We start from the raw sequence: 114042 nt of genomic DNA, 5'->3' as shown, positions 1-114042 counted from the left end.
CACCGTGCTTTCTGCCTAACCAAGGCTCTATTTGCGGGATTATTTTACCTATCCTACAAAATAAAAAATGATTTCTGTGGAAATTTCTTGATTTACATAGAGTTCCGTTAAAGGAAATTTTTGGGAAACCCTGATTTAGAGAATTATAGCATATTAATAGAGCCTAAGTTAAAGTAATGAGTTCAGAAATTGTAGTATGATAAACGAATGTGTGTAAATCGGAAAGATAATTTCCATATAAATAAATGCATTTTTTAAACGCTTGTCACTTTGTTCACACGAACGTACTCGATTTTCATATGAATTTACACTTCATGTTGAATTCTTCCTTTATATGAAACTGTTTCTAGTATTTATTTTTAAAATGTATTGCATATTTCAATATTATGTCAGTCGGACTTTGTAGATTTATTTTGGTTAAAACGAGGAAAATACTAATAAATAGGCTCAAATAGGACAAATAAAATAATAAAAAGGAAATCTACTAATTATTGTACGTTCGTACGAATATTTCTAAGTTTATGAAAAAAAATATGTGTACGTATTATCGAAAATATATAACGTTAAGTGAGCTTTAACTGTATATTTATTTTTCATTATTTTTTTAATGTTTCTGTAGTGAATTCACAGTGAACACGTCCGCATGCCATAAAACAAATTCACAAACGTGCACATGTTTTACCTGCACTGCAGTTTATTTCAGAATATGCATGTATCAACGTCGATTTGCATATGTCCGTCAATTGATCAAAAAAAAAGCAGCGCAATACACTGCAACGAAGAACAACAAATATTTTTTTAAACATTTGTAAAAGTGTTGGCATGGTATGAAAAAAAAAGAGATGGAATAAAGCAACCGAAGATCGTAAATAAATTCAAGCGGCAGCGATTTGTCTCCATTATTAAATTTCCAGTGACACTTCGGGGGCAAAATTTGAATTGTTCAATTTTGCCGGAATGGGCGGACGACTACAATCCACGCCATTGTATCTATCCTGGAAGTTTGTTCTCTGTTCCGTGTGCATATATCACGGCTCTAGCGTTTCGCAAAAGCGGGGGGCGGTTAAAACTGTTGGGTTGTCGGTCGGGGGGAGATGGTGCTCGCACACGCATCCCCTTTCCGCCGCCACAGGAGATATAGATAGATGCATGCATGTAAGGGGGAGGTGTAAAAATTGTTTGCATATTCTCCGTCGTGTTTCGTACTGATTCACACCGAGTTTTTTTTTGTTTGTTATTTATCGCCAGCCGCCTCCATCCGACCGCAATAAACAACCGCACACCACCTTCCCTTCCACCGCCCCCTACGATCACAACGTGGGGTGGATTGTACACGCAACAACAAATATACTTCCAATAATCGGCATGCAAACATCGCGATTCAAATACGACCCCTTCTACGTCCGATTCGATACTATGTTTTTTTTTTTGTTGTAGCTTTCTTTTGTCAGAGTTGGGAAAAACGCCCCCGCAATCCACATATTTGCACGTCCCGCGCGCAATTCCCCATTCAAACATTTTCACGTCATCGGTGGGACACATTGTAATCTATGCGAGGGGCCGAATCGCAGAAGCAGGAACTAAGATTAAAATTGCTTTCTGCTCTGTAACAAACACCATTATTCAAAACTTTCCGTCTCTTCTTCTTCTTTTAATGGGACAAACTGTTTTTGTGCAAGATCTTCGGAATTCATTAGCGGGCGTACGTACTTTCACTGACCCACTTGAAAATTGGAACAACATCATCAATTTCTGTATTTGCCAAAAACGAGAACAACAAGAGTGATGCATATTTATTTAATCATTTGCGTCCTTGTTTGTTCACTGCTGATTTATATGACTGATTCAGCCGACTTGGACGGTGGCCATTGTGTCATGAAGTATGACATGTCTACTGTCATGGACTTTTGTGTCATTATTTTCCGGATTCATTTCTAAACACATATACAGATTTTTTTCTTCATCATTATTTGACTTTCAAAATTTTGATTTATTCCATTCTGCTTCTACTCGCAATACTAAATATATGAAAAAGTACAAAAATATACATTTTTAACTGGTTTTATTAAATTGTTTAAATAATAAATTCTTAGTCATTTGTTCTTATTTTATCTTCAAACTCGAAAAATATTTAACAAAATATTTTTAATATTTATTTTTACATAATACAAATTTTTTATGAAAGTTTTGTTTTGATTTTATCAATAAATTTATTTATTCTGATTATAAATCTATAAACCCAATAAATCATTCGTTTTATAATATAGTCATACCTCTATTAACGAATAGGATGTGTTCCGCAATTTTTTTTCGTTTTGCGAAACTTCGTTTTACAGACCAGATAAATCTTGTAAAGAAAATGAGAAAGACTTTTTTACAAAATCGATAGGTTTTATTAAATAAATAATCAACTTACATAAAAAGTGAAATCATATTTTAATACGGTGGAATTTAAAAAAAATTCAAAATATACTTACCAGATATTTGATATTTTTTATTCCATTATGAGTTCTAGCAATTTTATATAGAATTCAATGGCTTATCTTCAAGGATTTATTAATTGGATGATGGATCGTTCAATAATCTTAAGCGTTTTCCTTATCCTGGAAAAGCAAATCTGAAGCTCTTTCTTAAGAGCCAAGGCAAACCTCTTCAAAGTGTGTCTTATTATCTGATATCGCTGTATCTGCATAATAAAATAATAATGATGAAAAAGAAACTGTAGCGAAAAAAGGGAGCTAAATAAAAATTTGTTTAGTAAAAATTAATTTTTTTATCAAATAGTAAAAGTAATGACTTTCTTAATGTGGCCATTCAAGATTCGACCTCTTCAATGTCATATTACTTTTTAACTATTTTTTTAGGTTCTGTGAATTTTCTCGTTTTAATCAAGGGTGACATTAAATAAAAAAAATCGGAGTTTTCCGCAATTTGGAACGAAGACTTTATTTAATAAAGAATACTTTAATTAGTTATTAATTAAATATTTTATTGTCATTTCCTTAGAAAAAAAAATTATGTCGTAAAATTTTATTCACAATCTGTTCATCAATATGATCGTGGTTGACATTAAATGGATAATCTTTCCCGGTAGATAGTGATTTGAATTTTTAATTTGTTGGTTGGTTGTAGGTCGTCTTGTAGGTTAAGTTTAGTAGTATATTGATGCTCTGCGTTTCCACTATTTCATTTGACTGCGAATCTGCTGCTATCCTTAACACTGTCATTGTCCATCGACTTGGATCCATATGCTGAATCTCGTTCATTTGACTCGTCCATCTGTGATGTACGCTGGCCCTATTGCTTCAAGAACCGAGAGGGCTCATAAAGGGCCTCTACTAGGATTCGAACCGGCGCCCACAAAATTGTGGGTAGGGCGACTTAACCATTCGGCTATTAGTCGCCCTTGTTAGAAAATAAGAATTATTATATTAAATAAAAAAAAGATTTCAGCCAATATTACTTAAAAAAGTAATAATTCATTGTATAATTTTGTTTTATTTTTCAATCAAAGTAAGAATATATGTGGTTCTAAAAGGTTGCTGTAAGCTGTGTCTACATTCGTTTGTATCCGTCAGTCCTAAAAACAAGTTTGCAAATGAAATTTCCTACTTCACTTTGATTTCAACGCATTCACGAAATTAGATTAGACTCTTCCACAAAATCCCGTTCTGATGAAAAGCCATTCCTTGTTCTAAATAGGACTAATTTAAATGCTATAAATTCCTGCAAAGAATTAGAGTGCACCGCATCAGATGAATCAATACTCCTCCATCTATTTCCAATAAATCTCACCATCAAAAAAAAATATATACCAAAAGCTCTTCACTTGACGATGCGACATTTTTACGAAAGACCCAGGTATTTTCATGTTGTTATTTATTTGGTTTTCTTGATTCAGATATATATTGCATTTCTGCTGCGAGCTTGTTTATGCTCATATCCTCCTATGAGTGTCCATGGCAGATTTATCTCCAACCATCCATATGGGATATTGATTCATGTTTCTTATACGGAGAAGTGAATCGAACTTCGATTTTCCTTTTGAAAAATAATCTTAAGCTAATTAAAACTTTTTTGTTTTCAAAGTCTATTTTTTGTTCCTGTTGTATTATTAGCGAGATAATGAAGTTAATTCAGGATTATTAAAGGACGGCTGATAAGTATCTAGTTTAATGCCGCCTTTGGGGAGGGTGATCTGATATAACCGGTGAAATACTCCTCGAGGGTTTTATCTGTGAAACTGAAATAAAATAAATAATGCGCGAATTTAGTGAAGAAAGCAGACAAAGGATGAAAAACAAAAGATAAAAATTTAGCAAAGAATTGTATCTTATATTATATCTGTAAAATATCTTGATGTTCAACAAACACAATTGTTGAGATAGTTGCAAATTCAATTCACCAAACTCTATTGACTGCTAGTAAGAATGTTAGAACTACTGTTGTATAACAAACTAGTTGTTTACAAAGGCATTCTCAAACAGGTCGTTTAGAATATAATTCAACAAGGAATTTCAATATTGAAATACTTCAGTGTTTCTATTTGAAAACTCTGTAAATAGAATTACTTCTATACGTAATCAACTTCGTAATAATTGTTTCTACAAAATTACTTTGTTGTGTGGAACGTTGTTTTTAGAGGTAAACATACTATGGCCTGAATCTTGTTTAACTCTTTGAAGAGCGGTGGGACTCAAAATTGATTATCTTTTTAACATGCTTAAAAGAACATTATTATGTACTTGGAAAGAGAAATTACCATTGAATTTGGTTGGTATGTCAAGGGATGAATCTTGTTAGTCCATCTGATAATGATTCAGTTGACTAAAAATTTGTTGGGTCTAAAAATTTAAGAGTGCTGGCTGGCTAACAATAAGACTTTTTCATCATTTAATATCATTTTTACTCAAGAATATACAACGTTTTTAATATAATTAAAGCATTTTTTACATATTTAGTTAAAAAGAGAGACTAATAGCCGAATGGTTAAGTCGCTAAAAAAAAATATCATAATGGTAACTATCCACCAGGCAAGATTACCTACCTAATGTCAACCGCTATCTTAAGTTTACTCAATGTTCACATTGATGAACAGGTTGTGAATAAAATTATATGACATACAGAAAAAGTTATTAACATTTTTCAGCAAAAATTTCTTTAATTTTGCCTTCATCTTTTGTCCTCGTTGTATACAATGTTTTTCTGCTAAAAAGTCATCATCTTCTGCATTGAATATACTTCAAACATCTTCTTTCATTGATATTTTTGAAATCTATAGATTAAGTCATCTGGATTTCCAATTTCTTGGATATTATATTCTTCTTCTAGTACATATTCTGGCCACTCCCTTTTTCTAAAAATTGAGATGTCTTTACGTAATACTTTTTTCTTCCAATTTCGGACCTTAAAATGAAGGAGCGTAAAATTCAATAAATTATTTATTTAAAGTAATTTAAATTAATGATTCTAATTAATCGATGTAATATTAAAAAACATGCGGATTACTGAAAAGCTCAGGTAAATTACAGGCAGGATATAGATAGCATTATATTCTCAACGTATTGTTCGAAATGCTGGATGAGGAATCCGGGTGTATGATGTTTATATAATCGATAATAATTATTAATCAACGACGATGTTGCGGCGTGATTTAATCGTGCGCAGTTCCGTATTTAAATTAATTTAGTATTTAATGAATTAATTATTATTCAAATTTGCGGACCGGGGTAGCATTATATGAACGCCGTCAAACGCCAATTACGAAGACCTATACAGGGTCAGACCCTTTACTTTTCAGCCGCGTCAGACATATCTGCGAGGATCCGTACCTGTCTCAGCTAATCAACGGATTTCAACGGTTCAATTTCACGCCGAATTCTTGACTTTAATTTAATTTAACTAATTTGTATACTGAGCAACTTCGCCGTTCAATTAATGCACACTTCCTTTGTTATTTTGCACGCTATATCCATCTTTGTACAATCAAATTTACCTATTCAGCATTATTTCCATAATTTGGAATTCATTTGTTAGCGGTGATTAGTGGCATATGCAGAAATGGTTCATCTCTATTCACCTATAATATTTAATTTGATTACAATTACGATTTTGATTGAGCTGTCTACGTGTATAGTTTTACAAATTTGAGTTTAAGAAAGTTAAACAAGGTGTGATGAGGATACAATATGGATGGGTCTTAACTAATTAAAAGTATCTAGTCTAATGGAGTTAAACAAGGTCAGTTGTGGAAATAATTCGACGAGAAGTAAATAATTATAACAAAAGTTGAGCAACGTATATAACGGCCAAAAATGGAATGGTTGATAACTAATTAAAAATAACAAAGTTAAACAACGTATGTTGTGGAAATAACTGAATGGGTGGTAACTATAGTAATTACTAATAACAAGTCTCAACAAAAGTTAAACAACATATGTTATCAGAGGAAAATATCTTAAAAGAATTACCAAGGAAGGGGATGATTTTGCTGACAATTATCTTCAATGCAATTCTAAGAACTGGACAATTTCCCTTTCAATGGAAATTAGCTCAAATCAACCTAATACCCAAACCAGGAAAGGCATCCGAAGACATCAAATCTTATAGAACTACTTCTGATAATATCAAAAGTGTTTGAAAAATGATTAATGAACAGGCTCAAAATAGTCATAACCAACAATGATCTAATACCAAATCCAAAATTTGGATATTTTTATGAACGTCGTACCATCGAGCAAGTTAATAGAATGGTAGATATAATAAGCCAGGACCTGGAAGAGAAGCGCTATTGCTCAGGCGCATTCTTAGATGTATCGCAGGCATTTGACAAAGTACCAAATGTACGTTTTGGAAATATTTGGATCAGAAGTAATTAATTATAACAAAAGTTGAGCAACGTATATTGTAGAAATAAGTGGATGGGAGCTAAATAATTGTAAGAAAAGCTAAACTAAAAATTAATAATAATAATCATTAGAAAAGTTAAACAACGTATCTTGCGGAATATATTATGATAATTAAGAATAATTAGTCTTAATTAAGTTAAACAACTTATTTTGCCGAAACAATTGGATGGGTGGTGGTGACTATATCATGTATAAAACAATACAATTTGCAAAATTGTCTGTCGCCGAGCTGTCGCGTACCCTATAAATTGGTCTATTAAAATTCTATATTTTAGTAAAGTTTAGCAAATCGGTTTCAATGATAGATCTATTTGAAAAGGCATCTGGAAAAAAATGATTCATAGATTTTTTTCTTGTTTCATAAGTTACCACAGGAAAACTTCCACAAAAGTGGTTTGCAAATGCCTTCGCTTTTTTCCTCTGTCGCTTTTTGCCCATTCGACTTTACTTCTATAAACTTTCTATTGTTATGAAACAATCAAAGAGCGTCTATTGAAAATATAGTAAAACTGTTTTATCAACGTTTAATAAATACGTTTAATTAATTATATTTTCGTTTCAAAATTAAATTTATTTTTTTAAAGAAAATGTATTTTATTTTGTTAATTAAACAAAAATCTTGAATACAATTCCTTATTGCAAATTTTCTGCACATTTAATGATTTTATTTTCTTTTATAATAAAAATATAAGTATTATAAAAATAAATATTTTCTATATTATTATAAAGAAATTAACAATTTCTTTAACTAAATTAAAGCAAGCGATATAAAATATTTTATTTCTACCTATATGAATTGTTTCGATTTTAAACAAGACTTCTACCCTAAAATATGAAATGCCTGATAAGAATTATACAGAAAAAAAAACTGGGCACATTTCAGCATTTGTAAAATGCATTTCTACATGCAACACGCATTTTTTTATTATCCAGATTGCTGCCAAGTTCATTTACCTTTTTTCCATTTAAACATCTACTTTTTCTCCTTCATTTACCTTTACTTTACACGCAGATGCCTTAAATAATATAGATATTTACTTTAAATTTGTTGAAGATTTTTATAAAAAAAAATAATAATATACTATTTGAATATGTGCAGGTAATATATACATATCTCGCATAGTACGAATCAGTAGATCTCGCTATCAGAAACCGCACTAATCTAATATTTCAAAACCAGATAAAAATAGTGTGAAGAGAAAAACGATCATAATTTTGTATTTTTTTCAAAATAATATTATATCAAATGAAATAAAATTAAAAAAAATAATACTTTTTCATTAGTACTAGTAGTACTAGTATTAATTGCATATTTTTTTTGTTAAATAAATAAATATTTTAGGATGAATACTAATAAAAAAAAATATTTGAATAATCTATAATTGCAATTTAGAAAGTAAATAAACTTTTTGAATAATTGATTTGTTTTGATGATAATTATGAAAATAGTTTGCGCTGAATAGAAGACTGACTTAGAGTTATATTATTTATTATGTATATATGTTTTATCACATTTTTAAATACAGAATGTTTCTTTTTTTTAATTTGAAGATATTCAACAAATTATTGAATTTTCAACATTTCTTCATTGACCTCAGATTTCCCTTTATATATAAACTCTTATAGTTGCTCTAAAGTTTACTTAAATTTTTTCCAAAAATCCGCTAATTTCATATTATTTATATATATTAGTTGAATCATTTGAATCATTTTCTATGTCTCTATTGCACATAGATGTACCTGAAAAAAATTCTGAATTAGCTTATATTTTCATAAAATTGATTAATATAGGTAAAAAATAATAAACTTAAAATAACGGATTGTTACATTACCATTTTCATTATATGAACAATTCTTGGAGTCCATTAATCTCACATCTGTAATTATATCATTGTATACATTTTGTGACTCACTATTTCTCACGGTTGTACCTGAAAAAAATAATCTGAATTAGCTTATATTTTCATTACAATTCCATTACTTGTGCACATGACAACCCTACACGCCTTCCAAGTGGTTGCGTCTCAGTCATAGATATCATTGTCAATTCACACACCTTTAGATTAGTCGTAATAAACTTAGTATCTAATTCATATTAATGTCAATATATTTACGTTTCTTAAATTAAATTTAAAGAAAATACAAAACAATAATTAAATAAAAAAGAATTTTTTTTTTACAAATATAAGCAATCAGCGCTAAAGATGCGTTTTTAAAGCTAATCATAACAACATTAAACGAAGTCCAATTGACATATAAATAGGTAAATTTAGAGCTATTTAAACTGCTTTATATTGAAACTGCAATCAAGGTTTTACTGTATATACAAAAATCTTATAAATTTACAGTATTTTTAAATATTATCAAATTATTTTGTCTATATTTTCTAAACAAAATATAATAATACCTCGCATTGTGTCAATATCGCCGACATGGTGAGCTATATAAAGAAATTTGACATTATAAGACAAGAAAAATATATCATTTATGTAAAAGAAATAATTATGTACTAATTTTTGAGAATTTATTTGTCAATTAGTTTGTCAATTAAAATTTAGTTTGTTTTGAAATTTTCTAACCGAAATATAGTGAATGCAGATTGATCAAAACCGCACTGTGCGAGGTTTTACTGTAATGTATTTTTGCTATTTAAATAGTTCTATTATATATATTTTATTTAACATTTGCAGTATTTAGAAAATTTACGAAATTACTTTTTTTATATATATTATAAAAATAATAATTCCAGTTTTATCATTGACCAACAAATATATACACAAGTGTTTTGCAAGAAATATATAAAAGATCGTGAAAAATAATTACATGTGGTATGATTATTAAAAAAATAATAAATATTATATTATGGGCTTTAGCGTTAAATTACCAACACACCTTTTTACGTGTATTTTTCGTCACTTCATTTATTTCGTATTATTTATATAAGGCTCACAATATTGTTAATTAAATGTTCAGAAATTCACTTTTAATGTTAATAAAATATAGAAATTTATATTGCATATAATTAGTTCTAAAAGATTATGAAATATTTGTTATATTTATGCAAAAAGGTTACAAATACAACAATAAAATAATTTAAAAAATATTTGTCACATAAAAATTAAACATAAATTTGTATTCTGTAGAACTGGTTTTATGTTTCATTTTTATTTGAAATTTACCGAAATCTGACAATAAGAAAAAACAAACGATGCCGTTATTATGAATCGGCGTAAATTGTGCCTTCTTTACCCGAAGGGTAAGTGTATTTTATAATGAGAAAAATAATTACCCAATTGAAATTGAGTAAGTAAAAAAATGTCTTTTGAAGTAAATTTTGAAGAATAAAACATATGATGGAACAATGAAGAAACTATAGTAAATTATTAAGTGATAGATTAAAGTTTTAAATTTATAAGAAAATACTATTTTTAATAATTTTTAAATGAAAATTTTTAATAGAAATCAAACAAAATAAACAAATTAACAAAGAAAGTTAATTTAAATAAATTTAAATCATAGTTGATAAATGGATTTTTTAATTAACTGTATTAAAAAAAATATATATGAGCAATTTATCTTTATTCTAAAAAATAAATAAATTAATTAGAAATTACTCCCACATTATGAATAATCGATGTGGCCAATATGTATCGGCAGTCAATAATCTTTAAAACTTAAAGTAAAATTACTATTTTATAACTAAATTTTTAAATAGAAAGTTTTTGATTCGCACCATTTTTTTTTCAATTGCACTTTGAAATATGGGAGTTATTTCTGCCGCAGCCTGTAATTATAGAATTAAGTATAAAATAGGTGAGAATAATAATTAAAATGTAAATGATTAAATGATAATATAATATTAATGTAGAAAAACAGCTCTAAATGTATTTTGGAATACTTTCTTAAATTTACTTAGAATGATGACAGAGTAAGTTGGTAACAAATTTTCTAAGACGTTGCGATGACAAGGGATAACACGGAATCCAGTTTTTCATCATGTATCAAATTTCAATGGGGCTTTAAGATTCGCCCCTCTTAAATAAAATGAGGCAAATGCATTTTAAATTTTTGGGACACATTGGAGGGTGTATGAATGGAGGAGCAAACAAAAATCGCCTGCGTCAGACAAGTGTATTATGACACGCAACCCATGTCACGTCAACGAGCTTTAATATAACTTATGTCGCGACATTTGCATCTGCTCGCAATGTTTAGAAGAGGGCGAATAAGAGGTGGAGAGGTACACACATAAATATTTTAAAGCTGTCCCCCCATGACAACTTGCGCCCCCTCATTTGCACGGCCCAAGAGTCTATAAAATACCTGAGCGGATAGAAAGGAAAAGCGAATGAAAAAAAAAACGAGAGAAGTTGAAGGTACTGGAACATAAAGAAACTTGAAAGTTTCCCGTAGCAAATATACGACAAAGAAGTAGAAAAAGATGGGGAAATTCCCATTTTGCCTGGGCAATGACAAAACTCGAGAAGTTTCAGACGAGAGTAGAGAATTAACATTTGAGAGAAAACCCTTTTCACCTTTCGCCTCCCCAAACATAATTAGAGAAGCACAAATAAATAATCTGTTGTGATGAAGGGAGTTGGAATGAGAAGGCTCTCATTCGCAGATTGCTGTGTTTGCAGAACATCTCTCTTCCTCTCTCATCTTGATTTTGACATGAAAGCGACGATGTTAATAAATCCTTGGTAGCAATTAGCGATTTTGCTATAACCGTGCACACTGAATTTTTTCTTCCTTTTATATATTCGGGGTTTTCTCTTGTTTGATTGATCATCGGTTGGGAAATTCGCGGCATCGATCGCAAAACCACTTATCTCTACTGGCAGTCGGGAAGACCAAGGGTTGCAGAGCGCCCTCCACAACTGAAAAGCGGGGACGCAGAGCCAGCAAGAAGACAAGCAATAATCCTGATGGATGTTGCAACTTTTGTTTCTAGAAAAAAAAGGCTCCTTTTCCCTTTTTTTTCTTTCTCTCCCCTTCAACCCTCGTACTTTTTTTGTCTTTTTCTGTTAAGAAAAAAGCTAGAATAGAAATGTGTGAATCGATCAGTGCATGCAATCAACTCCATTCATTTACTGACACCTTATACAACACATTCACTCTTTTTTAATACAATAACAGATAATATTTAATAATTTGAAAGAAAAACTACAATTTAATTTGGAAATATTATTATAAATAATTTTAGCTTATATTATTCAAATTTAATAAGTTTTATATCGAGAAAGTAAACAAATTTCGGTATAAAAGTTATATAACGGAGTGGGCAAATGCACGCGTCTAAGTTGAGTTAGCTGCACTTAATTCATTAAAATTCCATAGAAAATTTAAATTAATATTTTTAATACTATGTGCAATGCTGTAGCACTTTAATATATGAAAAATATAAATAAAAACAGGTAAATACTGTAGCGTATTTGTACATATAGAAATTATGTAAAAAGATCTAATCATAAGTAAAAAAGAGCTAAATACTGTATATAAGTAATTACGAATTATTTTAGAATAAACATTTGGTTAATCTGATTGTTTATTCTATTACTAATATCTTCAAAAAGGCAAAAATTAAGAAAAAAAAAATGTTATTTGTTGTAAATCTTGCAAGTACGGCTACAAATCTAAAAGTACAGTTTAGGGATAGAAACTTATTTATTCATAGTTTGTTGAAGTGTACGTAATACTTGAATATATACTAGAAATACAAACTTTTAAACAAATTTAAACGTTTAAGTAAGTAGAATTATGGAGTTTTCTTTTCCGTTTCTTTTATATTTTTAAATTATAAAACAATATACATAATTTTTGTAATACAAATTTATGTATTTTCTGGATACAAAAATAATTCATAAAATTAAATAAAACTTTTTGGTTCAGATTGACTACAAAAATATGTGAAAATTATAACAATTAAAGCTTTAATAATTAGGAATAAATATTTTATAAAGAAATCTCCTAACATTTATTTTAATAACAATTTAATAAAAATATAGAAGTGAATTAATTTTATGAATGGACTTTATAAATATAACCAAAAAAGTAATGTATACTTTTGACAGTTTATCAATCATATAGCGGACGTGAACAGCGTTGCTGATTTTCATGTTTTTTGAGCTGTAAAAGCTTTTAATCGTACAAGCTATGTGTTTTTGCTATGAATGATTGACTATAAATGTATAATGCTAGGTAGAATGAGTAATAACAATAGTAATTCGATATTACCAAAAAAACCCATTAAATGAAGTCGTTTAACCCTCTATAAACTTTACAAATTGAGTTTAATTACTGTATTTGATGTAATCCCACAATACACTGGCTGGCTTTGAGTATTTCTTTGATTTCATACATTTATAAATTATGAAAAATGAAAACTAATAAAAGATTAATAGCTAAGTTAAACTTATTTCATATCTTGGATATGAATATTATTTTTTGTATATACAGCAATACCTCGCATAGTGCGGGTAATACGCCAAAATACCGGACTGTTTAAAAGACTTCAGTTCTTTAATTTGTTTTAAAATTTTCAATCTAGACTGTAGTGAATCCGGGCTGATCGAATGTTATAGACTTGTTCAAATTTAATACGTATTAATTCCTAGAAAAAAAGATTTTTTTCTACTTTGACACTTATGTTAAATTCCATTTGGTTTTTATTCATTTTTATTCAAATTACCGGTAAATGTTTGAAACAAATACTGGTAATTTTGGTTAAACGTTTACCGGTATTAAAAACCCAAATAGTAACAGTCATACCTAAAGAAAGAAAAAATGAATATTTATAAATGATAACAAAATAATTAACTGTTACATAATTTTATTGACTATAGGTCATTATTATATTTGATGTAAAATGTAAAAAAAAGCTGGAAATACCAATAACAGTTTCAATAATCCTAGCAAAAAATATTGCATATTTATAAAAATTTAATTATAATAGAATGTTTACGAAATTATAAAAATAATTCACGTATTTGTCGTTGTAAAAATATGTATTTAAACTGAACTTTTATTCAATTAAAAAGTTACTTTGTAAGAATATTTGATGCTTTTAGTGCGGAACGTTTATAGCTAAATTATTTGTATTCTAGCAGATTATGAATCAGGGCGTGCGTATCCACGTAGCGGCTTTTACCTAAATAAAACTTTTGCATTATTTACTGGAAACGATTCACGTCTGAACTTTCTCTCGCATTCTATTTTTATTTGAGCTCACAGAAGTCCTATTAGTAATTTATTTATGTGGTATATGTGCACTTTAATTCTGTGAAAGACAAATGGATTTCTGTAAAAATAATTCAGAAAATTTCAACGGTTTAAAAGAACAATTACAACACAAAAATGTGAAAAACTTAAAATAGATATAAATAACAGAAATATATTGTAAAATTTGTATATATTTCAATATTTTAGTATAGATTTAGTAAAGATAACAAAAAAAATAATTTGGGAATGCTATCATAAAGGTATGTTAAAAGTAAGTATGTAGATTTATAATTCATAGTTATGTTATAGTTTTATTGCTGTTGTTTGTTATGATTTAATTGGTCTCTTTAAGAAGATTAATGTTACGATGTTTGCAATAATATAATCTCTATGTACAGGCAACGTGAACGCTTTGTGTGTATAACTCTATTAAAGCCCTTGAACTGCAAACAGACCTATCTTGGAGCTCTGCACACAGTGCCAGAGTGGATACATGCATATCTTTAACCTATACAAGCATTGCCAACATGTATGTTAATGATGGAAGTGGGAATCCATTAAATGAATTTACCCTTTTTTATGGACAAAGATGGACAATTATTTCAGTCATTAGCGTTACGCATATTTGGCCTCTGGGACACACAAAAAAAATGAAAAATGCGTACGATAATTAATGACTAGCAAACTAACAAAATGGACCAATTAAAATGGCATTGTGTTGTTTTATTTTTTTGTAATTAAAACATTAATTAAATTTTACTCTAGATGGGATAGACGGATGGACGGTGATGCTCAAACGGTGCATGATTATTAAATTTTAACATTGTTAAAACTGATGCGAATTTGTTTTCCTTTCATGTTCATCTCATGAAAAATCACTTTTTACAAATTATGATGGTTATAGAAAAAACTTGATTTTATGAAGATTGATTACTTTATTTTAAAATAATTATGAGGAAATATTTCCAAAGTATTTTTCTTCATTTCTTGTATTCATGAACAACTTTATAAGTTCATTGCTAATAGAATTGAATTTCCTATTCGTAATCGTTTGAAACTCGAATTGAAACTCATAAGTTGAACAACAAAAAAATACGCAAAGTTCTTTGGTCGAACATAACAAAAAATTTTGTAAAAATAAAAAAAATAGCAAAATTAAATTATATGTATTAATAGTATTGACATTGTTTCTTAAAAAAAAATAACTTGAAAATCGAACTGCTTCCTGCATTATTTACAAAATTTTCAATATTTTCAAAGTATCTCAATATACAGCAGTGTTTCGCGCAGTCCGGTTTCACTACAATGCGGCCTGAAAATTGAAACAAAATCTCATGTAATGAACTTTTACAAAATTAGTATAGAATTATTTGTTTTTTTCTTATATATATTATATTTGTTTATTGTTGTATGTGTGTATTTCGGTTTCAAACAAACTGGAATATTTGCGCTATGCGAGGTATTATATTTGATAAATGGGATAAATATTGTAAGTTTTGGGAAGTGCTAAATTGCAAAATATTACAATGTGCAGACTATTTGATATTTTCCAGAATCAATGATTTGGATGATTACGGCAAATTGCAAATTCAGTCGGAATGGCGTAATCGCTATAGACTCAGCTGAAACATAAATCCAACGTTATATCCGAAAACAAGGTCCACTTTAGCACAATTATTTACGTAAACTACAAACATCTCCAACAGTGCAGCAATTAAGTATTTGCATATCATGTTTGATTATAAATTATATTAGGAATGAATGACCTAAGGTCAATAGCCCATTGTAACAGTTAAGTTTGTAACAAAAGGCATTTATATTACATTTGTTTGCTAATCTATAATTTAATGTTAATATTTAGATTTCCCAATTATAGTTGAAATAGATTTTATTAAATTATTTTTAATTAATTATTAATAATATTTGTTTTAATAATTATACGTAAATAAGAAAAGTAAAGAAAATGAATTCATAATAATCTGTCACAAAGGGTTACTAACTTTTGCACCCTCTTCTTTATTATTTTAATAAATGTTTATTTTGAGAATACTCATACCAGTTGGAACAATGTTTTAACTATATTATTATTATTACAACTGCACTTTTGAAGTGACGCACATTATCAGACTCTTAACATAGTTTGAGGTACACGATAACTTTCGGCAAATGTACGAGAGACAACGCTTTACTGTCAACTTTATAATGAGTTGAGTCTAGTCATTTTAACTTGAATAACGTACATGTTTTATTTAAATTTAATGTACTTGTATTTCAGTTTTACTAATTATACATATTAAAATATATTTTGTTTAATTTTATATTGGGTAATAAAAACAGTTTTATAAATTGCAAATAATTGGTTTTTAATGTAATTTCTGTTCATTGGTAATTTTCGAACATAATTGATAATAATTTATTATTGATTTTACAATAAAGCATGTAATTATTTATTTTATTAAATATAAATTGAATATTTAATTTATTTATTCGCATATTTTTGAAACCGGACTAATCGAGACTTAAAACCGCATAATAATAAATCGTACAAGAAATATTTCACTGCACAAATGTGCTATGAACACAAAATAATTTTGTGTATTAATTTCAAACAGAAATATAGTGAATTCAGATTAATCAAAGTAAATTAATCTACTAATTTAATTAAATTTATTACATTAAAAATGAAAAAATAATATATAGACTGGATTCAAAGATTTCATTATAATAACCTTATTATGTTAAAATATGATATGCAATATGTATATGCAGTTATTCTTATTATGTAATAAAATAAGGAACGTAATATATTTCCCTGGGGACGCAGGATTTGATTGGATTTGAGATGGAGAAATCATATAGTTATTACTATCCAATCTTTTTGATCCAAATATGATAAATGTATACATATTTTCTTTAATAAATTTTAAACATTATTATTGTAACATTTACTCAAAAAGAAATAAAAATGAATACATATTTAGTTATTTATAATTTAATAACTAAATATGTATACATTTATCAAATGAAACATGGAATTGTTTATAAAATATGTTTTTAAGCAGTGCTGTTCTTTGGAAGTTGAGGTCCCGGTTATAAATAAAAAATAATATATAGTGAGGGAACTTCAAATTTTCAAAGATTGAAAATGATGATGTGGATGGGATAAATTGTGATTTAAATATTTTTCATTCATATAAAAAAGACTTTCCTTCTGATATTTTTTTTATTAGTACAAACATTAATAAAAAAAACTATAAATAGGTATTATTATATCCAAAACTTAATTGTGTATTTTAATGAAAATATTTATATAGGAAATTAGGATTTCTGTATGTTTTGTCTGGTATATCTGCATACAATACTTAATCCAACCTATAACTAAATTAAATTGATTAATTTATTTGGTATAGGGTAAATATGGTAAATATTTGATAGTGTACATATAAATTGAATTATACTAATTTTGCATACGACTACAATTTTTAAAATTAAAGCTATATTTAGTTTTTGATGTAATATATAAGGTATCCCAAACAGAACTAATTTGCTGCCATTTTTTTCGCAGTGAAACCAGAGTAGAGATTTTTATATGATGATAATATTGATATTGAGTTATAGAAAAGTACACGATTAAACAACGTGTAGAAATTGTAAAAAATCACTTCAAAAATGGTGAAAATTTTACAGAAAGTGTTCGCAGATGCTGTACATTGTTTGGTCACCTTCCAAGATCATGTGACTTGACATCATTAGAATTCTTTCTTTTGGGTTATCTTAAGGATACGGTCCACAAACCATTGATGACCTCAAAGATGAAATTGGACATAAAATTGCCGAAATTTACCAGCAATTATGATAAAATGTTGTGCAAAATGTCATCAAGAGTAAACATATGCAGCTAAGATAGAGGCATCTGTCAGATGTTTTAATCATACATAACCTCCATATCTTTAGTTTTTAATAAAACAAAAATATTTTCAATTAAAAAATAAGTTTTATTAAAACAATAAAATATGAGTTCATTTTGGAACACCCTTTCAAAAATCATAAATAACTAATTTTTGTAATAGAAAATGAAAAGAGATATATACATTATATAAATAAAACATGTTCACCTACACTTACCGCATAGATTATATAATTAAATTATTACACTTGATTTATGTATGTACAAAATGGAAAATTGCATTTGATGTTAATAGAGGACGAAATTTTTCATTTGATTACTTAAAACTAGATTGAAATTGATGCTTTTATATTATGTAATTAATTATGAACGTGGTATTTGTTATTTATATGTAATTTAATTGGTATTTCTACGTGGAAAATGGAAAGCTATAAACTGCGTTTCATAAGATTTAGTCATTACTTAAATTTAATTTTCGATTTAATGTTAAGGACAAAATTTCTCATTTGATTACGTAAAATTAGATTGAAATAAGCGTACTCGAAATTCGCTGGATTTGTATGAATCTCGTAATGAGACTGGGTTTAGTTTTTGACATATATAAGTTTATTAGTGTATAATCTTGGGAAGAGTGGGGAAAAACCGTGTTCATCTAGTAAACCCCAGAGACAATTCTCCGTAATTGCAGAGCGAGAAGAACCGGAGGAAATTCGTGGTAATTGATGCGCTCCCAGGATGAGATTAGGAAGAAGCCGGAAAGATTAATAAAATATATATATATATAAAGATATATTTTTACGCTCGACGTAATTCACCCCAGTAACACTTATGTAATATTTAGGGAGTAAATGGAGACCGGCTTCAGAAGTAATTAGTTGCTTTCTGATGTAAGGAACGGGTGAAGTTTCCTAGGCTCCTTTTCTTCTCCATTTCAGCCCTTTCATTCTTTGCAGTCCTTTTAATTTTTCCCCTCTTTTATTCTGCCATTCAGTTCGGGGTTGATAAATAAGAAAAAACCCTCTTCCTTTTTTTATTTAATTTTCTTCGCCATGGAAATTCGATTAAAAATAAAAAAATAAAGTGTGCCGATCTCAATTAAAGGGTTCCAAAGAATCGAGAGCACAGGACTCACCGCAGGGGTGAGAAAGAGCAGTTTAATTATAAAATTAGAAAAAAAAAGCGAATTCTAGTAGTAGATTTTTTTAAATAAATTTAGTGTTGGCGCTTTAAGGAGTCGTGTTTAATAAAAAAACTTTGATTACTGGGATCGTGGAAAAATTCTCGCTACATTAAGTGTAAGATTTACGACCGCATGTTTACATTTTTATTACCATCGAACGCGGCGGCGGCGTTCAATTCAGGCCAGTATTCTTATCCTCGACGTTGGTTGGAGGCTTAATGCGTTTATTTCCTTCATTTCCAGGAATCCTGGGATAGGTAACAGGACTCTCTGAACGCTTTAACTTGATTCAACTTCCGCGCGAAACTAAAGCGTCCGCGGATCAGAGCTCTTCGCGAATAAATCTCGCAATTATCCTGACGTGCTTTTCCTTTTTTTTTTTTTTTTTTTTTAACTCAAGCGAGCGAGCATCCGGTTTTCTATAAATAGCAAAACAAAATCCTTTACGTAATGAAATTCTGCTTGAATTTCAAATACAATTTCCAACTTTATTTTCTTCAAATATTTTATTTTACATAATCGTTATAAATATATTATAATTTAATATTATACTAGTTAAAAATCTAAGTTAAAGTTGTTAATTTGTGGTGTGGGGCCAGAATGTATATGAGGCCCAAATGAAAACTAGTTGAGGGACTTAAAATCTTAAAATGTAGTCACCGACATCAACTCTCCACTTATGTCTAGGGCACACGACACTTTTAATGAGGCTCACAAAAAAAAACAATATACCACCTCCGTCATCATTTTTTAACTAGTGTTTAGGGCTTTATGATTTTCTTTCAAGGGGGACTCAAATTCAAATTCAAACGTGGCTATCAAATTGCCAGAATTATATTTGGCTCCAAAATAAAAATGTGCCCAAGTATTATGAAAACACATTTTTTCACATATATAAAATAAATATAAAACAGACAATTATTAAGAAAAGCCTAATGTCTATGTTATAAATAATTTATTATTTTAATAATAATCTTCAAAAAATATGAATTGGATTTTTTTTTTATATTTAACATTTGTTTACGTAATTATTTTTTTGTTTAAATTTTCAAATATGGATAAAAGTAATATTAATAAAAATATTTACATTTGGTAAATAAATATAACTGGAATAAGAATGAAAATCTGATTAAATATAAAATATAAAACATATAAAATACTACTGTACGTTGCGGTGTATGAACGAGGAGAATCTTGTTAGTAAACTATAAGGAAGTACTCAATTGAGTAGTAAAGGAGGTAAGTTGCATGGAAGAAGAGGCGCCGTAATGGAATAAACGAGGTTCAGCTTCAACAGCGGCAAGAAACTATAAAAGTATTCAAAGTTATTGCAATACCTGACTTTTGTATTGAATTAGAATTGAAGAAGAGATTTAATGTGCTTTATTTGCAATAAATAATATGTTTAATAAAAAAACAGTTATGAAAAGCAATTTAATTCAATTAATTTATAAAGTTTTAAGTAAAAAAAATGTTTTCTTATTAATTAATTTTTATTTCTAAAGATTATTAAATTTGACAATAATTATAATTTTACTGATTACTTGAATTGTTGAAACAAAAAAAAATATTGATTTTAATTTATAAAGTTTGCTACCTTACAATAATTGTATTTTGTTTGTTATAAAATAAGTTTATGAAACCCTTCTTTGAGACATCAAAGCTATTGAATAAGATAAATTATGAACAACAAATCCATATTTTAATAGTTATAAACCCCAACAAAAATATTTCTTTATACTTGTTTTATTATTATTTATAGAGGTTGAAAGTTTCATCCATTTTATTATATAATATTGTATTTTGCTTAAATTATGATTTAGCTAATGACTACGTATTCCATAACTATAATCAAACATATGTTAAGTTATACATAAAAACTGTTTTTATACAACGTGGCGCTCCATGGCTTATTGACAACTAATTCACTATATATCTACATCATAAATGTCAAAGCACAGTGAGATTTGTCGCCATCTGCAAAAATGGCAGCCAATTCAAATTATGACATTAGTTTTGCGCCACCTTGTATTTACTATTAAAAAAATGCTAAGTATAAATAAATAATAAATACATCTAACTAATGATTTTCATATATAAATAACGGAAATTATTTAAACATTAGTTTATAATATAATAATGAAACAATGAATCTATGTCGTTACTTATTAATTAAATATGTGTCTATAAATTAAATATATCAACTATTTTATATAGTTTTAATTACAATACTATATTTTCATAAAGTAGCATTAATATTTAAAGTCTTCTATAAATTTTTAAAATTATCTACTCGAATCAATTAAAACAAAATTAATGAAGCCTAATAACAACATATTTAAAAGGTTTTAATTAATTATATCTGCAATTCCAATTCATTGGTTTTCAAATTTCATGGTAAATTATTAGTATTGGCCAATACAAAAGAAAGTACATTCTATAAATAATTAAATGATAATAATAAAAAACTACATAATAAAATAACTCTCAAAATAAATAAATTCTAACATAAATTAAAAAAAAATATATTAATAGGCTGGCCAAATTATAATAATATAACACCAATAAAAAAATCCACACCCGGCGCATCCACCATGACTTTTATTATCATTAATGCTTATATGTTTGTTTCCATATTTCAATGATCCAACATTTCATTAAAAAATAGAATTGAATGAATTGGATAAATTATCCTAGAAGATATGTTTTTGTATCTGTATTAGTATCAGGTCAATTTTATATATTTCTTATGACAAAAGTTTAAATACATAAACTAATTGAAATTAATGATTTTTTTTAATTAAATTATTTTATATAAATTAATCTATTTTTTAATGAGAAATTAATAAAAATCAATGATAAATAAGTAATAGCAATTACTTTACAGGTAAACGCAATGTGAAAGTTAACTGGTAAATTACCGGTATTTAGAAGAAATTAATTTTCTATCTCAACACTTTTTGATTTCATTGGGATAATGTGGTTGCAAGCCATTGTTTTTAGAAATTACTGAAATTACCAGTTGCCAAAATGTACCGGTAATACCGAAAAAAATGAGTATATTTGAAATAATTAACTCATATTTTACAGTCAAATGAATAATAAATTATACAAATTTCGTGAAATTTAACTTTGATCTTTAGCTATTATTTACAATGTTACGAAATGCAGCACGAAAAATTATTAAATGTAAAAAAGTAACATTAATATAAATGAAAACTATATAATGAGGATATGAATCACTTTTAACCGGAAGTTATTACGGTTGCTTAAAATCCATTCATCTGCTAGCAATGATATCGGATTCAGAAATCCCCCTTACATAACGTTCACTGTTCGCTTAAATTACTACAATTAAAACTTTTCCAATTAATCACATAAGCGCCCCGAGCATACGGTTGGGGCATTCCCATTACCATATGATGATGCCACTAAACAACCCGTCGTTTCTACGTTTTATGTTTGAATTCAATAGGAAACTTTTCGTTTTTTGAAATAGTTTGTTTTCATTTGACAACAACCGATTTGATCGGATCAGAAATTAATTTGCATTGCGAATTCCCATTATAAGCTTTAAATCGCTCTTGCATAATTCAATTAGTGCATACTTAATGACATAGAAGTGTATTGATTATTCGGTTTATTGCCAGCTTTGACTGCGTTAATTTTTAATATGGTTCTCCAAATATAGACCTGACTATATTTAGCTACAAATCCCTGTTCATATTTGCCTATATACTATATTTAGTTGTATTACTATAAAATTCAGCAACAAATGTTTAGTCTATTCCTAAAATGACATAAATAAAGCATTTGATTAGTGCAGTTTATTTTTGTATGTATTTAATACCTCAATTATAACGAGGTATATAAGTTATCATCATGTTTTTTGTATTTTATGACATATATTGTACTTAAGTTTGAACAAAATTTACCAAGTATATCTAATAGAAATTATATAAATACTTATGCAATTTTAATGATAATTCTGGAATATTTATTATTATAATTATATTGTGATGATTTAACATAAAACTTTTGTTTTTCGAGAACAATTTAAAAAACGTTTTATGTCTTTTATCAGGTACAGTGTGTATGCACCTAATAATTATTTAATTATAAATGATTTCTTATTTAACTATTAGTTAATAATAATTTTTAATTAATATATCTTGAGTGCCAAAGATTTTTTACTTTAAATGTCGAAAATAATAACTAAAATAATTGTAAAACAAGTATATTACATAAATAACATGAAAAGAAATAAACTTGAAAATCTTATGGTTAGAACATCAACAGCAAACATAGTCATAAACTCTTGTTGGAACAATAGTACATCATAACACTTGTATGTGGGAAGAAGAAAAATAAAGCGGTGCTGTTCTCGTTTATGCACTTTGGTATTGATGTGAAAAAGTGCGCATTCACATATAATTTATCGCACAAGGTATGAAATATCCGTAGCAGCGGTGCCGATAAATTCCAACTTTCCAAAATATATTGGGTGAAACAGAATCGCGAATTCCGGTTTCGTTGGTAAATGGCGGCAGTCTTCGTATTTCTGTTCTTACTCAACTGCCAAAACAAAATACACATAAGTTTCACTAGACAACAGCAAAAACAAATACGTTTCGATTTAAATAAATTTATTCATGTAATCACTTTTCAAAATTTGTATTAGTTTTTTTTTTAAGTAAATACAGATGAAAATATATACATTATTTAATAACACAATTTTAAATAATTTGTTTTTAGATCGTTTAGGGCACAAATTTAATTAAAATATATGTAAAATATAACTCACGACTTCATTTTTATGTAATTACATACATGTGCGTAGTACAAGAATACTACGCATTGTTTGGCTTTCGCCAGTCCGGATTCACTATAGGCCGGTTTTACTGTATTTAATATATTAAAATTTGCGTCCATACTACATATGATAAGTGAGGTAAACAATATTTTAATACGATACGCGCACATTATACATTTCATTTAAATCGTAAAATTTTCACGGAACACCGATTAACATAGTTTCGAAATAAGACAGGGTCTTATAGTATAACACCATGAGTTTTTTAATATAAAATAAATAGTGAAAAAACCAATATATATATATATAACAGGAATCGGCAAGTAATTAATGAAATATTTGAAGAGTTTTCATACCAATTATTGTAATTATTGCTTTGTAAATATTTCAAAGCATTTTGCATAAAAATGTTTATTATTTTTTTATATATTCATTTATTTTTACATTATGAATATTTTATAAATCTTTAGTTTGAAATTCTGCGGAATGAAAGTTGGCCATTCTTTAAATACTTCAAATAAATGAGTCCCCTAACAATAATCTAGAGAGTAATGAATATCCGTTTCAAGCATAAAAAATGGTTGAACAGAGAAAGAAAATGCAAAGTCTAAATGGAATGACAAATGTGGACAAAACAACGTTTTGCATTAATATTTTTAGTTTTTCAGATTTGCATTGTCCTCTGAATCCTCTACTTTTTTCGTTGTGAGATAGAGACAACAATTAACAAAAGCCTATACAAATTGTTAATCAGCGAAAGCTTTCAGTGCGCTAGAATACTTTTGGGATTATTAATATTGGTTTGTTCAACGTATAATTATTGACAATGGTCGATTGTTATAAAAAAAAAAGAAGGAGATCTGCCCGAAGACACCGGAAATAAGTTGTGTGTGTATGATTCTGTTCCGCTTCCAACGCTCGGCTCGGCAGGAAATACGTGCTCGAAGCTAGTAAATAGAAGCGCGTCCCCTTTTACGAATCCACCCCCGCGTTTCATATAAATGGGACCCGAGGGGTGGAATCGGCGACGGCGGTAGCAAAGGATGAGATACATACAAAGAGCTGCTATCCTCGTGGCCCACCCGCACCAATTGATAGGTGTAAAAAACAATAGGCCAACTTATTTAACGCATCTAAATGTTACTGGGGGTGAATTATGAATGGCTCTTACTGTGATGTCCTTCGTTCTTTCTATCGCCTCCTGGGGGACAGCCAGGTGTTACGGCCTGATAGGTTTTATGCTGTTCGTGACCGAAATACGCAAATGCCTTCGAAGAATTTGAATACATATTAGAATTAAAGCAATTCCACGCGACGCTAGTTTTCCGATCGCATTCACACGGAAGAACGTACACGCTCGATCATTTTTATATATCTTCGTTAAACCTTTAAATAAATCCGACTAGAAAACAGGGTTTTTTTTTTATATAATTCCACAAGAAAAAAGCTCATATTTTTAAGTGTATATACGTTTTAGTATATAACTTTTATAAAAAGCTTTAAATATATAGAAAGCACTAAATTTTCCTTCCAGGAACATCCCAGGAGCGAAATCCGGGGAAATGATTTCTATGTTTCCGGGTAACATTTAAAAATAGAGCGCTAAAAATATATATATTTTCATCCCCAAATGCGTTTGGGGTCTATAGTTTTTTGTCTGTATAATATTTTCAAAAAAAAACGCGAAATATATTAGATTGATTTTCGATTCGGCAGCGAAAACGCAATCAGACGATATACTCTCAATCATTTTTGCACTCGCTTTAAGCGTTCCCATCTATCCCTGATACTGGATAGGGTTGGTGAGTGGAGGGGTGGTTGATCTGCCTCAGGGTTTGCTCAACACATCTGCTGAGATTGCTCACTTCGCGCCAACGAATCCAATTTAATTCATGCACAAAGGAACAAAGGATATTTATATGTCTGCGATCCTTTGCCGAAACGATAATGATGCCTATTATATAGAATATCCGGGATAGTTATATATCGATTCACTGGAATTCACTCGAATTATCGCTTTTACATTCACACTTTTTTTATCGACACTTTTAAATCGTTTTATGGAGATTTGAACATTTTTAAATAAAAAAAAATACATACGTAATTGTGAAACGCTTTATAACATAATTAATGTCTAGGCGCAAGGATCTTTTATAACTATAAATTATTTTTTCTTATAATATGGTTATATAAGATATTTAATTTGTTTATATGTGACTGTTTCAATTATTATTATTTAAAATTTTACAAGTAAGAACTTATAATTCTATACCTCAATTAAAGCATTTATAATGAATATATTTACACAAAGTATGGGTAATAATTCAGCCCTCTACTTTCGGTTAGTATTCCATACACAGTGAAGATTATTTGTGTGCGGTTTATTTTTGTATTTATTTACTTCCTCGATTAGTCCGGTTTCAAACAGTTGGGGATATTGGTAGACCCGCACTATGCGAGGTATTGTTATATACCGTTTTTGGTATATAAAATAAAGATGTCTGTTGGTAATTCGATATGATATTGTACGTGCTTTTAAGGACGGCTAAGCAACCGTGAAGTAGACCCATGCGGAGAGGGCAGTTTTATGAAAACTTGGAGCTTTAATGCAGCCGGATGGATCGAGGGCAGCAGCTAAGGAGGCGAAACAAAACTACGATGCGACAGAAAGTTTCGACCGTCCTAAAATAGAGAAGACATGAGATGTATGTGGTATAACTGCTGTCTAAGAAACTAGAAAACGTATAAAATTCAGAGGGGTCACACATATCTTAGACCTGTAGACAAACAGAAAACAAAGCTACTTCCGACGAAATGGGATTTCGCCGTTCGGAAAATCGAAGACAATGCCTCGGCCATAATGATATCCTTTCTGGATAATGTTTCACGTTTGATTCGCTTCGCAAGAACTAAGAGGTTCTCTGTATTCTTTTTATTTGATATTAACTAAATAAATAAAAATCAATGTTCCTTATGCTTTACTAAAATATTTATTAATAAAAATAGAAAATTTATTGAGCTTTGATTATTTATCTAAAAAAAATATTTCTTTGAAATTAGAATTATTTTCTTAAATTATAATTTATTGTTTATATATATGAAATAATGGTAGAAAAGCATTCTGCGAACATTGGCTAATTATTTTGATTATAAAATTTGCAGCAAACATTTATGCACATATATTTAAGAATCATTTTTCATGATAAAGATAAAAATAATGTGTCATAAAAGAAGCGTTACTGCTTAAAAGTAATAGGATTTTACTGAAATAGAAATTTATGGATATATGCTGGCACATTTGTCTTTATTATTGTTCATTCTTCTTTCCAGTAAATTTCAAGTACATGGATTTTTTGTAGCTTTTTGGATTGTAATAAGAATTTAACATATTTACTAAACAACCTTGAGTATAGTCCATGACAAATATAATGAAAATAAGCTACATAAATATCAGATTAAAATTTGTATTTTACAGACATTTAAGATATTATGTAAGAAAATAATTTTAATAAATGACACAAGCTGTGGCATAGCAAGAAGTACATGGATATTTTGATTGAATTCTTGGGCCCGAGCAAATTTTTATTTAGAAGACTCAGGCAATTTATTATGCATTTGGTCCTGCAGGAAACTTTAGAGTTAGTTTTCAAGTGTCTATAATTGAAAACAAATTCTTCTTTGTTTTCTTACCTCATGGGCCCATGTATATAACATCCGTGTGCCTCTGATTGTTACATTGGACACAAGGATACAAATATCATTAGTTATCAAACTACTTTTTTTTACAAAGCCATCATCAAACTAATGTGATTATATGAAATAATAGTTATGGAGTTCAGAACTTCACAGATAAGTATCCGAAACGCTGACGCATCATTCTACATACCCTCACACTATTATATAAATTTAATTATTTAATCAAATAAACTAACAATTTGAAACTTTTGTTATTGAATGTATTTGAATTTGATGAAATGATGTATTTACAATAATAATAACATTTGTTACAACAATATAAATACAAAATGAAACCTTAATACAATAATAAAAATAAACTTATTCAAAGATATATTGGTACTTTTTAAATTTAATTCATATTTTTTGTATTAATTTATCTAAACTTATGGTTATTGTAATAAATATTGTTATAATTATTATATTTATTTATTATATTTTTATTTATTAAATGGTGTAAATTATATGATGAAAAAAATAATATTTTCTGATTGCAGGGTGATTACTGTTTTACATGGCTTCGCTTCAATATTAATTTAGATTGCATATCTAATGTAAAGCAGATCGATAATATGTAAATGAAAAAGTGAATACAGGGTATTAAAATAATTGCTTTGGAAGTTAATTAAAACCAGATTATTTTCCACACATCTCTGCTTAAATTATTTATAAATCATACTCAACACATTTTCTTGTTATGAAAATTTTAAAAAATAATTATTTTAACAATAATTTAATTTATTTGTTAAAGATCTTAGCATAGATAAAAATTATATATAATTTATTTTAAGCTAGACATTTATTATACAGTAGACATTGGTAAATATCAAAATATTTTTATTATCAATTATTATAATACAGTGTGGAATAAATTCTAATAATATTTTAAAGAGTAATAAGTATTAGATATATTTACTGATGTGTATAAATTGAAATGTAGATAAAACCATTTAGTAATTTAATTAAAAATTATTGATGGGAACTCGGTTGAAATTTAATTAAAATCATTAGAAATGAACACATATATCTGGCAATATTTACTTTCCACTGAATATCCTTTGTTTTGAAGATGAGATTATTTGAAATTCTAATACAAGTCTTTTTGAACAAAAATATTAAAATTGTGATGTTAATATTTATACGTTAATAGAGTTTCTAATACAATTATTAAACAAAATTAAAAGAAAAAAGTGTCCAATATAAAAATATTTCTATATCTTTATATAACAATTTAGGATTTTATATTTACTAGAGAAGTAAATAATTCTTTAACTTATTTCATAGACTATACAATAGATTTATCATAAAAATAGGCTTTTAGATTTAACTGTAACTGCTTTATGATTTTTTTGATAAAAGATAAAGCGTTTATTTTTAGGAAAGGATATAATGTATTATGATTATCCAAACATATTTCCATTGTGTTGTTGAATATTAGTGTAATCAGTACAAAATCATCAAATGAGTAAATAACATAGCGTGATACAAATAATCAACATAATAATAAAAAATATGTATGGAACATAACTCTGCAGGTCTGGTAATGAGCGGAGAATAACAAGCAGGGATTATTAATTAGCGAAATAATTTCCCGACAAGCGGTGTAAATGAAACAATTTAAATTGACCGAATTCATTTGGCTAATTGCCATAAATGCGATTCGCATAATTTGTTTAATCGTGTTGCCTTTAAGCACTCAGAATAAAAAACAAACGTTTTTATATTTTGACAAGAGCTTAAAGGGATTTCAGTTTGCAGCGAAATACGATATCCATCCAACGGATTTCATTCTCTCTTTTTTGTATTTTGTTATGTTGTTGTTGCGATATTTATAAAGGATTAGTTACAGCTTCGTCTCGCATTGAAGAAGCCGTTCTATTTATAAACACATAAAGGGAGTTAATGCTCTCATTTGACGTCTTACAATGAGCAGCATTGATAACTTTCCTTCCTTCTACCTCTTCTTCTTCTTATTTTCTTCTTCTTCTGTTGCTTGTGTTTCCTTTGTCGAAACTTGTTTTGGTTACAATCCTGTCCTTTTACATATGCATGTGTATCATGAATATAGAATGCAGCCGCGTTTTGTGAGTGGGCGATGTGAGCTTCTGTTAGTTCACATCCCTTTTCCCTCATTACACTAAAGACTACTACCATCGCCAATCTGCCTTCTCGACTAATGGCTTCTTTTATACGTCCGCGTCTCAGACTCTCCTTCTCTGGTGCAAAACGTGTCCATTATGAGATATATGTTGGAGCTTTCTCGAGGGCAGAGGAAGGCGAAACAAAGATGAGACAAGCGAAGGTAATTTAAGCTTTGCGCCACTCTAAATTAATAGTGATAACGGGTCGCTCTCGATTTTAATTCAGAGGACGCTGCACGAGTTATATAACCGTAAATCGGCTTCTCGTGCCACGATCATTTATTACCAAGTGTAATGTACTTTTCTCGGAATAGCATCAATCACATCCGCAACCACTGAAACTTGGCTTAAAAACGGTTTCATGATAAATTTTTAATATTTAAAAAATATCAATTGTTATATTTAAAATACCGGTTTTGTTTATTACAATAGTAATAATAATTTAATTAAAAAAAAAACCTAAAACAATTCATTGGAATTAATGAAATAAACTTAAATATGCTATAAAAAATATTGTAAGAAATGTTAAAAATAATATAAAATGCAAAATTCACAAAAGATCAATGAATTAATCAAATATTGATATTTTATACTAATTACAGAATATATTTATTTTCACATTTTTTTTTTTAAATTTAATAAATATTAAATAAACTAAACAGAGACTGGAGTCTTTTGGTGGAAATGATCCAATAAATGTTATAATCTACTGAAAAGATATACGCATTTGTTGGAATTTTAGTTTATTATATTGAATTAGGTTTTATTTTGTTATATTATATTACAAATAAAAAGAAAAAAAAATGGGCAGAAATATTTTGGTCGACAGCTTTTTGATCAAAAGAATGAATCATAATTGGTAAGAATTGCATATTTTTTCATAATAACTATAATATTTATTACAAAAAAATGTTGGTATTTATTTTTGATTGTTTAAAACAAACACGTTGTTTTGGAAATATTAGTATAACTAGTGTTTATGGTTCATTCAAACATTGTTTTTAATAACCTGTTTTTATGGAAATATTAGTATTCGAAAACCGGTTTCTTGGAATAATTGGTTAATGACAATCATATTTGGTTTATGAAAACCGATATTTATGGAAATATTGGTGTTCGAAAATTATTTTTTGGAAATACTGGTATTTCAAAACCGCTTTAAAAAACCGGTTTTATGTAAATATTGGTATTTCAAACCCGACTTTTTATAAATGTTTGTATTAGAAAAGCGATTTTTATGGAAATATCAGTATTGGAAAACTGATCATTTGCAAATATTTGTATTCGTTTTTTTTAATATTGATGTTATTACTAACCGTTATTTTAAACTATTTTTTAACTTAAAACCTTAACAAACAGTTAACTAAAAGAGCTTTCGACTTCTCAGTTTCTGCTTCCAAAACAAATTAATTTCACCTGACGCTACGAAGTCTCACCTGAAATGCACTTAATTAATCTGGAATGAGATTCGTGGACCGCATGCAAATGCAACTCTGTTTCCTGGATCAATGCGTTCATCCTAATGCACAAAACGCACACGCCATAAACGCGCTTTCAGAGCTCCCAATTATAAATGCTATATAGCAAGCCGCAATTCCAATCCCAGCTATTTCTATTGCATTCATTAATGTATAAATTGCATTTCAACGCCATCCGATAGTAGTTTGTAAATACATTTTTGACATTCGTTGTATAACACTGTTTGACAGCAGACAGTTCGCATTATGCATACAAAATTGTTTTCAATCATAACCGATTTATATTCGCCGTAGTTCAATTACATACGCTGCCAAAAGCTATTACTAATGGTTACTCTAATTTATGCCAAAATCCAGTTTTACTAATCCAAGTTATAATTTATTTTCATAAACATTTTAATTACCGTCTCAAAGTCTTGGATTTATAGCTTAACGTGGTGCGCATAAAAGTAGGGCGTAATTATGTTGCATCATCACAAGGACTTTTATATGTATATGCAAATATATCATTTTCATTTGTTTTGCTGACATATGCAAAATATATATGAACGTCATCATATAAAGATGCGTACACACTATCATAAATCCTTTTATTGTCATGATTTGTGTGCATACAACGTACTCATTACTAAACGCTACTTTACAAATTAATAGGAATGTTTCCAATATAAAACGACATTTTGGTAATCAGCTTACACTAAATTAGTTACGTCAACATTTACAATCAATTTTGAAACTACATAAAAGAAGGAATATCTCTTGTCAGTTTAAGTGTATTATGCTTATATAATGTTTTTTCATTGATTATGTAAATATTTATAGTAAATAGTATTTGATATATTGTTAACATCAATACAAAATAATTTCACTTTTCAAAATAAAACTAATTGAATTCTAAAGTATGAAATATCAGTTTATTGTGAATTTCATTACAAATATATAAATTAATTAATTCTAGGGTGAAAATATGTATGGTCAATAGTTGTAACAGTTAAAAAACATTATTTAATTCTAATAACTATCTAATAACAATATTCTTAATAAATTATATTATATAATGGTATATTAGTATTTGTTGGATTATATCAATTTATATAATCCGTTTAAGTAAATTGAACGTTTCTTGGATATATCCGTCCTAACAATCGTGCAAAGCTTAAGCAGATAATCCGCTTAGGCTTAAGATTATTAATTCCGTTGCATCAAAAAAGAGAAAATTGTAGTTGTTATTTTGCAGATATAGCTGATTTTAAACAATTAAAATTTGTTATATAACAATTTTATATAAATTGACGTGAAAATATTAAAAGAACACAACTGAAAATCTCAAATAATGTGAAAATATGATTTTAAATGGAACTACAAAAAAATCTTAAGTTTTATAACTATTGCAGATTTAATATATTAATTATAATGAAAATTATCTGAGAATATATTGAGATGAGTAAATTTCTATAAAAGTATTTTGAGCACTTAGTGTCAATTAGTTTTACTGGCAAGGTGAGCTCTTGCTAACGGCTTTATACGAGGGGAGACTTTAAGCTTCTAATGTCATAAGACTGGGGTACGTCAAATAAAAGTCAAAAGGATGTTACAACATAAAGCGATTACGCGTTTGCTTTCCTTCCGATTTAATGTGAACGATGGATATGGAAGAAAACTGCGTTTTGATGTTACAACAAACAAAACAAAAAATATCGCTGTTTGTGTTAAGGATTTGCGATGGATATAGTCCGCAAATCAATTGAGGATCGACAGTCAGGAAGTAGGTCTTTTCATTTTTGGTCGTCCGCCAACGAGTGTTGTCTTCTGGTCTTAATGTTTCTTCCCATCCACTTTTTCCCCTCGTAAATGTTGCATTTGATTGATTGTATCCAACCATTCGTTTCCTGCAAAGAACCGAGCCAAAATTGATGTCGACTGGAACGGATCCTCTTCGTAACGAAAACTTCCCAAGTCAGTGTTAATTTTACTCGATCCTTTTAATCGTCACATTTATTACTCCGTAAAAGAGCTCATGAAGAGGTTTCGAAATTAGTTGACTCTTGATGCTGACGGTGGAAATACCGGAATGGGCTTGGAAATTACTAAAAGGGGATGAGAGTTTCAATTAGAATAAACTTTCAGTTTTGGTCGAAGCGGATTGTTGTCGCCTGATGGAATGTAAATAATATGCCGGGTGGTAATTTCAGGAAATTTCAGTATGTAATTTGGCAACACGCTGGACACACATGCCATGGAAAGGACTCCGATGGGATTATTTTAGTGGCGCGATGCGCAAATATTTAATGTTAAAGTTGATGTTAAGGGATGGCAATAATACCTCTTCCGTGCCAATAAAGATTACAGTTGTTGGCGTAAACGTTTATTTTTTTGATGTTCTGATACATTATTAAAAATTAACTTTGCGTATTTTTTTTGTAATCCGATTGAGGCGGATTTTGGGGATGAAATCCTAAAAGGTCCTCTCAGATGAGGACGACGCTTCTCTCTCCCTACCGTACGCATAATAATACCATTCCGAAGCCCATTATTTATTTTACTGAATTACAATGGCCTTATGAATACTGGAACAGACGCACGTTTAATAACATAAATTCCCACGTATCCAATTTTTCATGCGCCGAAAGCTCCAAACCAAAGGGACCTTAACACATCCCATTTCCCTTCGCGAATTAAATGCATTTAAACGCTATTTAACGAACGCACATTAATCTTTCAGAAATGAAAAATCGCGTAGCTTGCATTGTTTTCTATTCAATCTCTTTTTTTTTTAAATTTATTCTTTCAGTTTATACACAAAGACTTTCAAATTTTATGTAATAAATTACGTAAATATTAATTAAATTATGAAAATTTGCCAAAGAAAATAATGCTTTTCTTTACATCTATGTAGTATAGTGCATTGTTTTCTATGATAAACCCCCTTTTGATATAATTGTTTCAATTTACACAATGATTTTCCTATTGTTTATAATAATATATTTAATTTAAAAAAAGTCATTTATTCTTCCAGAAATGAGAACATCACAACAGCTTTGTTTTTTTTTTATAATTTAGTCTTTCATTTTACATATAAATATTTTAAAATTTTATGTAATAAATTACGTAAATATTAATTAAATTAAGTAATTTTCGCATATATTTTTCATTAATTCCTTTTGTAATATTTGTTTTCAGTTTACACAATGTGAATAATAATTTATTTCAATATGAATGAAATATTGTTATTTTTCATTTATTCAGTACTGACAAAGAAATAAAATACAAGTACTACCGTTGGGTCAAAATGACCCGTATATAAATATTAAAAAATAGAACGAATTAGTAGTTTTCACAACAAACAAACAAATTAACTCTTATTATCTAATATTATTGTGGTGCATATTGAATATTAGAATTATTGATTTTCCCCGTTTTGATATATGGGAAACCAAAGTTACTTACAGGCTAAATATTTTTGAAGTTTTGTTTTTACAATCTGGCAATGAACAAATATATGTGACATAGATAAATAAATAATAATGTAAATGAAACCATTATATAATTATAAAGTATAAATAAATATTTGTTTTATTTACTTAGGAAATGCAATTTAAAAATTACGTAGAGTTTCCAATTATTTCTTTCAAAGAATAACGAGTTTTGATGAAATAGGATTTACAAAAAAATCATTCGCTGGAATTATTCCATTGAAAATACAAATGTTCGCATTGTGTAAATATTTGTCCCCTGCAATCAATCAATGCAATTTTAATGATCTTTCACATCCCGAAAAGCTTTTAGTTATTGCTACTGCTACATGGAATTACATACAAAAATAAACTTTATCTATCGATAATTTTTACGCTGATTCCAGTGGATTTAATTAAAATTCTATTATATTTTTTTAATTCGATTTAACATTTTTGTTACCAGTAAGCATTTATTTTAAAACCCAGTTCTAATCAATATAAAGTAATAATATTCGTATAAAATACGCATGCTGAATATAACGAAAAGATAACTAACAAAAATTTAAATTCTTATATATTACGCACCCACAAAATATCATTTTTATTTTTTAACAAAATTTATACTTTTAATAAAAATAAACTAAATTTTCAACTATTTAATAAAAACCAAACTATAATAACAAATTTTATGTCAGTCTTGTACCAAGTACACCAATATTGAAAATGACATAAATTTACATTAATTATGATTTATGTAAATTCTAATTTTCCAATTTTTTGCGTCCCAAAAAGTCTCGTGGGCCTATGCTATTTCTAATGGATAAAACGATTAAACGTCGATTAAAATTGACGTTTCTTTTATATTCGAGTATAATTTGATATCTTCAGTTTTAACCTTATTTTTTTAACCAAAATAGTATAAGACGCACCCCTGTTTTGTGTTAATTATACTCTAGATTTTATTTTCAATAATAAAAAAATAAACTTAGAGTTATGCTATCAACCATTGAATTCTCTTCAAATATAAAACGCACCTACATTATTGGTAATATGTCTTTTACTCGTGTATAATACGTTTCCCTGTTTCATTGAAAACTTAGTTGAAATCGATTAAAACTAATATCCCAACCTTAAATAATTCTTTGGATTTAAATAATTTTCATCAAAAAATAAATTAACATTTATATTAATTTCGTTAACTCTTTTAAACAGTCATTTAAAAATGTTTCTTTAAAAACACAGAAGAAAATTGTAACATTTTTTTTCATCTTAGATTTGTTGATTATTTGAATAAATAAGATTGTATTTGTATAAAATATATTTTACTGTTGGATAAATTCGTTTTCGCATTTTATACTATTTCCGTTTACTGTAAAGCTTTAATCTGTTGCTCTACGTTTCCATTTAAATGGAAGCCATTGAATCGAATCCAATAATTCTTCGGCCGTAAAAAGATCTTGAATTCGTAGAAATCGCTGGTCGGAGCTTACTGTTACGGTCAGCCGTCTCCTCTTCAGAAAGATCTGAACCCAAATGCCAAATGCAGGCTATCCTTATTAAACTGTCACCAGTAAACTTCACCTCGGACTTCTGCAAACCTAAAATGTCCTATGCACTAGTTTATTGACGTAATATTCTACCTTTAAAATAATATTTTGTTAAAAACGTTTCATTTACTTTTTACAAGTTTAATAGAGTTTATATAAAAAATATAATATAATTTTCTTGTGACATAATATTATAAGATGGACAAACATTATAATCGGAACAAAATGTTTTTCAAAAACAGCATTAAAATTACATAATATATATATATAAAAATAAACATCTACTTTCCATCAATTCAATGAAATATAAATAAATAAGACAAAAAAAATTCAAATAATTAATTTACTGTAGCTTTTTATTCATTATATCAAAGAAGAACTTTTTTATATGTATTCCTATTTGTAAGTAGTCCGTTTTTATAATTTTGTAACATCACTAATTTTTAAATTATATATTTTGTTTCAGTGCAAATGAAATATTTTTTTCTTTTTTTTTCAATAAAACTACATAATTAAATATATTTTTTGTATTCACTATATTTATTTTTTATACTTCAATTCCAAAAAGAATGTAATTAAATTTGCTGATATTAAGACGAAATTATATGATAAAACTATACTTGTTTGGAGGGTAAATTTGCTTTTGATAATAATATAATATTCAACGAAGCAGAAGCACGTTTTTTTTGCGATGAAAATCTTGTTTAAGTTTCGTTAGTGTAATCTTCAAATAATCCCTAAGCGACGACATTTATAAAGGGATTTGAGTTTCGGTGCAACAGACAGTGATGTAATTAAAACAAGTTCATTGTGCGGAGTGAATTTATGGCGCAGCATTAAGTCCGTCGGATATAACGTGTTAATAGTTGGAAAAGATTCAATATTATGGTTCTTTTACTTCTTATTCTTTCCCTTTTTCCCCACATCTTTCGTTCCGTCACTACCATCACTACTTGTTCTCTTCTCTCACACTACCATCGTCTTCGCGAGAAACCGGAAAATTCATTTAACTCTTTGGAAGGACGATCAATAGCGGTCGTGCAGATGCGAAGGGTTTTCTATGTGCGCTTCTGACAATGCGCCCATCACTTTTATCAGTTTATTGAAAATCAAACAGAAACCTGAACTATGCCTACTACTAAGGTTGCGGACGACCCGAAGGAAGTACTCCGATGTTGATGTTACTCTGACAACATGCGTGTAAATATAAACACAATCTGTTGGGCGCGTTTATTGACTGGGGATTTTTGGGAGGTGTTGGGGAGAGATAGGTGGTGAGATCTAGGAGGAAGCAAGGGGGCGAGTATATCTTAATTGCGCGCGACCGAGAAACACCGGGGTTGGCAGGAATTATTCCCCCCTCAACGTTCGGAGGTTGAAGCCGGATGGCATCGCTTCCGAGAAATTTTAATGAAATCTGGCATGACATTAAGAAATAATATCGAGGCGAGGAATTATCGCTGTACAAAGTCATTACGCTTTCCCTAATAAAATCCTCGAACAATGGGCCGATCCGGATTAATGTTTCCCCAATTACATAATATCCAGTTGGAATTAGAAAATTTTCATTATGAATTGAAGCCACTAAAATTTATGGATTTTCACGATAAGCTACTAATTCCGCAGTACTTTGTTTCGGGTCTATACTAATTATTATATGTACAGAGTATATATACATCTAAAATGAAATGAATTTTATAATATAAATAAATACAAACAATTTTGTGTTTGATAAGCGAATATACATTAATAAATTAATGAATTTCTCATCTTTCCCAAAAACGTACTTTATTTTTATCATTATAAAAAGAATGCAAAAAATAAATATTTTTTTTACAAATATATCTCAAATTATATTATATTATTTTTGTGTTAATAAAATAATTTGATGAAACTATACTTATGATTCAAGTGTTGTTTTGGAACATTATTATTTCTTTATTCGCATTTACGTACCTAATGTTAATTTGGACGCGCACTTTGTTGACAGATTCACATATTTATATATTATTTTATGCATACATTGATTCTATATTTTTCTTTAATCGAGTTTTAGAAAAAACACAAGTATATATGATAGTAAATTCGTTCAATTTTTTTATACATTTCTTAGTTAAATCCAAATGTTTCTATATCATTTTAAGTGTATGATTAAAATGATATGGAAACATTACGATTTAACTTTTCTTTAAAAGAGATTTAGAAAAAAAACGCATATATATATAAACGACATTATGGTAAATTAATTAAATGCTTTTTGGTACATGAGGTTAACATGGACGATTTAATGGATAATTTAATTTTATCCGAAACTAATTTGTCGTGTCCCAGGGATGAAAATCTGGACATAGTGGAATATCTTCTTCTGGTGTTGTCGTTGTGGAGTCTCAGTTGTAGGAATTAAATAATTCAATTGGTTTAAAACAAGTTTATTATAATAATTGGTACTCTTGGGGTTGTTTCCAAGACAATGTAGATACTTTTAGAGATTGACTAAGACTAATTACAAATATTTATTGTACTAACAAAGTTAATTCGTATTAATATGGACAGGGTGGGAGTTTGAGGAGTAACGCACGTTTTGAGAAGACGCTTCGCTTCAGGTTACTGTAGGATCTGTCTATTCTGCAGTTTGGTCTTCAGTTGAAAATACGAAGAAGCGCCGCAAACGTTCTATGTCTTCTGTGGTATCTGTCAGCGGTATCCAAACTTTAGTGGTTGGACACAACACCTCCGCCGTTGATGTAGAGGAAGCTGCAAAGAATGCTTGATATGCTTGTTAATAAGCGGAATAATTTCTGATGATATCATTAGACATTATTTCTGGAGTAACCATAACAACCTTTTCTTAATGTAATGATACCTTTGCCCAAAATTTGCATGTTTGTATTTTTTTGTCACATGTTATGATTAGTATTTATGTATTTATTGTTACAAATAATAAATGAATTTTTGTTCTCCAGCTGTATCCTAATTTTAGATAACACACGTATAAATGACATTGCTTTACCGATCGTACATTTATTTATTATATTAGTGTCTATTAATTCGTACTAACGTACTTAACGTTCATATGGACGTACACTCTATCATCAGGTCTACAGATTTCAATTTCATATTTAATTCAATTTAAAGTTTCAGAATAAAAAATCACATGTATAAATGACATTATCGTACGTTTCTTCATTCGTTCTAACGTACTGTATCGTTTATCGCTTGATCGATAAGTTGATATACACAAAAGTACGTAACAATGAATTTGATCATATGAGGATGTACGTTAAGTGATAATGTAACTCTTACATGAAATCAAGTAATTTACAAATATATTTCTGCAATTATCTAACTAAAATTAGATTCATTTTTTAAATTTAAGAATTATCAAAGTATAATAATATTTATTAGTTACAATGCAACCAAAAGGCTTTCAAATAAAATTATTGTATTTTCAATATTTCATATAATAGTATAGATTTTCTTTTGTAAATTCGCAATTAAATTTTATCGTTAATTGCAATTAGCTATGAATTTAATCGACATACAAATTAATAATATAATACAGAATTCAAATAATTATGTCAAAATCTATAACGCATAAAATCACTCGTCAATTAGGTTAATCGAATCAAGAATTGAATGGAGTTTTGTTGTAATCCTTTTTCCATTGCGTTAATACCGTAATTTGCTTAATTGCATTTCATTAATTGCACCTGCATGTTCACATCTGCCAATCGGTGGCAATAAATATGTTGCTTCATTATAACGATATATCGGTTAATCAATTAGTTATGATTGTTCGGTATAATTATAGGATTTAATTACGTATTGGAACCACTAAATTCTAGTGGCAATAAAGTTACATGGACCAAAGCCTGTTCCAACCCCATCCCATATATATATAGATATAGATTTCGGGGTCGGACATAAAATATATATATGACCTAAATATATATTTCGTCCTGTATTTTCCAGAGAGAAGTACAAAAGGGATCTTATTAAGCTGCCAGTCCCACGTTTGAATGTACCGAAATATTGTTATTTATATTATACACGTTTTCCTCGACTTCGTTTCTTCTCCTTTCTCAGTTTCTCTTATTTTCAAGTCCTCAGTTTCTTATTTCCTTTTTGCTGCTGACAATCATCGTATCCAACGGTCTTATTATATATGTATATATGCGAGCCACGCAGAAAAACATTGCACGCTCAAAATTGACGTCGCAACGCCCAACTAGAGAATTGCGTAATTGTCTGAGCCCGTCAAGTGCGTTTCTCTCTCTCACAGCCAGACGCAGAACACTTCAGGATGTTCCAAGGATCCTTCCGAGGCGCAACGCGAACGTCAGAGATTAACGCAGAAATATAATTAACCCTATTTTCCGTGGAATCCCGATTTTTCCATCCCGCTCATCCCTTTATAAATCAGGGGATGATAATATATTTTGCTGCTACTGCTGCGGTCGCATCACCGCACCAGAATTCTCCACTCCCTCGTCTGCAACTTTCCGAATCCAATTTCAGCCATCCTGAATACTCTTTCTTCCATTTTTGCTATAATTTATCTCCGAAGGATAGGGATTCCGCTCCACGATAATTATTCAGGTAGCATTTTGGGAAAACATTCCTTACAGTTGTTTATTTGCTTTTTTTTTATTCATATTATTTGCTAGTCCCCTCTTCTTTCAGCTGTAAAAAAAAATACATTAGCGAATGAAAAATCGCTGACGCTTTTGCTCGAGAAGAAAAACGTAAGAATATCTTTCACTCAGAGCTGTAACGTCTGTAGTTAATGAAATACCATTATTCACATTTGGGCGCCTTCTTTTCGCTTTTTAGGTAGTAAAATATGCAATTGATGAAATCTGTTAGTGTAATGTGAACAAATGGATATTTTACAAGTAGACAAAATCTTATCTTTTATGGTATAACTATAGCTATAGAGTAGGCGCTATTACGGACCGATGATTCGGCGCATATATTGTTGCACAATCGTAACATTGCGGAGCATCCTTGCGAGCATTCCTGCATGAGGGGATTCTGCACATAACATACGTACATTAATTCTCTATAGACTATTTAGTGATACTCAAAATGTTAAACCTAAATTTGCTTGAAAGAGCAAATAGCTTGGTATAGGTCTTCAATTCGATTCAGATCCTTGGATTTATATCAAACAAGACATATATCAAACGAAATTTTCCCATAAGAAATATAGTGAAACTTATTAATCCGTGAAAAATAATCTTATTGTTATTGCCATATTAGACATCATGGGTGTTATTTGAAATAATGTAATCCCTACTTAATAATAATAGTAAATAATAGTAAAATTCAGAAATTAAAAAGCAATTAGATAAATAAGTAAAAATTTAATTTTGATCTTTGGTTTGATCTTTACTAAAAATCTATGTCAAGAACTTTTCTTCTGCTCATTTTGTCTGATCATTTCAGTAATGAAATACTTATTTTTAAATACAAGAAAAATAATAAATTTTAATTTAATAAAAATTAAATTTATTGAATTCTGTGGAATAATTAAATTATATTTTTCACAAAATTGACGTATATTTCATTTGTTATACAATATTTTGAGTAAACCAATATAAACTTAAATTAAAACTTTAACAAAATACACAAAAATGTATACCTCAAACCTAAAAGACGTACAGAATTGACCTATATTTAATTATATTAGAACTGAAAATGTTATAATTAATATAATATTTCATACATTTTTATAGATAATTTTTGTAAAAAAATCAGAAAAAACTTATCAAATATTGTTGTAAATTGTGTATACGGGCCCAAAGACAATCTTATAAAAAATTCAATCGTAGATGGGTCATATTTACAAGATTTGGGCATTCAATTAAAATTTTTATTCTCATTGTTAATAATCTATTGTTATCTCTAATTTAAGGCAATCTTTGGAAGAAACCACTAATTATTATTACATTTTGTTCTTTTATACTTAATAGTAATAGGATTTATGTAATCTATTTTACGAAAGAAATTCAGTTATATGTTGTTATTCAACAATTTTAATTAAAAATTTTATTGCGTAAGTCTGTTAGTAAACAAAATAAAAGACTAAAACAAACTGAAAAAAATGTAATCATTTTTTGTTCCTGAACTTGATCGATTTGTAAATTGCTATTGGAAATGGGCCCCTTAATTGGGTCTTGCAATCGGGTCGTTTGTCAATCACCGGAATAATTCCGCGCTCCATATACCGCGTATATCAACTATCAATTAAAATTGCAACAGCAATTTTCCACCAGTAATTGGCCATGCACCATTCAACCTAACAACTCTGCACGGCGCACTAATTAACAACGACGACAACAAGATCATCAACAACTAAAAAAATTGTTTTGTTCTTTTTTTTTGCAGAACCTGAAGAACCAAATTATGACGACGAACTTATGGGTGGAGCAGGTTAGTGGAATTTGCAATTCCGTTCGAAGAATATTCTTCAGGATTCCTATTTAAACTGGCATCCGCTCTCGGATTCTTTTTAGTCCTGGTACGATTACAAATTGCGATGGGAACCGAAGGAATATGGTGGAGTTCATATGCTGCACGTGCCATCAGATCACATCTGGAGACCCGACATCGTCCTCTACAATAAGTAAGTTGCACAATAGTTTCCACTTCATCTTAATTCAAATATAATAAATATATTGTTTCTATTCAAGCTAATTCAAGATTAATTATTCACTTTTGTTTTGATTAATTATTTATTAATTTTATGGATAAAATATGTAGTTTAATCATTTAGTTTTAGATACTTACAGGCTAATTAATCGAAGATTCACAATAATTTGGTGTATTTAATCATTTTTTTTATTTTTATTTTAGTTTTATTTAGGTTTCACGTAACTTCGAAGTTGAATTCGAAGAGAAAGTTATTGTCTGGTATACATTTAATATTTAAAATAAATAACTTGAAACACGAAGAAAAATATTGATTTTGAAAATCAAACATAAACTCAAAAGTCGAACAAAACTTCTCAAAACGTCTCAAATTTAGATAATTTGTAAAGGCAATTAGTTTATTTATTATATAATATATAATAATATAAGATTACTTTCTATATGTTGAATTTTTGATATGTCATTAAAATGTAAACTGGAAAAAAAGATAAAATTTGGTTTTGAAACTCGAACAAAAACTCTAAAGTAAACGGAAGAAAATCTAAATACATTATGGAATATATTACCTTTTATGTATAAAAGCATTAAATGTACACATTTACTACTCCATATATACAAACAAATTTAAAATTCTTTTTTTTTTGTAATTTTGTTGATACTTTTACTAATATGTTGCAGCAAGTATATATTATATATATAGTATATATTGTTTAGTAATTTTATTACATTTAATACAAATAATAAAAAAAAATAAATACTTATGTTTTCATAATATGCAGGATATTAAATTTGAAGAAAACTTGAAAGTCGAACGAAAAATGCTTTGACATGAATGTTATATAAAAAATCTGTTTATGTATTATATAAGATAAGGAATTTGCGCCTTTGATACATTACTTGAAGATTATGTCCTTTTGATGCGTTTCTCACATAGGAGCCGGCAATTTTCCGGTTTTCGCACTTTGCAGGCTTGTGTTTTCAAGGGACAAATTGAATTTTAATTGGGATTAGATTGCGCACGAGCGTGTCTCCTGACCCTATCGTCCTCACATCAGGGATCCTAGCACATGTTTTTTTGTGTTATTGATGCATGAGAATATTTGCTTTGAAACGGAGCGGAAATCCAAAGTCAACTAGGCCATAGCTATGCAAATTGGAACGTTCCAACAGCTGCGTTCAAGTTAAACACATTTTTGCAAAGATCTTAAACCAAACAAACCGTCCTCCGCTTGAATTCACCGCCTCTAAAACAGAAATTATTACGTATAACGTCTAACACTCACCCATATGTTATACATTATTTTGCGCCCTTTTTTCGTGAGAGTTATGACGGGCTTGTGGTCATATAACTCACGAACTGGAAATGAGTACAAATGTGGCGGATAAAGTCATTCGGTAATAAAACTTTTACGCTGTGTAATATTAAAGGGAATCGCTTCAAGGCGGACATGGATGAACCGAAAAAAAAAGATATATAGAGAGAGAAAAGAAACGCATCCCTTGCCAGGATTAAGCTGAATGGATTATTTCCAGTTTAAGGCCCAAATTCTCGGCTCTGTCTCATCTCTCGCACTCTCTGTTCGGATCTTCGTTGTGTCGGCGTTGCCTCGAGGCACGTTTTATGAAAATTTATGGAAATCTTTTATGTATGCGCCATCAGCGAAACCACTCCAGATAACCCAATATTGACTTAAGCGTGGTAACAAGTAATGCATCTTTATCCACATATGAAAAGGACACGCCTGGCACATTACCGCGAGATTTGTCTATTTTTCTTTAACAAAGCCACCATGAATCAATCTTCAGCGAATAAACCACATTCTTTTCAATAAACCAACTCATTTTTGTATACAAAAGTTTCAAAAACTTTCATCTTTTCATGTCATTTCTATTTACTTACAATATTATACAATTTGATTAAGAATGTATAAATTTTATAAGGTAAAAAAATACACAATTACAATAATTCAAATTTTTTGTTATAAATTCTTCATAAAATTAAAACCAAAATTTTGTATAAATACTAAATTTAACTATGGTCTTTGATTACTTTTTGAAATAATACATATTTTATTAAATGTAAATGAATAATACAATTATAAGCATATATTTTCTATCATTTGGAGCTAAAAATAAAAGATAAAATTCATTAAAAAAAAATGATGGTATTATTAATGCATTATTTTAAATTGTTAATATGATAAAATTAACATGTTAAAACTTTACCTTTCACATAAAATACAATGGTGATAATCCCTTTATATACCAAGTTATAATGTAGAACTATAGCTTTAACTACCTTGTAAAATATCTAACATGGGTGGATTAGTAAGTTTGGGACTCTATAGGGAGTTATTCATTTTAATTTATAATCCAATAATCTCACTAAACTAATAGTGTCATTATTTTGTTAGATGACAATTTTACTGATTATAGTATATAAAATATAAAAAGTTACTTTACTGAACATGAATGTACCGAAAAACCTCACATAGTGCGAGTAATCAATTCCACCATTAACCCGCACTGTTTGAAACCAACTAATCACGGATTTAATCTATATTAAAAAACAGAACAATAAAAGACAATTTTGTAGATATTTTATTCAAATTTGAATTGAAATTTTCTAACCGTACTATAGTGAATCAATATTGTTTGAATCCGCACTATGCGAGGTATTGCTTTAATTAAGCTTAATATAATTTTTATTAAATTTAAAAAATATTATTTTGTCAAAATATTTCGTATATTTAATAGGAAATGTATACATTTACCAATTTAACCAACATATTGAAATGTACACTCTTGAATAGGCAGTTAAATTATATTTTAAAATAATGTTGATGAATTGTTAACAAAATGTTTATGTTAATATTTATGTTACAACGATTATTTTCTGGTTGATTGTGTATAAAGTAACTTCCGATTGATAATCTATATAGTTGTTCATTTCACATCACGTCGTACTGTAATATATTGAATTGGAACTTTTTTTCCTGTACAAAATTCACGACGTTTAAAATTTAAACGTAGCTTTTGTGTACATGCCCGTCCGCATGTCGAATTCCATTACGTTTTATTTATAGCTGCAATTTTCGATAAATCCTTGCGAGTATAACTTTTCCGCCACGGAAAGTGTGAGCTTTAATTAAAAATCTATACTGAATAGTTGCCAAGCAAAAATCGTAAATTTCCTTCCACCAATAACAACAACAAAATGGTGCATAAACATCAGCAAGTTATGTTCAACTAAACCATACTTTCAGGTATATTCAAATTACTCTCCTTAACAAAAAAAAAAAGAGCAATCGAGTGCGTATATTGTGAGAGTTCCATATTGCACAGATGGTTCCGGTTTTTGTCTCGCAACAAGAAAAGAAACTTCAAAAGGGAATGAAAAATCTCAAGTGTGCGTATAAAAGTTTTTCAATTCTTCACGTTTCTTTCACTCGACTTGCGAAAAAAAGTTGAAAGTTCGACGGAGTTACGTAAAAGGGAGATATTTATTATTTCTCGCAATTTGAATAGATGAATATTTTCTCAATTATTAAATAGAAAATTTGTTTTCAAACTGATTATTTAATTTAAATATTTTTTTTTACAGAGGAAGAAAAGTGCAGAACTTTATTAAATTATTTACTTTTTATAACGTTTCTTATTACATTCTTTATATTTGTTTTGTCCTGCGAGCTTCAATATGTATTTGTTTCAATATATATTTCTCATAAAATACAAAATATTGTTAATTTAAGTAATTATTACTTAACAAACAAGAATTATAATTTAATTGCAATAGTAATTAATCAACTATTGAAATTTGATTGAAGACTTGGCTTGCGTAACAATTAATTATGGTTCTGTGCAGAAGTTCTTGAATCGACAATAATTCATAGTCGATATTACATCTCGTTCCTGGAGAGATTTGTGGTTGAAACATTATTGGAGACAGCACGGTGTATAATGATCCACAAATGCACAATTTAATCTGTAATTACTGAGGCGAGCAAATGGTCACGTAGTTTATATAAACTATTATGTAGTAGCAAATTGTTAGTAACAATTAATTATTTCATATTAAAACAGAAGAAATATACTACATCATAATAACACAAAACAGACCAATCAATATGAGGTATTTCCAGATTAATCTTCAATGAATCATTTACATTTTTATCAAATATTAACTTCGAAATACTATTATCAAGAAAAAAGAAAGCAACTAATATAGGTATTTTCATAATAATTATTATAACCAGAAGATTAACCAGGAAATAAAGAGAAATCAACCAATATGATGTATTTTCTATAGAAAAATCTTATAAATCTTCATTGAAGATTAACCTATAAATACCATTATTAAGATTAAATGAGAACAACTACTATCAGGTATTTCTAACTTAATTTTCAATAAAGATGAATATGTTTCATATTTATTAAAGATTAACCTAGAAATACTATAATTAAGCAAAAAGAGATCAACTAATATCAGGTATTTGTGGGTGAATCTTCTATGAAAGTAAATCTCCTATATCTTACTTCAATATTATCCATGATCCAATTAATACTTTAAACTTTAATGAATATTAACCTAAAAAATACCTTCATCAAGAAAAAAGAGAGCAACTAATATTAGGTATTTTCAGATTAATATTCAATGAAGATAAATCTTTTACATATCCAATAAAGATTAACCTAGAAATACCCCAATCAAACAAAAAAAGATCAATTAAGATTAATCTTTTATGAAGATAAAACTCTTATATCCATCTTAAAGATTAATCATAAGGTTACCATTATAATGAAGGATAATATTGAATCCTATGTATAGATTCATAGGATTCAATATTATCCCTCATTTAGCTAGAAATACCTTCATCAATAAAAAAAGGGAGCAACTAATATTAGGTATTTTCAGATGAAGATGAATCATTTACATCTGTATTAAAGATTAACCTGGATATACCAGCATCAAGTAAAGGAGAACAACCAATATCTTATATATTTTAAAGTAAGCAAAATGATTGTATACTAAATCTTATTGGATTAATACAGACTACTTAATAATTTTTATATTTTTTTATTTTGCAACAAAAACATAATATTTCAAAATTGAAAGTTACAAAATAAAATAGATTTAACTGTCTTAATCATATTTTTGTCTGAAGAAGCCCTAAATTCGATTTTAAATTAAATTTATTGAAATATAACTTAAAATTCTGATTAATTTTCAATCAAAAAAGTAATGATAAGAAAATTAGAAATATTTATTTAAAAATTGAATGAATAAACTTTTATGTTTGTCATTTGAATATGAATAATTTGAGAAATGTAAATTGCTACTATTGCAAGTTTGATAGTAAATTGCACATTTGCGATAAACGCAAATTGGGTTTATAGCCGTCTGCGAAATGTCTCGTCACGTTTACCTAATACCACCAAATCGCTTTCGAATTGCTTCATGTACATATTGAAATTGGGTCGTCGCTTGCTAAGGTAATGGGTACATTTCATACAATCTGGTACATTACAATGTTTCTCATTAATAACTATCTGTATAACAATTTTACTATCCAATTTATTTCTTGATTATAACATGCTTGTAAATAATATTGTTTAAAATAATTACATAATATATTTGTTATTGTTCCGTTTAACGCTGGAGTTAAGTTGTATTTAATGTTCCTAGTATTTCTGTAAGAAAATAGGAAACCGTGTACACTTTCATTTCATTGCACAGTATTGATTATATGCAATTGCAATGAGACTGTACGCTTTCCGAAATGTTTTCCGTTGCATGATCAGAGCTAGTAAACATGTTGGTGAAATAACGGGAAAGTGCTGCACTGAACGTGGCCAAATATTACCAACCCATAACAGTAATTATGCGTCACCAGTTGAATTTACACAGTACATTTGTTTGTTAAAACTAAAAAATAATTATCATAGTTTTCTAAAGTAGTGAAAAATGGAAATGTAAAAATTATAATGAAATTATGTTCCTTTTTTTAATGATGTGTATCATATGACATATAACACAAACATTTATCAGAAGTACCAACTACTAGTTTGATGACAGTGAAAATAAACTGACAGCTGTAATTTTACATTTTGCTGCGCCACGTTCATTATAGTCAAGATTTTCTATGACGTTCCTTTTTATAGTGTGGTGTATCACATAGTACAAACATTTATCAGGAGTACCAACTGCTAGTTTGTTGATACTGACAGTTAAATTGTACATTATACTGTCAAGTCTTCATCACGTCAATAATTATTATGAAGTTCTCTATACTGCTGTATATCATATGATACAAATATTTATCTGGAGTACTAACTTTAAGTTTGATGACACTAAAAAATGATTTGACAGCTGGAGTTGCACACTTAGTAGCCATTACGTCAATATTTATTATGATGCTCTTTGTCATAATTACGTATACCATAAGACATAAATGAGGAGTACCAACTACTAGTTTGATGGCACTAAAAATGAACTGACAGCTCGAATTACATAATATGCTGTCACGTGTTCATTATTTCAAAATTTAATACAATGTTCATTTTTTTAATGCTATATATCATATGACATGCATATCTAAAAGTACAAACTGCTAGTTTAATGACACTAAATATGATCAGGCAGCTAAAATTGCACATAGTGTTTCAACATTTCCTATTTATAGGGGTGGTATCATATGATATATATCAGTTTGATGACAGTAAATGACATAAGTTGTTTATACACTAGTTACGTTATATGAAATATACGTAATACTTATCAACTTCCTATTGTTTTTTTCTGCAATAATCCAATGCAGTAAATTATATTTGCTTTACAGTAGATTAATTATTGCGTTGACATGAATGAAAAAGTATAATATATGAGTTGTTATTTCATCACAATCTTATGTCACAATGTACGTGCATGTGCAAAAAAAAATGAAGAAGTTATATAATTGACCCAGAAACTGAGGACGATCATCATCCACCGCATAATACGTTTTTGAATGGACGACGTTTTATTGTAGGATGGAGCCAAAAATGTAGTAATGAAATTCGAATGGTGCGGTCGACATTACATTTGAGAAATGTATTCAACTTTTCCGATGTTGGCGGAAAATCCTTCCAGGAAAGCTCAGAATTTAATTAGCTTTTAATACCGCCTCTAAAAACGCCACGCTTTCTACGATGAAATATACGAAAGAGAAGCGGAGGATAGGGTGAACGAGCGCTAGTTATGAAATGATATTATTTAGGACAAGATGAAGTGATCCTGGACCGTAATTGGAACTGTCGCTGGGAAAATATTCGTACAGCTTTGCTTTATCTCGCACATGCACACGATGCGCTTTTCATCTCTTCCTCTCTAGGTTTTAAAAAAATAATAATATCGCTGGTAATAAAAAAGCGGAGGATGAACAAAAGCGAAAACATAGGGAATTTGGACCACCGAAACATTTTTTTTTTCATAAAAAAGTTAATATTTAAATAAATGGAATGCATGGAAATACAAGATCTGAATAATATTTCTAGTACTACAAATACGAATGATAATATTGTGAAGATTTACATCTTTAAATTGATGTCATTTATTAAAAAAATGTATACAAATATGCGGCTTTGATCCAGTCTAGTTTCCCACCATGAACCACATCCAACATATAGAAAATAGTACTTGCCATAAGATTTCTGGGGTTTTCCTCTAATAGAGTCCAAATTAAGCAACTTTTAGAAAATAATAACATACCTCTAAATTGTAAAGTGATCTTTATAAGTATATCACAGATTTGATATATATGACCTATTTTGTTAATTACTTGAGAGGACAGCCTATGTTATAGTAAAATATTTAGTTGCTGAGTGCAAGAAATCAATAACTCGCTATCTGCATCCTCTATTATTCGCTCTATAATAGAAGTTATTGCATGAGTCAACTTTACGTTTAAGCTATGATTATTAATTTATGGTACAAATGCAGGTCATGTTAAGTTAGTAGTCCAAACTAAGATTTGCTTCAAATTAGGTAACCTTCCTCTAATGTGGTCATACAGGAAGAATACGAAAACAGAAGGAAAGCTTGGCTCGAGCTCATAGATATGGGCAAACATAAATTAATCGATGCATCCCGAAAAGTACGAAGTTCCAAAGGAACGTTTCGGCAATAAAGTTTATCGGATGCCGGAAGTTTTCATCGGGGTATAAATAATTTAGTCCCGATGTTCTCCTTCCAACCGTTCTCCTCTCACCACGCAGACGATAGATGAATGGATGGATGAAGTTGAAGAAGGAGGAGGAAAGTGGATGGCCAAAGACACAGGATTCGGGGCGCAATCGAACAACAATGCCGGCAGGACTTTTACGAGTGAGCAGGGAATAAATTCGAAATACGGCCTCCTTATAAAATGCATCTGGAAAGTTTCCGCTCCGAACCGTTCGAACTAACTCCCTTTCCCCTCTCTATCGATGGATACACTTCCTTCTCGTTCCTCTTTATTGCACAAACGCGCAAAGCGGATCCGTAAATCCCGTCCAACGCGCTGCGAATAAAAATTGGTCCGGTGAAATCGTGCGGAAATTCTAAATATTATAAACCCGAAAACAATTCCGTACCGAATCCATCGCGATCAGAAATCTTTTACGAAACTGCTAGAAAAATGTGTTTCCTTATTTGTGCAACATTTGATTTTATCAAGTTGAAAAGTTTCACGTACACTTGATCAGAATTTTAAGTAATATTTTTAAATATCAAATAAAACAGACAAATAAAAAAGAACAACAATTATTATAGTATCAATAGAAAATTTTGATTCTTTCAATTTAGAAAAACGCTGCGAGATAGAAGTATATACACAATAAGTTATATATATTCTTCTAGTTATTGGTCTTATTTTGGGAGCAAATTGAAAACATATATCAATATTTAATAGAACCTCTCTTGGGTATGATTATTTAGTTCGAAGCTTTTCAATACCTTCAATTCCTTTAGTCAAATAAGTATTGTCCTCAATTTATTTAGAATTTCATCAGAGAAATGAGAAGTTTATTGAATTACTTTCAATACAACTCACTCTTCCAAAGTATTCAATTCAGCATAAGAAAAACGCCTTTCAAATTCCATTTTGTTTCAATTATAAAGAACGAAACGCAATGTTCTTTTATTTGTCTATTCTAATCATATAATATATTACATAAACTAATTCCAAACAGCGAATTTGCAAAATACGGACATTATTTTATCTAAAAAAATAGTGAATATTTAAAGCAGATTTGAGACAAGTGGCATTAGTATTTACAATTTCAAAATTAATTAAATATAATTAATTTATTTCATCATTATATTATAAATAACTAAGCACAATTCTTACTTGTTTGTCTATACAATTTATAATATAAATAGGTTATCAATTTTATTATGATTTACAAATTTATAGATTTCTTTGAAAATATTGAAATATTAAAAAAAAAATTGTAATATCGTTCAATGTTAAAACAGTAAAAATAAATAGAATATATTTCTCCATTGTATGTAAAGAGATTATAGGTATTATGCAGCTGTAATTTAAGTAAAATTGCACGTAATTTGAAATGTAAAGTGGAATTAATTGCAGCATCGTGAAATTTGCATAGGTACGGCGTGAAATTCGTGAAAGAGAGAAATGATCATGACAAGTGCAATTAGCAACGAAATTCCAGTTCTTTTCCTCGCAATTATTATTTCGTTTCTTGCTGCGCCCAGATATTTGTTCATTTCTTCCTCTCTCTCTCTCTGTCTCTCTCACACACCAATTAAATTACGAAACGACAAGCATATAAAAAATGTAGTAATGACAGTCGAAATGAAGTAAAACATAAAAAAAAAATAGGATTTGAATGGAATGACAATAAAGTGGCTTTAATCAAAATAACCGTTCGCACCCTGAATAGGCGCGCAATGATTTCGGTTGTTTTTTTTTTCATTTCCTCTCAAATATTCGGGATTTGATTTCAATTTTAATTGGATAACATTTTCAAGTTAGTTTTTGCATTCTGTTGAGATTTTCTGTTAGGAAACCCAAGCAATTTTAGTTTTGTGTTCGAGAACCGAATTTGTCCGAAACAACCAAGTTTATATTAAATAATATCTAAAATTAATAGTACTCATTAATAATTCATTGAAAACTCGGTACCAAAATTTTGTTCTCATTGTAGTTTTATGTGTGAGACCAAATTGCTCGACAATTTTTAGTTATTTTTTTTGTGTGGGAACCGAATCTGTTCGTAAACCGAGGTCAATTATTTGTTTCTTGCTATATCTCTCTTTATCTCTCTCACACACACACACATAAACCAATTAAATTGCGAAACAAGCAAATAAAAAATGTTGTAATGACGGTAGAAATTAAGAAAAACATAAAAAAACATGATTGGAATGAAATGAAAAAAAAATCATCATGATGACATTAAAGTGGCTTTAATCAAAACAGCGGTTCGCATCCTGAATGGGCGCGCAATGCGTGCGGGTTGTTTTTTCATTTCCTCCCGAATTTTCGGGAGTTGATTTCAATTTTAATTGGATAACATTTTCAGGTTTGTTTTTGAATTCTGCTGATCGAAATTTACATGTGTTGGTGTGTACTGATGTGCGCATTGATGGGATTTGGATCCTTGCAGCAAATAACATTCTGCTGTTTCGATAGAAGTGGTCCAGATAGCCCGAGGTATGCTCTGACAAACTACATATAATTACTGTGTCAACTACATTACCGAATAAAACGAATTACCTATTAGCTCTGTACGGACATTAGGCTTTGTAATTACCACTCGTTAATGGTTTTATATATTTTGAATGAAATATCAGATTTATTTCCAATGTGATATGCAATATACTTTTGCATCTCTCAATCAGAAAAACTGAAAAAAAATATAAAATGTAAATATTTTTGAATATAAATTTAAAGCAACATAATTCAGGAATCCTTACACATGTGGATTCAATATGAAAAAAAATACTTTACTTCATAGCTTATCATAATAAAACGGTAATCAAAATCATTTATGGGATATACGGGAAATTTATATCAAGATTAGTATTTCCCGGGAAAAAAATCGCAGTGTGGATGCAGGATTAGATACATAAATAATTTATGTATATGTTTGATATAAAACGATTAGTATCATAACATTAAATCTACAAAAAAAATAAATTAAAACGAAGTAGAGTTAAATGGAAGATAGAAAGCATTTAAGGATTATTTCCATAATTCGCGCCCTTCCGCTTGTCACCTTATTAAGGACTCCCAAAACTTTGGAGGAAAGTTTCGCAGCAATGTAATTCCGCCCGGCTTCTAAACTTTTACACTTATTTATTATTGTTTTATAATCATCTCCGGGTCTGGAAAGTAGGTCTGCTATTCCATATTCGTTTCGTGGTAGGAATATGTTGCTGTTTTAGTATCATCAGTTTTGGGAATGTGCGGGGTGCGAGAAACTACTTCAGTGGCCGTAATAAAACTTGGATGGGAGATCAAAGTGAACGAACGACAATTTTCTTTATTCGATGATGATACTTTTGCCAATAACGTACCGAAAAAGGTTTTCCGCAAGATCGATATGCTTGGTTCGGTGGAGGGCAGAAGAAAGGATGCGAAAAGAAGAAAATAATATGAGAAACACAGAAGTTTCAATTGAAAATTCATATCCAGCAACATATTCCAGAGACAAGGAAATACCAAATTGTATATTTTTTTGGTATTGTTGTGCATCCGCAATCACAGCAGGAAATAGAATTAAATTGAAAAATCCACTGTGTGGGTTTTCGAATTTTGTTGTTTCAGCGTTTCTCAGATAATAAAGTGCAATTGCTATATATCCTATTGAAATAGTTTCTTATAAAATATTGGAAAATATAGTACAACAAATTTTGTTCGTGAATCGAATTTTAGAGGTTCCGAATTTTATATTCTTGAACAGAATCTAACCGAAAAACGATATATTTCGTTTATTAATTTTTGAAATACAAGAAATTATAGTATCTTTATAATAATATTCTACCTAAAATTGACATAAATCAATTAAAATACTAAATTCTGTTCGGAAATATAACATTAGTTTCATGATAGAAAACTGAAATTTTCTAGGTTTTTTACTATCTTAGTTATTGGAGCAAAATGAAACTTATGAATATATCTATCATAAGTAATTTAAATACTAAATATAAAATTATATCTTTTTAGGAAGAAAATAAATTATACAAATTCCTTTCTTACATAATATCTGAAAATGATCAATTTGTTGATAAAAGTAACACTAATTGAAAGAAAATCATTGTTAACAAAAATATTATAGGTATTTCAATAAATTATATAATAAAATAATATTTTTGGTACTAAAAAAACTGAAAAGAAAGCGATTTAGTAATTACAATTTTATAAAACTTCATTAAAAAATTGGATTTTAGATTTTGGTATAAACTAATTTATAAAAAAAATGTTTAAATAAGTGATTAAATGCTAATATATAAATTAAATATCCATTGGACCTTGGCTTCCACGAATGTTAATAACTTCATATAATATTTAACGAAAGTTTAAACCGATTTGAATACACTTAAGTCATCTGGAAAATTAAAAAAATGATGTTACCTTTGATATATCAAAGAGAAAATTTAACAGGATTTAATAATAATAAAAAAGTAGAGTATACAGTTGAGAATGTCGTATAATAAATCCTTATGAGAGACAGAGCATCTAGAGTGTGCTCATCCTGAATTATCATAATCGCTGCCGTAATAAAGCCTCTTCCTCATCCTGCGTCTGACTTTCTTCTCTCGGTAATTACTTTCAGGCATACTAGTATTATCGGTGCGCCAATGCCGCCTCATGCGCTTCAAATTATTCAAATTGGTCTGCATTCTAGACCATTCAACCTCACACATCCTGTCGACATTCTCCAAATGCGACTGAAACATTTGCATCGCTGAAAGTATTCAAATTTAACCAACCAATAAAACTAAATGAAATTAATTAAGACACACGTTGCGGAGGTATCATCATGTAACGATGCCAATCGGGAATAGCCTGGTAGTAATAAGGTGGTGGCGCGGGAACGGCAGTCGGCATCGCGAAATTCGGATAGGAAACGTAATTTCCTCTAATTGGAACCACCTGAGAATAAGAATAAGAATAACAAAATTCTTTCACGAAAATCTTACATTGACAATGCTTGGAGCAGGTAAGGAATAAACGGACAACTGGCTGTCCAGCTCATCCTGTTCACGCTCCAACCGTCTTCTCAGCAATTGCGTCGTCGTCCTTATCCGTTTTATCTTCTCTAAAATTTCCTCATCGTTCCTTCCGCTCGCCTTAACTTGTATCCTCTCCTTGATAAGTTTCAGCTCATAATCTCTCAAGTTCCTGTACTCCTGGACAAGGTCATTCATTTTATTTGCACTGAGAATTTTGGTTGGTGGTGTATCCTTTTTTTTGTTCTTTTTTAATCTGATGATGTTTGTTACAGCATGTCGATGACAGGTTTCAGTTTGTGACGTCTGTTAAATGTCGTCACATCCGCCGTTCGAAATTTGATTATTCATTGAACGAAAATAAACGACTTTCTCCGTTTGAGGGATGGGAAACGCCACAGATCCGCACTTCCGTTTCCGCCTTCTCTTAATGTAATGTAGTTCAGTCGATAATTCGGCTGATATTGCAGCGGCAACTCACACATCTAAACACCGTATTATCGGAGAGGGCTCTACGAATCCACAATACCGACGATTTACGGAAACCCTTTCCCAGAACAATCTAAATTATACTGTAATTAACTGAACCGCAGAAACTCCTTCCAATAGTGATCAGAAGTTTACTCCACAAACGAACCATCTTCATCAACCAATCTATAAAGTAGTAATTAAACTGTCATTATTAAAATATTGTCTACCATATTTTACATGAACAAACTTCTTAGTCAATTAATAACTTCTTAAGCTAGATATCAACTACGAATTACTCCAATCATGTTTATTGTATGTTAAGATTTATTAGCATGGAAAATTTTATACTTTTTACTACTCCTTCTTATAACACGATATTCTTATAACGCGGTAATCTGATAAAACAGTTTCTATATAAATTAAAGTAATAAATAATATAAAAAATGAAAATTCCCATGTTTTATTTTAAATTATTATACGATTATTTGTGCTAATACTGATATTTGAAATAGTTAACGTTTCTTAACATTTTTATAATTAAAAAAAAAACTATGTAAATATTAGAATGTTTATATTAAATAGTAGACAATATTTGTGTATATTTTGTCTACAACAAATACTGGATCTCAAAATTACTGATTTTCCAACAAAAGTTATTCCATTTTGAAATCAAAATATTAACGATATTTCAAGAACTTATTTACTACAGATGGGTCACTTTGACCCGAAATACACTTAACAACAAAAATGGTACTTCTTGTCGCGACATTTCACCTACTGAAAAGTACTGGAATAGCTATATGGTCAACCTCAACCAATAAATCGCAATAGAATGCGAATAAAAACAATTGTTTAAGAAGCGACTTAAGCGTTATATAACCACTAATGATAGCTCTCTAAAGTTACGTCAAGTAATGATTATAAAAGGTCAGTGTGATGATTTTTATCCGAAAATGTGTTTGTTGAACAAATATAAAAATCTCTTAAAAAGTGTTCGTTGTCCGAATTATTCACAGACAGAGACTATATTTAATTGTATTAAAAGATAAGAATAGAAAACTTTGCTTGTTTTCCCCTTGTTCTAATTAATATATCAAATAAAAATTTGTAAATAAATAAATAATAAAAGTTCTATTTTGACATTTATTGTTATATATTTTCTTTATAAAAATCTTTATTAGTTCCAAATTCAACTTTTGCTTGGATTAATTTCTTTGAAAACTACGTGAAAATAAAGTTTATGTACAATAATGAACAAAAATATCTGAACTATATAAATACAGTATCAAGACTGTAAGAATAACTTTATTCAACTTAAGATATTTTCTTATTTATATTTATTTAATTATATTCATTGCGCGGTTTCTTTTTATATACAACTTACATGTAAAATTGTATGTAGCAATAACTGGACTTGGATAAACTATTTGAATATTCAAAATAGTGCTGGGGTAGTGTATTCAAATAAGCTTGAGCTCTAAGAACTGTCGCCGAAGTACTGGGACTTAGGGTTACTCCAACTAAAGCATTAAGTCCAAGCCGGAACAACCAAAAACCACTGAAGCTTGCATTAACATTAATCAAATATTAATTGAGAAAGTTTGTCAACCTTTCATAAATGACCTATTGACATATGTATAATACTTTCCCATTATAAAATTTAACAGTTTTTTTACATTTTAATTGTTATGAATAATATTAACTAATAATATTAAAAAATGAAATTAAATTGGATTTGTAGAATCAGGGGTGCCGCAGGACCACTGCTTTACCTTCTATACACGGTAAATATTCTTAAAACTAACAATACTATGATTGCAACATTCGCGGAACATTCGAGGAAAATTTAGATAAGCTACAAGAATGGCTTAAAAATGGAGAATAGCAGTTAACGAAATTAAATCCGTGCATATCACATTCACGCTAAAGAAAGGGTAAGTGTCTTTCTGTAAGACTTAATGGACAAGATCTGCCCAAAGCAACAAAAGTCAAATATCTTGGCATGCATGTAGACAGAAGATTCACCTGGAAAGAATACATTCAGGCTAAGAGGGAGCAATTAGAAATAAAGTTTAGAAAACTCTACTGGCTTCTAGGGAAAAAGAAGTTATCAGTGGAATTATCAGTGGAAAATAAATTACTTATATACAAAGTAATACTGAAACCAGTATGGACGTATGGTATCCAATTGTGTGGTGCGGCGAGTAAATCGAACATACAAATTATACAAAGGTTCCAATAAAAATGCCTAAGAGAGATTATTAGGGGCCCATGGTTCGTCAGGAATAAACAAATACACGAAGATCTTCATATAGATATGGTCGAGGATACAATACCAACATTTAGTAGTAGATACCAAGATAGACTGGAGTCACATACTAATGTTCTGGCTATTGGTCTACTCGACAACAGTGAAACCACAAATAGGCTGAAGCGTTGCAAATCTCTATATTTAGTATATAGATTTAAGTAATTATTAATGTTCAAATCATCATAATTTTAAACTATCCACCGGGAAAGATTGCATATGATCACATAGATGAACAGATTGTGAATAAAATTATACGACAAAAAACATGTATTGTACATGCTAGTTACATAACTACTTTATAATTAAGATTATCTTCATTTTAGTATGAATGAATATGGCTAATTATATGAATGTTTCTGAGCCAATACCTGCCCAACATTCGCATTATGTAATTACGGACACGAGACTATGAGATTTCATTGGAAGTTGGTGCATGTCTTTGCGGCAACTTTCTTACAGTTTTGTTCAAATATTTCTACATTTAATGGACATTTTAACCGTGGCAATCCCGAAACTTACGATAGTTTTATGGAAAGTTTGATAATCAGAATTGCGGCCGCATTAATTTATGAGCCGTTTAATAATCCACTTCTCATACAACTGCCGTAATAACACCACCGCCAACTACAATTTTACTCTGCAACATTCCCACTAATTCTTGATATTGCATATTAAATGTAACCCTATAGAACAACGCTTTTCAAATATCTTTTACAAAGTTTCAAACAGTTATGAAACATAGTGGAATTTTGTTGGAAATGTAAGATTTTTCTATTCTTAACTAATATTTTTATAACTGTATATTTTTAATTAATTTATTATTATTAATTGTCTATTATTATTACTATTCGAAATAAATTTATTTTAATTATAATGATTAGAAAATGATTATGATTTTTATAAATTGAAAAGCAAATTATTATAAAACTAGTGTATTTACAAATAATTCAGAATTCTAATAAATCTAATTATGAATACTTACATAAATACTTGATTTTTTTCATAGATAGAAATTATGTTTTGTGTTGAGTCTAGTGAATTGTAAAACTTGAGATCTTCTATATTGTTTAATTATTATCCTTTTGTCAATTAAAACGACGTAAAGCGAGGAATTCTGAAATTAATAGTGTAATAAAAATTGTAATATCGCTAAGATATTAAGGAAATAATTTTCATATAAAAAATATCAATATTTTTTATTTATTTATTAAATATATTTTAATAATAACATTCTTTTTAAAGTGTTAGCATTTTACAGTGATGTATATTCTTGAAAACATAAATTAAAAATTGTTATGAATTTTTTTAAATACCTGAAATATGTTTGTACTCTCTTTAATAACACTGTTAAACGCTGCTCGCTTTGTGCGCTTGTTTTGGTGAGATTACCATTGAAATATCGCGAGGAGATTGAAGATTAACGCACTAAAAAAGAGGTGTAATAAAGACTAAATATCTTCAACGCATGTAAAACAATTTGCTATTATTTACAACCCTTTCCATACGTACACGCTCCAGCTGTAAATTAAAGAACTGTCACGTTTCATATCATACATTTTATCTCAGTTGCGTTTCGGTAATTTCTTTCTCCCCTTTTCTCTTTTCGCTACATTTATAAACAAAAAAAAAACTTTTATTTTCTTTATTGCAATTATATATATAACTTTTTAAAATATTGTTTCTCTTTTTATTTTATATAAATAATAATTTATTGGATAGATAAATACAAAAAAATGTAGTTAACAAAATATAGTATAAAAACTAATGTTTGTATGTTTTCAAAATATAGATTAATCTAATTTAAGCTACTATGTGTCAAAATGACCGGTTTATTAAATTCTTAACACTAAATTTATTGACAAGCTTTTAGGATTAAATAGACTTATGTAAGGGATTAAATTATATCAAAAAATAATTAATTGAAAATATAAAAAAATTATATAATCAACTTTTAAAACAATTAAAACTTACTTTTTTCTATTGAGACTAGAAGTTAGAAAATGTAGAATATTACGAAAGAAAGTAATAGTAGGTAATTCTAATTTCATGGAAATTCAATTATATCTGTTACTTAAAGAGTCAATAATATATTTGTTTATTATAGAGAATAATCACATATTAATAAGTTACTTTATGTACAGATTGTTGTTAAATTATTTAACATTTGTTATTATTACGTAATGTTATTAAATTGCAGCATGCATAATCACAATAGCAAAGTGATCGTGTTTGATTGCAAACCAGGATAACCACCGTTCTCGCACTATGATCACAGTTAGAACAGACCTGCTTTTAATGCGCTTAATGTGCTATGAAACCACATTGACGACCAATCACATATATATCACTATCAGACGAACGTGATATATCTGATATACATACATTGTTTCAAATGTTATTATACAAAACTATTGAAACTTGTTTGGAGTTATGTAATGGTATTTATTTTAAATTTTTCTCTACAACAATCAACAAAATAAATATTATAATTATTACACTATTATAATTACAGAATGCTGAAATTACTTAGACAGTGGTTTTATGTATATTACATTAGTTTTTACAAGGCTTAAGAATTTCAATCAAAATATTTGCTGCAAAAAATAGAATATTTTCATTTTATATGACAATTATTTTAAAATACAGTAAAATCATACATAGTGCGGGTTTACTATAGACCGGTTTGAAAATTTCAAAATAAACTAATTTTTAATTGATTTTTTTAAATATCGGTTTTTGCCATTATACAGTCAAGTTATTTCATTTAGTTTATTTTTTGTATGTACAGCAATACCTTACATAGTGCGACTTCGGTCAGTGCCGATTGAGTATAGTGAAACAGTGTTAAATCGAAGGAGAAACTTAATTCTTAGTATTAGTTTATGGATAATTGAAGTAATTTAATAGCCAAACACAATCAATATTTTGCTAATTTGTAATACACTATAACAATATTGTATCACCATTAGAGATAGATCAATACAAATACAAAATTGTTGTTTAATCGTTGAATAAATAACTGAACGATGCATATAATATATCAGTTAGAGTAAATACCGGGAAATGGTCAGTTCATTGCATTTAACATGAATATATATTATGCAAGGCATTTTGAGAGCACGTATTCCGACGGATATTTGCAGTTTGATATCATTGGACATTGGAATAATTTGGTGGGAAACGAATGAATGTATGCATGTAGTCGATGGTCGAGCCATGGGAAATTGACGACAGGATTATGATTGACTTTAACATAGGATTGGAGGATTGAGAGAGAGAGAGATGTTATGAAAGTAGAATACGGGAAGAGCTGATGCTGCAGCCACCCATGGGACCATTTTAAATATGCATGTCGTGTGTTCGGAAAGCCCAGGGAGAGGCAAGGATCACGATAAATCCTTAATTACCTTGACACCGACCCCGAAACACAATTTTAATCACGATTATATCAGTACCGATTAAATCACATGCACGAGCGGGGAAACCACCGAGCGATGTGTTTTAGTGAGGAAACGATGAAGCTGTTTCAGTGTTATTTAGTGTAAGATTATTAAACTGTTGGTAATTATATTCGATATGTTGGTACTGTTGCATATCACAAATTTAGTTGATTTGTGAATTGTTATGAATTTCTAATCCTTGCTATATAATTTATGTTAAGATTGTTTTGAAAATCTATAGTATAATAATTAGTAATTATATTTTTTATAATGGTACTCGAAGAGAAATATTTTCAGGATATTACAGTCATACTTCGATTAACGAATAATTTATTCCGCTAAATTACTTTGGAAGTGAAACTTCGTTTTCATAGGTGAAAATACTATGGTTTGTCAACTTATATACAAAATGATATGAAATATTAAAATATGAGTCATTGTTTTTTTTTCTATTTCTTTTGCTTAACAATAACATTTCATTCTAAATTAGGATCATTTTAATACAAAAAAAACGTTTTCAATGTCTTTTAACACATTCTTTTTATATCTTTATTATTATTTTTTCCATTAAAAACATCTTTAATTTTATCTATCTTCATTTTAGCAAGCTTTTCTAAATCTTCCATTGTCAAACCATTATTTTTTGCATTGATTGATTTATATGTAATTTCTTCTACCAATAGAATTTCTGTCCATATTTTGGACAATTGTTAGCATTACATTGGAATTTTATTATACAGCAATACCTCGTATAGTGCGTCTTCGATTAGTCCGGATTTTGTATAGTCCGATTTAAAAATTTCTAAATATTCTAAATTTTGAGGAATATAAAATAAATAGTATAAAAAATTGTAATAAATATATAAAAATTGTTAACCCATAGTTTTAATATTAATTACTTTATTAATGAACGTTGCAGATCGATTTTTTGTTGATATTTTTGTATATCTTTAGTATATATATTTATATAGAATACGAGTGAATTAAGTAATCAAAACGTTTTCAACTAAATTAATTTCACAATTATTTTGTTCATTACTTGTATCTAAAAAATAACTAAAATATTTTTTAATATTTAAATTAATTACTTCATCATTAATTACATAAAAAAACATGGAAAAAGAAAACTGAAAATATTAAGCTTAAATTTCAGTCAGAAAATACATTAATTAAAAGTTTAGTCATTGAAGTGTCCTAATCTCTAGAGCAAAGATCAGCGAAACGGGGTAAATTATTTAAAATGGAGTCAAAATGATTTTTTTGTGGGCAATGAAAACATTCGGCAAGTATGGATACATACATGAAAAAACATTGGAATTTCCAATGATTGGAAACATTATAATTTCCGGTGATTATTTATCTATAAAAATATGAGAATATATTGGGGTAATTCCGGCTTGTATAAATATATTTTGGGGTAATAGGTAAAATAAGTTCTCCGATTCCTGCTCTAGTGTATTGAGTAGAGTATCTATTTACTAAATTTTACTTAATCTTTAATTATTCATTTGTAGAGTGTATATATCTAAAAGCTTATTGGTGTTTGGTGAGATAATTAATTTAAAGTCTTATGAACTAATCTGACAAAAAACGGTAGATAAGCCCATTTATAGCGGCGGTCAGTTATTTTTTTTGTCGTATTTTATTTTGTATACGCAAACAGTTTATCCTCTGTCAGGGGAGAGTTTGAAATCTCCCATCGGGTTAACGCGGGTCGACAAAACGTCCGGCGTCATAATGGAAATCGCATGTTTTGAAATCGCAAGGATCGGTCATCCAGGAGTCAAAAGCCTGGATGCAGCGGAGACGGCGCAGGAACAATTTCCTAAGTGATCCGAGGCTCCTACTTTCCTGGTCGAAGCAAAAGTTGCCGAGGCCACGTGATATACTGCCGGATTTGAAATTCCGTACACCGGAAGAGATTTACGGCTTCTTCCGGATCGGAACACCGTTGTAATTTTGAAAGTATAATAACTGCGCCGCGGGTTCCCGACGACCCACCTTATTTACCTATTTACAGATTTATGGAGATGGAGGAGAGGGAGGACGAATAAATCATCGTCTCCTCCGAAAAGGACACGAATATGTTAAGCACGTCTGCAACGCAGATTTTTATTTCCACATCGGACAAATATTTGAATTGCGTGACATGCATGTACAGCAAATTTGCGCAAATCATTTTATTTGCTGTTCATTCAAATTTTCCTGGACCCGATATTAAGTTAATGGCTTCGCTAAATCAATTAGAAGTTCGAATTTATTGGTGGGCATTCGAATGCGAGAACGAATTTTCGAGAGTGATGAGTGCTTTTAGTGCCTATAAAGGTGTGAAATAAGGTATTAATTGATTTCCATGCATTTCCGGGTGAATCATGTGCGGCGCATAAAACCAGACACCCCGAAATGGTTGGATTTCAACAATAAATTGTAACACGGTTATTTGCGCCGTAACTAACACTGTATAATATTAAATTCAATTAATTGCCATGCATATTAACACACCACTAAATTTCACTTTTCATTACACACACATATCTATTTAATCCTCATATGTCATGTACTAAAATTAATGATACAGATACAATTCTCCTATTATTTAAATAGGGAAATTTACATAAAAAAAAACAAGAAAATTTTCGACTGATACAAATCTAATATTATTTAAATAGGAATAATTTCGACTGTTATCATTTCAAACTATGAAACTCTTCTGACCATAAGATGCAACTCAAATTTTTGTATCAACATTATTGAAAAAAAAAACACCATAAGAAATATACCAGTTATAAGTCGATTTACGTAAGTAAAAAAAGGAGCGTTTTATGGTTCAAAAACATTGTATAAATCGTACAATATTTTATTATTAATTTTAGTTTAATTTAATTTGTGTATAAATGAATGAGACAACTAAATAACATTTTCTTTTTTCAATTGAATCTACAATAATTAAAAACACATTTTCATAAAAAATATATAATGAAATTTAATATTAATAGTATTCAGTATTTTTTCTTATATAAGTAAAGAAATACTTTATTTGACAGCTGACTAATCAAGTACTTTCAAATAAACTGCACAAAGGAAACTTGACTGTATATATGGGAAAACAATCATTTACTTTGCTGAATTAAAATTTAGTTTATTTTCAAATCGTACTATAGTAAATCCGGACTAATGTAAGCCACACAATTTCTATATAATTTACAAAATAAACTTTACTCCAAATGTGGGAGAAAACCAAATCTTTTGCATTTTTTTGTGTATAAACTAAAGTGTTTAATACTGAATGAAGGATAAAGAGGTCATGATTTCTCTATTAAGAGGATTATGTTTAGGTAGTGTTTGGTAATGTTGGCGAGTTGATATAGTCTCGCCTATTATAAGGATTAAATATGGGATTACTTAGAAGCGGAAATTGCGTAATTAATTCTAAACATTTCTTATCAATTTACACTAAATTTGTTATTAATTGTGTAAAACATTGTTTCAATAGTTTACTTTTGTGGAGAAAATTTATATGTATTCAAAATATTAAGCTTGTGCATATTTTCTGTTTCAAGAATTTTAAACTTTAAAGCAGAGTTTTTCAAAGTATGGCCCGCGGGCCAACTGTGTTGTAGTTGTGAATCAAGTTTACTTGTAGAAATTATCATCAGGGACTTCAATTTGGATCTGTAAATATATTTCATTTTGGATCATGTTTAGGCACATGAGACTTAGTGTAGGAGTCAGTGTGGCCTTTAAGCTATAAAGGTGGAGACCACTGCTTTAAAATATTTGACTATATTCAATAAACATTAAAGAAATAAACAATTAATGTTTTTTTTTAACAATTTATACGAATTTAATGCAAATGTACAAATATTGTTTTAATAATAATATTAGGAATTTTAATTAAATTTCAGTTCATACATTTGAACAGAAAAATATAAATAATAAAAATTTTCACTAATGTTAATACAAAATAATTCAATTACAAAATATAATATAATTATCGTTGGAGAAGATGTATTTAAATTGTTTATACTTTTAAAATGTTACGGATTTCCGTATTCGGAATAACAGCTTCCTAGTATAAAATATGCGTAGTGCAACAATATCCTATTTCTCATGTCCAAAACATCCAGATCATTTATCTTAGATGTTAGCCTGTAACGTTCAGCTGGACAGGTTACAACATATGAATTCTGAATCATCTGTATACGAGCATCAAGGTTTCTCAAACATGAATTCCCACCAGACAGGTCGAAAATTACTGTTTAAATTGTGACAGTTTATTTACAGTAGCTTTAGTGTAAAGAAGTCTATTCTTTATGAAACGAGTAATATTTTACTTTTTTTTAAGAGAATTACGGATTAAATTGTAATATAAAGTAGATTTTGAGAAAAGAAAACTTGGTTTCTAGTTAATATTAATTTTAATAAAGTGAAGTTTTTTGTTATAAGATTTCCATTATTAATTTAATGATTAACACAGAAAAAATGTCTAGATAAGCTTAATCAAATCTTTAGAAATTGTTAAATAAATTGTTATTGATCCTTGTCTATCTTCTTTACCTCACTTCAAAGGAATGATAAGTAAAGTTCTGTATTATCAGTATAGTATAGTAGGATATATCCCTAAAGACCTCCGATACTGACCATGAGAAGTATCCACCAACACACACTTGGGTATCCGAGGATAGGACCAAACGAGGATTCCAATTGGTCGAGATCTAAGAAACCCAAGATTGCAAGCCTCCTATTTTTATTCATGTTGTCTAACTAATCCTTAGATCTAAAGAAGTTAACCTATATATAACATTATATACAGCAATACCTCGCATAACGCACTGACCTGTTTCAAAGCCGACTAATCGAGGACCACATACAAGTAAAATGCACAAAACGAGACTTAACTGTATATAGGCAAAAAACAAACAATAATGTATGTATAAATAAACAATTTTATGGACTGGAATTTATATTTTGTCAATTAAAATTTAGTTTGTTTTGAAATTTTCTAACCGTACTATAGTGAATTCGAATCCGTACTATGCAAGGTATTAACGAATCAGCAAATTGATGTATAATAATTATTATATATTAAAACAACATATTTTTATATATAAATTCGAGTATATTTCATATAAAATTAAATAATAAAATTTATATTTTAATAAGACAAAATAGAAATATGGGACAATTTTTACAAACTAGCAAAGACTAACAAATATATATAGATACATTTATGATTGTATTAACATTACATATTTATTCAGATCCTGCATATTGCAACAGCGAGTTCCGTGCGTTGGACATCTTTCGTGTTTATTGCGCAAAAGGTGTATACTTTCTACAACCAACTTCGTATATCGAACACATGGATGAATAATTGAATTTTCCTGGTTAAACGCGCAGAAAAACAAAAGAGCTTCTCAATTTGCAACGATAAATTATGGTTACGTAATTTATATTTAACGAACACGGCACGATCGTGACATGTGGTAATCAATTATATATATAAAAAAAATATAATAAATTCAATTGAATGATATTTATTGCAGTAATAACCATTTTCCTATATTTTAATTGAATGCAATAAAAATGCAAATTTATTTTATTGATTATTCCAAGCTTACAAATAACGTGTATAATCCCTGAACAATGAATGAAAATAAAATAAAATAATAAAACATCAAAATTAATTGATTTTATTTCATGTACTTTAATTAATTTTTGATATTTTATAATTTTATTGAAAATATTATAGGCATAAAAAATGTTATTACAGTGTTTTTAAAGAATAAACAAATAATTATAATTTGAATAACTTAAACTTAAACTTAATTTTTTTTCTAATTATCATCTAATTCTCAATTATGAAGGAAGGTATTAACGATGATATAGTGGATCAAGCTTAGAAATGACTACTTATGTTGTTATAATTTGAAATGACAGTAATCTTAGTTTTAAAGGGTGTCCCAAAATAAACTGATATTTTATTTACTTAATAAAATTCATTTTTTACTTGATACATTTATAATATTTTTTCTTTACTATGAAGTAGAGACATGGAGGTTATGTGTAATATAAAACATCTGACAAATGACCTATCTTGGCAGCACATATTCACTCTTTTGATGAAATTTTCCATAACATGTTAACATAATTGCCTTAAAATTTCGGCAATGTTTAGTCGAATTTCATATTTGAAGTGGTATGTGCTTTATTGTTGTTCACTCTATCCTTAAGATAACCCCAAAGAAAGAAGTCTAACGGTGTCAAGTCACATGGTATTAACGCTCAATTCACATCACATTGCTTCCAATGGCAGTGTGACATGTTGCACCGTCTTGTTGAATTTCTCTTATTGAATGTTTACAATTTCTATGCGTTATTAAAATTTTACCTCAATGTTTACTAATGACAGCATATACAAATTTATACTCTAGTTTTATCGCGAAAAAAATGGCTATGAATTTGAAATCTCAGTTCTATTTGGGATACCATTTACATAAGTATTTCTTGATACTGATTGTTAATTTTATATTTTCCATACTTTAACTAGTTATTATATACATTAATTAATGATTACATAAAATAAAATCATAATTTTCATTTTCTTATATGAGCAGAATCAGACAAGGTAGTTGACATTACATCAATCTGATTAGTTATTACATGGAATAATTATTTGTACAATATTTAGTATAAAGTAACTAGGTAATTTATAGAATAACGTATAGTATGTATTAACTTTTGATAATGTATTAACATTTGTAAAGACATTGACCATCTAATATATTAAGCTAAGTATATATTATCAATATTTTCGACATTTAGAGGTATATAAATATATCTCATGATGAAGGATTTGGGATATTCGAAATCTGTAGTAATCCGCATTAAAATTAATGAGAACATTACAGAGTAAAGATTAATAGCAGTTAAAGCAACCTGAAGGATGGTATTGATACGTTAACATTTATTGGCAATAATCTGTATTAAATGCATCGAACATAAATCCTTCCGGACAGAATAAATGGCAGTAAGCTCAATAAATTAAGGATTTATAGGAACGTCCAAAAGTATGACAAAAATAAAACTGTGCGACAAGGATTTAGTTTAGAGCTGTTTTTTTTTGGTTCAGAGTGGTTGAAGTATTTAATTTGTGAATGGGTGCCCTAAGTTTGTTTGTGGCCGTGCCAGAGTCCCGGACCTTTCGGCAATCGGCAATAGTGTATAATCTGTACGAGGGGCGGCAATAAATTCAATGCTTTCGAACTCTTCTTGCGGCCAGGTTTTGTGCGCGGGGGGCGGCAAACCAAAAGTTACGATGACAAAGTCAGCGCGGAATAAATATCACGGACTTTCTTCTGTACGGTTAAAGAAAACGTTAGGGGGTGTCCACCGTTGGGGGCGGCTTGAATTTTGGTGGCGGTGTGCGCACACGATCGATTGTTCTGGTTGAACAATGAAGATTCTTGGCGGGTCGGGTCGGATCAAACACGTTCGGTCGGTCTGTAGTTAGGCGCTTAGAACACCGCCGCCTCCTCTACCACCACCGCTAGGAGACCCCATTTATCTAGGTTATCTATTGCCTTGGCTCAACACCCTCCAACCTCCCCTCTAAGTCAGAGCGACCAATGGTCGATCTGATTGATAACACCTATGCACGGTACAAGACAAATAAATCTTCAAAGCGTCACAACATTTTCATTTGTAGACATATTAAATTCCTCGCACCTCAAACTTGAAATTGCTCTTTCAGCGTGGAAATTGAATCGTGGAAATTGTCTGGAAATAATTAATATTCCGTACCAATATGCATTTCATTGCGAGAGCCGTTTTCCAGCTTCTTTTCAACGCTGGAAAAGGGAAAAAATAAATAAAAAGGAAAATACCCATTTCGCCTATTAAAAAGCACATCCCGATTCCTTAAGCAAAAAGAATGCAATGGAAAAGTGGACCGTGTTTACAATAAAACTTAATGAACTGCCACTCATTCGGTGTATTAACAAAACAATACTTTTAAACTGCTCCTGGGAAAACTTTTGCACTTTTCAAGTTATCTCACTTAATTAACAAATAAACTAAGTGTTAAAAGAAATAGTACTTATAAGCAGACCCAATTAACGCGATCAATTTCATCATTAATTTAACGTTCAACAAAACAAAGATTTTATAGAACTTCCCAAAACTTATTAAAGACTTTATAATAATTATTAATAAAAATAAAACATGTATTTAACTAATGATAATAATATTTATTACAATAAAATAACTTTAAAAATTAATAAAATTATTACACAAATAGAAAATAATTATATATTTTTTTTAATTTTATTAAGTTATGTTTTTATATAAATATGTATTAACATGGAAATACCGGTATTTTATTTACAATAATACCGGTTTTCAAAAATGAAACAAATACAATTATAGAATTAATTAAAATATGTTAATTATTTAATTGTACAAATGATTTTATTAAAATTAAAAAAGAAAATAATTTTCTTAAAATTTTATTATATAATTTGATTCAAACATTATTGAATGAAATTTTCAATAAAAAATAATAGAAATGCGTTGCGTTGTTAAAAATAACATTTATTCAAGCAACACCATTTTGGGCAAAAGATAACAAATAAATAAAAAAAAACTTTCGCGACTTTTTGTTGACTTCAATTTACGAGAGGTTCTGCGTTATTTGCTTTAAATTTAAAAAGACATTAAGTAAACGTCCGGGGATGCGACCCAGCAAACTCATTTTTTTTTATATTAATTTTCTTTCGCCGCGTTTGCTTCTTCTTGCTATTTTTGGTGCCGCTGCAGGAATTTGCTTTCCGCGAAAATTTCTGTAATGTATTTGGGCGTTAAGTGGAAAGGCGTTAATGTAATTAAAACATTAATGCCGAACGGAACCATACGTAATATTTTTCGCAAAACTTGAGACACGACACATAATTATCTCAAGTACTGCATTACAGATATACGTTTGTTAAAACGTTCACTTTTTTAAATAATTTCCTGTGTGAGATAAATTATTTGCTTGAGTTTAAAACTAAGTTTTAGAACATTAATTATAAAATAATTTAAACCATTACATCTATAAAAAAATAATATATACATTAATTTATTATTTATATTCATTTATTCGTTGTTTTTCATTAATTATTTAAAATCGCTTTTTGCAAGTTATCAAATATTGATTTTAAAGAAATTACTTTCAATATTTAATATTGTTTCTTATATTAGAATTACAAATTTTCAAAATAATGAAAAATTACTAGTAGTCACTCATATTGAAAATAACAATCACAGTTTCTTGAGAATTGTTAAGAGCAGATGCTTGAAAGGGTCCTTTCATCAAATACAATTTTGCACTTGACCTCAATTCCATCAATTTCTTTGTAATACCATTAATACTCTAAGGATTTCTGAGTGCAATTCTCTCGCCTATATAAAATTATTCCTAAAAATGAACATATTTTTAATTGAATAAACCTTGATTTTACTTAATTAACCAATTGAGTTAATTTTTGTAAATTCGAAATTTTTTATTCTATTTATTTACAAATCTTAATTAGAGCTGATGTATTTCAGTCATTAATCATATTGTTATAAACATATTTAGATAAATGTTAGAAACACTTTTTCAAAACATTTTTTTCTTGAATATAAATTACCTTATTTTTCGTATTATAAAACGTTCCGGATTATAAGACGCACCACAAATTTATGAGACAATTTTCGGAGGAAAAAATACCATAATTCTAAGTCAATTTCTGTCTGTAGAAACAGGCGTCTTATGATCCGAGAAATACGAAATTTCCCCTAAGTAAACTAACAACAAATTTCCGGTAAAATATGTTTGTTTGAGATGATCTTTAATAATCGCATTATTAATGTTTACGAATTAAAAACATAAAACTGTTTTTTCAATTCAATCTCTATGAGTATTTGTTTGTCCTTCACTTTGATACGCCTTTAACAAGATGCTTTTATATTTTCCACTCATTATCTCTTGCTTTGAATTCTTTTCACAAATTTTCAAGTTTTTAATCTCTTTATATCATTTATAAAAACAAGTAATTATGTTGTTTCTATACTTCAATGTTACACTATAAGCAATAGGTTACATGATTTCTATGCGTTCATCCAATGAGATAATTTGGGATTCATTAACCCATTTTTTAGGCGTTTCAGAAATTCCCAAGTATTAGATCGCATTATATTATTAGTTCAAACAAGTAAATATATAATTTTAATAATTTAAATTTTTCATTATAAACAAAAGATGTTCATTCATTCTCCCATAATCTGTTTCATTAAACCAGTGATGGATAAATTACGGCCCGCGGGCAAGTTTTGGCCCTCCTACCAGGCCTACCAGGTTCAACCAGGCAAAATATAATATTAAAAAAACTTAAAAAAAATGTTTTAACCATTTTTCAAACTTACAAGTTATTTATTGAATAAAATTATATGATTTTTAAAACTAGTAATTATGTAACTTTCATATTTAATAATGTTTGATACTACAAAGAGCTGAAAACAATCTTGGGAATCGAATACAGTCTAAAACTAACCCTACCTACCTTCGTATCTAAACTATTCTAGATAAACTTGTTATCTAAACCACCTAGTATGGTAATGCTACTATCTTACAAGTATATAGATAGTACACACGCGTTTCGTGCGTTTTGGAAATAAAAAAAGATTTACCAGAAGGGTCCTAAAACTGCGGTCATTCCAACATCTTATCTTATCTATACCAAAACTATTTAACATCTACACCCGTCAACGTAATGTATTTCGAGATTATGCAAAACCATTATTTAAGACCCCGAGAACAAAAAAAAATCGTAAATCGATGCGGTTTACGTACCTGCAGTGTCAGGTCTTACGATAGCTCCATTTTTTTTGAGCTTATTCATTTCGTCCTTTTTTTTTCGTCCACTGCATTCTGAAAGGCGTAGTACTTTAATCTTGTATAACATTTTTTTTGTTTCGCATATGATCCTTCTTCTCCTTTTTTTTTTCGTTCCTTTTCCTCCTAGAAACCCGAAGTGCACTTCCCGGCTTTACTTTGTTATTAAATCTGTGCGGCCGTGCCAAGTTTCGAGCATTATTCCAGGTTTATAATGATTTATTTTTAGCGTAAAATGCATATTTGATAATGCTGTTTAAATTAAAACGGGAAATTATAAATGTTTTCACGTGCAGTTTTCATAGAAAAGAGAAAATGCTGCTGCATTTTCATTAATTATTTTTACTTTTATTAATTACGTAACTGAATAAGAATATTATTTTAAAAGTATATTTATTTTTAATTTTTATACAAAAAATTACTACAATTTACTCAAAAAAGAGCAATAATAATTATTTACATATAGTAAATAATTAGTTAAAATAAATAAAAATTTCTATAATATTATTTCATATTTATAATTCAAATATTTTGCGTACCAAAAATGTCCTTTTGTAAAAAGATATATCCTTATTCAACCATAGTAAAACATTATCATATTTTCCTCTTCAAGCTTTTGCGAATTATCCTTCTAGCATTGCCGTTAGAATTGTCCTATTATACTATCCCCTTTAAATCCAGTAATCCTCCATAAGTTCTGTTTATTTGCAAAAGTCGGGGTTATAAATTAGGGCGTATTTTTTTGAAATATAAAATTATGCGATGCGCTCGTATACCGCAATGAACTAAATCACTATTGGGCTCGTCTCTCGTAGAAATATAATACAAAATATTGATGCATAATAGTTGCAGCGTAGTAAAAAAAAGTAATTTGTTATTAGTATAATAGAGAAAATTCTTATATAAAGTTGACTACACATTAGTAAATTAAAGTTTCAAGTAGTACAATACAAATTATATAAAGGTGGCTACACACTAGTATAGTAACATTTCAAATAGCATAAAAGAAAGAATTGTTACATAAAGGTGTCTATACACTGGTAATATTACAAATTCCACAATACTAATGACGTTTTAAGTAGTATATAACTATATACCAAAGAGAATAAACACTAGTCAAGGTATTGATTAATACAGTAATATTTCAAGTAGTAAACAAGAACCTATTGTTACATAAAGAAGTCTACATACTGAGAATGTAAAGTTACACAATGCAATTGAATGACAGATAAAGGTAGTTATACACTAGAGGAAATTAACGTTTGAACTATTATAACTATGAGCTAGCAAGGTAAAATACTTTAATGATTTTTTATTTACATTAATAACATAACATTAATTTGTTGAAATAAAAATAAATATTTTTCTTTAACATGACCATCAACCAACCATAGTATTATAATATTACATAATTGATACAACAGTCTCTATCAGTGATATCTGCATCACATGTTGCATAACTTTCGTAATATGTCAAACATGTTACTATAGCAGATGTGCCACCAAGCGTTTATGTAAATGATTAATTAAGTTTCAAATATTGATTGAAAGTTAAATTGACTTAAGAAACATAACTTCATATAATAATTGAAACGTTTCCGAACTGTTGAAAGTAAATAACTATATGGAAATTGAGTTGATATGAAGTGTGTGTTTTCAAATAGTTATATTCTAAGTTCTGAGGACTTTAATATTATAATTTTCTGTAATGTTTTAAACGTTTTCGCTCTTACACTTGTTTACTATACAGGTTTTTGTTTTTACACTTATCGATTTACACGGTTGTACATTGAAAAGGTTACAATTTCGATTTACACGTTTTTCTCAGGAACCTATCTATCGTATAAATCGGGTGATAGGTCTACTTGAAAGCTATAAGCTAAATTGGTGTCATAATTAAAACGTTTACGTTTTGCTTAAGGTAAATTTACAAAAACCAATTTAAAATTAGTATGAAATCTCTGTAAATAATGTTATTGGAAGTAATATAATTTACAACGATTTACTTAACTTGGATATGATTTATTGACCGAAAATAATTATGAAGTATGAGTATCTTCAAAAAACTTTATTCTTAATTAAATTGCCTTTAGAATGTAAATTTTCTGTAATATTTAAACCGATTTGCTTAATTAGAAAATATTTTACAAGTATTCTTTGAGTACAAGTTAAATTAATTTTATGATTAAAACGTTTGCGAACTGTTGAAGGTGAATTAAGTGGGTTTTGGTACCGGAAATTATTATGAAGTGAGTGTGTCTTCAAATAGTAGTTTTGCAATTATTGTAGTTTCAGAATTAATAGAGTTAAACGCCTCGGCACGGGAGATTAAATCCGGCAAAGTTTCGCGGATTACGGCGCAAAGGGCTAAGGGTTTCCAGTTTGATTCTTCATCCATTAAGAATCAGACATCATTAATAAATCCATCTGAAACTCGTCGTCACCTCTACTCCAAGCTCTAAATGTTTATTCCTTCTCCTCTTTTCCCTTCATCAATGTATCAAACCCTACACCACTGCGGATATATGGAAATGAAAATTGTTTTGCGGCGGAAAATGGAAATTGAAGTCCGTGAAGAGGAAACGGATTTCGGGTTCGCGTATTGTTGCACGCGAAATGTTAATAATACGCATTCGCGATTGCTGCTAGGTGACTGAGCATGTGTTTGTGTATATGAGTATACGTATATATGATTGTGTGTGATTGTATAGACATCATGTTTGTGTCTGGCTTTCACGAAAGCGAAACAAGCCTTCCATAAATAATAATAATGTGAGGAGGGTATGAGCCAACGAACTTCATCATCCATATGCCGAGACTTGCCGCATTTGAATTTATTGGTTTTGTTGTTTCCCCAAACCAGCAAACAGCAAGTCTGGCATGTACAGGGGTGAATTTAGATGTAAAAACCCATAAAAAAGCAATATTAAAAAAATGAAATACTTTATCGTCTTAAAATTTATAGAAAGTTACTCTGTCAAGAGTTCTGTTTTGAAATACTTATTTTTTTCATTGTTTAATTTAACTAACAATTTAATATATAAAGCATATTAAATACCTTAATTTTACATATACCTTTATTAATATCCATATGAATTATAATTAAAATTGATATTGTAATTAAATGTGGAATAAGCATTTACGAAGTAAAAGTAAACTCAAGGCCATAGAAATATGAGAATTAATATTAGATACTATACATATGTCGATATGTCACGTTTTCAATGCTGTGCGTTTTCTTTATGATCATTTATTTTAAAATTATAGTTGGAAAAAGCTTCAAGTCAAGAAGTATCTATTCAAATCGTTGCTTAATTCTAATAATATATACAATATCGTCTAACAAATATATGTCTTTATACTTACTAAATTATATTTCCAATAATCAAGTAATTAACAATTATCATATTTTGATAATACTACTACTAATTGGGTTAATCTGCAACAATTACAGACAAATAAAAAAACACAAGTACTACAAGTACTCAATAGTACAGATTCATGTATAATTCTACTGTTGACACATTTTTTAACGAGTGCATCCATATCTCCTTTTGTTATATTCTAGAAATGATCTCATGATCAACGTTTTTTTTTTTTTTAGTATTCTCATTCATATTATTAGTGTGTTACATACTGGATATCAGAATTATTGATTTTCCCGCTTTGGAACATGGGAAACAAAAGTTATTGAAATCCAAATGTTGATGATATTTCAAGAACGTATTTGCTATAGACGGGTAACTTTGACCACAAATAAAGTCTACTATAAAATAAGTACCTATTGCCGAGACTACTGAAAAGTGTACTATGCGAATGAAAACAAATATGAGATAGGTCAATCTGACCCATTCGTAGTACTTACGGGTAAATAATGTATTTTTTTATGATAATAAGAAATATGTTTGTTTATTTTTGCAATAATAGAATTTTGATGATTCAATACCATATGTGAAAGTAGATTGATGCTAAAACTTAAGCATCTACTTTTATTGTACCTTTTATTGTGGCTATAATAATGAAAATTATGTGAAAGTTCATCATATATAAAAAAAAATGTGCAAATAGAACTGCCACTCTGATGATAAATAACAATTTATTATAGTAATAAAACATTAGTATGTACTTTCATTTGATGAGATAATTATGATTATTTTTGAAAATGTTGATTATACTGCATAGTCCTATGCAATTCATATTCTGAAAATTTTATTGTTATTTAGTAAAGTATTGTTAATTATTATAGAGAAAACTACATAACTATTATGCTTACACACAATTCAAGAGAATTACAAATATTTTACAATTTGTCTCGTCTACAAAAATTACAACTTCCTTATTACATTTATGATAAAAAAATATAATAAAATTGGAGATTGCTAGTTGTTTATTTAGTATAGAAGAAACATTGTGGAGAAAATCAATGTTATCAAAAAGTCACCGACGTTAGCAAAATAAAAATATATCACAAAGGGTAGCGAACCATATTTTCCTTTAAGTTTAAAAATCATAAAACTACAAGACAGTCTTTGAATTGTAAATGAAATAACTCATAACATTTTTTTATTATTTACATTTTATGTGCAGAATACGAATGAGCTTGTGTACATAACAAAGTGGACAAAATATGAAATATCATATAATTATAACAAATGTAGTAATACACGATTGGTGACATCTGTCCACCTCGTATTATTTCCTAACCACGTGCGTATTTTTGTTGCGGTCAACCCTGGAATTGTGTCCGGACCGTCCGCACTTCCACTTAGTTATTTCGGTTATGTAATGCAATTTTGGGTGGGCGTGTCATTACTGGATTAGAACAATGAAATTTGATTAGGGTCTCGTCGCAGCGACAATTATTAAATCTGTACGCCCTTCAAATCCCATGAATTGTTGAGACCTCTGATTCACCCTAATTAAGATTGCGGATCGGCACGTGGGGGTTTGTCGCACGTGACAGTAATTTTTTGGCAATTCAATCCGGAAAGAACCCTAGACTACGTTTACCGAAGAAGCGGCAACACACAATGCGTTCACTTAATATTTCCCTCCGCACGTTCATTTTTTTTTCGTTCAAATCCCTCGAGGAAGAACTAAATAGGAAGGGGAAAAATGGTTCAAGAAAGTTGTCCTAATGACAAAATAATACGATAAAACCAGAGGCGACAGATACAGAATATTTTTTTCTTTTTCTTAATGGCATTATAATGTCACAAACATTCTAAATGTAGTGTTTTATTTTCTTAAACTGTTTTTTAATACTCTTAAACAGTTCATACTTCATTTAACAAAGAATACATTTTTATTATAAAAATATACAAAAATGATTTCTTTACTAATAACAAATATAAATTCAAATATATTTACTTACATTTATATATATTTAAAAGATATTAATTATAATTAGAAATGAACTGAAATATTAATTTATAAATATTTGTGACAAATTGAGAAAAAAATATGTTAGATTAATTTTATTCAAGTTCGAGCCAATAAAAAATGTTTAAGCAAATATACTACTAGTAATTATATTTGATTGATCAAAAGTTAAAAAAGTAACCAAAAGATGGCGTTTATAATTATAACCTTGAAACAACTGTTACATCATTTTTAGACCGATGAAGTATTGAATAATATGAATAATATTACAATGAAAAAATATTAATGACTTGACATACACCCATGATAATTATACTTAAATATTGATATTGTTTCTGAAATAAATGGATAATTAAAGTTTTTTTTAAAAAAAATTTATTTCTACTCTATTTTTTGGACTATAAGACACAAATGGTGTGCATAGAAAAATTGAATTAAAATTAGATTTTACCTTTGGGCGCAAAATATTCTTTTCTAAAAAATGTCCCATATATTTTCTGTGCGTCTTATAGTCCAAATATAAAATAATTTATAGAAAAAAGTGTATTTTCATTAATGAATGTTGTAATTATTTACAAAATATTCTACGTCTATTTTAAGATGATGTAATGAAAATATTTTGTAAACTATAATAAGGTGGGAACAAGGAAATAATACAGAATTTGAATTTATGAGTTTGCCAGAAGACGTATTCGCTGCGGTAAAATTGGATTATTTTAATGTGTTTATTAGTATAGAAACTGAAGTACTTGAATTACGCGAGCGGTGTTATATAATAAGAGCATAAGTATAAACAATTAGAGTTAATGGATGGGTTTTCTGGGGTTGTCGGAGGAGGGAACGGCTCTGTAATTTAGTGAGGCTTTTAATTTTCTGGGGAAAATGAAATATGAATTTGGAAGTTTGGCTTCGTAGGGAGGGAATGAGGAATGGTAGGATGGGAAAAGGAAAGGGCCTCATTGTTTGCGTGGAGGGCCGCTCTCTTGGCGTGCAGAAGTTGCAAGCAATTAAGGTCTAAAAATGATGGAAGGAGGAGAGTCGGGTTAGTTCTAGTGGCTTATAACGATGGAATCAGTTAGTGTGAGTAATAGTTATGATTCTGATGTATGCAGACAGACTCAGTGTCTGGTTTTCGGGACGCATTAATGAAATACTTTTGCATGTGGGTCACAGGATTAAATTCAGAATTAACTAACGAATTCTTAGAGAAAACCCACACCCCTTGACAAAAGCAAGTGTCTAATGAAGGAAATTACTTTCCTTCTCGCACAAAACCCACGTTTATTTCATTTTTCACGTAAATTTACTGCTTGGGAGTGTAACATTTATTATGCCGAGCTGCAGAAAGGTCGGATAAAATATATCTGGGTTATGTCATTATAATGTTACGCATGTTGTGTTACCTGTTCGAGTGGGGAAAACAATGAGCTTTAAAGTGCAGCCCTAAACAGGGCATAATGCGGGGGGATGCCGTGTGTACTTAACCTCATCGATCACAGTGGAAACCTACCGTCCCCCGTCGCTCCCACAGCCTAAATCCCTTTATTGATGATGCGCCGAAATATCCTACTAAACTCTGTCTTTCTCTGCGTGTGTCGTAATTCTGGTGAGGGGCATTTCCTTTTTTCTTTCTTTTTCCGGCAGATTGGATATCTTTTTTGTCGATGATTTTTCTGCCACATAAAAAGAACTACTAATTTCCTCAACATTAACTCGCACCAATACAAGATTTTCACCCTCATGTAATAAACTAATGGTATAAAAAATATATCGACGAAACAAAAAAAATAAATTTCTCTTACAACATATTATTAAATAACAATAAACATTATTTTTTTCTTATTTTATCTTGACAGTAACAATATAAGAGGAAAAAAATCTGTTGATAATTGATACGTAGATCATTTTTCTAAATATTGATTTACACTCCAATATAATTAAATTAGTTTATTATAACTAACGAAATAAAACATATCTCAACTTAACGAAATATAATCATTGGTCTAAATCAATTACTTAAAACAACTCTCCTGAGCCGCATGCGGCTCTTTTCATGAATAATTGCGACTCCAAAAAGGTTTTTGATCTCTGGTGTGAATCAATTATGATTTATATTGCTTTATTGAAAATAAAAAATGAGAAAAATAATACTTCAATCAAATATAATCTACTCACATCTATCATAGTATATAACTCTAAATATCAAATAATATACAAAGAAAGTTAAAAATGTTGACGTTTTATATATTATAATAAAATAAAATAAAAATCAATTGTTGCAAAAGGCTATAGACCCATATTTCAAATAGTGCAGGTAATAATTTTTTCCAATATTTCAAGAAATAAACCCATCAAAATGGATTTGACTGTATGAAAGATAATAAATAATATTTTTTAATAAATTAGAATTTATTTTTATTTGCTTACTTAAAATTTATTTTGTTTTGAAATTTTCAAATCGGACTGATGGAAGTCGGACTATCTCGCATTATTTCTGAATATATATCTTATACTAATTATAAAAAATAATGTGTTAAAAACAATGTGTTGTCTATGAAGCTATTGGAACGTGTGGTTGGTTAGACAAATTAAACAATTTCTATTGCGTACTTAATTTTGATGGGTGATCGGAAATATTATTTATTCATAAATATAATTTCACTCAAAATTACAGGAAAATAATATTGAGGTTTATTCGGTCATTACAAAAGTTAATTTTTGCCGAGTATTGTATTTTCATGAGTGATTTAGCATTTCGTTGAGTTTACTACGACTCCCATTTAGTTAATTTTTTATTGAGTTTTATTTGTATACAACTACAAATATATTGGGTCGAGCGGCAAAAAGGTTAAGAAATGCTCATCTATAAATAATTTTATATTATATTGTCTAAGGGGTGTTAGAGTTCATAACTTTTGGATCCCATACATTTTTACATATTTTTCTTTTATTTTTATTAATTGAAATTTAAAATAATTATAATCCGTATGTTGCAACTAAAACTACATTTTATGTATATAGTTTGTTCATAATTTGAAGAAATTATTAGAAACAATAAAAAATAGTAAATATAATATATTTACTATCTCCGTTTATTACCGATATCATACGTTCAATATTTATCAAATGTTATAGCATTTTTATTTGTTACGAAAATTGTTTCGGTCTCAACTTTTGTATTACGACAGAAAAATCGTATTTATATATAATAAAAGTTTGAGTATAAAACGCTCATATAAAAATCACATAAATTCTTGTGATTTGTGAAATTACTTCAAACGATATACATCAAATGCAACGAAGAAATCGAAAAGAAATATAATACACCCAATCTTTATTAATTTTATCCTGTGAAAGTATATGTAAAGAAATACCTCGCATAGTTCAGATAATCTGATATCCTGGATTATTTAAAACCAAACTAATCGAAGAATTAAATAGTTTTTTGACTTTATAAAGAAAAAAAAGATTATTTATGTGTAAAAAAAGTTTACTATTTTTATAAAATTATTTTAAATGCGTACTGATCGAAACCCCACTATCACATAGTGATTTTATACAGCAAAAATACGATTTTATAATATAATATATTAGTTCAATATTGTTGTTAATTTAATTTTTTTAAGGTTCAAAATATATGAATATTATACAAAAAAATATTTATTTCTTTTGTTTGTATATTTAATTAACTAATATAAAACTTTTTTTTATATAAGAATTTCACATATATTTTAAAAAGTACTTTCTTTACTAAAAAGCTATCATTCAATTTGTTCGATACATATTTTGAGTGGTTCAAAACCACTTAGCATCATCCTCTCCACACATCACTGTGACTGCGTACTAAAAGTATCTAGATTTTAGACGTGCCTACCAAATCGATTTCCTGTACATAACATTTATATAAATGACAAATATTCATGACGCCATGAAAAAAAAAACATGATTGATGTACCTAAAAGAGAGTAATAGATTTCTTGCTTTAGGTATTATAGCGAAGCACTTCAAATAATTTAATCAATATAATTTAATAATAATACAAGCTGTAACAGTTGGTCATATTTTTTTTATGAAATTATTAAAATAAATATATTATATAGTAAAATAAAATTTGTTACCAAAATCAAAAATATATTTCTGTTTATTAAAAAAAAAACAAGATTTATTAGTGCAGTAAATAAATTGTCCATCACTCAGCTAACTAACTTTATTTTTATTGAATTATGTAATGTTTTTCTATTATTATTAATTTATCGTTTCCTCAATAAATTAATAAAAAAAATCACGTTATGTGCGTGAAGATTGAATGAAACTGTAGCTTCCATCAATGCTATTTCGCTACAATACGGTTTAAATATTTAAAAAAAAAACTAAATTTTAATTGACAAAATAAAAATAAATTCTAATAAATTTATACACAAAATTATATTTTTATAATATGAAATCCTCGATTGTTGTACATATTGTACTTCTATGCAGTAACGAGTTTAATCCGTTCCAACTTTTCCTGATTTTTACTCGTATAGTGAAACATATTCAAAAATACACATAATATATATACACAAGTTTTAAAAATGATGTAGAAGGCGCGCAATCCGAGACTTTTCTTCTCATCGTCACTTGTTAAGCGAGTCATTTTTCTTACAATACATTTTGTTCGTTAAGCGAAATGCTCGTTATGCAAGGTGCTAGTTAAGTGAGGCTCCATTGTATTTTTCATGCTTTTTTTTCTTTATATTATGATATATATGGTAATACTTAAATGGAGTTTCTTCGGTGCTCAATCACAGTGACACGGAGTACACGTCAGGCAACAGTAATATAAATAATTGCCACGTGTCGACGTTAATGCGGTAAACCGTTTATCCCATTTATATGCGTTATCTTAAACATTACGCCTCAATATTACATACGTTTCAATTAGTAAACGTATTACGTTCGCATCTGAAATTTCGAGCAGACTGAACAACCTGACGAATGAACGTTAAAACATTTCACTTTTGACGTTCGGTTAAATTTAGTGTGAAACATTTTATTCTCTTTGATAAATTGACGTTATTGAATTTGAGGAGAACCCTGTAATTTTTCATGACGATGATTTCCGCCTCATTTGACATTTTATTTTCTTTCAATTTTTTTTTCATCCGATCTAATAATACTCATGACATTGCATTTTTTTGATTTCCTATGAAATTGAATTTCCGTTAAAATTTGAAAAAAAAAAATATGATTTTATATTAGGGTTGAAGTATCCCGTATAAATAAATGAATAATATATCAATACATCGAATAGTACGGGCAATCGATTCCCGAACTATTTGAAACTTGACTATTCAAGGAACTAAATACATACAAAATAAACTGCACAGAAAGAGACTTGAATGTCTCCGCCAAATAGTTTGTTTAGAAAATTTCAAATTACTGAATCCGGACTGATTGAAGCCGCTCTATAAAATTTTAAAAAATCATATTTTTTTTTATATAAAACCAAGTAAATAAATGAACTATTGGTACATTGTATAATAATGCAATTACTATGCGATTAAACATATTTTAAATGCATGCATTTTAATAATTACATTTTACGTTTAGTGCATAACTTCATTAAATAAAAAATTAACATAAACATATTATAAATAAATTTTAAACTCACCGATCAGAAAAAAAACTATAATTTATAACCTTCAGCAATAATTTTTAAAAATTGGAATTATCATCAAATATTATTATTATAATTAATAATATATATAGAAGTAATAAAGATAATAAAATAATATGCATTATGATCAAAATATGTTATTAAATTTCTATTACCCACTTGTTGTAATTTGTTTTGGAATTGCTTTTGTGTTTTTTTTTTACTTCCACTTTGCTAATGGCAAGCAAATATACATCACATTCAAGAAGAAAAACGATGCTCGCAAATCCTCAGGGACCACATTTTCAGCAGATTTTACTTACATTTTCTTTTGCACATTATTCATATAAAATAACAAAGATTTATTTGTTGTCATTTCTTTTTAACAAACGTATAATTTATTAAATTTGAAATATTATTTTAACAAATTTATAATATTTTATCAAATGTCTTTTAAAGTTACAAAAACCAAATACATGTTTACATTAAATAGCATAGCTTCACATAGTCTGAATCACAATCAATTTTAATTAAGCAAAATAAACATAAATTCTAAAAATAATAGTACAGAAAATGTCTTTTTCCCTTTATTTCTATTTTATTTTCTTCCTTAGTCCGCTTTCAAACAGTCCGGGGTATTGGCGTAACCGATTATCCATAAAGTATTATTATTGTTACGAAAAATATACATTACAAATAACTTCAAAAACTTTAAAAAAATGTTCTTGTAACGTGTACTGATTTCAAGATAAATTCTATAAGATTTAATTGATCTGGAGTTTAATGACATAAATAAATATTTTGATTATATAATCTTTGATTTTTTTTTACATTTTTTAAGAATATTATTAAATATACTAATATTTTTGTAAGTATTTAGTTGACTTAATTTATATAATTCCATGTTTTACAGAAAAGCACCTAAATTTTAATTGAGCAAAATAAAAATAAATGCATAAAAATTATTACATTAATTTATTTTGTATATATAAATTATCATTTGTTTTTCCTTTATACAGTAAATTTTATTTGTACTGTTTATTTTTAAAGTTTTCGATTAGCAAGGTATTTACAAGTTATTCGATTAGTCCGGTTTCAAATAATATGAAATCTTGGCTGCACCGAATACCCGGACTATGCGAGGTATTTATATTACTTGCGAAAGATGACTAAAGAACATCTTCATTATAAGTAAAATCTTCAAGTTGATGTAGAACATCGATGTATAATGGCAATAACTTTCTCTAAAACATTTCTCTTCGTTCATAGATGTACAGTTGTTATAATTTGTTTTGCATGTTTCTTGTTTTTATTTTCATTTTTCTGTTCGATTTGTTGTTGTTCGTGTGTGTGTCAGCAATCGGTTCACAGCAGCAACGTAAGCCGGAGTTGTTGTTGCGGTTGCTGGTCGTTGTCGATTCACTTTCAGCGCTGACGGCAACTTCGAGGTAACACTGGCCACGAAAGCGACCATCTACCATCAAGGTTTGGTCGAGTGGAAACCACCGGCAATTTACAAGTCTTCGTGCGAGATTGACGTTGAGTATTTTCCATTTGATGAGCAAACGTGCGTCCTGAAATTCGGTAGTTGGACGTATGATGGCTTCAAGGTAAGGAGGCATGCGTGCAGAAAAAAAAACAAACACCCCAAAATCCCATCACCTAAAAATCTTTATAAAAAAAAAAGAACAATCCCAAAAACTCCAAAAAAAAAAACATGCAACAACAATAGAACTTCGCTTGAGTAATAAATAATACTTCGCCACATCTTCAAAACAAAACCGAAAACACCCGCACACGAAAGAAATGGATTTAGTTATTATTTTTTTCCAATTTTAATTTATTTTTTTGTTACGAAATCCTTCTTCGATCATCTTTATGTTTTTATTTTAAGTTAACATGTGCTGATTGATCATTATAAAAAAAATACAACAAGACACCTGAAATTTAGTTCAGATTTAGTTATTACTTAACGTGTTGTTGCTGTTATTATAAATCTTGCTTCAAACTCTTCTGCGTGTGTTATTATCTTCTGACTACTCGAATCTTCTGGCGATATCCTTCGGAGTTGGAGGTGTCCGATCAGCTTTACGTTAAATATTTGATTTTTTGTTCATTTTTTTTTTTAAATTTGTGTGTTAAACTATTTTTTTTATTTTTGGGAAAGAGTCTTAAGGTTTAGGCGCATTTGGCACTGTCAATGTGTTTTCTTGCAGCGCCGATGGCAACTATGAGGTCACGTTGATGACAAAGGCCACAGTCTACTACACGGGGCTCGTGGTCTGGCAGCCCCCGGCCGTATATAAGTCCTCTTGTGCTATTGACGTTGAGTTCTTTCCCTACGACGTCCAAACATGCGTTTTGAAGTTAGGAAGTTGGACCTATGATGGGTTTAAGGTTCGCGTGGTGTTTTTGATGTTTGTTTAGAGATACTTTTATAATATGCGCTCCCTGTAAATATTGACTTGACTCGAGCAAACTGTAATGAAAATATATAAAAAAATAATAAGACAAACAAAAGTATGCGAATGCACAAAAAAATAAATTTATCGGTGTACATCAGTCAATATCTGTTTCACTGTCTCAATATTTGTTTGTTTGTATTTTTGAAACACACTTTGGGAAAGGTATAAAATTTACAAAGACTACAAAACCACACTTTAAAATCTTTCTAAACTGAAATTAAAAAAAAAAATAAATTTAATAAAATATTTAAACACACCAAAGCATGCCACAATATCAATATATATATATATATGTATATATAACTCTGTATACAGATTGAAGAAATCAGCACAGTTTTTCTTTATTTTAATTCCATTTATTTTTCATCATTTCAATAAGGTTTTCATTTAACTTTATATATTTAACATACCAAAATAAAGTTATTTTTATTTTCACAAATAAACATTTATTTTATCTTTATCTTGCAAATTGAGAAATTATTTTACTTATGACAAAATAATGAATAAGAATTTTGTGTATTTATAATTAATTGCAAGTTATTAAAATATTTTTCCAAATAGATTAATATATTTTGAATGTTAATTAACAATTTATTAAATATGCTAAATAAAATTAATAAAATTTATTGACAGAATTTTAATATTAATCTAAATAGAACATTGGTTTTGTCAAATATTAAAAGATATTAAATGTTATTTTCCTGCATTAATTATGATTAAATTAATAGAAAGGAAAACAATTATAAAACCAGTAAACAAAATATTTTTTTTAAATATAGACAATTCTTATAAACTAAATTAGGAATTATATATTTTATTTTAAAAAATAACTTCAGAACAAACAAGATTTCAGAACTTCTAGTTTTTTTTTAATAATTACATAACTAAGATTAATAATCTACATAATTTATTACATTAGTGTATGTAAACAGTCAAATTATTTAATGATTAATAAGTTTTTTGTTACAAAATATTTTGGTATATTAAATATGCAAATATTGAATGAATCTCGTTGTAATATTATAACCTATTATTTTAATTATTTCTTTTTATAAATATTTTTCTGGATTTTGTCCAGTTTCGTTGAAACCTGATTTTTTTTCTATTCATTTTTTCGCAATTAAAAATATTTGTTTTTTAACTCCTATTTATTTTTCTGTCTCCACTACAAAAAAAAATGAAACACCGGAGAACAAACCTGAAATTAAATTGCATTTATCATTTTATAAATCATCCGGCCAATTAAATCATTTTGCCAGATTGCATGGATTCTAGTGCAACAAATCTCTTGACTGGTCAATTTCCGACCATCAATAACCAAAATGCATGGTAATACTACTACTACTACTGCCTGCGCTATGTTTTGCATGAAACTCACAAACAGACAACAACAAAAAACAAAGACACGTAGTTGAAAAGCTGAATTTACCCTCCGAAATAATAACTAATTTAGTTGAAATTTTCACAAATTTTGATAGAAAATGAGAAAAAAGTGATTTTTAAATACTTCTGCATTTACTCTCCAAATTAACATCAAATTTTAAGGATAATAGTTTGAAGAACAAAAAACTAATTTTACCCATCAAAAAACAACTAAAAAGCTTCTAAAATATTAAAATTGTTAACAAAAAATATTTTCATTTAGTTTTGAATTAACCCTAAAATAACAAGAAATTTCGATGAATTAATAACAAATTTTGAGGAAGAAAAAAAAAAGAGTAGTCGTTATTTAGTTTCGGATTTAAGATTAATGATTCTCGCTTTGGTAAGGGGTTGTTTATGAATCATGAATAACGGTTACGGTTAATGTATTCGAAGGGGTGGAAAACCGAAAGTAGAGCTCCACATCCCAGTGCAAAACAATCACAAACTATATTAATCACGAGGACGGGAAGTTTGCGCAAATCTGTTCACAATTAAAACTTGCTAACTTTACCTTCAGCGACTAATATTTGTGCAGAAGTAATTGGCTAGAGTAAATAACGTAAATTCAAAATACGCGTTTTGCAATATACTGTTTTTTTTTATTCGAAAGGGTGAGAATTCGGGATGCCATTGATGGATGGTCCAGGGAGGTCGACGTTTATTTTTTTATGGGCTGTAGCTGTTTACAGGGGGATGCTCTATTTTTTGTCGCGTTTAGGAGGGAAACCATTAATAATCTCGCATGCGAGGCACTTTTGTTTTCACGAAATTATTCCGGGCCGTGGGAAAATTAATGGCGTTACGGTGGGATAGTTCCAATCATTAAAGCCCTTGAAAACTGAAACCGCAGCCAAAATTATATCCTAATTAACGAGTGATTTCGGATCGGAATTGAAGAAACTGTGGATCGATTGGTCCGTTTCTACGATTTATGCTGTTCTTATGGTAGATTAATGCATTGAACAAAGGAGGGTAAATAAGCTTTACGGCTTCCGGGAGTCGAGACAACACCTACGATGTATTAGTTCTCTCATCTCAGAGGAATCCTACTATTTAACATGTTGACTGCCAACTACCAGATAACTTATGGCAAAATAAATGACAACTACAAGTTTAGCAACTAGAGATTACTTACAATAAACTAAACAACAAATTTGAGTTAACTTGTTGCAATTAAATGGTAACTACGAGACAATTTGCATAAGACTAAACAACAACTATGAATTAAGTCGTAGCATTTAAATTAGCAGCAAACTAATTAACAGCAACGAATTAACTCGTGGCACATAAAAGTAAACACAAAATAACTTAAAGCAAACTAAATAACAAGTACGAGAGAACTAGTGGCAGCTAAATGTAAACTACGGTTTAACTTGTAGCATATTTAACAACAACCACGAGATAACTCGTAGCAACTAAATAAACACTACGAGATAACTCGTAACAACTGATTATAAAAAACAACATAAGTCATAGTTGATATTATTCACAAGTTATCTTGTAGATCTACGAGAGGTCGTCATTTCTCTTAATTATTTCGTAACAAATTCGTTTTCCAAAAATCTTTTTTAATAGTATAAAGTAAAACTTTTTTAGCGTTTTTATATTTTTTTCATCAACTACTTCTAATACTTTTTTTCATTAATTTTGTCATTCTGTGAAAGATTGCATAATGAGGCATTTGGGAGAGGCAGTCAACTTGTTAATATAAGTATTATATAACTATAAACACACACATGGCTGGCTTATTAATTTAATTATATTTTTGAATTCCATTTTTTAATTTAAACCGAATTAACCGATCCTTTTAAACTTGCAACCGCATGCATTTGGAATCCTTTAAAATTGATACGATAAATAAAGAAATGTTTAAAAATCCACCGATTATTATTATTATTATTATTATTATTATTATTATTGTCTATTTTTTTTTAATAAACTCTTTTTGGAAATTCTTCTAGAAGTCTTCCTATTCCTTACGTTCTTTCGTTTGGTACCAATTTATTTATTTATTTTTATTTTGTGGTGTATTTGTGATTTTTGACGCACCACAAATTTTATACCTTTTCCATTAAGGGAGGTTAGCGTTTTTAGAGCGTGGTTTTAATAAGTGTTTATGTCGCCTAGGCTTGAAACGGCTTGCATGAATAATGTGGGCTTTATTAACGTCAGCCTCGGACCATCAATGCTTCCTACACACAGTTTCAAGCTTTGGTCCGGGGCTGAAATCGTGGCTGACACGCGTATTGACACCCCCCCATACCCCGACGTGATCCGTCCACCCGAATCACCCCTATTCGACCACATAGATACACACACATCCCTTAAATCCTGCACATTCATAAAGGGAGGAAACGCGAAGCAATAAAAGGCACATCGACGAAGCACAATAGAACACCACCGCATCGATCTACATTTTCCCTGCAACTCTTATATTTTCATATCGCATTTTCTTTCTACATCTCATAATTTGATTCGCACTATGATATTTGCATTAAACCATCCGGGAAATTCCGAAAGAAAAACTCAGCTTTTCCGCCCACTTTATTCCGGTCGGGATGCAACTGGGATGAGAAAAAAAAGGAAGAGAAAAGGAATAAAAACGTTCAGTGAAAAATCACATTCGCCTCTGCAAATGAAATGATGTAATTTTCCTGAGGAGAATCTCACTTTGCAAGATGCTATTTATCATCTGTTCCTTTTCTCTCTTTTACTTTCTTTCTTTCTCTCTCTATTTTCATTCCTCCATCCTTCAGCTAGTGTAAACGTAATCTAATATCTGACAGAGCTACGGCCTGCAACTCTCGGTATAATTGACAAAACGGAAATATCAATTTCGCATAACAAGGAAATTCGATCCAGCAGCTTCAGTATCAAATTCCGATAAATAGAAACACTTTACAGCGCCTGAAAAAATACTTTTACCCATTAGATTTTTGCTACAAACACGTTAAAATGACGCTACTAAAAAAATCTTTATATAATCATCATATTTAATGTAAACAGATATAATAATTCAATGTATTTTTATTTTGTAATGAGATGAGTGATATGGTGGAAGGACACAAACAATAACTGTATTAGATTCCAAAGTTTATCTGGATCAGGGACAAGCAAAACTTTTCCGGGCTTCTTCAGTGTTTTAACTTTGCTTTTCTTTGCAATTGTAGCCAAACCTCATATGCAGTAAATTTCTATATAAAACCACATACTAAATTGGATGAGTTAGATATAACGTTTTGTCCTTAACTTACATATTACTGGGTAATACTGCTGCATTTCAATTGTATTTCTCATTGAAATAAATACCTAATGGATATATCTTTATTTATATTAAAACTAACGAAGTATATTGGTTATATAATCAAATTATTTAAAATTTAATTAAAGTGATTTAATTTTGTTTCAAATACATTATTAATACATATAAATTTTGTAGTCATTTAGAAGAGATACCTTAGTTAACATCACCTCAGACAATGAAGTATAACAAATTCCAAAACTTTGTAGCAAAGAAAACTAGGAGAATGAATACTAAATTAATAACTAAAGATTTCTAAAGGACATATTTAAAGAGAAAAAAGAGTAGAAATAATTTGTTCGGAAAAAGTTTTTGTTTTTCTTACGAAAGATTTAGCTAAAGTAAATTTACCTCTAAAAACAAAGTTTCGCTTAATGAAGTAATTACTTAAAATACATTATATTAGTTAATAGAAGTATATCGAATTAATTGAAAATTAAAAGTAAATTGTTGAAATGATTTAAAAGTTTGTCAGGTGCAAAGTTGAAACAAGTACGTTTTCTCCACTAAGTATCATCAAAGATGTGTGAGTGAGATTGTTGGCAAGGATCTGGGAGTATAAAAAGCATTCCTCGAGGCTATCGTCCAATTAATCTACTGACGTGTTTCAAACACTCGCTGGAAAAAAAAATCTATTGAGAAATAATTACGTAAAATGGGATCAGACATTTATCCTCTGATAAAGCTTCCAAAAGGAAAAAGTTGCCTTAAAAGAAACTAAATTGATTTTAGATTCTAACTAATTAGGAAACAAATATGTTTCTTTGGATCTAGGATTTTAAAATCATTTTTATAGTTTTATTATCAATTAATCAAATAAAATTTATACAAGAATAATAAATATTTTTAATTATATAAAACTTTAGATAATTAAATTATATCAATAAAAATGATACATTTTGATTCAGAAATATTGAACAAAACTTACCTAATCCAAGATTAACATTTTCATAATTAATAACAAATTTTATTGAATAAAAAAATATAATTAATTTCATTTTTTATTAAATATTTATTATTATATTACTTTAATTAAATTACCTAAGTCAAAATGATATTTTTATATTTACTAATACAGTTAATATTGTCCATTTTTTTCTTGATGTTTTTTTTTTTTAAATTTAAAGCTTTAATAATGGTAACCTAAGAGATGTTTGCTAAAGCTAACGACTCTGAAAGGTCATTCGGTCTTTAGCTTTTTGTGTGTATCGATTTATATTGGCAAACAATCTTCGGTTACATAAAGTAATCTGCCGGAGCCGTCGTTTCTTCACAAATTTATGACCGACGATGACACTTGGAAAGATTCCTCTCCGAACATTTACAAGAAATGGAGAAAACGCCTCATCATGCCCATCCATCGTTTCTTTATATCAATATATTTTTTTACAAGCAAATCTATACACAAATATAAATGGATGGTTTATAGTTCATGTAAATTCCAATTTACTACAACAAAGAAAACCAATAGAATTTTATGTTACGTTCATATTTATAACAAAAATATATATATTTCTGTATAATAAATTTATAATAATGAAAAAATAATTTAAATATTATTTATTCAATTAAGCTTACCTTTTTTATTTGATTTTTTACTAGGTTTAATAAAATAGACAACCTAGGTTCATTAGCAGATGGTAAAATTTCATTACAGATATCAAGATATTATACGGGTTCAATTTAGGCACCGGTCCAAATTCGGAAACTCTTTTTAGATTGAACGTTTATTGGTGAATGTACTAGTTAAATTCTAAATGAGAAAGGACTTTGTTACTTACTTTAAGAACTATGAACTATTAAAATTAAAACTAAATTTACAAAATTAAAAAATTAACTGTCTACTAAATGCATCGTTGAAGTGTTTTAGCAACTACAATATTACTTAAATTTACCTTTCATTAATAAAAGGTAAACATTCTTTATAGATATTAAATGGTGCAACACAGACACCGGTCCAATTTCGGCAACAATATTGATTTAATAAAAAATCACTTTGTAACAACGTTTATTTACTATAACTAAGATTATTACAACTAGTTACTATAAATATTGATAACATCGGAAGCATTGATAACATCGGATTTGGATTGATTATTAAAATTTTCATATAAATATGAATGAATTCAATTTAATTACAAATGCATTGTGAATGAACGTGCATAAAAAAATATATATAAAAATAGAAATATTCCTGCAAATAATATATTGAAATTTGTATGAATATGAATGTTTGGCTAGTGATCAATATTTTAATATAACGGGTAAAAAGAGATTGATGCGTTTCGCATAAAATATTTACAATGGGAGAGTTTGAGCGAGAGCAGGAGTGGGAAAAAAATGAAAATGTCATATTCAGAGCGGAAATTAAATTATGTTTCGTTTCCAGCGTGAAAGATATTTCTGTTTTTTATTTTTTGTATTAATGTCGGTCACATGGCAAGTTTATCCGAGTAAATTACTTGAGAAAATTGCAACAAAAAAAATAAAGTAATGTGAGTTCAGTGAATTGCGAATGGATAGAGAATATGAAAAGGGGACTTAATGAACGTGGATGAGAGAGTCTTTGATAAATGATCTTTGAAGTACTTCGAACAATATCGTATTGAGCAATTTAAAGTTAAAACTGTTTCTTTTCGGGGAGACGTATTTTCGCGAAGTTTTCTTTTTTCGTATTTTCTTTTTAGTTTTATCCTTACGTGAGGAATTTGAGGGAGCGGTGATAAATTGACCATAAAATGGCCATAATCTATCCGAATCGATAGAGACGGAGCGAAGTTGTCCACCATCGAATCAACAATAAAAAGACGTACGGGGAGAATGGTTTTCGTTTTATCCAAAAAGGATATATATTCGTATTGCAAATCTTAATTTTCTTTGAAAAAGGCGAATGATCTTGATTAAAGAATCTGATGATTTGCCTACATATTAGTGAGTAATTGGAAAATTATTCAATATATGGAGAGAAGAGAATAAAAATGGAGTAGGTTTAACAGTGTCAAAAAGTAATTAATTTCTTGGAAAAAAGTATCAAAATGATATAAGAATTCAAATTAAATAAAAGAAAATCATTTCTCAATGTAAAATTTACATAAAGTAATTTTTAGTTTTTGCACAATGTACAACATACAAGTTTGAGATAGAATCTCTTTGTTCTTAGTTTCTTTATATAAAATTGATTCTTGGACAGAAATGAATAATTTTACTTTTTTTATAACTTACTCTAACTCATTGTGGTCGAATTTTGATTAATTTTCATTAATTGATCTAATAACAAATAACTTGTTACCCAGGATGGACCACTAGTTTAATTTTAGTTTTCTTCGGAACAATTTACAAAAAGTATGTTTTGATTTTTGTTCAGTATATGTAGTCCCAATATTGAGTTTAAATGTCTTGTTTCATAGTTTCTTCATATGTAAAGTTTCATTAACCTTAGTTTATTACCATACAATGCAACTTACATCTAGATATCAAGTTGTAATATTGGTACAAAGTTTGCAACTTTCTCTTATATTATTTTTTAGGTGGAAACACGTTACAAACTCTGAAAGAAAAACAATTAACTTTTCTTTTCTCATTGAAGAAAAAATTAGAAGCGAAATTATTTTTTGGAGAAGCAAATCAATTATATTTTTAATTTTAAAATGTGACTATTTTTTTAATAATATAAGAAATTAGAAGATTTTGAAAGAAAATACGTAAGTCACAAGTCTTATTTGTTTGTTGCTTTAAAATGACACTAAATTTTCTAGTGATATCAATTGAAAAATTATATAAGAGATACGAATTAGAAAAAAAAAAACTTTATTTATATGTAGATGTATCAATATTCGGGTAGATGCGCCGGGTTATATAAGTATCCTAAGAAACAAGACAAAAATCATTACATTTATGTTTTGGGTGGATGCATCAGGACACAAATATTTTTAGTTTTATTTATAAAATGGGACTAAATTTCTACTGATATGAGGTATTGAAAGATTATGAATAATAAATCTGTATTATATTTTTTAAATGAGACTAAATTTTTGTATCAATAATTTAAAAATGTTTGAAAAAGATACAAATTAGAAGTCAAACTTTGTTCACTATATATTCCATGTTTTGGAGAAGCATATTATTATTGTTTTTGTTGCAGAATTAGAAAACAATTCCAGTTATATAAAAAAATGAAACATTATTTTAAAAATAAAATGTTTAATCCCTCAGTCTGTGGGTCCTAAGCTTTTTTGTGCCATGCTCTACCAAAGCCTTTCTAAGTAAATTATACATAATACGCCATACGGTGAAACTCTAGATTTGTCCATTTTCAAATTATCCCCCTGTGGGGCCCACGTTAGGAAACACTACCCTATATGAAACTAATGTTTGTTTTTTTTCATTTAAAATAATATTATTTTTAAATTATGAGGAATTGAAAAAGTTATATAATGAATTTCAATTCAATTATATAAGATATACGAATTAGAAGAGAAACTTGTATTGTGTTTCAGTAGACGCGTCGAGTAAACGTACAGCGAAATAGCTCGTACATCAAGCGTGTTTACAGTAAGCTCTCTCTCTTTATCTCCCTCGCATTTCGTACAAGAATGTGTCCACTCAATTAGTGCCCCTCTCTTAATTCACATGGTCTCATCCCTCCCATCTCTTTCCATCTTTTGTCTCCGCATAGTTTAGATCGCAATTCCCAGCTGGCATGCACCGTCGAGCCCTTTATGGAAGAAGCAACTTTATCTTCTTCCGTGAAGCGGATCCCACTAAATGTTCTATATGTGTCTTAGGTGTCCTTAACTCATAACTTATCTGTTTATTATTTCCTTTGACTTATAATTTACAATTTTCTCTTTTCTTTCATTCAGACGACACAAAATGAATTACACAAAACATTATGCATTTAGTAAAGAAAACCACGCGACAGGATTTAATTCCATCCATTATTTCAAAAGAAAAGATTGAAATCCAATTCAATCTTTTCTTTTAATCTTCAATTTCTTCGTCAAACCATCTCTTCCAAAATCTATAAATGTGTTGTTGTTACTCGTTCCTTTATTTTTAATTTGTTCGTTGTTGATCTGTGTGTTAAATGTTTAGATTGTTTTCCGGGGGCCGAAAGGGCTCTATAGAATCACGTTCCTGTTAAGTAATCAATTCTGTTGGCATTCAGGTCGATCTCAGGCACATGGATGAAAAGGCTGGTAGCAACGTGGTCGAGGTCGGTGTCGATCTATCCGAATTCTACATGTCCGTTGAATGGGATATATTGGAGGTTCCTGCTGTCAGGTATAAAGTGCTATTCAACCCAAATTTACCTACAACTTAGTTAACGCAATCTGCTGTAAACTGAAATCTGAAGATGTTTACATACAAGTAAATTACTTTACAAGCGTCTTAAATTTATGAACTTCTTAATGTTTCTTTTTTTTATTTCTTTATTTGTTTATGGATGGGAAAAGTAAAGTTTTGTTTGAATTGCAGGAATGAGAAGTTCTATACGTGCTGTGATGAACCATATCTCGACATAACATTCAACATAACAATGCGGAGGAAGACGCTTTTCTACACGGTGAACATCATCATTCCTTGCATGGGCATCTCGTTTCTCACAGTGCTTACATTCTATCTGCCCTCTGACAGCGGAGAAAAGGTGGGTCGGCTATTGCTTAATAAAAACATTCCACGATGCCAATGGCATGATGTACGATCGAGGCCCAAATTTTTACTCGCCCTACGGGAAATTTATTAAATTTAATGGAAAATATTTTTTATTATGTACTTAAGAATGGAGCAGAAGGATATACGTAGCGAAGAGGAAGGAGAGAAAAAAAAAATGGAAGGGCAAGGTCGTGAATAATAATAGTGTGGGGAAACGGGTATGAAAATTTTAAAAGGATGTTCTATCCTCGGGGAAATATTGGTTTTGGACCTTCCGAATAACACTCTTTATTTTCCTTTCAGCTTCTTTGGCTGTTCACTATTATTTACACTGCACTCAGTTTTAATTTCAACAACGTCCAACATGTTTTCTTTTCCCTCGACAAATATATAATCAGACTGAATGCACATATCCACAAGCAAAATATACGTGCTCGGATCATTATTTCAACAGTACGTGTCTTTTACTATAGAAAAGCTTTAATTTGAAATTCCAATATTTCATGACAAAAACAACATAAAACTAAGGAAAATGTTATTCTAAATTAAAAAAATAAGGTTTTAAATAAATCTATTAATTTAAATAGTAACAATTTTAATATTCATATAAACATAAAAATTATAAATATTTAAAAAAATCCAGCAGAAATTTGATAGTTTTTCTCTTAATAAATTATTTTTTCTAGAAGACACGATTTTTATTAAAGAAACGGGAGTCCTAAAAAGAGCTGACATTTTAAATTTGACGCAATTTTTTTCGCGTTAAACCCATAGTGGAGATTTATATATGCTGTCATTAGTAAACATTGTGGTTAAATTATGAAAAAGGACATGATCGAAAATCGCGTAGAAATTGTAAAAGTTAACTTAAAAAATGGAAACTGTTGAGTTGAGCAGCAATATTATCAAATAAAAAATATGTTTTTTTTTTTAAATTAAATATCAGTTAATTTTAGGACACACTTTATGAAGCGACTTAGCTTCTTAAATCGATGATAAGTTAACGAACAATTCAGACAACGAACATCGTCTTTGAACGGATAATATTCAATCTGATGATCATTCTATTAAATATTACAAGTTACATAGGAGGGTTGTAATGTATTCAAATGGATTAAGTATTTGTGTGGGAGTAGGTTTAAATACAGATTAAACCCAAATAATTCAAGCTGTATTTGAATTTCCATTAACAATGCGGGATTACAGATAATACATTTATTATTTGAATATAACCTGAAATTAAATATTTGTTGCCCGATTAGTTTCTTCAATTAAAATGAAGATTAAGTGCAAATAAAACCATAAATTTAACTAAAAATATGCATATTAAATTTGTACTAATAAAATTTCACAATAAGAGAACTTAAATCAATTGGAATATATTTGAAAAATCTAAATCTGTTTATTAGATTATTTTTCATAATATAATGATAACAGCAAATTTTAATTAAACAACCATAAAAACAATTTTGAAATGAAAAATTAATGAACATACTATTCTGATTTTTTTCAGATCTATTAATGGTTTTCAAACACAATTTGTTATTATTTTTAAATTTTTATATAAAACTTTTTTTTTCATAAAATATATGTATATTTCATTTTGTTCTCTTATAATATAAATGAAGTGCCAATTTTCTACAACTAAAGTAAATAAATAAAATATAAATGAAAACACGATTTTGGTTCTTAATGAATAAAATTTTCATTATATAACATAAAATATTGATTGCGAAATGAAGGTCTATAGTTTCACAAAATGTGCATTCATTAAGTTGGAAACTTTCTGCTCGTTAGTGAGAGATTTATTTCCATAAACTTGTTCAACATGAAAGCAAAGCTTTAACAAGTAGCTTTGATTTCAAAGTCGCTTCAAAAACATAAGTTTCTATATTTATATTTTTATAAATACGCACTTAATAAATATCTATTATATAACATTATAATGACTACAAAATAATTATTTACTTTTTAATAATAAAGATATTTAATTGGGTTGAATGTCAATAAGTCATTGTAACAGTTGAGCAATTCATAATTATAATTATATAACAGAAGTCGGTAACCTTTTTAGAGCAAAGAGCCATTTTTTATGATATTGTCTGTTAACAAAATGTCTAAGGAGCCTCAATTCCAATAAAGTTTAACAAGAGACAACTTCATAATTGGTTTATGTGTAACTAATTATTATTATTAAAATTTATTGAAAAAACAATATAAATAATTGATGAATTACATCAATTTATTAAAAGTAGAGGAATTTTAAATTATTCAATCTTTATCATGATATTTGTCATTTCTTTACTCGTCAAATCATTTTTAACTCAAATGATTTATGGCTTTAGTTTTCAAAATATGATTGATAGTTCTCAACGTTGAATCGACATTTATTAATATTCTGTGAACCGAATTTAACGAACGCCCTTACTTGATTGATACTTGCAAATCACAATTAATTGACGTACTGATGTCAAGTTTATAATTACGAATGAAATTGATCATCTGTGTCATCAACATTAGTGTACATTTTCATTTATTATGTATATTTTACGAATCACGTGGATTACAAAAATTAGAAACATAAAAATTTAGTAATTAACTCAAAATTAGATATAGAAACTTTGATCGACTGACCAAATTAGATTTAATTAAAAAAATGTAAATAAATAATGTTCAATAAATATTTACAGAAATACCTCGTATAGTCCGGATAATCTGCCAATGTCCCGTACTAAATACATATAAAAAGAAAATATACATGAATTTATTTTTATTTCTCAATTAAAATTTTGTATGTTTTAAAATTAAAACCGGATTATAGTGAATACGGACTGATCGAAGCCGCACTATGAGAGGTATTGCTGTATTTATATTCAATAAAGTTTTTTCTAATATATATTTGTAAATCACGTGAATTTGTCTAGATTGAAATCTCGTACAGAGAGAAATTGCGAGATTTGTGAAACTTATCAAGTTTAAGGAATAACTTTACTCTAAGTTCTTTCCATATAAACTTACATGCAAGTGAAATCCTCAAATCCTGAAAATAAATATATTTCGCTGATAAATCTTCATTAAACGTCAGAAGTTTTATAGATTTTATAATAAAAACCAGACACAGTTTGATAGAAAATATTTATATAAATAAATATATTGAGAATATATGGAATGAAATTTTCATAAATATTTAGAAAATAGATTTAACTTATTAATTCTTTTAAAAGACGATACTTTCAAAAATATATTTTTCTTCTGAATTATATAACAATATAATTTTTATGGATTTTAAAATGAACTTTGGAAAAGATTAGATGTTAAATAAAGAAATGCATATATCATTAAAAACTATACTTTATAATTTATTTTACTTGTAAATCATCATTAAAGTGTATAAATTTCATGCATTTTATAACACTAACAAAGTTACAGCAAATGCAAATTTATACACAAGAAAATACCTCAAATAATTTAAAAAAAAAAACCTATAAATAAGTTTTAAACAAAATAAATTTTATGGATTTGTGAGCAGAAAAATCTTTTTATTTTATTATTATTCTATGGAAATTTTCAATTTTTATGATTTTTATGTTATTTTAGCAAAAAATATTATTAATTAATTTTATGGATTTTATGTATTTTTAAATGAAAACTAAGAAATGCTTACATAAATAGAAAAAATAGAATAAAAGGATTTTTTTGATGCTTCAAATAGTCAAGATATTGTATATATTTGGAGGAAATGCATTTAGATTGGAATGGGATCAAAGCGATTCAAAACAAAACAAAATTTCCACTCATTTCTTTTTCTTCTTTTTCTTTGTACGATCGAAACGGCGGGAATCGTTTTGTAAGTCCGCAAGTTTAATTTTAAAACGGAAATGAGTTAGTGCTCGAGGGAACCCCACGAAAAGAAAGAAATCACGTGACGCTTCCGCATAATTTTTATATTTCGTTCCGGAAACCCACAAAGAAAAAAAAAGAGGAAGAAGTGGAAAGGAATTGCTGCGAGTATCACGAAAAGTTGAATAACTATTGCAAAAGAACGACTTATGACGAATTTAACTTGACGAATATGCATGACGTTTACTACTCATTAATTATTTTATATTTTGAGTGCATATATCTGTAGTAGTATAAAATATAGAAAGTCGTAACTGGTAAAATTACGTTATAAAACGTAGGTAAAAATGAATAAATAATTACGTACCAAGTTTTGAGAGAAAAAATAAACGAAAAATATAAAAATTCGGTTGTCGAACATTTTGAAAATACAACGGTTTAAATTATAATGCTAAAGTTTTGCCAATTACCCGAACTATTTGAAACCGGACTAATCGAAGAACTAAATACATAAAATTAGCTTAAACAGTTGAAATAAACTTTGAAATGAAAAAAATGTAAAAATTCAGTTATTGAACATTTCGAAAAACAAACTGTTCAAAACGAAAGATTGTAATACATAGTGCAGTTAATTGTACTGCTGGACTATTTGAAACCGGTCTATTTGAATCGAAGAAATAAATACATAATCATAGGTAAAAAGAAGAAATAATTATGAACAAAGTTTTAGAAGAGAAAAAGAAAAATATAAAAATTCGATGGTCGAACATTTAGAAAATTGAACTGTTCAAAAAGAAACATGGTACATAGCGTAAGTAATTGGTTTTGCCAATGTCTCAGACTATTTGAATCTAGACTCTTCGAGGAACTAAATATATAAACTGTATTTTAAAATTTACTATTGTTTTGCTCTATAAAAATTTAGTTTTAGTAAATTTAAAACTTTTCAGACTGATTGTGTAATTTGTAAACTAATTTTTATTTTTAAGTCACTTTAGAAGTAAAATATTCATTATCAATATCGATTGAGACAGAAGTTTTTTTTAAGTTGAAAAGAAATTAAAAACTGTGAAAAGTTAAATGACTGTTGCAACCGAACAAATCCCAGTCAATTTAAGTTTACGAATGTGGATGGCATTGTGCTCGCCAATTAACCATCGACTCCGGCATGCCATGCCATTAAGATAATGAGCGGAATGCAATAATAAAAATCTCTTTTGCGAACATCTAAAAGCACTAATGGCCTAATGAAACATGTCCGTTGCTCTCCGACGGGTGGGGTATTCATCCTCATACATCCCTCGCACCCCTCCTCAAAAACCTGTACTGTCAGATTACATTACCGAGCGATTTATTATTCAGGCAGCGGTAATTAGTTTGTATTCAGGTGAAATCTAGTGTGCCGTAGCAAATGGGCCGACGTTACATGGTAATTTACTAGTCTATAGAGGTTCCAAACCAATATTCCAACAATTTCACATAAGCCTAAAATAGGATGGCAAAAAGACGATCTTCAAATTGTATCCACTATAAATACAAAGAATTTAAAATTTCAAGTGAAATTTTGGTTTCAAACAAAATTTTCAAAAGACGATTTTATCAATGAGAATTATTATAAGACAGGATAATCAATTCTTAAAGTTTATTTGTAGCAGTAATTTGTTTTTAAAATTGTATAAAAACACAATAAAATTTCCTAAAATCTTATTTTTTTTCTTGCCACAAAAATAAATTATACGTATAAATATAGAAAATATGGACTAAATTTAATTGTTCAATGGAGAGATTATAGCGTACCTAATTGCACTACTGACAAATTGTTCGAGAACCGAAATTTTCTCCATAAATTCAAGATTTTATTTTGGATTTGTGTTCAATAACCGAGGTCTATGTGAAATATATTTGTATAGTAAAGTTTGAGGCGGATATGCTTCTATGCTTTAGTTTGAGAATGCTCCTTCGGCAACCCCGGAAACATTGATTAATCAGGAAAACGGTTTCGATCTGAATTCCCGGTTCATTTTAACTATGCATAAAACAAACTATCCGAAATAGAGTTGCAGAAGGCAACCGGTCGTCGAACATGATAGCAGTAAATTGAACGTAATGGAAAATAGAGTGTCTCTGAAGCGAAAATAGCGAAGCCGACGCCGTTTTCACACGCGAAATATTTTATCGTACTGCCGCGATTCCTCGGTTCCCCCTTTTCGCAACACGGGAATTTACATACAAACCAAAATTTATTCACATTGATATTCAATTCCAATTTCACGCCAGTCACGCCTTGACTTCTTCGATCCTAGCAACAGCTAATCCAAAATAAGGAAGCAGTGCATTTTATATAAACATTTTTCTTCATATAATTAATCAGATTATCCTCGATTTCTTCTATAATTTTTAGTAGTTCATATAAACCTGCTGTCTCGAACAAGTTGCAATGTTATTATATTGTCTGATACAATAAATTTTGTTATATTATTATTTTTTGGAATTCTCATTATAATTTAAATAATATAATTTATATATCAACAATTTAATTAGAAGAAATAAGAAGTAGAATAATATTTCTACTAATAAAATCATTAGTATATATATTTAAATTATATCTAAATTATTTTATTTATAATATAATTATTTTAATTTATTTTTATAAAAATAAACTTATTTAATAAGTATATGTAAAAAAATACTAGTTTATATTTAGAAACAGTGAAGGAAATAGTACAAAACTTGTAAAATACGGTTGTCTCTTATAAACGAATTCCTACTGTTGCTTTTGACTAGCAATATTGATCCTAACAAGGTCTATCACATATATACATCTGTGCTGTAGGCATGTAGTCATCTTATTCCATCAAAATGCAATATGTTATTCAACATATATAGGCAAATTAGGATCGGTGTTTTCAGCTTTCCAAGCATCCAGCTTTATGTATTGCCAATTCCGTCTATAACTCTTTCTTTTTCTTCATTTTAAATAATATATTCAAAGAAACAGTATTGTATGGAATATTCACGTCTGTTTGGATTTACTTAATGTTATGTTAAAATCAAGACAATTTTCTCAGACTTGTTTTTCTATACAAAAATATTTATAAGATATAAAAAAACATCATTTATAGAATAATAAAATATATTTAGTAAAAAGTACCTCTAAAAAACTATTATTATTCAATAATTAAGTTTTTATAGTTTTTACTAAATACTATTAATCATTGAATATTTGTTCTTTAGTATTATGACAAAAAATAAAGTGTTATTATTCACTCGTTTTATATCAGTCAATCATTCAAAATTTACTGAGTTTCTCAAATATTTCTTAAACTAATATTAGGAATGAGTACTGATTTTCTTTTGTTATAATTATAGTTGTTGCGTTATAAAGTTACAAAATATCAAATTACTCATTCTTCCATTATTGGAAATTTCCTAAAATCTTATGGATTTCCTTCATAAAAAATAGTCATTCAACAATATTTTGCGGTTTTTAATTAAACAAAACAATAAATTACTATAAATATAAATATATTATCTTTATACCTAAAAGATATTATTTTCTTTATGCAGTGTGATTCGTACTTCCATTATTGAATGATCAAGTTTACATCAATACCTCGCATAGTGCGACTTTAATCAGTCCGGATTGAATATAGGAAACCAACTAAATTAAAATTGAATAAAATAAAATCTTGATTTTATTTTGATTTTATTTGATATTTATCTTGATTTAAAGTCTTCGTTTAGTCCAGTTTTAAACAGTCCGGTATATTGCCTATTGCTGTATGTAAAACCTGCTAATTGACACTAATTACTTAATTACAGTTTTTGTCCAATTTGGTTCCCACTAAACTGAAATATATTGCATACGAAGTTACATTGCTATGTGCAATGATAGACAGTAAAAAAACTGGCGATTAAATTAAAAAATAATTCAATAATGAAAACGCGCAATGGCGCTGAAACAAAATTTTTAATATTGACAATTGAAACCGAGTTTGCGAAATTAGCTTGGTTTTATGAATAATGCACATACATATAGAACCAGGTTTTAAATAATACGTGTATTTCTGGGATAATTAAATTACTGTGATATCAATACAACCGTTAGAGGCAATATTTTGGTTCGATTAAAACCAATAACAATATTTTTCAATTTCATAGCAGATGAATTATTAAATGGAAAGTTTTGAAATTTGTATAAATGTGAAAAAAAAAATGAAAAATATTACTTTTGTTATATACTAAAATATAAAAACTCTAATTTATATTTAATTATATTAAATAAAATCATAAAAAAGAAGTTCTTTTTTTTTTTATTAATTATTTTCTTTTCAAAACACTATGATTGTGAACGGTTTTGGAAAGAAATAACAGAAAAAATGATGCGTATTGGGGTTAATAGGTTCAAAGACTTTTTTCCAAATGAAATTCCGTGACGTCTAGCTAATGGACGAGCTGCGGACAGTTATTTTTTCTGTCTTCTTCTTCTTCATCCTATTCCTCACGCTCTCTCATTCGCCACCCCCAGAAAGTTCCCATATTGTCACCCATCATCGCAAGAAAATTAATTACTTTCCCTTCATGATCATTAGCTTTTAGGAGGGGTGAGTGCAGATTGCGGCTACAATTTTTTTCTTAATTGTTATGATCCTTTGTTCCATTCTTGAGATGATAATTAATGGGATTTTTGTTATGCCGACGCTATTGTTTTTACAACTCTTCAAGATTATTGACCTTAAAATTATATCTGAACAAAAAATTGAAATTTAATTCACAATTTGTCAATGTAGATTTCCATAAACAATATTGTTCAGTTTTCATATAAAAAGTTCTTAAAAAATTGTTATACAGTGGAACCTTATTTAACGAGTTTAATTCCAAAATTTCCGGATTTTTACTTGTATATAGTAAAACATATTCAAACTTCTCTTATACATGGGCGTCTTATACATGGTAGCGTCTTATAATTTGGGATATACGATAATCTAAAACTTAGTTTGTTTTGAAATTTTCTAAACGTACGTAAATCCATACTGTTCGAAGCCGCTATATTTGTGTGTATTGCACCATGTCGATTATATTTTTGAAAAGAGTTACTTTATTTTTATATTTGTTCTATTATTATTAATATTTAAAATGCTACAAAAATTGAGGGATCATGAAAACTTTAAAACATTATTAATATTAGGAACAAATCTATAAAAACTTTTATGTAAATAAATTTTGATTAAGATACTTTGATCTTAATCTTATCAAAAACCAACTAAAAACTGGTTTTTCAAATAAAAAAAAATGATCAAATATTAAAAAGCGGTTTCGTAAAAAAGTTCAGGTTCAAAAACCGGTTTTCGTACAAACCCTAACTCTTCACATGTTTATAAATATGATTTTATAGAATTTTAAATCTTAAAATGCATCTCTTATCTCAATTTTATGTTAAAATTTAGAAACCGGTTTTGTAAATATGTTCAGTTTCAAAAACCGTTTCTTGTATAAACGCTAATTCTTCACATGATAAATATGATTTTGTAGTATTTGATTTTAGTGACCTATCGGATAACACTGAAACACAAAAATGCATGTCAGGAGCCTTGACCGTACATCACTGTCGCAATGTCTAATGTCCGGTGATACCATAACAATATTGTTAACATTCGGGTTACCACCCCAGCAAAAAAAAACTCTCACCCAAATTTATCTCGATCAAAGTTATTTTTGCACGGGGCGTGCGTCCGTCAACTTGATGGATGTTGCATATCGCCTCCAACATTTTTATTTTCAGCTCTTCTCCAGTCTCATCCTCATAATAATAATAAAAAATCAGACAACATTTATAATAATAATTTATTTTTTTCTTTGCTCTGCAGGTGACACTCTCCATTTCCATACTTATTAGTCTCCACGTGTTCTTCCTGCTAGTCGTCGAGATTATTCCACCCACATCGTTAGTGGTCCCATTATTAGGAAAATATCTCATTTTCGCCATGATATTAGTTTCAATAAGGTAAGATTAATCGTATCTCGAACACGTATTCCCATGATTAATTAAATTACGCTGCACGACACCACTTCATAATTGCATAATAATCCGCCGAAGATTTTCTTCCATTCACTGCGTATTCGTATTCACCTTTCATATAAAACTTTTGTATTACAAAAAAAAGCCTTTACATCTTTACAAACGAGAATACTATAGTTGGAATTATTAAAAAAAATATATATTCAATAGTAATTTTCAGTAATTCCTTTTTATTGCCTTCATGTTCATGTATTTCCGTTTTCTTTTATACTTTTAAAAAATTTATTCCTTTATTGTGGAAGAGGTAGAAAGAACTATTATCTTTCGGATCGATAAAAACGTTTAGCTGCAGGAAACTGCACGACCAGAGGAGAGAAATAAAACGGAAAGGGATAAAAATCATATTGGATCTCTTAATAGTGATTACGTTCAATGAGTTAATTTAATTTTGCTAGGGTGGCCAGTAAGAAGACACCTCTTCACTTTGATTTAATGTAAAGACCATTTGCGTCAGGGAATAATGGTGGAGAGGAAAATGGAGCTGAGGGATGCTGCAATTCGTTTTATTGTCCTTTTTATGGTAACAAAAATATATTACGGAATAAGATGAATTGACGATACATCTGAAGAACTATTGGCCCGAAGATCCCAATAAAACGAAATGCTTCAGGTCTCGCCATTTCGCGTTTTGTTTTTTTTTTTGCTTGTTTTGCAACAAACAGAAAAGCTGTAAAATGAAATAACCTAGTAAAATTTTTGTTTATTTTTTTATAAGCGCTAATTAAACTCATGAACGTTTAATTGCTCCGTCTACTCATATTACATAAAACGTATAATTGAACAAATATTTTTTTACTTGTTTTCTAAATAAAAATATATTTTATTGTTAGATAATATAACGAACCTACAAATTTTAATAAGTAGTATTTTACATAAATAAATATATAAAATTCAAAGAAAATTAAAAGGTGTCCCAAAATGAACTGATATTTTATGTTTCCTCTTTTCATGAAATTTTCCATTTCCAGAAATTTCAGCAATCTTGTATGGAATTTCATCTTTATAATTTATTCTAAATAAATCATACATATTTATTCATTTCCATCAATAGTTAAATTATTTAAAAAAATATATTTTTGGTTAGATTTGTTTTCAGAAAAATATTTGAGATTAAAAATTATCAAGATTTTATCTAGAAATTTTAAAAGTACTTCAATATATAATAAAACAATAAATTTCAATTAATATTCCATATATATTTCAAATAGATTTTTTTTTAATAATTTAGCAAATGTTTATAAGATTTCATTAAAGAAAGTTGAATTAAAGTGTTACAGAGATGAAATACATCAAACTGTAAATAGAAATGGATAAAGATAAAAATAGTTTGGTTGTTAAAGGATTTGAATGTTTCGCTCGCGCATAAACCCAATCGGAATTGGCTGTAATACAGATGCGGTATAAATGTACAAATCCTCTTTTGTAGGTGTGTCTTTGTTTTGGCGGTGTGGAGTGAGAGATAGATATGATCCTGTTGTATCCGCGTCACTGTAGATAAACCCGGCGCATCCGTCAGTTATTGGTTCGAACATTTGTAATCTCGTCCAGGAATTGGCTGCAAGGATTACGCATTTCGCAGTTTCAGATGTTTACGATACAGGCATTTCCCTTCTGACAATTCAAACAAATCAGTTTCAAATTATAATTATACATTTTACGTCCCAGTTTCTAAATTTAAACTACAAAACACAATGTTAAAATTAAATTTATTTTTTACTCAACAAATTAAATTCAACTTATTATATATCACATGATAAACTAAATTTAAAATAAAATTATTTTGAATAATTGTTAAATAAATGTCAATTTCGCAGTTACATATGTTTACGATACAGGCAATTCCCTTATAACAATTGAAACAAATGATTTTTGAATGATAATTATACATTTTTCGTCCCACTTTCTAAATTGGAACTGCGAAAGAAACACAATGGGGGGTAAAGAATGAAGAAAAAACGAGATTCGTAGCAGTGGAACCAATGACTCTGTCCATCTGACTAATGATTTTGTGTCGTGCCGTATAACAGGACTGTTGTTTGGGTCCCGGAGGATAGAAAAAAAGGAAGATACTTGAAGTAAATTAGGCCTCTTTGAGATTTATTAGTTGCCCTGATAATTTATCTAAATCTAACCTGGAATAATGTATTTACATGAGTTTTTTGTATGTTACAGTATATGCGTGACGGTGGTTGTACTGAACGTCCACTTTCGATCCCCGCAGACGCATAAAATGTCACCTTGGGTGAAGAGGGTCTTCATCCATATATTACCTAGGTTACTGGTGATGAGAAGACCGCAGTATATGTTCGAAACGAATAGGTATGAATTGTTATTTTTAGACTCAACCTCATTTTTTATATAGTTTTCTCCTGACTTAATTTTTGTACTTTTACCTTCATATTAATATAATTACAATACTTGCAAAAAAAATATTTAAAAAATTTCTTATATAACAATCAATTAACATAAACCTATCTAACTTTATCATACTTTTTTAGTATTATCATCTATTTTTCTCTAAGATTCTATTTAGATATTTTTTATTCATAGTTTATTTCTTATATTTTTATAGACATATAAGTCATATAATTTCTTAAATAAACTATATTTAAGTTTTATACTACTTTCATTTTTCTTGTAGTTTTGATTCATATTGTTTTAAACTGGATATTTTTTTAATATAAAAAAGGCATAGTTTATTTAGATATTTAATTACATAAATTAAATTTTGGACTAAGTAAAACCAAAAATAAATGCTTTAATGCATTTAATGCATAAGCAAATAATTTTGATACCAACAAATTTAATACTCATGATTTACTTATAAAGTTATTTAGAGTTTTTTTTTAATTTTATCAAAGAATAATTATTAATATGATGTTCTAACTTTACATGAAAATATACAATTATTGCACTATGTAAAACAAAAAATAAATGCTTAGAAATTTTTGAAATATGATGACTTGTCAATGAATTAAGTTTATTTTATTTCTTATTTATTTTGTCACAAATTTATATTATGGTCAAACAGTTAAAAAATACGCAAACAATTTTTAACTCTAAAAATGTATTACTTATGGTTAAGTTAAAAAACATTTAGAGTTTTTTTTAATGTTTAATAAAATAATAATTATTAATATGAAGTTGTAACTTTACATGAAAATATAGAAATATAAATATAGAATATGGAATTTTTGTTTTAATACAAAATTGCAATTATAATTTTATTGTACAAAATAATTATTAATTACAATTTATAATTAACTTGGAATGAAATTTTACGTTATTTAGAATATTAATTGCTTTCGAAATTAATTTAGTATGATGTAATTGTTGGAACTCATAATAATTAATTATTTGTTATAATGGATTAATAATTATTTGTTTATATTACGCAATAATAGTAAACAAAATTTTCTACATTTAAAGGAATATTGGTCACGTAATTTCCACTATATTACGCAATAAATTTCTGCATTTAAATTATTTTGTATTTGGAAATGATGTAGCTCGTCTGCATTAGTGTAAAAGGTAAAAGGGTTATAGTCTGTGTGGTATTGTATTTATTATAAGCTGTCTGTGCGTTGTATGCAAGAGGGTTTTAAACCTGTAAGCTGTTTGTACGGTTACATAAATCTTGTGTGCTCTGAGGTGTTGAGTGTTTTAGAGAATCCCCTGTAGCGCCATAGCACCCTTCTAAGTTTAATCGTTTTGTAAATTGAAGGTATGTTTCGAGCAGGCTACTGATGAGGGGTCGTCAATTCTCAACATGCTTGTATCCGTACAAGTCGTCGGTGCAAACAACGGAAGAGCGCAGCCCCAGGAGGTTCCAGAGCAGCCGGACGCCGTCCAAAGAGGAACTATCTCCAGGGTAAAAGTTTCGACACTGTACCATTATACAATCTTCTCCCCTTTACAACTTTTCGCTTGTTTGTACTCACTTTTCGCTTTGGTTCTGTCTTAATTAGTTTGGCGGACAGTCTGGGCGGTCCATTCGGGGGCAGCTGCCAAATCCACGGACCTCTGGCCATGCCCCAAACGGAAGCGGAAGATCTCACGGTGCTCGAGGGAGAAGCACCCGGCTCAGGGGTCAAAAGCCCAGTCCTCCGGAATCCGGCTTTCTCGCATTCACGTTGTCCACCGGAAGTACACAAGTCTTGCTTCTGTGTTCGCTTTATTGCTGAACACACGAAAATGCTGGAGGATTCTACCAAGGTAAATCATTTAATATTTATAATCTAAATTATGCAAACTTACGAACATTAACAATATGCATAATTTTAAATAAAAAATAATAATAATTCATAAATATTATACATCCACTTAAAACAAGTTTTTATTTTATTCAATTTTAATTACATTAAGTATATAGATAATATTACATAAAATTTATTGTATAACTAATTACATAGAAAGTATATATGCATTTATATTAATTATATAAAAGGCTAGTATTAATAAGAAACATAAAGATAAATACAACTTTAACTGCATATTATATTTCAATTTCGATTTAAATTTCCCGGGAAAATTTTCTACTACATTTAATTAATGTTGAAAGTTTTGCATTTATTTAATAACTATTTTATACTTAAAATAAACAATTTTACAAATAACAAATGTTAAATGTTGTTCAGATAATCTAAAAATTTTAACTATTCCATAATTTACAATTTAAAACACATGAATTTGTAACTTAAAATAAATTTACAACTATCCAGGCTTAAACATGAAATGCTTTGTTGTGTAAATGTATCCGACTGAATCATCCATCTGGCTGCATTCTGGGTGGTAAACATACAGTATTAATTAAATTTTCGCCAGTTTTTAGCGTTTCCATTAAAATATTTAAATGTGCAAAAACGTCTTCGAATTAATTTAGCAAAGAGCAAATTCTATTTTTGACGTAGAATGGTAGAGTTGGAAGCGTCGACGAATATTTGAATTATTTAAATCTGCGCACGGCAACCCTCCGGATTGACGGCCGAAGCCTGGGAAAAAATTAAAACGTCCACATTTGTTGCGAGTTTTATGCAACCTAACGATTTAGTTCAATAGTGTTCACTAATCATTAAAAGAGTATTTTATTTGCGTTTATTGCAATGACAGTTTAATTATTGCCAGAAATTTTTAACAAAATATAGCAGAAAATATTGAGTATTCGTTTTCAAATATATATAAACAATAATTACATTTTAATATGTACAAAATTAATTAAATTCGTTTTAGGGATAAATTTTAATGAGCAAATTGTATTTGTAATCATAGATGTAAAAACTAAGTAGATTTGTAGAGTTTATGCACATCAAAAAAATAATTTTTTAGGTCTTGTTTTTATTACTTACAGTAGACGAAATTTAGTTATCTAATCACATGAACAAGTTTTTTACAATTCAATACCAGTAAAATTTTAGGTCTTGCTTTGAATACATATATTAGACAAAATTCAGTTATTCGTTCTAATCTCAAGAACTTGTTCTAAGATTCTATACTATTCAATACCCATTGTACATTGTTTTGAATACTTATGTTAAACAAAATTTATTTAATTTATGTAATCATATTGACTAGTTCTGCAATTCTATGCTATTTAATATTGTATACATCTAAAAAGTAATTTATTAGGTTTTATTTGGAATACTTATGTTAGACAAAGTTTTTTAAGACAAAAACAAGTTATGAGTTTCTTCACTATTTAGACACTCCAAGAAAGTAAATTTTAGATCATGATTTAAATACTCAAGTTATATAAAATAAAGTCACTTTATGTGAATCGTTATCAGTTGTCATGTTAAAAAAGGACATTTAAAACCTTAGTCTGTTTAGTTTCTTTATGGAAAATTATGATACTTTTCCTAATTATAAGAACTTGTTATAATATTCTATATACGTTGTAGACATGAAAAAGTAAATTTTTGGGAATTATTTTGAATACTAATGTTATACAAAATGTATTTAATTTATTTTATCACAAGAACTAGTTTTTAGACTTTAGACACAGTACATTTAAAAAAGTAAATTTTAGGTCTTGGAGTGTTTAGTTGTATTATGGACAATTATGGTAACTTAAGTAACGTAAGTTTTTAGACTACAATATAAGGTAGTAATAAAATAATCTCAGAACTAAATAATAATAGTTAAAAATTGATAGATGAAAAATTAAATCTACAGTAGTACAGTGGTACCTCGGTATACTTTCGTTTCGGAACAAATCCATCGTGATATATATATATATATATATATATATACACGAAATATCTTGAGAAGAATATAGAAGGAAAGTTCTTTAGATATATTTTTAGTAAACGTAAAACCAGGCTTAATTAGGGAAAAGGTTGTTAAATTGTCATTCAGGGCGACTAATATCCGAAGGTTAAATATCCGAATGGTTAAATCGAGTCTTACCCAATATGTAATATTATAATAAGAAAACGACTAATAGCCGAATGGTTAAGTCGCCCTACCCACGAGCTAGTGGGCACAGGTTCAAATCCTGGTCAAGCCAGGCCCTTTGTGAGCCCTCTCGGTGCTTGCAGCAATAGGGCCATCGTTCATCACAGATGGACAGTGAAATGAATGAGGTTCAGCAATGACCTAAGATTCAGCGTATGCAATGAATGAGGTTCAGCAACAATAGGATTTTTTGTATTGGAACAGATTAATCATTTTCCCTTTATTTCTTATGAGAACCATTCGTTTAGTATAAGTCCTGTTTGGTATAAGTTTACGAATCTGGAATGAATTAAGGACGTATAGCAAGGATCTAAATACTTATATTATACAAATGAAATTACATAATCTGTTCATAAGGACTAGTTATGAATACTATATAGTTCATTAATTGCCAGTTATGATATATGAA

At 28.7% G+C, this 114042-nt stretch overlaps 1 protein-coding gene across 2 annotated transcripts; it reads left to right on the top strand.

The window, feature by feature from the left end:
• Positions 1-42780: 42780 nt before the first annotated feature.
• LOC108564343 (acetylcholine receptor subunit alpha-like) lies at positions 42781-111400 on the top strand (the record flags this gene model as incomplete). Of its 2 annotated transcripts, none has more annotated exon segments than XM_017923354.1 (9): positions 42781-42820; positions 42904-43013; positions 86632-86812; positions 96774-96889; positions 97085-97253; positions 106969-107105; positions 109353-109499; positions 110905-111051; positions 111149-111400. In XM_017923354.1, coding segments are annotated over 9 exon segments (1286 nt in total), but the record flags the coding sequence as incomplete, so codon positions are not given.
• Positions 111401-114042: the final 2642 nt, after the last annotated feature.

The sequence above is a fragment of the Nicrophorus vespilloides genome, unplaced genomic scaffold (genome assembly GCF_001412225.1).
Source record: "Nicrophorus vespilloides isolate i.1.1-1 unplaced genomic scaffold, Nicve_v1.0, whole genome shotgun sequence".
NCBI lineage: Eukaryota > Metazoa > Arthropoda > Insecta > Coleoptera > Silphidae > Nicrophorus > Nicrophorus vespilloides.
This window is presented reverse-complemented; position numbering and strand designations above follow the sequence as displayed.